The 119,457-nt window shown below is 41.7% G+C and overlaps 1 protein-coding gene across 1 annotated transcript; it reads right to left on the bottom strand.

Moving 5' to 3' along the window:
- Positions 1-2,199: 2,199 nt before the first annotated feature.
- Positions 2,200-85,231, bottom strand: grin3ba (glutamate receptor, ionotropic, N-methyl-D-aspartate 3Ba). The gene is made up of 12 exons (XM_023272154.3): positions 84,356-85,231; positions 40,649-41,349; positions 31,626-32,122; positions 30,369-30,640; positions 29,432-29,668; positions 26,432-26,578; positions 25,994-26,139; positions 22,440-22,555; positions 9,255-9,406; positions 7,865-8,029; positions 6,397-6,464; positions 2,200-5,544 (listed from the first exon to the last, which is right to left on the bottom strand). Exons 1-12 carry the CDS (start codon positions 84,899-84,901, stop codon positions 4,575-4,577), a joined length of 4,017 nt encoding a protein of 1,338 aa, XP_023127922.2. The 5' UTR covers positions 84,902-85,231; the 3' UTR covers positions 2,200-4,574.
- Positions 85,232-119,457: the final 34,226 nt, after the last annotated feature.

Raw genomic sequence — 119,457 nt, forward strand, 5'->3', positions numbered from 1 at the left:
TGTTCAGAATGGATAGGAACTTAACAGAGCAGATGTACTCTAGACTACACCTGAGTTTCGCTCTAGGGCAATATTTCACTGCATAATTCTACAGTGAACAAAAATAGAAACAGCCTGCAAACGTACCTATTTTCTGACTGAAAAAGGGTAGAAAGGAGTTCAGTTTAGCCAACTTTCTGAGCTGTTCAGGTGGTGACAAATTCTTGGCCTTTGAGCTTATTCACACCGACATCAGCTGAGGTTTTTAAAGGATCATTTAACTCCTTTAACCAGTGACCATTAAAGGCCACCTTAAAATGCAGCTTTATTCAAATGACACAATGCCTTGGGTGACAAGAAAAAGACGAGCATGGACAGCTGGCTGATGTACGCTGGTATGTGAGTTAGAACCACAACCAGACACTTAAATGTCTACATATAAATCAGAAAGAAATTATTTTAAATGCTCTTGATGGACATGTGATCCTGCCACTTAAAATGTCCACCAACTTCACCGAGCCATTCAGCAAAAGTTTGACAACAACCTACAAGTAGCTCAACAACCTCGTTATCTCTATGCATTGCACAGATGTTGCACTACATGATGCAAATTGTGGAAACACTCATTATTGACTTGTGATTTCTGGTCTATGACTCCACTCCCAATCTGCCCATTATCATTTCCAATACAGTGTGTACTTGGCTGCTTCACGACATCCATTCTGTTGCAGAGACACCATGTGTTCGAACATTACTTATTCCATGTTCAAAAGAATAAGAATTTAACAAAGTACTACATGCTGTGTTTAGTATATTTTGTCAAAATGTCCATCATGCCGACTTACTGTTCTAATTTAAGATAAAGGCTTTTTGTGCAGCAAAGTGTAAACTGGAGTTCATGTGGAGCAAACTAGTGACTGAACATTACTGCTGGGGCTCAATTGGTCCAGTGCAGCTAACACTTTCACAGTTCCCTTGTGCCATCATATAAATATATATCTCTCGAAATGTCACTTTTATTGGAGGACGGGGAAACACCATCAAAGGCAAGAGTGCAGGTTTACTGCTTTGTTTACCACAGTGGCAGACACAGCGAGTTCAAACAGAGATGAAAGGCATAAAAAGTCCCCAAAACCTGAGGCAAAAAAAATTTAAATTGTGACCAAAACATCAGAGATTTTATCTTTGACTTCATCTATCAGTGAAGGCAAACAGAGCAGCAGCACTTGCTCACATTTTATACTGGGTGAGCAATAACTGACAGGGAAGAGATGTGGGAAGGTGAGCTCAAAGAAGAGTAATCTTGAAAATTCAGACACATAATTCAATATACATATATGAAAAAACACATTTAGATGCAAAATCAGGTGCAAATTCAGGCAAAAATCTGCCCCAAAATTTATTTTGGAATGTTTTCATTGTAGTTTCTGATGTTTTATTGCTTTTTATTTTCATTGTTGTAGTGTCACTGCTTTCTCATGTTCTGTAATGTTTTCACAATTTCACTCTTTGTGAAGCACCTTGTACGTAAACCACCATGTAAACCTGGTTTTCAAAGGCACTATAGAAATAAGTTTATTATTAGTAATATAATTGGTGTTGCTTTGCACACTATTCCCTAAGACTGCTGATGTAGAGAAAAAAACGTAATTTCATTATCTGTATATTAATCCATACCTTTAAAAACGTATTTAAAATCTTTTTCAGTTGCCAAAAGATCTCATATTTTTAAGAACCTGGTACTGTTTCACCTATTTGCCCACTCACACTTATTACTCATTACTAATTAAAGCTCACCCAGTAGGAAAACTAAAGTTGAACCTGATGGGTTGTTTTGCCCTTTTAATGAACTGAGAAGTTTAAATGTATACACATTTGCACAAAATACACTTTGGTTTGGGACTTTTTAATGCCGGTGCAAGAAGTTTTCCACTGTGTTCATTGATTCATGCAGAAAGCAGCCTTAACATTATTGAATGAAACCCATTTTCTGCAAAAAGCATTAAACTAACATTTGATCTAATGGCCGTGCACTTATGCGGTGAAATTAGTGGATTAATGGTTTTTTAATGGGGTTGATGGGGTTGAAATTTATCAAAGTAATTTGACAACGTGCTCGCTTTGTTGACTTAGAGTGCATTATCCTGAAATCATCCTCAGAGGTCAAACATTTCCTCTCACAAAAAGCTTTCGATCAAAATATGAGATAATGCAAGAAAAATAAGTATATAAATGTTTATTTCAAAACATGAGAATGACCATTTATGGTAAAATTCAATAATATGCTGATATAACTTTTTTCATAAGGGATAAATTTAAAAGTATTTCTTTAAATATCCAGTACCACAAGCTCTTCTTCAATATAGACCTAAAATATTTTTTTTCTTCTCATAGACACCATGGCATGTGAACACAACCACTTCACACCACAGCAAAGGTTGAAATGTTTAAATGTACATCAGTACCGTCAGAAAAGCCTCAAATTCAAATCAGAATCTGTGTCTATCAGTTCCGCCGGCTGCTGAAACCCCCAACACCTGTTTTAAAGCATTGAGAGACACACAAAAACTGAGTATCTCAATACAATTAGGTGACATTGCATTAGTGCTGGAGTGACTTCAGAAAACCCATTTTCCCTTCTGCCTCTGCGTGACAACAACAGGACAAAAATGCACCTTCCGCCTGCCACGAATCCTCATTCGTCAATTGCTTAAATGAATATACTTTTGATTTTGCTGGAAGAAAACATCCACAAACTGTCCATAGCCGCGGGAAGCAGCTCCCTCCAGTGGTTGACTGAGCAACTGAATAAAAGTCTCAAATACAGCCAAGTGTCTGAAGAACCTTCATCATTCCACATGATTGGTTTGAAGCATACATTTCTGTTTAAGCAAAAAGCAAAAAATTGTCCTCCTCATGCAAGAGGAAATCATTCTAAAAGTATAAATCTATTCTAATAATCAATAAAGATATGCTAAAGATGAGGTTTCACTCAGATTTGCAGAGACTGAGTAAACAGATCTTTAAATTCATGTGCATTGCAGTGCAAGATTGTTGCCAGAGTCATGATTCCCTCAGTAATGAAAATCATATTCATTCCAAACTCAATCCCCTTATACAGGAAAGGGTTGAGTTTTTAATTAAAGGGGCTCTGCAGTGATTTAGTATTGCACTTTTATAAAGTTGGGCCACTCGCAGGAAACAGATTGTAAAAAAAGATGGTAAAGCAGCAGACGCTGAAATAGCACGACTATTTGTCTCCAGTGTGAGTCAAAGCACAAAAAAAAACAAAAAAAAAAAACAGGAATGGGTTCTTCGCTTCCCAGCAGCATATTTTTAATAGACTTTCTTTGGCCTTTACAGCCTCAGTTTGTATTGCAAGCTTTGCTATAAAGCCCTCACTATTCATTGTAATCACTGGGTTATTTTCTCAGACTTAAAACTCCTTTCTGAGCCACAGAACCCGTTATGCACCTGCCTCCTCGGCTGAGTGAGCTGACCCCTGTGTAAAATTTGTTCCTCATTTCAGATTAGAAAGAAGAAAAGTAAAAAAATGCACTTTTTTAAACCCCCTGTCTTGCCTATAATGACACTAATACAAGGTAACAATATGGAAAAAGACAATTTGAGTGGCACAATACTAAACCAACCTCGGCAGCTGTGGGGTGGAAATGAGTATCAGGGTCAAACTGCTTGAATCCATTTCACCACTAATAGTATAACAAACATTGTCCATTATCATGAATTTTCAAAAAACAGCCCTATCACGTCCTGTCTTTGCATCGTTTTTAAGGTAGAAATCATCAAATCACAAAAGAAAATTAGCATCTCAAAGCATCTGTGTGGGAATTGCAAGACACCTTTTAAAGTTTGACACAGAGAAGGGTGGGATTTTGCTATAAAAATATCCAAAAATGTATTTTTGACACATTTGGGCATATAACAATAGCAGGACGTTACACACAGGAATACAACACACATAAAGCTTGGTTCAATTTTATGTGGATTTTTAAATATTTGTGATTGTTTTAGGTCTGTGCCACTCTTTCCTCACAGTTTCTTCCGTTCTTATTCACATTTTTGGGAAATTATTACATGAATTATTTGAAACAGATTTTTTTGCAGCTATTGCAGCTCCCGTTGCATATGCATTTTTATTTAATTTTTACACTGGGCTAACTGTGATTTTTCTGTGCTCTTGTCACTGATGTCCATATGTGCTTGAAGGCCTCTTCAGCCACAACTTTATTTGTTGTGGTTCACGGTTCCTCCTCTTGGTTTCCATAATAAGCACTATGGTTTTAGGGAATTCGTCTGATCTGGTATGTTGAGATATCGTTGATAATTCATTTAAATATTACATTGCTCGTTTATGACTGCATGGATGATGTTTTATCAGCACACAGGTTGCAGTTAATTTTTTTTAGTTGTCATTTTAAGCAAGTGTGAAAATTATTAGGTTGCAGTAAGTAACGATGTGAGTAAACATATACTGTAAATCTTCCCACAAACTTAACCCATGACGACAAAGCCATCTTCCCGCGGCTATGCAAGTAACACCTCATCAGTCCCTCTGGATTCCTTCAGAGAGCTAATCAAGTCCCGCTGCTTACACTTGATTGGTTGGTTTTTGTCCTCTCCAAAGCGTTCAGAGCGCGTGATAGGTTAGCCTTCTGTCTGTCCAGGCTGGAAGTGTTCCGTGACTGGACAGTTCCAGCACCCTGTTGGTTGACTTGACTTCGCTCCAAACTAGTGGAAGTGCGTGATTGGACAGTCCTCTCCCCCATCAGAGTGTTAACAGAGCGCAACTGGTTGGCTCTTCCTCTGTCCAAACTGTTCACTGTGTTTAACTGGCTGCTTCTCGCTGGGTCCGCAGTCCCGGGGACACCTGATTGGTTAGCCCTCCCTGTCTGCTGATTGTTCAGGGTTTGCAGCTGGCTGGTCCTGTCTCTCTCAGGAAGTTTGGGCTGAGCGGAGCTGCTTCTGTCTGTGTTAACAGTTTGTATCCTCTGTCTGTCCCTTTCCCTTTCCAGACTGGTGTCCCTGCGTACCAGTCCACTCCTCTCCCTCTCCAGGCTGCTCTGGATCTCAGCCCTCCGAGCCAGAGCCTCCCTCAGCTGGGTGCGGAATGTCTCGATCCTCCCCTGCAGCTCCTGGAGCTCCCCTTCCCACAGGCTGGTCTGGGCAGCCCTGCTCCCCAGCGGAGTGAGCACCAAACCGGTGGAGGCCAGAGTCGAGACGGGACCCCCGTTGGCGTGGAGGCTGATCTGCGGGGGAGAGATAAACCCCCCCAGGTTGCCCAGCCCCAAACCTCCGAGGCCGAGGCCAGGACGGCCGACCATGCCGGGCCGGCCGCGAACCGACGCGGTGTGTGTGCGCAGGCGGTAGCTGTGAAGCGTTTCCAGGTCAAAGTGGACACGTTTCTCCTTATGTTCATGGGACGGCGAGGAGTTGTCGGTGTCACCAGCTGTAGTGGAAGCAGGGAGGGAAGTGGGAGGAGACGGAGGAGGAGGGTGATGCTGCTTCCTGTGAAGGGTGCAGTTCTCTGAGATACAAGAGGAGGGGCTAGTGAAAGAGAGGAAGATCACAGCAAAGGGCATATATCCAGTGAGATACACTGTGCAGCAGTACAAGGATACATTTTCCTATAATATAGAAGTAGGATAATTGCATTCAAAATCACGTTGGATCTTGTCTTGATAAGAATTTTTATCTGTTTGAGTTATTCTTAACTAAATACAAGGTTCATGTTGGTTCATGAATCCATTATGGGACTGACACTGCAAAAAAAAAAACTCCAACAATTAATTTTGTTATCAAGCCATAAAAGCGAAACAATCTGCCAGAGTAGCGAGACCATTTCAACCTGTTTCTAATACAGATTGATTTGTTTAAAAGAAATAATGTGACATTTTGGGAAATATGCCTATTTGCTGTCTTGCAGGGAGTTGGATGAGAGGATTGATAAGACACTCTATGGTACATATGAAGCTGTCAGCAGCTGCCAAGTGCAGATTAAACAAGATATAAAAGCTTTAATTAGTGAGCTTTAGAGGTGCTGGTAAGCAGATTTTGTTGCATTTGGACAGCGCTGGGCTATTTCTCCCATTTTCCACTCTTTATGTTCTGCTAAGCTAGCTGTCTGCAGCTTTATTTAACTGTGCAGACGTGTGGTATTTAAAGCAAGAAAGCGGATAAGGAGTGCTTTCCAAAATGTCACATGCATCTCAAGTAATGTTGATAAATTAGCTGTTGTTTTTAAAAAGATGAATGGATTTTTGCACTTAAATGACATTTGAGTTCACAAATATCTCGAATGAAATGAAATAACATGCATTAAACTGAATATTGAATGCCAAAACACAGGAGGAAAAGGGGCAACCAAGTATGAAATCCTTCAGCCAGTGACTGCATTACTTTTGGTCGAGGCCAGTCATCTCCTTTCCAACATCTTCATACGTGGTGTGGAGGGCTCTGTGGATTTTCTGCAAGTAAAAAAGATGATTAGCAATGTGCAATTTGTTATGACTTCATCAGAGGAGGAAATGAATCAGGAGACATGAATTTCTCAGAGTTGTTATTCTATCTAGTTGCATAGAACATCTGTGACAGCTATTCCTCACAAATCCTGCTGTAGTGCTCTTTTGAATAATTTAATCCAATAATTGGAATTCAGTGAGAGGCAGTTCTTCTCTGCTTACAATTTGGAGAGAAGTTAAAGTATCAGTTGCTTGAGCCCTTTTTCGATTTAAGTATCAAAGTGCTTCATTCAGTCTGAACATCTCCAAACTAAGTTAAAAGGTGTGACTATGCTTTAATTTCTGCCGAGTCTATACACATTTGAAGATTTGTGAGGGGAAAATGAGTCTTCTACTATAGATAGGGATCATCTTTAGGGACCTATGCTGACGCCATCCTTTCAAATAGCTGAGCTTGTTTTGTGATGAACGCTAGAGGCTGCCCGGGAGTGGTTGCCCTTTTAGAGAGATGTAGCAAACAAATGTGAGCAGTCTTGATATTCACACAGCTCGTTCCCATTATTCACTCAGAAATGGCCACAGGCGCCTCATTTGGTAATGGCCAGAGTTTCATAAGAAAACAAAATGTGACCTTTAAATTCCCAATTTGTGGTTCCTTTGGTGTACGTTGTCATAAACACACAAATTCTCTGCAGGATCAGATTTGTTAATTTGCTTTCGCTGAGAAACAACATCGAATATCATAAAAAAATGAAGCACATTTCTGAACTGTTTCGCAGACGGGAATGTGAATGAATGGTTACATTTAATGAGCTACATAAGATGTTTATACATGAGCTGTCTTAGAAGAGAAAAACTAAACTAATAAAGTCATAAATGCACAATGTGTGGTCATGAATCTGTAAAAAAAAAAAAGCACAGCCAATTGGAAGCTGTCATTAACTTTTTGCTTAACTTAAATAGTCCAAATTAGCCAATTAATTCATAGAGCACATTAGAACTTAATTGGGTGATTAACAAAGCAGCTGAATTGTGTTAATCAATGCAATTAGCTTAATGTTAAAATGTTTAACTGAATCTGTCCTATATAACATAGTGTATAATCCAGTTTTAGGAAGAATGTTGTCTATTTTTTGACTGTTATTATGAGTTTCTACCAGTAGAGGGAGTAGGTTATCTGCAAGAAAAGAATGAGCTCCAGGGGGTGAGGATATCTCACCAAGAGCAGCATGCTTATATGTGCAGCTGTGTCCATATGTGTACATCTTTGCATGTGCATGAACACCAAAAAGTAATGTGGAGATTACAGTGATTTTGAGCATATTTGCTGTGCTGGAGTGCATATAGCGTTAGCATGTGAGAATGTGTGCATGCATGCAGCATGCGTCCGATATGCGTGTACTCACCTGGCTGGTGTGCAGCCAGTACTGCAGTGTGTTTGTGCGCCGGAGGCGAGGGATGACGAGGTGATAGAAGGTGTGCTCACCTGCCAAGGTCAGCAAGGCTCCACCCACCCCCATGCACAGCAGCACAAACAGGCCTGAAAAATGCTGGATCCCCATCTGTAGAGTCTGAGGGGGCGGTGACAGAAAGAGAGCATGAGAGGGAGAGAAAGAGAGAAGTTGGGGGAGTGACACAGATTAGTGAAGACTTAAGCCGACAGAGAGGAAAAATACAGAGATTGATGATTTATATTTACATAATTACCATTTAGGCCACCTTTTTTGAACATGCAATTGATATTCTGCTGTTGTATGTCTGGCCTGGCTGTGTAAGCCCATAAGAGAGAAATAAAGAGAAGAGGGCAACAGTGTAAAAGACATGTTTGGGAAGAAAAGGGATGTGCAGGGAGAGGAAACAAGAGGGAGGCAAAACTGAGAGTAATGGAAAGAAACAGTAGTTAGGAGGGAAGATGGTAAAAAGAGATGATGGTTAATTGATGGTTAATTGAAGAGCAGTTTGTACCCATTTGGTTTGCCCACATCTCCCCTGACATAATGTCTATCTCATATGAGGCTTTCACCGGCCTGGAGGAAGTGGAAAAGGCAGTGGTGAGCTTTTTCCACTGCTCCCTAATCATGTTTCCTCCACCCGGCTCATTTCTGCACTACCTCTGATGGCAATTAGCCCCATGCTGACTCGACAAATTCATCAGCGACAACACTGACCTCCTTTTGCTCCCAATCCAGAGGGCAAGTTCGCACTAACGCCTACATTGTTCCCGAGGAGAGCCCACTCTCCAGGCTTCAAATGGGATGAATAGTAATAACTTCTTGATGCAGGGTGAAGTTAAGGTTTCCATCTCATTGGAAAAAACCTGTGACTGAGTAATTGCGGTTGTTGCTATAATATGACTCAACTTTGAAGTGGGATTTAAAAGGGTTGGCCAAAGGGAGCTAAGAAGCTCCTCTATTCACAAACACATGATATAGATACAGACAGTGTGCTCTGTCTAGAGATTCCCTGTACTTTAAAAAGCGTGAACGGAAAAAGGGAGGGTGAGAACTCGGAGTACTCCTCTGTAGCACAAGACACAAATAAGTAAGGACACTCAGACAGTACGTGCCTGTAACTCTGGTTAAGGTTAGTAAAGAGGAATGGGTTTAAGTGATTGTATGTCTTTGTCTGTGTGTGTATGTGAAAATGTCTGTCAGTGTATGTGTGCTTAGCTGGCAGGCAATCTTGTCTGCGTCCCAAAAGGAGACTCATTTATAGAAGTACAGCAGCAGCAAGGCTTTGCTTTACACACAATACACGTACGCCGTACATGAGCGCACACACCCACCGATGTCTTACCTCGGTGACTGCAAAGACTCTCTTCCCACAGGGTACAACCTTATACCATTTGTCATGTAGCATGTCCATGAAGCCATCTGACTTGTAGCGACTCACGAACTCTGACACATTGCGGGTTAGAGGGGAGCCCTGGGGAAGACCTATACCGTAACCTGGAAGAGCAGACAGACACAGATGTAAATACAGAGAAAAATGACACGGTGTGATCAGAATAAACGATGTACCCTGGCAGAATACAATGTGTACACAGTGCAAAAACATTCTCCTGGGTTTTTCCTGGATTGTGTAAAGAGATGAAGTGCAAAACCGGTGGGAAGAGAACACATAGTGGATAAAGTTCCGGTATTAAGATAGGGATTTGTGATTATCGGTATCCTAATATTTATCAGCCAGTTATTGAAAAATTAAGTGCACTGTTTTGGTCCTGGGCTGCACAGTGGTGTAGTGGTTAGCACTTTCTCCTTGCAGCGAGAAGATCCCTGGTTCGCGTCCCGGCTTTCCCGGGATCTTTCTGCATGGAGTTTCCATGTTCTCCCTGTGCATGCGTGGGTTTTCTCCGGGTACTCCGGCTTCCTCCCACAGTCCAAAAATATGCTGAGGTTAACTGATCATTCTAAATTGCCCGTAGGTGTGAATGTGAGAGTGATTGTTTGTCTCTGTATGTAGCCCTGCGACAGGTGTCCCCTGCCTTCACCCGAGTCAGCTGGGATAGGCTCCAGCCGCCGCCCACAAAAGCTCTATCCTACCTACCCACAGCCTTACACAGCACCACATCTTTGTCAGGCCTGTGGCTGACACTATCTGGAGTAGTGTAATATCTTTCTCAAGTAAGATTAGCTTTAGCAATGTGCACTAACTGACAGATCTGTCTCTTCAGCAGAGACACAATCTGCAGAAACTGACCAAGAAACCCAAGCAATCTGGAAATTAGCTACTTTCCCACTGGCTAAGACTATGCTAATGGCTAGTTACCAAGTTACGAGGCAGCAACAGATTACCCCAAACTATGAAATGTTTATCAGTTCCAAGTATTGATTATCAGTTTATCTTGATTTCCAATAATCGGCTTCAGAATCAGCCATGAAAAACCCACATTGGCCAGTCCCTAATTGAGATGCCTGTTGCGTCCCTTGTTAGCATCTGAGAAGCTTCTCACTACAAAAGCATATGAAAATCTATCAGAGGACCATGATCCACAAATGTTAGCAAGCAGCCTTTCTTGACCTGCAAAGGTTGTAGAGCAGTAGACAAATTACAGATGAACCTCTGGGATCAGAAATGTCAAAATCAATGGAGATGTCAAACTATGTGAGAGGCCGAAAAAAAGTTCAGGCCTCCAGGTCTTGTGCAGCATCACAAGATCATGAGGCTTGGTCTCCACTATGAAATTGCAAAATGTCATATCTCATACTCATTTCCTTTCCCAATGCCTCCTCTGCCAGATCAGGCCATTTTTAGGCTCATATCAAATAGTCTGATCCCAGCTAGAGTGGAGTCTACTCTGACTTCACCCTCTAGACTCCCCTTGGTGGATAAGATGCAAATATGCTCATATTTTACCTGACTGTGCTTCTTATGCACAGTGATATTCCCTTCAGCTGCAGTCACATGGCAGAGCTCAGCCTGTGGTGATGTATTACTGTACTGTAGATCACTTATATGTAAATGAAAATTTTATTTGCAAGAATTTGATCCAGCATCACCTTGTGAACCTTTAGTCTGCTGTGGGGAATAACTCATGACTCATGATTAAGAAGTAGAAATGTCAGAGTCAAGATTTTTTTTCCTATGTTATCATGCCTCTATAAAGGAGAGTTTTATTAGTCATTTCTCACCTGTACACCTTATTACCATCTATTGAGTCTGTAAATTTCGGCTTTTGGGTTCTTATTCTTTGGTTTCTTTAATATTTTAATTTCATTAGACTTCAATCAATTTCAGTCAGTGTTCTCAGTCAGGAAATCCTGAAACTTGCTTGAAGTAATTCCAAGAACACTGCAGGCACATTATGATTTATGGCGCACAGTTGATAATTTTCGTTTTATAGACTGTAATCTCTACAATTGTTTTTATCTGGGGCCTCCCAATCTTTCCTTGGAAGTTTCCAAGGTTCTTCCACCGCAGCCCTCCCCTCATACTCCTTGTTGCTGTAGTCTACTTTGCCTCCATAACTACAGTCGCTCCCTTCTTCAGCTCGGTTAAACCAATCATTGCTGGTTGATGTAATACCCATCGCTACTGGTGCGCCAGAGAGTGTTTAAATCTACACCATAGTATGAAATACAGAGAGATTTATCTGGTGCTGTTAGGATTAATCAGCATTATGTGAACTCATTTGGCGAGGGCTATCATTTGGCGCTCTAGCTTTTTAAGTCCCATATGGTCAAAATCCATTTTTATTGCGCATTTTATGTCTTCAAAACTTGGAGGTGTAAAACAAAATCTGTGAGAATAGGAAGACGCCCACTACTGCCATTCCTCAAGATCCGCTCAACTAGATAGCCCCCAAGCTTTTCAGACCATTAAGAATTTAATCCAATTGGAAACCAATAGTCGTCAAACTGAGAAATTGCATAAACTTGCCTGCTCATGCCTGCTGCTTCTGATGTGAACTATACAGACTGAGCAGCTGTCTCACAATCTGCCTAGTTTATTTACTTACTAGAGTTACTTCTGTTAACTTAAACGACTAAGCCACAAGCAAAACCCAGCAAATGTTCTGCGTCTAGCTGCAAGAGTGAACACAAGTCTTAATGCACTTCAGTATCTGAGAAACGGAAGATCCAGGTGATTATTTTTATGACTGATAGCAATGCCACCAAAACAATAGGAGAATCCTCAGTTTTAGCACGCTGTGTTTCCAGTGTGGCTACTGTGTCAATGTTCTGTGAAAACTGTAAAGCAGAGGGACATTCAGAGATGGTAGAAATTTTAAGACTGATTTGAGCTCAATAAACAAGGATTGGGTGAGTTGACTGTGTTTTCATATCACCTGTTGGGCTTCAGTGGAACCGAAACTCAGCTGTCGTCTACATCTATTTACTTCTCTCCTGCTCTCTGGGCTCACATAAACGGTATTTTAACACAGCCAAATTCACAATAAGCAATTCTCATTTCCATATTTTTCTGTTTTTGTGTCAGACAATGGAATGAGTATGAAATAGTAACTCATTTGCAGCCCATTAAGACTACATGCTGCCCAGCAGTAACTTCTGAGCAATTTTCAAGCTGCTGCTCGGCCTCACTAAACTGCTGATTTTATAATCGCAATGTTGTATGACAAACTCACCATGCACACGAGTTAAAAACATCATCTGTTAAGAATTCTGCTATATCTCCATGAAAAATGATCATTCAGAGAGAAGGTGAGAAGTGACAGACAGTCCTTCACGTCTGTCAGCTACCATTGTTGTTAATGGTTTTGTCTGTACTGTCGTCACATCACAGATGCAGAGTCTTCTTCCTGAAGGCCAGGGATGGCTGTAGCTAATTTTCATTTAAAGCTACAGACACTGTTAACAGCAGGGCTAAAACCAGAGATTATCCAGTCATGGTAAAATTAACCATCTTTTAATTTTTTTTAGCTAAAAAAATAAAAAAAAAAACAAACAAAAAAAAACATTCTGGGCTGATGTGAGACTTTCATGAATTTTCTGAAAAAGGGCACAGAGTGAGACCTTTAAGAGCTATGTGGTGCTGGATACTAGCTTAGCCATTAACTTGTACGTGTTTCATTCGATGTAGCGGTGCTTTTGTGATACATACTTTGAAGTAAATACCATTCTTCTCCAGCTGTGGCATCTGTTTGTCACATTTTTAGATAAAAAAAAGCACCCACACAGCATCAAAAATAATTAGACCTCCTACCTCGCACCTACCCTGACCTAATCGCCAGAGCCGTCAGCTGCAAAACACTTATCATGACGCAGATCATCCACTCCATGCTCACTCCACAGATTCCCTCTGGTTACAAATACGAGACCTAGTTTTGCAGAAAGGCCAAACAAAGGCCAGTTTCCCTGCATGTGCACGGAAACTCGATAGCATGCTGATATTATAGCCCTTTAGTGGATCTTGTTCCCCTGGCGATAGTGTTACTTTGAAATTGTGCAGGTGTTTTCCCTGACAGCATTGGTAACTAGTTTCACAGCACTCACTGCAAGGTAGAAAACAGTCTTGAAATTAATACACTTTAGTAATTATTTTTTAAAAATACAATTCATTGTTTTTTATAGTAGATTCACTTAAAAAATTTGTAACAACAACTATGACTCTGAGGGCAACTTCTGCTCCATTACATGCTATTGACAGCCGTGCTTACTTGTTGCGATGTTTACATGCAAAGTATACAATGTGCTCGTTAAACAGTACGTGCAATTAGAGTAAAATCTCGCCTGTGTCACAGATATGGATTAAATTGTTTCACAGAATATTTTTAATTATGCAGTCAGTAATGCAAATCATTATAATTGAGCATTAAATATTAATCTGTGCTTGATTTGTGGAAATTGTTACATCACCAATTGATTGGTATTGCCTTAGACTTTCTTATTTCCCTCTAATTAAAGTTAAAACACCAGCAGAATGTGGCATAATGAGACCAGACACAGCGATAAACTACACAGCAGTTACACAGCAATGAAATTACATAACTGTAATATTTTTAATTAAGTAACAGATTTAAGTACTTTCTTCCACCACTGTTTATTGCTTTAATTTGGATAGCGGCGTGTTCATGTATCATTACTTGATAGCTTAGGAGAAATGTAACTTTGCCCTTCACAGAAAACTGCATCTGTTTTGCATTACAACCCACATTGCGCTGGTACAAAGTGAAAGAAATCTGTCCCTCAGCTTTAAATCAAAAGACCCTCCCTGAGATTTATTGCTATACAAGACCTCCTGGGGTTGTTTGTTTCATTTCATCTATGCTGCAGTCAAAGACACAGTCATGCCAACAGCCTTTCTGTGTGTATGTGGGTGTGTGTGTGCGTCGCAGACCTGGTAGTTGCTTGTCAGCGTGTGTGTGTGTGTGTGTGTGTGTGTGTGTGTGTGTGTGTGTGTGTGTGTGTTATGGGGCTGTCAAGGTGTGTGATTCTGATGGGGTTTGTGGACAGAAACAGAGAATAGCGAAGGTTCACGTAACTGTCACACTCTGCTTCCTACATGACAAAGACTGTCTAAGCTTCCCTTCCTTTGCTCTTACCCTCCTTTACCCTCCCTACTCTGCTCATTTTCCTCCTGTTTCTTTTCTTCTCCCACGTCATCCTTCCTCCTTCCCTGTCCGAGGTCATTTCTCTCCCACCATTGCCGCTAGTCTCTGCCTCTCTGTTAGCGCACCCCTTATCTCTGTCATCCCTTCACTTTTGTTCAATTTCTGCTTCACTCCATTCTTCTCTTTATCTCTCGGCTCCTCTCCTGAGTCCACTGCTTTGTTTCTGTACGACTCCCTCCTCTTTCTTTCATTTTTTTTCTTCCCCAGCACACAGACAGCATTTTCCTGTCATCAGCCGATCTCCATTTCTTTAGAGCACTCAGTCAAATAGTGAAATACAAGTGGGCAGCCTCTTGTCATTTGTTTTGATTCTTTCCCCCCAGACATTCGCATATTCCATCACAAGACTCAAGTCCCGGAGCTGTCATTCAAATCCCCCACACACCTACTGGCTCACAGACACACCGGTGTACATCATTTACAGGTTTTCTAAGATTTTATTTTGAAAACACACATGAAGCATGCTACTGTCTCTCGTAACTTCCAAATCTTCGAAGTTGCATGTTGTCTTTGGTTCAAAGCAACGTTAGTTCTAAAAAAAAAATCATTTAATAATCAAAAACAAACACAAAACAACATTTGGTCTGTTTTTTTTGGTTTCTATTAATGATGTTACATTTTTTGTAAATCGAGTCTTATTTTTGTTCTTTGATCAACTGTGATTGGAAAAGTAAAACAAATAATTTACTGTGTGCAGATGGATTTTTTCAGGACTTGGTGTATTTATAGTTTAGACCTCAAATCTGAAGGTAACAGTACTCACCAATGCATGTATGTATTAACTCTTTCATGCTGGCTAATTGTTGAATGTATTTCTAGCTTAGTGTACAACATCACCTGTTATAAACAGATTATAATTCTCCTTTAGGTCCCGCAAAACTTGAAATCTCTAAACATATTTCTCTTTTACAGTTATAAATGAGAAACAATAGTTATTATTTAAAATGAGTAAAACAGCTACAGACTCAGGTGAGTTGCTTCATCTTATTTTGAAAACACACACTAAACATGCATATTAAATATCCCAGGATCTCTGATAACTTTAAAATCTTTGACCCTTTGCCTATTGTCTTTGGTCCAAAGCACTGCTAGTCCTAAATAAAATCATTTCATAATCAAAGACAAACACAAAACAACATTTGTTTGCTTTTTTGGATGCATGTTAGTGAAGTTTAGCATTTTGCACATCGTCTTATTTTTGTTCTTCTATTAACAAATAATTTACTGTATGCAGGAGGCTTTTTTCCCTCGACTTAGTTGGTCTTTTCAGTTCAAATGTAACAAATGATTCTGAGATAGTAAAGGTTATATGCTATGTATCATGGGTGGATGGTATGACCTAAAATCTGAATGAAGATAAATGAACAGGTTGATAGCAGTGTACATTGATGCATGCATGTACTAATGTTTTCATGATGGGTAATATTTGAATGTATTTCTAGTTCAGTTTACAATATGACCTGTTGTAAAAAGGCGATAGGTTAACTGGCAGACTGAAAATCTCTTTAAAGTCCCACAAAACGTGGTGCGAAATCTCTGTAAATATTCTATTTTTAATGGGAATACATTAGCAACAAATGATAATATCCAAATAAGCAACGATCAAAGCTTAAATCTGGAAAAATAACATCCCTTAGTTAACATTTATTATGACTTGAACAGTCACAAACAGGTTATCTGCTAATGTGGTTTGATCAGATATGATTGACAGTAGCATCTCTTCCATGCAGCCCAGCAACTGTTAACCCTTACAAAACATCTCATCCAAATAGGGATATGATTCTGATTTGTGCATGGTTGTGCAAATTGGTTGCAAATGAAAGAAAAAAAATCATTATAAAGTATCTTAATAACATCTCGGGCAGCTTCAGTGCACCTTGGGATTGATTCTAGAAGTCTTTGGAGCTCTACTGACTGCATGGATCCCCTTCCTTCTGCAGAATATTCCCTCATTTTGTCCAAAATCTCACCATGGCATGGGATTCACATCATTTTTACACTCAATAAACCATTTAGTGACCCCTCATGCCCTGCAGATGAGGGCATCCAGGAAGATCCCGCTCCCATCCGGACAGAAATGTGTTGCCACAGGATAAAGGTGATCCCCAGAGCGACTTCGTATTGATTTGCAGTCACCTTCCCCCTCTAAGGGGACAAGGGGATCCAAATCATGGAAGCAATGTGCCCTCAGCAGCAGAACATATCCAACGGATCCCTTCACTTTAGGGGTGAAAGGTTTGAGATTTTCCTTTAATTCATCACCGATCTGTATGTGACCTTCATGTGGCATTGACATTCATCTTTCCTGCAGCAAGTGACCTCTTCAAACCAGGAAAAAACAACACAGAAAGAACATTTGGAGATGAAACAACCGGGACACAACAGAAAATGTTGTGTTAGGCAAAGAGTTTAAACATTATCGGTTGTTGTAGCTGCTGTTAGTTTACACAGACATTTAAGTGATGAATAATACTCTTTGATTTTTAATGATGTCTCATGTAATATGAATTAATTTAGGCCGGTTTAAATTAATTTAGAGACTCCTGGTTATTAGCACAGTTGGTTTAACATCCAGCTGTAGTTTGTACGTTTTTGTGCTATTTTAAGTATAGGGCTGCAATTGATTATTATTTTTATTATTATTTTTCAGTGCATCTCTAAGATGTAAAGAAACTGTGAACAATGTCTATTTCATTTATTCAAAGGTGATGTTTTATTCTGCATTTTCTGTGCAGCCCACAGTTCAAACCCCATAACATGCAGTTTACCATCACATAAGGCAGGAAATGCGGCAAATCCTCACAAGAACGACGCTTTAACTAGCATTTTTTGCCTTAAATAGCTTTAAATTAATAATTATTTGTCAAAATAGTCGCTGATTTCTGCCAATCAGCTAATCTTTTCATCTCTTTAGAATTTCGCTTTTGCATCCTGTATGAAGAGGCATAGGTTTTTCTTGGTAAATGACGCTATCTTGCTTTGGAATTTTACACTCTCATACCCACATTTCCTCACACACACACACACACACACACACACACACACACACACACACACACACACACACACACACACACACACACACACACACACACACAAAAGAGGACAAAGGCGTTCGTACGTCACTCCTGCCAGACGTGAGCCGCCCGACCGACAAGTCTCACCCCGGCAACAGAAATCTTCTGCCGGCCTCATTTCGATCTCCTGTCCTGCTTCACTGAGCTCGTGTGGACCATTTATGCACACGGGGACACGCACACATACAAAACGAGCGGCGAGCGGCGGCGTGTTCAGTGGCAATATTATTAATGGGGTGTGTCTGGGCTGTCGTAAACATCTCCCAACAGCACTCAGTGAAAACAGACGCACAGTGACACCCCTGCATCTCTCTCCACTTAAGCAGCCTGTAGATTTGAGCTGAGCACCTCCGCCTGCAGCGACTCCACGGTCCCCGATTCCTCCTGTATCTCCTGACCACAAACTGCTCTATAAATCCTGCCTGCATCCTCACACCGGCCGAATAACACTTCCTTCTCTCCTCCATCTTTTTTCTTCCCCCCCCTCCTCCCTCCTTTTCTTTCCCCTCCCTCACTCCATCTTCTCTGGGTGAAGGTTTGTCTTGATTAGGGGGACTCTGTTGGCTGGCTCTTTTATCACTCGCTGTGCAGAAAGGCGCAAACTGGCAGTGGGCAAATGAAAGCCCTCTATCTCCTTCTTATGCTCAACTCCCACCCCGCTCACCTCCTTCACCGGCCCTCGCTTTCTCCACCTTTGTTGTTCTTTCTCTTACTTTTTCATCTCATATTCTGCCCTCTGTTTTTTCCCCTCCTCCTCCTCCTCATGTACTTTTCCCTCTCTCACATTTCCTGTCTGGGCCATTTCCTGCTCTTTCTTTCTATACGGTCCAGCCTTATTGAGTTATTCACTCCCATCCCACTCTTCCTCGTGCAGACTGTGGGGGTGAATAGCTACTGAAGCCGGCGTGGATTCAGCACCTGACTTTTCATGTAGACAATAAATCAAGTAGTCATCAAACTGACCGACTCTACATACCAATGAGACCTGCTATCTCATCTTCACCATCATTAGTAACACCACGGCAGTTTCTCCTGCCTCATTTTGTCTTCTGCAGTGAAGAAAGCAGCAGATAATCTCCAGTGAACACGGGTTGCACAGCAAGTGGGGAACGTGGGAGTGGGGTCTTTCAGAGGCTACACTTTGATTGACAGAGAAATGCTATCAAAGTTACGGTTTGGTCCCGAGTGGTGTTCTTACTAGCATTTATTTACTGTTTGTATATTTGTTTGTGTGCCTGTATCCGTGGAGAAAAAGAAAAAGGCTGAGCTGAAACAAATAAAGCTCTAAACATGCACATAAATGTACATTGCCTTGCAGACGTGAGCACGCATGCTCATTCGATCCCTGTAAAAAAAAACAAAAAAAAAAAAAACAACAACCTTGCAGTGACTAAGCTGAGTCAGGTTAGAGGTTAAATGTTTGATATAGCCAATAAATGTGTTCTGCCAGCAGAAATTTTATTTCAAAGTCACCTTCAGAAGGCGTATATGTGCAGATGACATGTGACTAGAATACTGTAAAACTTGCAATAATGGCTGGAACCTTTTATTTACCTCCTCAGTGAGAGGGAGAACCAGACTTTTATTAGAGCCGGGACATAATTTCTTTTGGCAGGTCGTCAGCAGCCTTTAGTTCTAAAAGTGACATAATTTACTCCTGTATGTGTGAATGCTTATCACTGCAACAGTACTGCAACTGCTGCTGCTTGTACTTTTGCATGTATATAGGGCTACAACAAGCACTCACAGCAATCAATTACTACATCAAAACAGTATTTATTATTGGAAATCTATCATTAGCTGTGGAACACAATGTAACTGGTTTTGTAACAAAGGTATCCAAACCTCGAAACAGAAAGAAATAAGACCTCATTCACTTACTGACAAACAGAAGAAATGCTGTTTGCTGTAGCCATTAACTTAGAAAATATAGTAGCTAACATTTTCAACTTGTTTCTATAAACAGCCTGCAGTTCACTTGAATACTCTCAGACTTTCTGTCATGGATTTTGAATTTGGCCACAGCAGAGTCACTAATGTTTTTTTTTTTACATAATCTTGTCAGAAAAAAATTGTTTGTTTTTGGAAAATTTCCAACGATACAAGTAAAACAAAGTGATTTTGATGACATATCATGATTTTAAGCCTAGACTGGGTTGATTTTCCCTGACAGAACCGGAAGTCGCACATGATTTGTTTGAGGACTGTCCGGAAGTTTCAAAACAGACAAATTATTCTGTTTTTACAGTTTCTGAGTCTGACAAATAGTGTATTTTTGGCGAATTTTGAAATATAACACATCTTTCAAACCATCTGTCAAGCCACATTTTTACTATGAGTGAAACTACTTATATCCAACAGTCTGTAGCTCTGTAGATGATTCGCTTGATTTAATATCATTTTATCTCATGGCAGTAAATGTTGAGCATGAAACTCAATTGAAGACAATATTTCAGAGCTTTTAACAATGTAGTATTTAAAGGTTTTTCAATGGCTTTTAGCTGAGTAGCACACATACTGAAGTTACAGGTGTAGGAGAAGAAAGTTGACGAGAATGAAGTGAAACAATCTAAAATTCAACTTGCACGTCTTCCATGCATGCCGAGCAACAACCTTAGGCCAGAAAAACTTCCTCACTCTGAAAATCTAAAAGTCAAACGAGCAAAACCGTAGCGCAAACACACTCTCACATGCATGAGTCCACAAATTCATGGAGAATGAGGAGCTGAATACAATTACCCCCTGTGTGGGTCATTAACAGTTTTCTGACTGGCGGTGGATTTGTTTATATGCTTTATAACTGTGTTGCAGTTAGTCGGACCTGAGAGCATCGAGTCCAAAATGTTCCGATTGGGCAGCGCTGTTAATAATAGATGATGGAGTAAGTTTTACCCTGCAGCAGTATAAGCTCATGTAGTGGATCACGGTAACTACAGCATTTGATCTCAATCTGTGAAGGAGTATCTGCACGGTATAATCTCAATGTTTCTTTAAATATACACTATATTGCCAAAAGTATTCACTCACCTGCTTTGACTGGCATATGAACGTAAGTGACATCCCATTCCTAATCCATAGGGTTCAATATGACGTCAGTCCACCCTTTGCAGCTATAACAGCTTCAACTCTTCTGGGAAGGCTGTCCACAAGGTTTAGGAGTGTGTTTATGGGAATTTTTGACCATTCTTCCAGAAGCACATTTGTGAGGTCACACACTGATGTTGGACCAGAAGGCCTGGCTCTCAGTCTCTGCTCTAATTCATCCCAAAGGTGTTCTATGGGGTTGAGGTCAGGACTCTGTGCAGGCCAGTCAAGTTCATCCACACCAGACTCTGTCATCCATGTCTTTATGGACCTTGCTTTGTGCACTGGTGCACAGTCATGTTGGAAGAGGAAGGACCAGCTCCAAACTGTTCCCACAAAGTTGGGAGCATGGAATTGTCCAAAATGTCTTGGTATGCTGAAGCATTCAGAGTTCCTTTCACTGGACCTAAGGGGCCAAGCCCAGCTCCTGAAAAACAACCCCACACCATAATCCCCCCTCCACCAAACTTTACACTTGGCACAATGCAGTCCGACAAGTATGGTTCTCCTGGTAACCTCCAAACCCAGACTCGTCCATCAGATTGCAAGATGGAGAAGCGTGATTTGTCACTCCAGAGAAGGCATCTCCACTGCTCTAGAGTTCAGTGGCGGCGTGCTTTACACCACTGCATCCCACGCTTTGCATTGCACTTGGTGATGTATGGCTTGGATGCAGCTGCTCGGCCATGGAAACCCATTCCATGAAGCTCTCTGCTGAAGCACTGTTCTTGAGCTAATCTGAAGGCCACATAAAGTTTGAAGGTCTGTAGTGATTGACTCTGCAGAAAGTTGGCCACCTCTTGGCACTATACGCCTCAGCATCCGCTGACCCCACTCCATCAGTTTACGTGGCCTACCACTTGGTGGCTGAGTTGCTGTCGTTCCCACACACTTCCACTTTCCTATAATACAGCTGACAGTTGACTGTGGAATATTTAGGAGCGAGGAAATGTCACGACTGGATTTGTTGCACAGGTGGCATCCTATCACAGTTCCATGCTGGAATTCACTGAGCTCCTGAGAGCGACCCATTCTTTCACAAATGTTTGTAAAAGCAGTCTGCATGCCTAGGTGCTTGATTTTATACACCTGTGGCCATGGAAGTGATTGGAACACCTGATTCTGATTATTTGGATGGGTGAGCCAATACTTTTGGCAATATAGTGTATATACATATATATCAATGTGTGTGCTTCAATGTGAATGCAGACAGAATGTGTTCTTATATGCCAGTATGTTTGTATTTATGGGTACACAGCTGCATGCACAAGCGTGAATGTGAAAGAGCCACTTCTAGTGTGTGTGAGTGTGTTCTTCATCATAATTATAGGGGATAAATCTTCTCATAGAGTCACATTACAGGGCCTCACCTGCCCATTGGGAACAAAAAAAAAGCAGGTTCCCACAAGGTCAGGTTTATTTTAGGATACGACGACTAGGTTTTAGAGTCGAGAACACAGTTATGTCAATTACGCTTAAGTACAGGTGAGGTTAAAGACATATTGGGGTTCTGGCTATAGTTAGGATGAGCGACAAGCATAGTAAGCCAGCTTTTTATAGCTGCTTTCAAAAGAGTGTAAGAGGCGAAATAAACAGAAAAAAAAACTTGAAAGCCTATTAAAAACAAAAAAATGTAAAATGATGCTACAAGATCAAGAAACATTTTAAGCTGCTTTTCAAAAAAAAAAAAAAAAAAATGCCCCACGGGAAATGAATGAAAGTCAAAGCAAAGTGTTAAAAAACAGGCACCTTCAATGGCGAACGGCTTCCCCACAGTGAGCAGCTTGCAGTCGGCGTCGATAGAGACCTCAAAGTCCAACAGGGCTTTATCCATGATGAACGCATCCAAGGTAGGAGGATCTGTCCTTCACCACCAACACACACACACACGCACACGCACACACACACACGCACACGCACACACACACACACATCACAAGATACAAAGAGAAGCATTAATTAAAGACAGCTAACCTCCACTTTCATAAAAGACTTCTAAATCAGATTTGCATTTGTTTTTTCTGCAGACCTGTTACGGGAACCCTGCATATGGAGCTGTCATCCCACTTTGTCATTTATATAGAGGATGAGATTAGCTGCATTCTAATACACTATGTAAACACATACATCATTACCTAAACCAACAGCCTCTGTGGCCGCCCGATAAGGCATTACACACACTGCAGGAGACTCCTACTCTCGCAGTATCGATCCAATTGACCCAAATTGACCCCTAATTACAAGCTGTTCCTCTGTGTTTAGCTGATGCTGCTGACAACAACTGGCAGCAGACATTTTCCAAGATTTGAAGCCCTGCACGGAGTTTCTGGATAATTTACCTTCACGCAAACACACCGATAAAGAAGATGCATACTTGTTAGCTTATGGTGATTTTGAATGGCAGACATGTATCCAAGGAAAAACAGTCTAGACTGATCAAATTACCCCAAACTTGTTGTTATTCAGGACGTTTGCAGCCAAACAAAAGGTTGACTTTACAAAGTCTTTGCTGTGCTGGCAAAGCAGGAAAGTCTGTTTTTCTCCGTCTAGACCTGTCAAATACGAGGCACAGGGAGAAGAGAGAGGATAGAGACTTCTTTTGGCACTAAAGAGGGTCGAAAGTTATCCGATGCATGGCCTCGGAATAAGAGTGGGGGAGTGCATCAAAGTGTACAGATACAACAGTGAGTTTTTAAGCCTGTGTATAGGTATGTGCTTGAGCATGCATTATTTTCCTCTGAGCCTCTACATTTGTGTGCAGCTGCATGTGTTAGCCCGTGGCGCTCTATCTCTCCAGGAGAAGGTTCAGGAGATTTTTTTTTTCCTCCTCTTCTTCTCTAAGATTTGAGAGCAGTATTGGGGTCAGTGGTTCTGCCAACACAGTATTTTATAGCCTCGCTGTCTGCACTGCTGTGACTTCCACTTCTGCTTCGCCTCGCACCCAAACAAACGCCGCCTTCATCTCCGCTGTTCTCATCCTCTTTTTCGGAACAAGCGCTTTGTATCTTCCCTCCTCCATCGCAAAGTCAGCACATGCACTATCTCTGTATCTCTGCTGGTGCTCTCTGGTGTAGGCATTGTGTCTGAGAAGTGTGTGTTTTTTACAGTATGTGGCCAGAAAACCTTGTATCCATGAGTCCGCATGCTTTTTATATGAAGTTTTTAAACACATGACACTGACCTAAAACTAAATTTCCGCTCTTATCGGCTCTCTTTTTCCTGTTGTAAACCAATTTATTCTGTCAAGATAAACTGTACGGAGTGATGAGAGGCCTCATCAGCGCTTGTTTACATAAACTCCGAGATCGCTCCTCTTCAACTCGAGATAAGTAGTAGTTAAAAAAATATGATGATCAAGGATGTAATCATGAGGACATCTACAGGTGTGAAAGTAAGCTGGAAGTCTGACACCGCTAACGTGAGGGAGGAATCTACCGTCGCTCTCATCCTGCAGATGGAGAATAATCAGACGGAGGAGCTAAATCCAGAAGACAAAACAGTTCAGGCTGCCAGCAACCAAAGGAGTGGGTTCATCCTCAAATGCTTAATTAAGACAGCTGGTACAGAAATAATGGACTTGGGAGATGTGGAGGAGTAGAGGACGTACTCGGGGAGATGATTTTTTAACATTCTCATAGTCAATTTCATATCAGGAATGATCAAAACCCAGATAAAACTGATGTAAATGCATATAAAAGTGGTGTGAACATTTGGTGATCCAAAATCTCTATTGTCCCAGATGTGTTCTCTGTTAGCAGCCTGCTAACAGTTTAGACTAAGCAGAAAAAGGCACGTTTAGTGATTCTATTTATGCCCCACAAATCTGAGGCAAACCTTCAGTACATAAACACTTCCCCCATCTTTTATAACAAGGCTCTAAACATTTATTTTCTCCACTTACTTTCCCCACTGCCTTGATTTTAAGATTTCACTTATTACTTTTAAAGCCCTTCATGGTCTGGCCCTAGATTATATATATAAATCAGAGTGATCCCCTTTACCAACCGCCTCACGTCCTCTCGCTGTTCCCAACTCAAAGACAAAAAGGCGACCAGGCGTTTGCTGTTCGGCCTCCTTACTTCAGCTTCCTGAGGAAATTCAGCTCGCTACACTACAATCGCATTTGTAGTTTTTACCTCCTAACTTGAATTGCTCTATTTTCAGATTTTATTCACCCATTTGTTTTCCATATTTTATCCTTGGTGTTTTATTTATGCTTTTAAAATCATCTTCTGTTTAAAGTTTTATCCCTCTTTTTTGCCTTTGTGTCTGCCTCTTTATTCATTCATGACACAATTTTTAATGCTGGTTTTGATAAGTGCTTACAAATAAATTTTATTATCACTAATATGATTTCAGTGAACCTTAACTATCGTTTATCATCCTGAATTCCTTCTGAATTTTGCATGCACTGTTTTTGTTTCTTATAAATTCTTCATATCCCTTCAGTTTGTGTTTTTTAATGCCTGCTGTTGTATCATTTCTGTATCTTTTTAATGTATTATGTAAAGCACTTTTGACTTGCCTTTGTGAATTAAACGCGCTATAAAAATAAACTTGCCTTCCCTCCTTGCTTTCATCTGCTCACTGTCCCCATTCGACAACTCATTGAGCCATTCATCCGCAGATTTCATTACATCAGTGTGTCCCTGACCCTCACTCCTTCCTACGTTCTCATTTCAACAGAGAAAATGATTTTCCCTCATAAATTTTTTTGGGCAATTTGGTAATGAAATTTATGTAATTCATCTGCTTTTACCTCTCCTGTGTTAAAATGTGTCTGGATAAGGAGAAGCACACGCTAATGTGGGGTGTAAATACATGCAGCTCGAGCAATGAGTATTCGTGCGTATCTCTGTCAGAAGCAATTCCAAAACAGTGTCTTCTCTATAATAAGAAAACGTTGATAAATGGGTTAGACACAACATCACTGCAGGTGGAAAAAAAACTGAAAGAAGCTAAAATCAGCCCTAAAGCAGCATTCAGTTCAGCTCAACTCTTAAACTTAAAATTCAAAGCGAGTCAGTGGGATATGAGAGAAATAACACATGCAAATTCAATTTTTCCTAAATATATGGTGGTTTCTCCATTAGAATTACCCCTGATGGCAGTAAATCTGCAATGTGTGCTCTTGTTGTCAGCAGACGCAATTGTTATGCACAGTATGCAAGAGAAGTAAGTGCGCAGAACACAGACAACCAAAGATACAAGATGTAAACGTGACTAGATTCTTTAGGTCTGAACTGCATTTTAATAAAAGTAATTTTAAAAACATTTTGTGCGTGGATGTGCTTGTGGCTTACTTTAACATGTGTACGCCTTCTGGGGTGGTGGGCTGGTTGAAACGTCTCATGTAGTCGTGCATCTCCGGGAAACTCTTCTTCATGTAATCCTCGGCGCTGCTCTCCCTCACCGTCCCGAAACGGAAACCCAGGGAGGGATGGTGCAGCTGAGGGGAGGCGAGGGTGAGGATGGAGGAGAGACCGAGAGAGAGAGAGAGAGGTGGGGGTGAGGCAGACATCATGATGGGGCTCATGTCAAATTCACAGTAGCCCTGAACTCCCGGAAGGGTTTAGAGATACGGAAAGTGATAATCCTTCACAAATATTTCCGCTCTTTACTCATTAGCTCGTCCTTGTGCAAGATTAGCTTGTGTGTGCATGCGGCTGTTGTATGCGCTTGTGTGGCGTGCTGACATTTGTGCAGCTTGCAAGTTTTGCGTCCTTGCGCGCAGCCCTAACCTTGTCGTCGTGGATCCCTGAAACCTGCTCGAAGGTCTTCTCCCCGACCATGACTGCAGCCAGGTTGGCGGTGTAGCTCGACAGCACCAGCAAGCAGAAGATGGCCCACAAGTTCATGAGGAAACGCCCTGTCCAGCATTTAGGAGTCTGCAGAGTGGAGACCCATGCTTTTATTTTGCTTTTGTGTAATTATTAGCATATAAAAATAATTAAACACATCTAAAAGAGGCTAAAAATATCATGGTGCTAAAAATATTTCAGCTCCAAAATGGGAAAATGTCACGATGTCAAGACAAAAATTAAACAACACAGAGGAAACTCAGACAATAAAAGAAAATACATAAGGACAAAGGCACTTCATTTAACCCTAAATAATCAGGTTAATCAAAACAGACCAGAAGAAGAAGATCTAATGCAAAAGGTAAAATCTAACAACTGTTTGTGCGTGACATACTTCCATGAAATCGCCCGCTTAGGGGACCGAATGCACCCGAACACTGTGATCATTTATTTATCTCACCTATTAAAATCCACTTAAGAGAAGAAAAAGAGATGAATTTCGAGTGTTTCAAAGGCTTGAGATTAATGAGACATTAATTATACAAACAAGGTTGTAACCCATTGCTACAAAAGGTGTTTGGAGCGTTTTGAAACTCTTAGCATAATTAGCTGGCGAAGTGGAAAAAAGGGAGAAAGAGAGGATGGCACAAAGAGCACAAATTCCACAGTTATATTGTTTTGGGGAAGAACTATGATTGTATAGAGAAATTCTAGATTTTCCTCTTTGCACTGTAGGGCTTGTTTGAAGATAAAATGATCAGAGGGCCTTTGGTTCACCTGTCTTATCTTCACAAGGTAATTCATTTCACATGGTGACTACAAATGATCTTTGAAGGAAAAATGCGATAAATAACACATCTGCTTTCATGTACAGTGTAACTGAATGCTATTTCAGCCTGTTGTTATTCACGTCAGGCTTTCAGTTCTATATGCAGTTGAAAATGATCACAAAAGCAGACCTAATACACAAAATTGTGAGTAATTTGAGAAATAATAGGCCCTTGATTTCACAGTGAATAGACAAAAAGAGGCTTCTGGCTTCTGAGGTGCTTGAAGAGCTGCGTCCATCTGTCATTTTGTGCCGTTTCTAGCTGACTGGCTTTGAAACTTGACAAAATAGGTCTCATTCAAAGTGTGAATTTGATGGCTAAGCTGCATTTCCCAGACAGAAAGTCGGTAGCCATCAAAGTTGATGGTGCATGTAGGAAAAAAATAAAGTATTGTTCAATGTAAAGCTCGTCAAGTCTGACTTGAGATGGCGCTGACAGCTTGACAGCTCAGCCTATATACTTGTTTGTATTCTCAAATGTTTTTGCTTTTCATCGGGGGGATAAAAAAAAGATAGAAAAAGAAGACAAAAGATGATCTGCTATCTTTTTGGCCAGGTTTGCAGGAGTCTGAAAAATCAAAACAAGTAAAGGTGCAGGACAGAGATGCTAATGTTAAACTCTTAAAGCATCCAGGACCAACTTCCTGCTCAGTGGGGAAATCCCACACAGCATATGTGCTAGTTGTGAATGGAAGCGTGATGCTCCTTGGCCTTGGAAGTAATGCTCAATTACTGCTGTGCGTAGTAGCCAGATGCTAAGGATAACAGCTTATGCTAGAGCAGCTTTCTGGAAAACACCACTTCTCACACTTTCACTCGACAGAATAGTGAGAAATAGTCAAGACCAATTTTTTTTTAAATCACCTTAGTTATTCAACAAAATATTAAAAACTGACCTCTACAATAAAGGTTTAGTAATCCATTTAGTTACCCTGCCTTCCCCTCGTTGCCTGAATAAACATCCCAGTTTGGCTCTGACCCAGCACACAGAGGTCCAGAGTGTTGCTCAAGGACATTTAAACAGGTCACAAGGCTGCTAATGAACACAACCTGTTAATTGACACATTGCCAGTTGCAGGGATCAAACCCGTGACCTTTCACTTACGGGAAGGTCTCTCTAATCACTTGGCCTCCGTCCCTCCGAAGTCATTTACCTCCTTCAGGGACAAAGTGTGATTATGCATTTAGAGAAATATCCCTGCACAGTCACTTAGAAGACAAAAATGATGGAAAATCGGAGTTATCACAGTGCTGCATTGTGTAACAGTGCGACGCTGTATATAAAAGCAAACAGTTGTTATTCATCTGCACTGTGGTTGGGCTTTGTGCACCAGTGTGACCGTGGGTGTGACGCAATCTGTCACATCTGACATGTTTATGAAGAATGCCGCCACCGTGAAGATACATTTAATATCTTTACATTTTTATACCAAACAAATGACACGGGAATAAGATGATTTTTTAACTGTGAAGGGAAGGAGATTGTTTATCAAGCTGCTAGACAAATTTGCCTAACTCAGAGGATTTTACTCCCATTCGTCTTCGGTGGTCACATTTCTCGCTCATACTGGACTCCTCAGATGCCCTCCCTCTGCCCACGTCGCCCTCAATGTGCCGCCTCTCATCTCGGCTTCCCCACTTACCCTTTGAACCCCGTCTCACCATCTTTCCGTCAGGCTTCCCATTACCTTCTTTTTGAAACCCACTCCCCTGATTCGCGCCCCCCCCCCACCGTCTTTCCTTTCTTATCTTCAACTCTGTGTCTGCCAACACTGGGGAGTTAACCTCGGCTCCCTCTTTCACCACCTTCATCCATCCCCATCATCCTCACTGTAACTCCCTCAGTCTCACTTGCTCTTCCCCCCCTTTTCCCTCCCTGGATGTGCATCATCCTCTCTGCACCTTTCCACTTCATCACTGCCTACCTTCTTAACCTCCCCTCTATCCATCTTGCCTTCTCTCCCTCCATCTCTATCATCTTTCTGTGGGTTCCTGCCCTTGCCGTTTGTGTACTCTATCTCATCCCCTCCTCCCTTTTCTCTGCAATTTCTATTCCGTGCCCCACCTCGTGCATGATGGCTATCTATGACAGACAGGAAGAGCTACTTTACCTTGGTGGCAACAGTGCGTCCAAACAATATGGCGTAGCAGAGGTTGAGGGCAGAGGAGTAGGAGAACACACGCAGTCTGTTCCTGCCATGCGGAGTCATGCCGAAGGGGCTGTTCCACTCATACAAAGTGAGGAAGAGCGCTGTCAGGTGCAGCGTGACGAAGATGCCCACCCACATGGACCAGTGCAGAGGCCACATGAAGGCCCCGATGGGTGCTGCAGTGTCCCGGCTACGAACCTGGCAGATCACAAACAAACAACTTGGTACAGCTGATTTCTAATCTGCACATGCATTTGGTATAAACTGTGATTGTAATTCACCCTCCAGTCTGTAGCATCTTGTTAGCAAACTTCTCTTAAGCACTCCTAGGCATAATTAGTTTAAGAAATGCATACACTGTTTTTATTCGGTGCGATTCATCATTTTGTTGGGGCAAGAAATCACTTTTTTTTGCTTCCAAATGATGGAGTTCTCATTTTCAAATGAATTGTCAGATCATATTATGCATTGCGGTTTGTCAGCCACAGAGGGAGATGTTAACAAATCATCCAATAGCAGCAGCGTGTTTGGGGATCTCGGCTACGACGGCCTCCCGAAATGCCTCTCAGACTCATTATACAGTCCTAGACTGCCTCTCATTTTAAACTTTCATAATTTACGTGCCCACCGAAAACTCTACAAACTAATTATTCCCCAATTAATGATCTCCTGTTCCACTCGGGTGACGAGGGCAAAATAAAGCATCATCAAATCACAGTGAAGTAGTGGCAGCGTCAGAGGGGGGAGATTGACAAATCAAAGTAACGCTGAAGACTGCAGTGCTGTCACTGAGTCACAGTGCGGGTATATTTTCAGGACATGCCCCGTGTCTCCCACAGTCATAAAAATGCAAACTCCAAAACTCCGACAAACTAATGATGACTTGGAGCGACCGTACCAGAATGCCCAGGCTGGTGGAGTAGAAGGGCGAGGTGAAATCTATGACTCTGCTCCTGGCTGAGTTGATGGAAAAAGAGGTCACGGCCATGTCAGCGGTTCCACTCAGGAGGTCCCCAACGAGTCCCGTCCAGCGTCCTGTCCCGCTCAAAGCCCCGTACTTCCCGTCTCCGACTATGTACAGGTCAAAGGTGAAGCCCATGTCTTCTGCCAGTTTCTCCAGCAAGTCGATGCAGTAGCCGTAGCAGCACTTTCTCAGGTCCTCCGGTAGGTCTGAAAGGAGAAGAGGTGATAATAATGATGTGAAATGTATGTAAATTCATATTCGTGCTTTGGAAGTGAAGGGACTGCAGCTCTGGGAATTTGTCCACAACTGACTATAGCTCGTGAAAAATGTTGATGGATCCTCACAGGACACTTCAGCTTAAACATTTTTAATGACCCTGGCACAGAGACTAGGACTGCATTTACTCTCATTAAATCCTGTGCGCAAAAAAACCCCCAAAACTTAACAACTCTTGAACTACAAATGAAAAAGAGTAAAGCTGAGAAGATGAAATAGGGATGCCAAATTCTTTATGTTACACTTCTTGCCATTTTTGATTGTTCTGGCAAACGTTTTTTTGCAATCTCAGCTAATTGAAATTAGGCAATTGCTCTTGCTTGGCAAGAAGTCTGCACTAGTTCTGCCCAAAGACCAGCATATGTGCACTATATTGAAACAGGACACTACCCCACTGTTGTTCTACGAATAAAAAAAATTCCTCAATTTCCAAATCATCTTGGAAACAAATGCCTATGTCTGTTAGCTTTAAATTTAAAATGACTTTTACTGCACTGCTACACTGTGTGTATAGTTGCCCATCAATCCCTGTAGTCAAAGAAATATAGTACCTGGTACATCTTTGACATCGTACTCTTGTTTTATTATTGATTTAATGTCTTTAATGCTCTTCATTCATAAACTTGAGATGTAGCTGTAGAGCCAAACCCTTGACATCGTACCTGATGCATTTTTGAACTAGACTGACCAGCTATGATCCTGTATTGATTACACTTCAAAAATCCACTTCAGGTTTGAGGAGGTGCAGCAGAGACGTGGTCAGTCACATACTACTGAGATCAAAGCGAAAAGATCTAAGAGTTTATATAGGAGAGGGCTTGGATGAATTAAAAGCCATGGATTCCCTACTATAGATTATGTTTTTTGACTGGTGTTACAGGAGTTTTACAGCAAACCAGTGCCAACAAAACTCACCGTTGCCCTCCCAGTCCGTTGTTGTGCTGTTTGGATTGTGCAGCTGGTTGAAGAGGCCTTGGATTATGTCGGATCTATTGGTTTTGGGATCCAGGCAGAGCTGACCAGCCGGACACAATCCGTCCTCGTCCACCTCCCGTGTGAAGACAAATGGGTGCTCCACCAGTGTCACCACCTTGAGGCGATGTCCCTCGACGGAAAGCCCCGGCCTCCAGCGACCTCCAAAGTTACTGTCCCCCTGGCCATCCCCTCCCCTCACGCCAGCTCCGAGACCTTGCCCCTGGCTGCTCCCGAGCCCCCCCACCAGTCCCAGGATGCCCCCCTCTAGCTCCAGTCGGCCCCGGGTCCACTGTCCTACAGTAACCCAAGCCGGCTGACCCAGAGCGCCTCTTTTTAGGCTCCAAACGTGGAAAAGCTGGGAGGAAAGGACCCGAGAGGCACTAGCGTCCACCTGGATCAAGCCTGTGGCCCCAGTGAAGGAAGTGTTGGAGAGAAACCTCAAGGGAAAGAGAAAAAAGAGCAGACAATAAGCGAGAGACAACAAATCTGAGAAGGCGCTGTGCTGTCGTGTTTAGAAATCTGGGCTACACACTAAAATAGCCACATGAAATAAAGCCGTGAGAAAGTTACAAATGCTGCTGCCATGCATGGGCAGTCTGGTCGGGAAGCTTTAGCAAGGCTCGTCTCAAATGGGCAATTGCAACTCCCAGAAAGTCATAATTAAAAGTTAATGCAGTGCAGTGAGGGTCTCCTCCTATCTGGCAGTTCATACAGACAGTCATTGCTATTCGTCTCACTCGCCTGGTGGCCCAGCATTGGTCTTTACGGTGGAATATATTAGGAAGAGCAATCCCCGTTCGCACATAAATCTGCCCTGGCCTCTTGAACCTAGCAGGGATTGTTAGCTCATGTCTTCCCGTTCCATCATTTGGACAACGTCAGGTAATGTTTCAGCGTGAAGCCATACAAGCACTGTTTGAGCATGTCTTGATTAGTGGGGGGATTGTCTAGAGGTCACTGAAAATCATAGGGGCGGTTGTTTAAATGTTAAAGTATGCAGGGATCACTGCATTCGGTATGGTTGTTGAACCGTGCGGAGACTGTTGATGATGTCTGGGTCAAGGCTGGAAATGGAGAGTTTTTCTTCCCGGTAATGGAAAAGGGTGGTCGAGCTGGAGCCCTTTCTCAGACAAGAAAAAAAAACAGCTTTTCCCTATTGCTCCCTCTACTATTCTCTCTTTATCTTTTTCTCTCATTTCCAAGTTTTATGTATAAACTGATGAGCTTAGATAGTAGCGGCTGCTGGAGAACTTTCCCCATTAAATATGGGATATGGGAAGGACAATGAAAAGACTAAATTGATCATGTGGGTCATAAACCTTTCCTCTAAGCCTGACCTGGACTAAACCTGTCTGCACTGCGCAGAGGATGATACAACAGGTAAATGCATGTCAGGTATTATGTAGTCTCCTTGTGCATTTGTGCACCGTTTCCATATAGCTTCATAATATGATTTACTTCTACATGATTCTCTGATTAAAAGTGTCTCTGATTAGAAAGGCATTCCAATCGCAGCCCACATTAACTTATGTTTCCTCATCAGCGGCTCCCTCTGTCTCTGTGACCATAAAGCGGAAGTGCTAGCCTGGCCTTGAGCTGAAATCACTCATGGTTAATAGCACGGCTGAATCATCATATCCAACAGACAGCAGATTCATCAACCCACTCCAGACTCTATGCGGTAATAGCAACGGCGGGCCACAAAAGAGAAATTAACCATACAGTGAGCTTCACTTTACATCTCTTATCTAAGCAGAAAAGTGCAAAAGCGTCCCCCTGTCTCATTGTTTGTGACATGTTTGGATCCGTGCCCAAAGATAAGATACGAGCGTGGAGAAACACGGCGGTAAGATGGAAGGAGGTTGTGGGGCGGGGGGGAAAGTGCGGCACACTTTCAAGCGGTGCTACCTTTTAGTTATGGGTCCTGCGGCTTGTTGTGTTGCATCGGGGCCAGAGGCTGCACTTAAAGGATGACTGTGGACGTCGAAGCAGGTTGATAAGTCTGCCAGCAGTGTCAGAGAGGGATGGCTTCCCCTCACTAACACCTGGCCGTCGGTTTACACGCTCAGAGTAAATGTCAGCAGAGTGGCCGGTAAATGATGACTCTATAAAAGAGTCCCAGGCATGTGTCTCAGCCTCTTATCACTCCATCTCCTTTAGTTTGGGAAGGAAAGTTTACTCCCTCTGTCTTTTTTTCCGTCTGTCTGTCGGGGATGATACGCGGCTTGCTTGTTTCAATGGATTTAATCTCTTCGGGGGGAGATGGAATCAGCGTGGCAGCTGTGTCGAGTGAGATGGCACTGACTGGCAGATCTCACTCCGATAACAACAAACCCTCTATCTGTTTCCCTCCCTCCTCTTCCTTTTTTTCTCTCCGCCCTCACATCCTTTACCATACAAGGTTTTTCCTTCCTTTTTCTTTGACTTTATCTCTATTTTTCCTTTAGCTGTTTCCTCCTTCCTCTGTCTTTCATCTATCTGTTTGTCTTTGACCACCTTCTTCTTTCTCTCTAATGTATTTTTGGGGAATAAGCACCTTGGGAGTTTTGGATTCTGGACATTTGATAGAACAACATCAAAAATGGCCAGCTGCTCTGACTTCTTACTCTGGCTTCATCCTCATTGCAGCACTGCTTTGAATCAGTAACAGTAATATTCTGCTTTCCCTCATACCTTCTTTACTTGCTGATATCTCCAGACATCCCCTCTCTCTGCCTGCCTTCCTCGCTCTGTCCCTTGGGCATTGAGCTGTTAATTGCCTTTTCCATGTGGAAGTCTCTCACTTCCTTCAGCTTTGTTAGAGCTCTCCAGAGCAATGGCGTGTCTGGCTGTTGGAGGGGAGGGATAAGAATCGGAGAGTACACTGGAGAGCAGGGGAGTCTAACAGCAAAGGTTTGAATGGTGCGATAGAACGACCCCATTTATCGGTCTCTCACAGGCCATGAACAAAGGTCACTGACACCATATTGGGGGGACTCTATTATAAGTAGTCTGTTCTGATAGTCTAGACTATGTCCTAATTGGACCTCCACTGAAAGACAGATTTTCTCTCCTGTCCTGATGAAGTTAGTTTAAAAACCTTACTTGTTTCATTTATTGCTAAAGGTACCACATGAGAGTTGTACAACCATGCTCTGTGAAGCTCTACACAGCTAACACAAATACTCTAATATGCTCATGACAACACCACGCAGATGTTTTGCAGGTATAATATTTACCTATCTTAGTTTTGCACCCATTTCTGTCGTTAATTTAACACCAAAACACTTTGTGTAACAAAGTTGCACATTATCTTGTTTCATTCATTGCTAAAATTACAGCCATGCTCTGTAGAGCTTTATACAGGCACAGCTGTGTTTTCCTAAAATTACTACTCCAACATGCTCATAATAACAATGTGCAGATGTCTAGCAGGTATAATATTTACCAATCTTAGTTTAGCACACATTCTGATCGTTGATTTGACCCCTAAAAACTCATCTCTGTGTATCAACACAGTTTTTAGAAGTGTTTTCCATGAAAATAATCCCTTTACATCTTAAAATGGCTTAAATGTAACTTCCTTCCTTTAGAATATGTATATATATGAAGATCCTGCCTCTCTTTCCATGCACACCTAAATCACTGCAGCTGAGCACACAAGCTCACCTACAACTCTGTTTAAACACTGTAAAACTGCTACACAGTGGCAAGTTCTAGTTGCACGACACATTTGACTTGGAAACTGTGGTTCTTTGGATTTGCTACATGTAAAATCCCAGAAGTCTGAATTTGTGTTTTTGAGACTGGCTTCAATACAATTGTAATTTAAATGTCAAAGCAATCCTGCAATTCTACTCTTTATTAAATCATGCTGTTAAATTCATGTACCCCCCTGCACTATTTAGCACCTTATGTAAACTAATGCCAGTACAATATTTTACTTTTTACTGCTTTTTATTCTTTTCTCAGCATATTCCATTTTAATTTAATTTTATCCTATTTTAACAACCACACGGCTGCTACTAATATGGCTGCTACCATTCTGTGTCCAACTGCTCTGCGTGCCTTTGAATTACTCCCAGGGAACAAACCAAACTTTTTGAATTGAACGATAATGAAAATCGTGTTGACTGCATGTTATGCTCATAATATGCTTTGTATACAAACTATCGTTCAAAAGTTTGGAATCACTTAAAAATGTCCTTATTCTATAATCAAGACAACATTAAATTATTTAGAAATATAGTCTAGACATTTTTAATGTGGTAATTGACTATTGTAGCTGGAAATGGCTGATTTCTAATGGAATATCTACATAGGAGTACAGAGGCCCAATTCTAGCAACCATCACTCCTGTGTTCTAATGCTACATTGTGTTAACTAATGGTGTTGAAAGGCTAACTGATGACTAGAAAACCCTTGTGCAATTATGTTAGAGCATGAATAAAAGTGTGAGTGTTCATGGAAAACAGGAAAATGTCTGGATGACCCCAAACTTTTGAACGGTAGTATATATATGTATATATATATATATATATATATATATATATATGTATATACATATCCATATGGACTTGTTAACATAGTTAAAATAAACACTTGATTTTCACCAGAGGGTGTCTTTAAGATTCATTAATTGATGGTTGATTGGAATGCTATTAATTTGCAAGTCATAAACACAAGTGCAACAGCAATATACAATAAAAATAAATCACATTTTGGACCTGATGATGGCACTAGACGGAACAATAAAGGATAACCAAACATGCTGCAAAAATAGCAAATTTCATGGCAGCACTTGTCACCATCATTCGCTTCAGGAAAAGTTAGATGATTAACAAACAGTACAGGCTTCATCTTCCGAGAACCATGAATGTCTGCACAAAAGTTTAAATCCATCACAATTATTCAGTCTCAAACAAAGCACTGGACAGACTGACAGACAGACTTTGCATGTTAAAAATGAGAAAATTATTCACGCCAATCCCAATAAACTTGTTTTTAACTCTCACAATGAACGTCCAATAACGTTGCTTTATAACACGCCTCTCACTTCGCTTGTTTCAGCCTCTGGCCCTGCGTGCCCAATGGTTCTGGCATCCTGGCGCTCAACTAAAACTGCAGAAGGAGAGGGAGCACAGCGAGAATCCAGCTTGTGATTATGTGGGTGTTGTTGATGATCACTCTCAGCTGGCAGGCACTGTGTGTGCTCAATATTTGCTGTGGGCCCATCTCCGACTGCAAATCCTTCTCTCACCAGTACCACATGACCACCCATGTTGGCTACACGCTGTTTTATCCATTGTGCAATTTGAAGAACATCCATGTCAACTGGCAGAGCAAAAATATTTAAGTGAGTTTATAGCACAGGGCTCCAGTGAATCACGTAGTATCAGCCACACATGGCTTAAGAGGGTTTCTGAAGTATGTGAGTGTGACGGGTATTTTCCTATGTCCAAACCCGAGGATTAATTTTTTTCTGCTTTAAGTGAAAACATTTAAGGTTTAATATGCACTTTGCTATGTTTTTTTCTCCAGCGCATGTGTATTTATTATCTCGCACTACACCTTGACAGTCTCGTAAAAGCTGTCAGAGGCCTTTAAAAAAAAAAAAAAAAAGCCTCAGGGATGGAAACGGGGGCAACGGCAAAGAGAGACACAAAAAACCCTGTAGTGTCAGTCTGCGAATCTGTATGCCATAAAGACCTCATCCCCACCTCCGGTATGACAGTGCTATTGAGAAGTTGCCACCCCCACGGTGCAGAGGACAGACAAGGGCAGCAACCAGAGCGTACAGTACCACAACTGGAGCCAGCAGCTCCTCGTAAGAACGCCAAAGTGTCACTCAGAAAGCTAACGAGCTTACAGACGTTTAGTGGCGTGACCGGAGGAATTTAATTGCAGTTTGTCAGCGTCTCCCATACATCATTTGATTTAAATGTCCCAGAATTTTTTTGGTGCCTTGGTGTCATTTTAAAAAAAGTGACACTTAAGTTGGACAAGTGGCTGCAGGGGTTATAAAAAGTATTTAAGGCCAAGTCCAGACCTGACATGAACCGCCGCTAGTGCTTCACCACCTGAAGCGATGTTATTTAATTTTTGGAAGAACTTTCTTCCTTATCCGCGCTGCTGAAGTTTATTTGGACAAATTTCTACCAACTGCAGGGTATTGGAACTGACCCTGGCCCTAGTGCATCGACATCAACAGACAAAAACATGTTTAAAAGCTATTTTCTACAAATAAATAGTTTCTATGCAAATGTTGACAGAGAGGCCTGAGGATTATCCAGCAGCAGGATTCTGGAAAAAGATGTTATTTAATATTTTAAAGATCCCCTTGGGTGAAAATCAAGTTGTTTTTTTTAAACCTTGTTAACATGCCCATATGGTGTCTTTCATATGCTGGAGGACACATCATGAGCTAAATAAGAAGCCAGTGCCATGGCTGAGCATTTCCACTTTGAAGCGGCAATGTGCTGATGACAGGTTCAAAAACAGAGATTCAGACGTGAAGGGTTTCATGCAGCTCCAACATGTACGGCTGGATTACTCTGATATTCCAACTTGCCATTGTGTGGAACAGAGTGATTTTACAGTGTTTGAGCAGAATTCTAGGGAAGCTGGTGTGCTTGTGCTGCAGCAAGTGGTGGAGAAGTTGGTGGAGAGAAAAGCAAGGACTTTACAGATTTGCACATTTGTGAGTAAGCAACAATGCACATCTACATCTAAACCATTTTAAGGGAAGATGGTGTCATTTTCTCTGAAAATAGCACCTAACTATGCAACTTTGATACACAGAGACGCATTTGTAGGGCTTTAATCAATGACCAAATTACACTAGATGGAGGCTGAAATCAGATTTCTCAAATTAGCCTCTATTTTCTGAGTGCAAGTTTATAGCCACCATCAGCATCATCACATCAGCCCCCTTCTGTATATTTAAATGATATGACATTGATTTTTCTGAAACTAAAGACATTTGCAATTGCAACTATCGCAGTTACCAATACCAACATTGTCAGTCTGTACCCAAAAATGAAGATCACTGCAGAAAACTGATGTAGCGCACATTGTCACAAAAGAAACATTATGTCATTTAACCTTTCTGCAAGTTCTCAAACCAAACAAACACCAAGTATAGTAATTTCTTTAAAACTATCTATTTGGTTAGATACTGTTATAGGTAATTCAGACAACATCTTCTGGTATTTTGAAGCAAACTGACACAGATCTACACAATCAAGAGGAATCAACACTGTAGACTTATATATAAATCATTTTTAGCCAAAACTGTATTATTTTCCTGGAAAAAAAATTGAAATACATAACCTTTATACATACAGATGCATGTTTAGGGGTTTAATCCAAAACCAAAGATGACCATAACCAAATTCTGTTCAACTGCATCACATTAGGGGGAACATAGAAATTACATTTCTCAAGCTAGCTTCCACTTTCTGAGTGCAAGTTCATATCTGCCATCATCAAAACAATCACGATTACCAGAACCAACGACGTCAGTCTGGACCCCAAAATTTAGCTCACTGCAGAAAACTGATGTAGGAGACATTGTCGTGAAATTAGAATGATGTTTTTGCAAGTACTGCAATCAAAACAAACATCGAATACACCAATTTCTTTATAACTATCTACCTATAGAATATTATTACAGGTTATTCAGGCCATGGGTTTTGGTGTTTTTAAGTGGGATGGCCCTTTAATTAGAAAGCATCAATGAAGAGTTACATCCAAACCATTTCAAGGTCAGATGTTATCATTTTCATGGAAAAAACTTCCAAACATGCAACTTTAATACACATGGACGCAAATTTAGAGGTTTAATCAATGACCAGAGGGGATTTTAACCAAATTACGTTCAACTACACCACATTGCGGTAGAAAGAAATATGAGATTTCTGAAGATGGCTTCCACTTTCTGAGTGCCAGTTCATATCCGCCATCAGCATCATCACAGCAATCACAATTACCAGTAACAACATTGTCAGTCTGTACCCCAAAATTATTATGAATTCAGGAAAACTGATGTAGGGGGCATTGTGACAAAACAAAACCAGCAACACTGAAACTTTTTGCAAGTAGTCCAATCAAAACAAATGCCAAGTATACCAATTTCTTTAAAATGATCTACCTGCTGTATTCTACTAGAGGTAATTCAGATCGTGTGTTTCTGTATTTTTAAGTGCGATGACCCCTTAATTAGGAAGCATCAATGTAGAGTTACATCTAAACCACTTTCAGGCCAGATGATATTATTTTCATGGAAAAAAACTTCCAAATATTCAACTTTCATGCACATGGATGCAAATTTAGAGGTTAAATCGTCTTTGAGTTTTTGGAAAAGCGCTTTATAAATAAAATTTATTATTATTTTTATTATTATTATTATTATTATTATTATTATTATTATTATTAAATCAATGACCAGACAGGATTTTAACCAAATTACGTTCAACTACACTACTTTGCGGTGGAAGCAGAAATCAGATTTCTGAAGCAGGCTTCCACTTTCTGAGTGCAAGTTCATATCCGCCATCAGCATCATCACAGCAATCACAGTTACCAGTAACAACATTGTCAGTCTGGACCTATAAATTAAGTTTACTGCACAAAACTGACTTGGGGATCATTGACACAAAAGAAAAACGACAACATTTAAACTTTTTGCAAGTCCTCAAATCCAAATGAACACCAAGTATACAGATTTCTTTAAAGCAAAGTAAGTATATCAAAACCATACAGAGGAAAAGTGGTATTAATTTTCAGAGAAAATAAAACTTCTGAATAATCAAATGTGATGCACAGAGATGTGTTTATAGTGGTTTAATCAATGACCAGAGAGAGACTTGAAGCAAAATTTGTAGACTGTAGCTCTATCTAGAGGTAATTCAGGCCATGTGTTTAGGCATTTTTAAGTGAACTGGCCCTTTAATTAGCAGGTGTAGGAGTGAATGTGTGCATACCTGGCAAGATATTGTCCCGATGATGGCAGTTCATGACGGTTCGGTTTGTCATAACAGTTCACCATGTTCTGAATCAGTGCCAGGTCCGGCCTCACCATGGTGGCCGCAGAGACCGCTCTTCCAATCAGCTGCAAAGCATCCCGTATGTAGAAGCTGATTGGCTTGCGGCCGACCTCCCCGTAGGCCAACAATCCGAGGGGACCTCCGAGAGTGTGCAGGGAATCCGGAGACAAGGGGTATCCCATGATCCACTGCAGCGCTGGTAGTGATGAAGCGAGGCGCTGAGCAGCCCGCAGGACGGAGGAGAGACACTCGGGGTCAGATCCCAGGAGGAGGACGGAGGAGATAGGAGAGGGGGAGCGCAGGAAACGAGTGGAGATGATCTTCAAAGCCTCGTCTTCCATCTGATCCTCCCTCCTCTCCTCGCTGGCCTCCCCTCTTCTATCTCGGCCCCCTGTGATGCGGGTCAGATTGATGATGTCCCACAAATGCCAGGTAGAACCGCTGTGCCTCTGCAGGTGAGCCAGCAACCCGTCGCCGCCTTCGTCCCAGCCGGGGCAGATCACAGCGGCTCCTCCCCAGCTGCCCTCACCCCGGCTCCCCCTGTCTCGGTCCCCCTCTCCCCCCTGCAGGACTGCCAGCAGCAAACTGCCCAGGGTCGATGGAGGCACACGGGCCGACATCTGCAGGTGAAACCGGTTCTGTGAGAGAAAGACAAGAGATGGATCGAAGAAAAACAAAGGAAGTTAGAGAGGGAAAAGACAAAAATAGATGACAGAGAAGAGAACAAAAAGGAGGAGAAGACAGGGAGGAGAGAAAATAACAATGTAAAAAAAAAAAAAAACAAGATCAAAACAATGCTTATTAGATATAACCAAACCGAAACACCTCAGAGCTGAATAACAGAAAATCACATTAAATGCAGCTTTTATGAGCACCAAAAAAATTCCTGTTGCAGTAGTAATTTGCCACAACACAGATCAGAAACCATCAGTCACATTTGTTCATTATCTCTCACTCTGAATGAGAAGAGCGGCGCTGATACAAACAAGGAGTCAATGATTCGCATCTAATCTGCAACATCACAGTTGGCTTGGCAAGACAACAGTAGCATCCACAGTTCATCCAGAAGCCCACATTTCCAAACCCCACTGAAAACACTGGCTTGTTTCATACTGTTCCAAAATGGATAACACTGTTGTCCTTGAATGCAGCTCACAGATGGACCTTCCCCCCTCCTTCCTTTGGGGTTTCCATCCATTTTTCATCCTATCAGCGCTCCAGGCAAGGTTGAGGGGGGAGACTGCTTTCATAGAGAGAGCCCAAAGTTTAGCCTAACATAACTTAAGACTGGCTTTGAATAGCTCCACCTCACTGGGAAGCAAAGATAGGCATGCTTTGCAAATTATGCTCATAAACACCCTTTGGCACTAATCCATTTTCAGGATCTTTAGCACATACGCAGAACATGTGCACAGATACAGATCAAAAACATGCACATATGGTAATTAATCACATGTGTACATAGAAGGATGCCATTAATCCATGCAGGTATACACAGAATGAATAGATACACTTGTGGAAAATACACTCACACACATGGTTGTGTGTGTGAAGATGAGAAATCTAAACCCAACTGCAACCCACTCATTCAAGTGGAAATAACCCACCAGGGAGTACAAAGTAAACAGAGCGACCCTCTGCTGAAAAGTCCTTGAGTCCCTTAAGAGGGAGGATAAGAAAAAAAAAAAAGAATTAATGCAGCGTATGTATTTATCCTCCTGGAAAGGACCAGGTGTGAGCGAGGGGACGAGTGAAGATAGGTCTCTTCTTTTGAACTCAGTGGGAAGCCGGAAAGTCTTGGGGGTGGGGGGTGGTGATGGTGGCGCACAGAGGAATAAAGATAGGAAGGAGGCGCCTATTACATATGTCAGTATGATTCAACTTATTAATGCTGGAAATTAAACTACGCACTTGCGTATTTTGTCAAAATGTGATGAAAGAAGATCGACACGGAGCCTCAAGGCAGCTGCAGGAATCAGTTGTGTTGATCTATATCCGCTCTTGTTCAGAGTTCCTTGGAGTGTGATCCATCTGAGTCATCTTTCTCTTAAATATTAATGTATGACGAAATATATGGCTGTGTTATAGTTCTGGTTAAAGCGCATAAAAAATGGCAAAAATGTGATTTTGTGACAGCTCCAAAAAACAGATTAAGCGTGCGTCGTGCAAAAAAAAAAAAATGCTGTAAATTATGCTTCCAGTCAATACAGCTTGTTAGAAAACCGGAGAATGACTCTCGCTGAATGTATCATTGTCAATTTAATTGTAATAACCTTCATCTGCGGGACATCCCACAGCTGTTTCAGCTGTTTTCTACCAACATTGTTTTATTTATTTGTTCTCTTGGCTAGCTCGCTTGACTTTTAGAGACATTCGTTCTACAATTTCAATTACATCTGAGACATTTAGCCGGCGCCCCTTATCCAGATCGACTCACACTGAGCACACCAGTAGAATTACCACAAGAGTGAGAACGTGAGAGTAATAATAAGAGCAAACCAGAGCATTATGGAAGTTGTCGTTGCTGCTATCGGGAGAGAAAATAAATTAGAGTAAATGGTAGGAGGCAGATGTGGGAGCCATGATGTGATTCTGTGGAGATAAAGAGGATATAAGCCTGTTTTTTTTTTTTCTGAGAACATGAGTTCCAGGCCATAAGATGAAGAAACACACTGCAGTTTGGACTGGAGGAGGAAGAATTCTGTGAGCAATCAAATGTGACAAACACCCAAAGTGGACTCAGTGAAAGTATATTAAAAAAAACACAGCACACCAGTGGAGTTATTGCCTATTAGGACTGCAGTCATTTCTTGCCTGTATTTGAATGTTTCGGCACAATTAATTCCAGTGAGATATTAAAGCAATAAAACACTAGAGAGCGTTTTGTGCTGATAGGTACAAATGTGAGGTTTGGGGTGTAACAGAATAGTTTTTTAAAAAGTAACTTTATTCTGCTAAAGTTACAGGAAAAGACACGGATCACAGGATTTCAATTTTAAACACATTTGCCAACTAACTTGCTTTGACATTCCTTTGGCATGAGACACTTCATTTCAGGATCTGTGTAACACCCTCATGTTGCCCACACAAACCTCAAAGCTCCTATTTTATGAAAAAAAATCTCGATTACACAGGCTTTCTCTGCACAAAACACAAAGTCTGACAATCAGTTTTCCCCCCATATTTCAGCACCAGTAATGGTCCATAAACATCACAGAGTCCAAAAGATACACGACTGTAGTTGATGGATTTGCACACAGAAAACTCCCTTCATTGCGTGTGCTGCTTCATTGACTTTGCTGTCTAGTGTCACACTGCACATCGAAATGTCAGTAGGAAATGCAGCTTTACTGCACTGAAGACATATCCTGTTAAAGGTCAGATTCACAAGAATAACCGATAATTAATATAATCCGATTTTTTGGACAAAGTCTTCACAGGATCTAGTTAGTTTGTTGCCTACAGCTGTTTGTAGGCATTTTTCCTCCGAGTTTATTACACTTCTGCAGCATCAAACAGCAGCAGGATCAGTGTTGATGTCAAGCTCCAAGTATTTACACATGTGGCACAACGCCTCATTAATTATCTGTAAATTACCCGTGACATGGAGAAAGGATGGATCAAGATCTAACAGTAAATGACACAGTGTACTTTTCTTCATTTCAGACATGTGAGTTGTCACACAGTCACAGTTTATAAGCTGCAGTCTAATCATCTTTAACACGCCGACCGCCGTCAGGTTGAATCCGTCTGTTGGGGGGATATTTTTATTTGACTGTTAAAAGTTTGTTTACTAAAGTCAACAATATTTTCTGTCATATGATTTTTTTTTCTTATTATGGAGATTTTTCCAGTTTCACAGCCTCACAGCAGGATATTTGCAGTAATGGCATTATTGTGCATACGGATGCTTCCCTTAACTATATATAGAATGGGGCCTTCTTTAATCATTAAAGTAACTACCAAAACATAGCAACAAGTAGCCTAGTTACAGCAACAACACACTTTGAGGTACAATAAGGTGCTGTACTTTTATTGCCAAAGTTTAAGAATTATTAAATAAACTAATAGGAAGATACTGCCAGCTACACAGTTAGAGCATTATTAATTATGTATTTACAGGATTATTACATTTTAGGTGACCATTTTATCTTAAATCCGCTGCAGCCTCGTATCTGCTGCCCCAGTTCACTGAAATTACTATTAGAAATTAGTATTATTGTATTATTGTATTATACTGTATTAAATGACATCTTATCTATCTATCCACATAATTAGTCCCCTGTCACCTTCTCAGAATCTCACTTCAACTGATAGCTGAAAGTTAGCAACCCTGCCAGACACATGTGCACACGTTAAAGAGCACATTCAGTAAAAGTCTTATTTTTCTGAGTATTTTTCTTGTTTCAATATGCTCATTTGGTATCGAGCTCATCCAAATGAAACAGAAAGCAATCACATTATGTTTTTTAATACTGCACTACAAGGATTAGGTTACAGAGTACATTTTCAAACAGAAGATTGCATTGGAATATATTTTAAAAGCATCCCTCCCAACCATGTGCATATTACCGAAACAAAAAGTATCACCCAAAAAGTAACAAGTTTCTGAGTGAAAAACACAATTTTACGGCTCTATGTGTTGGAAATAATTGATCCTGGATGTGGTTTCAACCAGCAGACCAACTGGCTGTTTTCAGTTTGAGTGTTGGTTCGTTCTTTCTCCTGATTAGTTCATGCTACATGCTGTTGTTTAACCCCATTTACAGCTGCTCCAAAGGGTGAAGTCGGTCATAATAGAGGGGAGACCTGATAGCTTTTGGGGACCATGGTGCACATTTTCAGACAGTCTCAAGGTATTTCTTGTGTAGTACTCAGTTACGCATGTGAAATGTGACAGACATAGTGTGCCCAAAGCTCCTTTTCGTTAATCTGACAGCATCTGGTTCATTTCTGAATGAGCACCCTGATCACTAGGCCTGCACAAATGATGTACTTCAAACTGTGTGAAACCATTTAGGGGAAGAGATTTACCACATTTCAGCACCAATATTGCTCCGAAAGTAACAGAGAGTGCAAAAGGCACAGTTTGAATTCCAAAACCATAAAACTCCTGTCTTATTAACCTGATGAAAGACGAATGAAGACAGAACAGGTCAGATTAATGTGACTCATCGATAATGAAACATGAATCTGAGTTTTGACAAAATCTTAAGAGGATCCGAGGTTTAGTTTGTTGCTTCCGGTTGTTTGCAGGAGTCTTTCCTCTGAGTTTATTAAATACTGACAGCACCAAACATGATCCATGTAAGCATCTCTAAACCAAGAAAGTTACAAAATAAACTATTGTTATTGTCAGCTGCACAGTTATGAGGCTATCAATTATGTATTTAAGGTGGTTATTGCATTACTGGACTTTTTAGGTGAACAGTATATCCTCAAATGCACAGCAGCATCTTATCTGCTGCCCTGCATGAAGTGCCAGTTCACTCAATTTACTATTAGAGATTATTTCAAATATGTATTATTATAAATTAAATGACTTCTTATCTCTCTATCTATACAATTACCCCACTGTCACCTTCTCAGAATGATACCCTGCCATAGACATGTGCACACTGAAGTAAAAGTCTTATTTTTTATTATTGTTTGGTATTGGTAATATTATTTGGTAATATTACATATTTGGTATTAAAGTAGTCCAAATGCAATTTAAAGTGATTGCGTTAAAATTTTTTTAATACTGTGATACTTAAGTAACTGAGATTGGATTAAGTAACAGTACATTTTTGAACAGATGCTCGCATTGGAATAATAATAAAGAAAGATCACCAACAAGTGTCTGAGAAAAAACACAAATTTACAGCTACAGTGTGTTGGAAATACCTGATCCTAGTTGTGGTTTCAACCAACAGACCAATTTGCTGTGTTTAATATTAATGCTGGGTCGTGCTTTATCCTGATTAGTTTATGCTACATGGTATTCTCTAACCACATTTACAGCTGTTCTGAAGGACCGAGTGGAAAGCTGGCCACAGCAGAGGGGAGATCTGATATCTTTTGGGGATCAGAGTGATCATTTTCAGACAATCTCAAGGCATTTTTTTGTGTTGCACTTGGTTACTCATGTTAACTATGACAGAAATAATGTGCCTCAAGCTCCTTTCAGAGCTGCACTCCTTTCTGTTAATCTGACAGCAACTGAACATGCTGGGTTCATTTCTGAATGAGCACCGTGATCACTAGGTACGCACAAGAGACGTACTACGAGCTGCGAGGAACGATTAGGGGGAAGGTATTAACCATATTTCAGCACCAATATTGCTTCAAAAATATCCCAGAGACTGCAAAAGACATCATTTAAACATCAAAATTATAAAACTGCTGTCTTATTCACTTGATGGAAGATGAATAAAGGCAGAACAGGTCGTTTTAAAGTGACTAACCAGTAATAAATGTGATCAAGTTTTGAGAAATTGGTAACAGGGTTGCAGTTCAGTTTGTTGCTTCCGGCTGTTGGTATATTTTTATTTAATAGCTACAGCATTAAACAGCAGCAGGATTCATATGAGCTTCTCAAACCCAAGAAAGTTGCATGTAGGAACAACTCAATTGAATATTTATAATTAAAATTTGTCCCCGACATGGAGACAGGATCGTCATTTTAGGATTATCATCACGTGGACAGAATTGTTGGTGTTAAGAAATCATTAAGAAATGAAGCTAATAGTTATTTGGACAGTTTTAATAAGCTTGCTATTAGTTTCAGGTTAGTTTTTTTGCTTTTTGGTGCATTCCTATGCATAATAAACCACTTTATGAGCTGTCCAATCTCATATGTATGACGAATATCGTGTGCATACCACAGCTTCAATGTACTGAGTATGTCGAATGAAGCCCAGAGGAGCATATAGATATAAGAGATATATGCCTGAATGACTGATGAAGACAGAAATATTACATCTGCCAAAAAAAAGGAGCCAGAGAGAGACGTTCAAACCTTCAAATTCCTTTCTCACCTCGACAGTCAAGATGTGAAGTGGCTGTGAATGCTGTCCGTTTCGGAAACTTAGAGAAACGGTCAGTCAGAGTCAGTCATGCCAGCGGTGAACAAGCACATCTGAAGAATCATAGCCTCCTTCAGCCTCCTACGAAGAGTTCACGCACAGAATCGACGAGACCTGCTGAGACAGAGCCTACACCTGTTTATCTACTTTTTCTTTGAGAACTGTTGGACTGACAGAAAACAGAAAAAAACTGCTGTCTCCTCGTTTATTTGAAGACACTCTGTTGATGCGACTAGAGTGCCGATGCCGAGGGCTCTTGCGGAAAAATAGAGTTTACCCAGAAGGGGAAACCTGGTTTAACCTTTACTGAATCGCAACACTTTGTAATCCTGGAAGGTGCCATGTTGGTCAATCAAATACATGACAGCAAGGCTCTCTGAACAAGTTGGCTTCACCTTGCAAATTCCTGCTTCTTTACTCTACAACATCACAAAATGACTCAGTGTGGTAGCTGCCGTTGCCAACTCATGGTAAGCCCCTAATAGGTGGTCATATTGCCAGTCAGTTTCTATTCGTCATTACTCTTTTCATTTAAATGCACATGCACTCTCGTTTTGGATTCTAATGCAGAGCTGTTTGCCTTTCATTTTCAAAACAGACTGAAAAGATCTTCAATCAAACACTGGCAAAACCCCATACATATAGCATCTTGAAGTATTAAGTGTATCTAGAACAATAAAATCCCTTCCAAGTCACTGCAGCTTAATCCAATGTGCAAACAAGCTGGCAACATCAGTGTTTACCCTGGTGACACATAGCATATGTATGTTTATGTCTGCATACTGGTGTGTGAACGCTTACAGTTTCAGCTCCAGCTCCACTGGGGTTGCTTGCATGAATTCGTTTTTGTTTTTGACATCCTGTGCTTTCCGCCTTGGGTCGGGCCAACTTTGTTGCTGCCGTTATCATACATTTGAATTTAAAATGTCATTTTTTAGCGAACCTGAGGGAACCTGAGTCGAGTTTTGATCTCCAGAGGAATGCAGGCGGTCTATCGGTTATGATGTCACTGTCTAGACAAGATAAAAGCTGGACGTATTGTCTGGAGCTGGAAAGCTTGCACACTATTGGCAGGGTTTTTTTGTTGCATGAAACACAAAGGAATGCCTAAGTTGTTTTCTGGGATTTTTGCTTTTTTGTGCAGGGACCAGCTACTGGCAGAGAGCCTTGCATGTGCCAGCCATGGTGCTGAGCACATCTCTAGTACTCAGGTCAATCCAGAGTCAGGTTGATCTTTTCGTAGAAGTACACAGGTCTTGGTTTGCAATGTAATGGATTCGCTAAGCAGCCACACATTTTCAACCTGTGAGGACCTCCGGTGTGTGTACATGTGTGTGTTTTCGTGTGTTTGCTCTTATCTTTTTCTTCTCTCAGGTAAAAGCTTGGTGTGCAAGCATCGGGTTAGAAAGACTCAGAACTAAGGATGCAAGATAAGCATAGCTAAAAGGAGTGTCAGCATTATTCCTGTATAAAATATAAAATCCATAGCCCCCTTTCTCACATCTGCAAATTAGGCACCTTGAACTGAACCTTTGCCTCTACAAAACAAATCCAAAGCACTGTTTGATGCACAGGCTAAATGACTTTCAGGTTTTCATATGCACAAACACACCGAAAAACCGTGACATGCACACGGTGGATGCGGCACACATGCAGCAGGCACAAACAAACAAGCACACACAGGCGCCAGTTCAACAACACACAGATTCAGTACAAACACACTGAGGTGTGAACACTTGAGCAAAAACCCAGAGGGATCTTTGGGCAATGTGGAGTAAGCAAACCGACAGGAGTGCGTTGAATCAGAACAGGAGGGAGCAGCTCCTAGTTACTAAGCTCATTCCTTATTTAGGCCTCCGTAAGAACAGCATCAACACTTGGAAAGGGGGTGCACTCGGGCTGCACCTTCCACTGCCAAGACGGAAAAAAAACATTTCCCTGAACAAAAAAAAGGGGGGCACAGAAGAAACAGCAGCACCTGCAGTTTCAAAGCTTATTAAAAGCAACTTGGAAGGAAAAGCAAGGAGGTGGGACACTGGAGTGTGTGTGTATACAAGGGTTTGGGTGGCTGATGGAAGCAAAGGAGGCCTTAAACATGAGCTGAAGCCCTGAAAGAACAGGTGTCTGGTCTTGTCCCTCCTCCACAGCTTCAGGTGGGAGATCTCTGCAGCTTCAACACGGTGCAGCTTGACTTATTGCGAAGGCTGTAGCCCCAGTTGGGCTTAACGTTGCAGTCATGAATCATTTGCATTGAACAAAGCACCGGGGGACAGACTGAGGGCTTGCTTGGAGATGTCCTCGCTGTCACATCCAGCTGCATGGACCTCTGCCTGAGCCTCTGAATGGCTGCTTAGCTTTTTCCCCCACTCCGTCCAGATACAAAGCTCATGGTCAGGGCAGCACTCCAAAGAACAACACTTCGCTGAGCACATTAATATTTCACCAGCACTGTCACCAGGTGACTTGGCCGTATGTAGGGAGGATAGGAGGGGGAGATAGGAGGCGAGACAGAGAGAGAAAGCGAGCGAAAACTGGGCTGTAGAAGTGAATATATGCTTGAGATGAAAGATGGGGGAAGACAGAAATTGATACGTGGTTTAATATCCGTATTTGTGAAAGGAGGTAAAAGGTGATGGCTTGCATCTGAATGTGTGTGCAACGGGAAGGAACAAGGGAGAGTGACGGCGGCGTGCTTGGGTCTTGAGGAAGACAGAGAAAGATTTTCTCAGCAGGGTGCGAGCCTTACATTTCAAACACCTCAGATGAAAACTGAGAATATCATAACCTGAATGTCAGACTAAAATGTCAGCAGATGTGGGCTTACATGCAAGAGTAAAATAATCCAAATCGCACCTAAGCAAATTCGATTTAACCTGCAGTGTAGAAACGGCAAGTAAAAGAGCGCGATGATCATCATACGCTCGCTCATACATAATGAATAAAGAAACTGTTGAATGTGTCTATCTTCCTCAGATTTTTTTCGCACTTTCCAAATAACATCCATGATTGAATAAGGCCAGTCAGATTTGTTTGCATAGTTAATGAAGCAATGCTGAGCAGCACTCTTCAGTTGACCAGACGGCGGCTAACTGGGCTGTTTGCTGTGCTGTTGTGTAATTGTATGCAAATAGCATTGTTTAATTTTCTCCTAATTTCCTTACGTCTCCTGGCGCTAAGTGTAATATGGGTGACTTTAATCTTACTCAGCCATGCTGCCGGGGACTGGAGCTAAGCTTGGTGGGGCGAAAGAAGAAGCTGGCGCCGTTACACACATGCACACACACACACAGGCTGCAAATTACATTTATGTGCCTACACATGCATGAAAGTATGCCACACACTCACACATTCACGCAAAACACAACTGTGAAGCAATCAGCCACTTAACACAGCAAATGACTATGGTTATCTAAGCATAACAGCCTGTTGGCTGAGAGAAACAGAGTGATAAGCAGTAAGATACACACTATTAGGCTCCACCACAGGACTGGCCACAGACTGAAAGAGGGGCTAAATCTTGTTTCACAGTTAACCGTTGATGTAGATGGTGCCATTCCCTTCTGATTGTCACCGCCGAATTACATATGCAAATACCTCGACTCGATCCAATTCCCACCTACCTATCTCCAATACAGCGATCGAGCAGAAAAGTATGCGCGAGAACCGGGGCCCTTGGGGGAGCACGCTGAAACAGCAGGCGCAAAGTGTAAAGCACACTTGGAATTAGGTTTGATTAGAGGGAAATGGTTGCTCGCTGCATAGGCTGCTCATAGCTGTGACAATTTGGAGGCTGCTGGAGTTATGAGCGTGTCGAGTCCATTAAACATAAGAACCTTGTTAGCTCCCTGTGTGGTATGGTGGTTTGGGGGAAAGGGGTCTATACAGTAACATCATAAAAACATCATTGTAGTCCTGAGCGATTGTGGGAAAAGCCATAAAAGTCTTGACAGGCCATGTCTTCTCTTTTCCTCCAGGCTCTGAGTTTATGGGAATCATTCGAAATGAGAGAAAAGGCTGAGAGAAAATGTGATTCGCTCATTTTGTGCAATGGTGTCAAACCGATCGTGGCTGGGTGGATGTGTTTGTAAATGTGCAGGAGTGAAAAAATAAAAAATCTGCATAGATGTATACAAAGCGTTGAATGAATGCGAGCGTGTCAGAGTGTGTGTGTGTGTGTGTGTGTGTGTGTGTGAGGGTATTTGCGTGTGTGAAAATGTGAATGCCTGTGATTTACAAGCCATTTGATGGAATATTGTTCTCAGCATGGCGGCAAATTAATTTGAATGATCAAGACGCAGAGCACATCAGCGTTTTTCCCCCTTAAGCACTGCAAGCTACTGTAGAACTGAGAGCAGCAGAAGAATACCCCTCCTGCACACACGCACACACACACACATATAATAAAACACACAATCCCAGACAGACTGATCACATAAGAGCCAAGTGCTTTGGGCTTTGTACATTACTTACTTTGTACATTACCCATGAAGAAGTTTTTGCTGTCTGATTCTACAGTTTGATCAAATGGCAATCCTGAGGGAATAACTAAAACGCAAGTGCATATCAAAGTATGCAAATACTTCCCCCTTGCGCGTCTGTGGTGTTGCGTAAATGAAGTTATCCAGTGCCGAATGTTCACTTTCATTATCAGTTGACTTCTGATTTAATGAGCCTCCACGGGCCCGCGAATGTCCTGATGTCATCAATAATAATCAGATAGAGGAAACAGCAGGGGGACTGAATCTGCTGTTCTAGACTGGTTAGTCAGGTCTCTAGTCAGCCAATGTTAGTGCTGAGTGCACTGCTAGCATTGGCGAAGGCTGTCATCTCAGCACGCTGCATCTGCGCCTCTTTTGTCAGGAGCTCCTTTGATCCCCTCAGTTGCACAGATACAAGCCCACAGCAGAAATATGCTGAATGGATTCATGTATCATCCTCCCCCCTTACAAACAGCCTCTGGCCCCCTTACTATTTATGATCATAATAGCTGCCGTTATTTATTAAAGAGAGTGATTGTTGTCCTTGCTCTATAGACAATGTTGTTTTCTCTGCCGGAGAGAATAATATTTGTCCTTTTGGTGCGGCCCTGTGTGTGATATGAGGCGGTGTAGTGAATGTGATGGTGATTGATTCCTGTGTTGAACAGTGCAGAGAGGTACAGAGGAAGGCTAATCTGAGTTATGATTGCCACTGTAATCGCATTTCCCCCCCCACCCAACTCATCTATCCCCTCTACAGTAGACACATACATGTCGTATTCTGATTACGCCGCACATCTGTCAATTACAAAGACGACAGCATGTTCCGGCATCTTCTTGAACACCTTCCGCTGGTTTTCCATTATGGCAATTTTCTAGATCATAACTCTTTCTTACTACCCCGCAGCCCGGGTTTATCTTCCTCTCTCGCCGACTGGCTAACCTGCTGGAGGTGGCGTCAAGCATTTGGAGTAATCATGCCATCACGTTGGGGGTAGACTAAGCCGTTTCAGGCGTTCTGGTGCGGGAGTAGAAAATGGCCTCTTGCTCAGTTGTAATTTGACCAGCAGGCAGCTGGACCGACGAGACGGGTGCATTATTTAGTTACCGCGAGATTGAAGCCAACAGTTCCCCAAGTACAGATGCAGAGTGGCATGATGTCATTAACAGTCAGCCCACGGGGAGCAAAGCTGCAAACAGCAAAAACTTCAGGGGGGACACATTTATTCACAACACCCCAGCGGTGAAAGCGCTCCACGCCAGTAATGAGATGTCTAGAGCTTTGAGCACAGGGTGCATGCCTGAGTATGTGTGATATTTCCTAGACTTAGGGTGTGTGTGCAGTTTTGCGTGTTTGTTTTGGTGAGCGAGCGCGCTTAAGATGTGTGAATGAACAAATTCCTGATGGAAAAGATCCCTTTGCTTGAATACTGAAAGTCAGACCAGACTTCCCAGGAGTGAAATAATATGCCTAGAGAGATGGAAGTCATTTAGGGGCAGCATGTTTGCGCGGGAGTGTGTGGTGAGTCAGCGACGTGTGTGTGTGTGTGTGTGTGTGTGTGTGTGTGTGTGTGTGTGTGTGTGTGTGTGTGTGTGTGTGTAGGTTCCAGGATGGATGGGCTTGTGGTGAGTAAATGACCTGCCTTGATTCAGCCTATCAGCTGAGCTCTCCACCCAGACTCCCTGATATCCCCTTTCATCCATCTCTATAAGAGGAGAGATGACGGAGAGATGGAGAGGCAGAGGAGGAGAGGCTGAGATGAATATGCACCAAAGAGAGCGAACGATTTCAAGTGCAAGAGCGAGCATAAAGGGTCTAATTAGAGAAGAGGGGGGAAAAATTTGGGAACAAGAGTGACGAAGATAGAAGAAGTGAGCAAAAGAGAAAAACAGACTATTAGAGTTGAATCTGAATCTGGGGTAATATGTGTGACAAACGGCACCCTGTTCACACCAGAAGTGCCTCTCTAATGCGACTCAGAGTTCCAGTCGATTGAGGGGCCATTTGGGGTGAGCTGATTTGGGGCACAGATGAGCCTGCTGTTTGGCTTCAGCCCACTTCTGGTGCTACATGATCAAATATTCAATGCTGAAGCTGCACAAGTAGCCACTGCAGATATGAGCAGAATGTGTAGATATGAGGATTTTCCTTCCAAAAGAGGAAAAGTGACTGTTTGGGGGGGGGAGAAGAGTACAAAGAAGATGCCAACTCTGAAAGTGATTTCAAAACACGAACCTGAAGTTAGATTAGTACTACTATAAACACAAGTCACCTGAATGCCTTTGCTTAGAAAATTGTTCTTTGTCCTAAATGGATGCATGGCAATTTGCAGCGAAATGATATCCAGAGCTAAAATGTCCTTGCTAATCCAAACCAATCTGCTGTCCCCTGTACCCCACCCACCCATGGGGGTATTGCTTTGAGATTTCTGATTTGTTCTGAGTGTCAACTTTGTTTTTCGGTAAAAGGTTTGAGAAAATGGCTCAGAGAAAGTAATTTTAAAAGACACAAACTCTGTAGTAGAAAACTGGGGACAAGGACATGGATATAGATGCAGATAGAAACAGATTCAAGCAGCATGGTTGCACTGAAAAACACGCAAATGGAGTGGTACATCTCGGGTGTAATTCTTGAAGGTCTGCCCTACATTTAAATCTCTCCCTATTATATAAATATGTAGTACTAGAATATATAGTAATATCCGATACTTGAAAACACAGATATTGTTATAATAGAAAAAAGGCATCTAGCAGTGAGGGAGATTATAAAGAAACCAACGCTTTAACTTACATCTTACAGTATCTAATAAGGTTTGGCGACTGGACGAATTTAGCAACCACTTGGTGTTTTGGAGACGATGTCTGGGGTATTTTTATATTTGTATGTTGCTACTTTAATGATCTCCCTCTTTGATAATTCAGCTGGATTAATAATTAACCTAAGTAACTCAGAAATTGGCAGTTGGAGTGCATGTGTGTGATAAGTAACATTACCAGCACGAAGCTGGAGCTACTGTGAAAGTCGTGCTGACAGAGGTGATTAGTGCAACAGTTATCCAAATGCTGTGTACCATGTTCACTGTCCCAGGAGAGGAAATAAAGGCCTCATTTATGCAAGAGTGTCTCTCTACCTCTTGAGCTGGTTAGTTTGCAGCCAAGAGTGCAACTACAGAAAAGACATCAGACGTCTTTCTTCAGAGCTGCAGATCCAGGAAGTTAACACTTATGTGCTTATAATAACTTAACTGGCACGTTGGGTTTCCAAGATTGACGCCACAGTGTTAAAAACATGTTCAGTTACCTTGAATGGGTCTGTTTTGGATAAATATGTGCAGTGGAGTTTATGATACTAACCCATTCATTGGATACGGATTGAATCTATTCTGTCGGGAAAAGCTGACAACAGTTGTTGTCATGTTTTGAATTTGCGCCGAGAGGAAGAGATTTTCACAGACAGATCTGTTGTCGATGTGCTTCTGAGACAGATAGCGAGACAGAGAGCAGAGTGCAGCTCTACAACAAAATAAGATCTTACAGATTGTAAATAGTAAAATTATTGGAAAATCAAAATATGGTGGTCGATGTTGATATGGTGCCGGGCTGCCACAAATAAATCAATGCATGGGAGATACTAATCTGATGCCACTGGGTTCATTTTTGCAATAAAGTTGGACATCTCTGCGAATATATCAACAAATGCTGGTTGTTGTTGGAAAATTTTACCATATCGTCAAACCCTAGAATCCTTATCCTTTGGTAAAACTTCAAGATAAAACTTCAAGATAACACGTAAAATGGTATTAATAATCCCTCATTGTAAAAGAAAGCTGTGTCACTACAGAACATTTAGTTGAGAAGTTAGTCAACAAACTGTGATAAACATCTACAAATGGCACTTTAGATGATAATTACTGTTAACCTTTGCTTCTTCTTACATAAGTTTACCTATTTGAGCAGTTAGAAAACGTGTGTGATTGACCCAGGTTGCATTCCATCAGAATCTCCTTTTAAGCCCAGGCTCTCCTTTACTGGCTTCCCTATCCTGCCACATGGGCAATCATAAGGCATATGCCCACATAAATTTTGTGCATCTGTGGCTGCCATTAGCTCAGTCTGCCATTAAACTGTGAATAAACTGAGCTAATGTTGTTCTAATGAATAACTTTCAAGAGGGGATTACTTGCAGTGGCTGCTGCAGCACTAATTTGAGATAGATGTAGACATTTTTTCCAGAACAGCTATAATTGTGAGATCTATATTTAAACCTTTATTTACCCTGGGATGATTTGCAGAGCATGCTGAGCCTGCAGGTTCCTTTACAACAATGCTCTGTTGACACTTACACATTTATTTACAGTCATATTCAGAGACTTGCACAGCACAGCCGCAGCCCTCTAACGTTGACCGCTGAGCAGCTCCACAGAAGAAAGTGCCTTGCTTAAGGACATCGCAGTGGACATACATAAGGGTCAGATAATTGTACATTCACTTTTCACACCCAACATGTTGTGGGATTCCAACTAGTGACCTTGGCTACCAGCTGCTCGCCTTCCTTTGCAAGCAGCTGCATTATGATTATGTATCCCCGGCACTATGTTTTTCATCAGAGCTTAAAGTAAAAAACATAAACAACAGTACTGCAGCTGTCAAATGCAGATTTCAAACCGCAGTAAATGTCTCTCAGGAGGAGGATATTTTGTCCCGTTTTCTCCTTGCTTGATTATTCCTACAAACACTGCGAGGAACGCAGCTCACTCATGTTTTATGTTGATCTCAGGGTCAAACCTCTGTGGAATAAAGTTCCCCTGCATGTAAAGTGCTTTTGTAAACTGTGTGATATTGTTAGGAAACAAACAATATGCTTTGTTTTGCAGTGAATTAAAAAAGCTGCCTTCATGGCAACAAATATATCACTATCAAGCCACCAAGGTACAAAATTACAGATATACGTAACCATCACATAAATAGTGAATGCAACTGATGTATTCAACAGGATAATAAGCCGTCACTCCTCTCACTTAAGGAACCCATTAAATAAACATGGATTTCTTTCAAGGCTAAAGTGGTATACTTAACATTCTCTGGGGGGATGACACAGATAAAAAAATTAAAAAAAAAAAAAACCCACAAGTAATATTACAAGAACCATGCACTTAATATAGCCCCTGAGCCCCTTTTTTTCCTTGTGAATGTGCCATTAGTCATTTTCATGACTCATCCTGCATACAGAGGTGTAATTGTTTGCAACATCTCCCTTCAGATATGACCTTAAAGCAACCTTAAAGTGGCACGTGTGTGGGTTTAATTTACAAGACAAGAAATGACAGGTGCCATTGTTTCATTTCTGTTCATTACACCTGCAGCAAACACACGTACTGACAAATTTGCCTGCAGGGGGGAGTAATATTCCAGTCTCTATGAACTGCTATTCCATCCAACCTTGTTTGATTCCTTCATGATACATGCACATATCATGGACAGGGCTAATTAACCCACGGAGCCTTGGGGTTACTTTGATCAACAGATGCAGACCACATGGCAGAGAGGCTGTCGAAGGAAAATTCCCAACGGAAGTGGTCTGTGTGGTTAGATTAGTTAACAAAACATCATATATTAACACAGACGACCGCTATTTGCTCTCGGTTTCGTACCTGCAGACAGTGTTGATTTCTATTAACTGCAACCATTACTTCCCAGCTCTGAATAAGTACTTGTGTAAATTGAAACAATGTAAGGCAATTTCAAATGTCATCAGATCAGAAAGCACTTCTGTCTGTCTTACCTACCAATATGTATGAGAATGATGTGCGCTGATAACACTTATTCATTGCTATGATAACATCCAAATACGGCACTAGGTTTAATTATATCAGGAAATGACAAAAAACTACTTTGTCATTTAATACAGAAGACATACCATATTGCCACATTGCTATCTTCATTATACAGTATTTTGCCTTATCCTAACTCTACTTTCTTTTACTTATTATTGGCCAGTTAATTGTGGTAATTTGATTAAGCACATCAGCCTATATTTAGAAAGATGCACCATGTAAGCATACAGTGCCTTTAAAAAGTATTCCCCCACACTTTAAGCTTTCCCTTTTTATTGCTGTTCAACACTGAATCGTCGTCCAGCATGCTTTGGGTCATTATCTTGCTTGAAAATAATCTTCTCCCAAGTCACAGTTCTCTTCCAGACTGCATCAACTTGTCCTCCAGGATTCAATAATACTTTGCTGCATTCATTTTACCCTGTACCTTTATAACTCTTCCATGGCCTGCTCCCGAGAAGCATCTCCACATCATGATGCTGCCACCTCCGTGCTTCACAGTGGGGAGTGTGTGTTTGTGATGATGTGCAGTGTTTGATGTCTGCCAAACTCAGCACCTAGTCTGACAGCCAAAAAGCTCAATTTTGGCTTCATCACATAAAAGAACCATCTTTCAGTCAACTTCAGAGTCTCCCACATGCCTTGTGGCGAACTTCAGTCAAGACTGAATATGAGCTTTTTCAAGAGTTGTTTTGTCTTTGCCACTCTGCCATAAAGCTTTGACTTGTGAAGAGCCCAGGCAACACTTGTATGCAGAGTCTCTCCCATCTGAGCTGTTGAAGCTTGTAACGCTTTCACAGGAGTCATAGGTGGTGGCCTGGAAAGTGGACGAAAGCAGGCAGCAGCAGCTCGGGGCGGTGTTTAAAAGTCAGCAGTCAAGATGGACAGTTTCCACCAGCATTTAGTCTGTATAGCAAGGTACAGAAACACACTGGTTTATTAAAATGTTCTCAAATGCATACATCAGGATGTACACAGTCTCCGGCAGGTTTAATTATGACAGGGTAGCCTATTAAAAATGCTATACAGGCGATCTGTTATCGCTGTTCATGGTTCAACCTCCATTTGACATGAATTTTCATGTAAATCAGCATCATGCCAGTTCTTATTAATCAGATGAGCAGACCTGTCCCTCTCAGACTACATACATAAAGTGAAAACCTTAATGAATAGTCAAATACAGAGGAAGGAAATATAGGCCAGTAGCTTTCACTGCTAATATGTCAGATATGGACTGTCAGGGCTTGACGTCTGTACTGATGTTATTTTAAGAAGCTTCACATGCCAGAACTTTTGTTGTTGCTAAAACCTTGAAGGATTAGATGAGTCCAATCCTAAGAGCTTCTGTAAAAAGCAACTGTACTCATTTTTAAATTGTTTTAGGTTCAAGAACCTAAAAGAGAAGTCCAGTTGCTTTTGACGGAGAATCTAGAGGCAAATCAGCACAATGTTCACATACAATAGACTAAAACTGTGATACATTGTATTTATGAGCTGTTTTCTGAACATTTCCAGCCTCTCTGACTGATAAACACCACCGTCAACCACACAACAGGTATTCTGTTAAAAGAACAGACTTCAAAACTCAACGGAAATGAAGCGTTCCTATCAAATGTCACATTGTTGAGTCAACATCTAAACCAGTCAGCTGTTAGATCCAGTGAGAGGCAGGAGTTTCCCATCATGCCCTGAGGCTGAGCAGTCACAGGGGAGTAACTGTGGCGCCTAGCTCTAAAAACTGCAGCTGCCTCGATCTCACAGTGTTATTGTTGCCCTACGTCATTGTGATGTCAGGGTAAGTCGGGACCAAGTTGGACAGAAATCTAAATGGCATCGATTGTGCAGTGATCGCTGGTGATTGATTCTGTGCAGCTCTTCTCAAATGATAAATGCCACCTGAATTGATCATGCACCAACCCTCATTCATTTACATATGATTTGTGATTGATATTCTAGCCAATAAGCATCTTCTCTTTGGATTTTGTTCAGGGTTAATCCAGATTCCTTTAAATAATTCTCTTTCGTCTCTTGGAAAGCAGAGTGAAAACAGAGAACAAATGGAAAACAATGTTCTGGCAGAATCCACATGATCCTAACCCAGCAAGGCTTTAAACCACCCCCACCATTTATGTACAAATGTAATCACTATACCATTATTGGCCTCCTCCCTTTGGGCTACAGCAAAATTAAGTTACTGATCTGTCTCTCTGTTACCTCACTTTCAGTATTAATTGCTGCATCAAATGAATGGGGCAAATCTCCGCACTAGGTCCTAATCACTTATCTGCCATTAGTACTGCTTGCCAGGGGGTATAATTGGAGCATTTGTGGAAAATAACTTAGTGTTATCAGCAACGAAGGCGCAAGGGGGGCCAACAATGTGCAAAAGCAACTATTGTCAGCTCAGAGAAAAATAACGGGATTTGGTTGCAACTTTCTGCAACGCTGGAGGCTGAATATACTCTTATGTGATTGTGTGTGAGCCGGGTGTCCACGCGTTTGACATATCACTGGTCTTTGATGTTTGTGCGAGCGTATCGCAGGGATATCAACACACTACGCGGGATGAGTGTGTGAAGCCGCTGGTGAGTGTGTACACTAAAAGGCAACAGACATATCCAGAAACAAAGTCAGCGGGCGATAAGACTCACACTCGCCTCAGAGCCAGAAACTTAGCCCGTCTCTTGACAAAACCCGATGATAGCTAAAGCTCCGCTCCTCAAAAGTTGAAGAGCAGGAAAGAAAAGAAAAAAAGAGGGAATAATCTTTCTGTAAATGCCAGCTCAGAGTTTAACACTCTACAAAGTCACCTCCAATTTAGATTCATAAAAAAGATTGCATGCGTCAGATCTTCCTAAGTAGAGGGACTTTTAGGAGCCAAACTTAATTTCCTAAGTTGGCAAACACCTCCACGATGTGTGATCTTTCAATTAGGGGGGAACAGCTGCGAGTCAGTGTGTGCATGTGTGTGTGCGGTGTGCACAGGTCGGCTAAGTTACGGTGGTCTACAGTGACATTTGCCCTTATTATGTTGTAAGTGAAAGGAAAGCAGTATCCACTGATCTGTGAATCGCCGGCCCCCTCCCCCTGCAGCTGCATTTTTCATTCTCAATTAATATGAAGAGCTGCATTCCGAGTGCTGATTGATGTTGATTGAAACATGCAAAGGGCATCAAAGAGCAATGAAAGCTGGCTCGTCAAACCCACACACTCCCATATATCTACACACACACATTGTGGTATGCGGCGTCGTCTCCACTGTGTGTACATATCTGTCAGCTTGTGTGCATGCCCCAGTGTGCGTCCTATTCTGCTCTGTATGCCCGAGAAGGAGCGCATAATTTACGAAATATCACAGATAATCGTGTCGAGATTAACTATCTCATTTTGATTAATGCCTAATGTTTAATTAACTCAACTTTAGGTCTTCGGCTTGTCGGAGGTTCTCCTGCATAGCAAATAGGTTTCTTGCTCGGTGTCAGGTACACCGTGGGTACGAGTGCGTGCCGGTGAGGAAGTGGGACAGGTATTAATCTTCTGGGATGATATTTGTGGGCTGCCAGAAGCGATGAATAATTAATATTACCCAAACAAAATGAAGAATAACAAAGTAATAAACAGCACATAGCAGGAATGTGTGAATGTTTATACGTGCAGCTGGTTTGAGACTAAGTGCGCCACATGTGCACACTTGGATAAAACACTTAGCATGTCTCTGGTGCCCATATTTCACTTGTGTGTCCTGCAAGTACTGAAACTGTGTGTCTAATTTAATTCATATACAATAAAAGTGTGCGCACTTGAGTGTGCATCCAGGGGAGATTATGCCAACGCTGTGTATAGTATGCATGAGCATGTGTGAGCGCATATTATGTTGGCGATTATACGCTCCTCTTTCTATCTAAGACATTTCTTTGAAGCTTAGGTTGGTGTACAAGACAAAGTAACCATGAAATTGACACCCAATCCGTTGGCAGGACCAACATCCTCATCCAAATGAACCATTTAAACAGTTCTCCAATCCTTTTCTAGTAATAATTCATCAATATGAAATCTCAGCTATTCAATATGCATTATATTTCAGAGCCAGGATATGAAAGCCTACAGTGTCTAGAACATTTTTTTTTTGCCATCCCGTCTTTCAGCTCCTCCTCCTGCTTTTTCTCTCCCAACTGGCATACCCTGCGCCTGTCTGATAACGTGATTTCACGCAAAAGTGAAATCCTCCTCGTGTCTGATGTATGCATCTCTCACTCAATCCTCCATCCCCCCGTTTCCTCTTCCCCTCACCTCCCCCCCACAATACCACACCTGACATTTGTCGGGAGTCGGCTCAAAAGGGAAAAGACGCTTTGTGGCATTTGCAGGTCGGCGTTTGTGCGTGTGAAAAAGAGAAAGAGCAGGTGGGGAAGAAATCAATGTCTTTGGCAGGTGTGTCCCCATATATAAGAAAGACTCAGAGGAGGGAGAGAGGTAGTAAGGAAGACAGAGGAGGGAGTGTCATTGGCAGGTATGCATGTGTCTCAGAGGTAAATGGGAGCTCTGAAGGGTAGTGTCGCATTTGGGAGTATATTTAATATCAGATTAAGCATCTGATAGATGAGGGAGGGAGAGAGTAAAAGATGGAGTGTGTGTGTGTGTGTGTGCGCGTGCGTGTGCGTGTGTGTGTGTGTGTGTGTGTGTGTGTGTGTGTGTGTGTGTGTGTGTGTGTGTGTGTGTGTGTGTGTGTGTGTGTAAAACTACACCCCTAAGAGAGACAGAGAGAGAATGAATTTTTGAAAGATAGCCAAGAGATAAAATGACATTTACGGATCAGAACTTCACACGTCTTCCATTCTTGAACATCAGGCAGCCTGTCCTTTCATGGGGCCGATCTGTCACCTCAGCTGGGCCCCTGAGCTTTGGTAAAACACATGCAGATGGATGTGGCGTGCTCTCAAGAAAAAAAAAAAGAAAGGGAGCTTTACTTTGTTCCAGCTTTTCTGATTTACAGAAAGAGCAGTTTTGGTTTAGTGCAAAGAGCTATTTTCAGAGAAGTTTCTTTTATAGTTTTTAACTGTAGATTTTCGAAGGAAACCAAGCTTTGTCATGTTCACCCCACCTCACATTTTGGCACTTTCACAACATTTCCATCCACCACTTTCCTTCAAAAGAACCTCATACTGTACTCTAACCACATTTTCTCAGCAGCTACAATCCAATCCAAACCTCCTGCCTCCCTGACCACTATGGGTACTATACCCACTTCTTTACGGAAGCATGAGCAAATCGATCCACATAGGAGTTTTATGGTACAACGACTGGTATGGGATCCTTTGGGAGAGCGTGAAATGTTTTGAATAAAATATAAGAACTCTGGAATCAAGACCTCTGGTTCCTTTTCTGTTGAGGCGCAAGACGCTGAGCAGTGGGAGAGCTACAGGGAGTGTAATCCACCATTTTCTGCTTAAGGGTTAGGATGACCAACTTGCCTGTTATTCATAGAAACAGTGTTCGTGACACTACAGAATGGAGACTTGGCAGGGGAAGCAAGAGCATACAGACAAGCTGCTGTTGGAAGCACCCTCAAAAATCCCTCTGTTGCCTGATCTGCAGCCATTTTGAATAGATCAAGACTTTGGCAAGTTAATAATCCGATACTTGCCAACTAATGTATATTTTTGCTTCAAGCATCACCTTTAGCAGCAGTTTATCTAATTTTAACTCAACAGAAATCCCCTCTGTTTTTGTTCATAATTTTTGGCCAAATGTTTCAACTTGAATTCAATGGATATGTGAGAATGTAGGTTAGTTTGTCTTATTTTGTAACTTACATGATTTGAGAAGATCTTTAAATCTGAATTTCTTGTGTTATTTTTCTCAAATTTCGCCATCTTTTTATGTTGAACATACCATCAGAAAAAAAGATGGATTCAATGTGTCAACAACACATTCATAAGGAACACATTAAGTGGCCCTTCAGGCTAAACTCTAACAAACGCCACCACCACCATCATACTGTAATATATTAGTGTGCTGACATTTGTTAATAAATGCAAAATTAAAAGTAGCACACAGACTGGGAGTGTCGTTGGTTTAACAAGTATTTAATCACAAACCAATATATTGGATCTGGGCAATCTGTCCAAAAGATCTTTTCAGGAAGAATTATGACCCTCAATTTGAACCACAAATCTTCCTACAGACTTAGCCGATCACATGATTAGTTTTGTCTATAGCTGCCTTGATATAGAGCCTGGTGCTTCAATTTGAGGCTAAAGACCTAACTTAGAAGTCTCTGCACCCTGTAAGTTTTGACAGGAAGTGGTAGATCGTATCTCAGCCAGTTTCTTTTTCTTCTTCTGCCATCTGTTTACAAAATAATCTGCCAGGTCACTGTTGTGGTGGCCTTTGTGTCATTCAGCTGCCTCCCCAGTGAATCGCTCGTCTGGGTGAAACACCAATTTCACTGACTTGGATTGCAGTTGGCGACAGCAATCGGCTGTCTAATCATGGGCATCCTTGTCCTGCAGCCTCTGTATGATTGGCATCGCAGCACAGGAACCATTTCTCCACCTGCTGCAGGTTCTGGATGGATCCAGCTCAAGGACTACCGTCGCAAGTTGAACTCCAAGGTGTTGGAGTCCATTCGCGAGATAAGAGACTCACTAAAGAGGCAGCTGGATGACATCAACGGGCTCCAAAAAAGCAACCTCACCAGCCAGCGGGTAGGGAAATATCAGATGGGACAGACTAGTTGTTGCTAGTTAGCAATGACTAAATCCTTTTTAAAAATGCCTACATTTAGCACCCTTAATAACAAAACCTGCACAGTACTCAAGAAAAGCAGATACTCCCCTGCATACCAAATTACACTTGTAGCATGATATAAGACTGTCAGATCCCCTTCACTTACTTGAATAGACGAAAATACAGGAGTTGGCCAAAGACATCACATTTTATTCATTGCAGGCCCATAAGCACCTATTTCATGTCAATCATCATGAAGATATGTCCCCCAAAACTACAAATGTCAGCATGGTGGCATTAGAGGATCATCTGGAAACCAGTCTAAACTTTTTTTAAACAACAAACTGTACAGAAAATGTGGAGCTACTTCAGATACATAAGGTAAATCCTTACATAACTCACTATTAAAGTGTATTCATGCTTCAAGTTATGCATAATAAAGGGCATGGCTGCTTTGACTGACAGGTAGGCACCATCACCGGACAGTTTATGGCCCAGAGACGCTCGCATGGTCCACCTCAGCTCCACTTTAACGCCACCTCTCTGCTTATTTTTGGATTAGCCGGGAGTCAGGAGGAGTCGCACGCTGCCAAGACGGTGCCACACTGATGTTCAAAACAGCTGTTCAGGAAAATTATGAGTGAAGTCAGGAAGGGTTTGTCCACCTTCATATACAGTCTGACAGACAGACAGACAGACAGAATGATAATCAAGGCCTCCCCCTCTCACCTAGCAGCCACTATGAGACGCAGAGGATTGAATGACCCAGAAAATGAATTGATCAATTCATCATCAGTCACTCATCAGCCAAATGCATGAAGTCAGTTTAGATTTGGCTGTAATATATGACACAGAGCTGTCTGGGTTTTAGTATTCTCGAAAGTAGTTATAGATATGAGAAACCATGCGAGAGAGAAGACGGGGAGAGAGAGAGGGTTGTTTTTTATTCATACCAAAACACAACTGCAGTTAACAATATCATTCATCAATTCCGCAATCATGATAGAATTTCAGCCTAAGTGAACGTCTCACGGTCGGGTTTTACAAGCCGGCGAGAAGGTGGCAGCTGACTAAAAATAGCCCTGCAGCAGGGTCTCATAAATGGGAAGGAGAAACAGTAAAGGGGAACGAAACGAAAAACACACACACACGGCCAAGTGGTGATTTCATTTCCCTACCTGTCATAGCGCGGCTAAATAACTCTGGTCAGGGTATTACAAGCTCTGGGCTCGATGGCTCTGAACAGCAATCCCATACAGGTGGGGGAAATGAGCGAGAAGAAAATAAGGAAAGTGATAAGAGGAAGGGCAAGAGGGAGGTGAGACAAAAAAAAAAAAAAAAACGGAGAGCAGGGGAAAAAAATGAAATGGAGAGGAACTGGGGAGAGATGGATAAACAGAGAGGGGAGAGCCTTAATAAGAAAGAGAAGGATGTAAATGGGCGAAGGAATCGGAGCGCCTGAAGGAGCAGGAGGCGGGCCTGCTGTGTGCGCTCTTGGACGGACACACACATATACACAGAGTGCATCCTGGTGAGGTGGACTCTGACAGATGGAATTACACACTCCTATAACTCTGTAACTGCGCTGGGACACACACAAAGGCGACAGTTGACTTTCTGAAGCCAGAGTTCTCTGGGCAAGGTTACTTCCTCAGCAAGTTTACAGTTATCTCCCTCGCCCCTCACTCACACTCTGACACACACCACAAAGACAGAGACAGAGAGCAAGAGAGGGAAGGACAGACAGAAACAGAAAAAGAAGCACTCTTTTAGTGATTCCAATCTCTACCATATTGCACAGTGTGTGACAAACTGCAGTGGTCTCCTGCCAAGAGAGAGATGGAGAGTGAGAGAGAGGTGGGGAGTAAAAAGTGTGGGATGGGATACAAGAAAGAAAGAGAGAGACACTTAGAGACAACGACCAAGAAGAAAAAAATGAAAGTTTTTGTATTTGTGCCAAACCAAAGCAGGGACAGGACACTATTTGTTAATAAATGACAGCAATAGAGTGACAGTCATTAAAATCGGTGCACCCAGTGTGCAGGTATTATGCTTAAAGGTATCCCAGCCTTTCCAGCCAGGATAAGAGTGCATGATCTGAGTGTATTTAGGCTTCAAGGACACTTGATTGAAGTCATAAAAATGAAAGACGACTTGTTGGAACGGAGAGACTGCGGAATCTCTCCCTTAACTTCTCTTTCCCTCCCCTCCCTCGCCTCCATCTTTCTCTTTCCCCACCCCCCACTCTCTCAACTCCCTGTCTCCTCTGCGGACTCTTTATCCTGCCAAAACAGTGCCTTCGTCCCTAACCCTCAGAGGTAGAGGCGGGGATAATTGAAAAAGTTCTCACACTGGGAGTTAAGCAAAGCAGATAAGAGGAGAAGTAGTTGCAGGAGGGGGGAAAAAATGTTAGCCGCACAACAAATACACAGGATGAATGTGTTTGTTCGGGGTTTGCAGAGAGCAGGAAGAGCAGGAAGAGAGAATTTCTTTTTTTTTCTTGCCCTGAGAGGGAAAAGAAGGGAGTAAGCAATAAATGGAGAGTTTGTGTGTGGTAAAAAAGGGTAAGAGCGGGGTGAGAGAAAGACAGAATGAAAGCTTTATCTTATCTACTTTAGCCATCGCTACTGTCCACTGGCTCAGAGTATAATACCCACTTATGCAAATACGTCCGCATCTCTGCTCCCCTGATACTGTGGAAGGCCTAACAACAGTTTAACCAAGTGTGTTTTTGTGTGGGCTTGTGTTTAAATGCACCTCTTGGGTCTGTGTGTAGCTGTGTGTGCAGGAAACTGCTGTGCCAGGAAAGCCACCACCACCACCACCACCACCACCACCCTCCCCTCCCCTCTCCCATCCCTCCAGCCATCCATCCACGCCTTGCTCCCCCTTCATCCCTCATTCCCTCTCCCTGCATCCATGCTTCCCTCCCTGCTGACATCCCCTCCTCTTTTTCCCTTCCATCTTTCTTCCCCTCCATACTTTCAACCTTCCCACCCTCCCTCCCCCCTCCTCTCCCACCCCTTTCCCTCCTTCTGTCACTGCCTTTTGTCTTTTCACGGCCACCTCGAATGGCTCCAGATCAATCAGAGGCACTCAGTGGAGTTTGTTAGCGAGCCGCTGTTGTGGGAGAATGAAGCCATGCACCCAGGGGTCCGCCGCCCTCATAATTAAATAGCTAGCGGACCGAATGCTTTCCTCTCGAGGACCTCCCGCACTCTCTCGCCGGCAATCTACCTCCGAGCGATTTGTGACGCTTCAAAACTAATCACTTAGGCCTGTGCAATCCCGGGCATGCTATAGAGAGGAAACTGGCAATATTATTAGGTTTTGGAAAATGTCCACTCTTAATAAATGCTCTTGGAGGAGCAGCTGATGCTAATTTGAAAGCAGGGTTAAACCGCTGGGTGGCTGGAGAAGGAAGGTGGGTATGCTGATGAAATCAACAGTCAATGGGATGGACAGCTCCAGGTCGGGGAGCCGTCGATCAAAGGCTGATTTACGTAAAGCAGGAAAATAACTTGCGCGTGCTGCGATCAATATCTCATCCTTTAAGTGCCAGCGAGGAATTATAACTGAACAGCACTACCACTGTATGACCCACATACAGTACACTCACACAGACATGCATGTTGTTTGTTAGTGGAAGTGGATCATAAAACAGGAAGATTTCTCATTCAGTCATGAAATGTATTTCAGTTAAACATTCAAAAAAGGCAACTAAAATAGAAATCAAGTTAGAGATATCATATTAGACTAGTGTCCCTCGACCACAGAGAAATTATCACTCAAATCTTAAGTGTCCCTCAGCTCTATACAGCTTCTTAGCTCCTTTAAAATAAACTTTCCTTTCGTCAACCTTGTTATCTGCCATTGAAAACAGACAGCTGTCTTTATTTTCTCAGCTAGAAATCTCTGATAAACCCACTGTACACTCCCTCCAAAGCACCAAATGGCAGACGGACGAAGTTTGCAACTAGCCGGTGAGCACAGTGGAGCATATGGCGGCTAAAAAAATCCAGATATTTTTCTTAGGAGTTGTTAGAGACAAGAAAACAGACATGCAAAAAGTGAATATTGGACCTCAATTCGTCAAGAAGCCAGAAGCACAGCTCATGATAAATGCTAATGTTCTTCAGTGTCTGCTGGCAGCTGATTAACACAATTGAAAATATGACAAGTTTGTGTTTTGAGCTTGTTTCCATCTTCCTAAGTGGCCAAAAAATCAATTACCAGGCTTTTAAAAACAAAAAAAGTCAAATTCAGCTTTAAATCCACCATAGAAAAGGACTCTTTGGAGGAATGGGAACGTCAACATTAACTACTGCATGACAACCGGGCAACTGAATCTGTGGAGGATAATCATGTAATACTACCGCTGCAGAAATAATTGAATCTTAATCATGGTGGTGGTTGGCTGCCTACAAATGAATGAACATGTGTGACTCTGAAATAGATGTATAAAATGTACCACTTATTGAAAACAGTTCAAGAAGATAGGATCGCTATTTTCTTTCTTGGGTAGATTTACATTAGAATTCGTTTTTTCGCTCTTTTCAAAGCAGTTTTTGGTCCTGCAGTAATTAAATGGGGAGATTAGAGGCTTCTCTCTGCACAGCTGCCTTGCTAGCATGTACTGCAGCCTGCACGTCAGGCATTTAGGAAACACTGGTAAATTGTAGCATCTATCAATAGGTAGATGTTCAGCCAATGAGCAGTTTTGTGTAATATTTAATTTATATTTTACCACTAGGCGATGCACTGGATTCAAGTGGAGATTATTTGTTTTATTTTGATGCAAAGATTTGTATATTAGCAGGAATGTAGCACCACATGTAAGTGAAAGCAGTTCTGTCAATGAATAATTGTGATGTCAGTATTGATCTAAATAATAGTGTCTATCATTCTGTCCATAATCGGGCAGCTCTACGTGACACTACAACAAAATCAACTGTTTACATGGAGAACTGAGGATAAGGCATGCATGCCAAAGCAGACAAGGGAAACACATGTACAAACACACGCACACAAAACATTTTTCACAGCCAGCATTATGACAAAAGACACAGGCAGACAAACGGTAACGTTGGCAGAGCTTCGTCACTGCTGGGAAATCCTTGGCAGTCGACCTGTAACCCCCTGCCGATCCAGTGGAGACGGTTGGGTTGAGCCCGATGCAGAACGGAGGGAGAGCTGGAAACGGACAGATCGGCCACGTCCGGATATATCAGGCATCCTCTAACCGGAGCTGACAAGCCTGCCAATGGATCTGCAACTGTACTACAGTGCCATTTTGAAAATTAACACTGGTAAACAAAGTCTGGGAGCTACTGCTGCTGGAATTTCCAATACAATGATTGTTTTGCTGACTCATAAGCTTTGCTTTGTTTCTTCTGCCAATAAAAAGAAGCACACAAAATATATATCACATTATAACTGGATAACTGTGTACACAAGTGGCCAGAAGAGAAGACGGCCAACACCTCCCTGTTGACTTACATGTTAAATCCAACGACTTAATAAGTTTGAGCAAAAAATATAGCAAATATTCAAAGCGTAAAATTATAATTTTCATGCTTCATCTGTCATGCAAAATTAATTCTATGTTTTCATTGCCAGCAGGAGAATTGTGGGATGAGTATTCAAATGAGTATTTAAGCTAGCTAGTTCCAGAGTAATACATTTATAACACGTTATATAACCTTGGCCCAACCACTCAGCTTCATAATGATTGAAGCAATTTGGTAGCTTCGAGCGTGCGACTGATTTCAATTTTGATTCATAATTATTGATTGCTAATGATAATCGAGCATGGTGACCCTTTACCAGAAGTGTGAATTCTTAGTATGACACTTCTGTACACCCAAGGAGCCATTTGTTGAAAGCTAATTTTACATTTTCTTCACAAACACTGCAATGAAAAAGGTGGGAAGATATATTCAGACATCGTGTTAAATGCCTTTGTAGACAGCTGGTGACAAAATGCAAAATAAAACATGTCTCCACAAAGCCACTGGGGTGAGACTAACAGTGCAGTAGTGTCTCATGTGAGTTACATTACCACATGCTGCACAGTAACCAGCCTAAATAGGAAAATTCCATTTCTCATGGCTAGATTTTGATCCACTTCCTCTGGTGACATATCAACCAAAATTGAGATATCTCCTCTCCCAGTCCAATTTTATACCTGACAACTCTCACTCAGACATAGTCACCTGTGAGCTGCTGAAAAAAGATATATCCATCCAACCATTTTGCCCAGCTGTCCTGCTTGAAAAGAATCTTTCTACCAAACCATTCCACCTGCATGCCTCAGTGCTAGTTCACTCTTGTGTCACGACTGGAAAAACACAACACATAAACCTCCTGCAAAAACTCAGCTGATGTTCGTCCACTCCACCGCTTTACAAACAGAGTAAAAAACATGCAATGCCACGAGCAATTTCACTAGAAAAAAAAAATCTATGCTTGTCCATTCCTTTTTCCTCAATTAAAAAATCTTCACCGCTGTGTTTTCCTTGCCTGAGGTAATTCAGAACTTATTGATTCTGAACTATTTCCTGCTGCAACTGCTTCTTTACAACACAAGAAACACAACATTTCTTTACAACTCGAGAAGCCCAACCCAAGTTAGTTCACCAAGCACAGAGCCGAATCTTGGGGAAACTAATATCCATGAGTCAAGAAATCACACAAAAGTGTTTTTTTGTTTTCTACCAGTTGAAATTTTGTCTGACCGGGCATCTTCTTCCCAAAAAGTCCAGATGGCACTTGTACGATAAATCATAAAAAGTGTTAGAAACAGTTGCAATTTAACGGTGTTCTTCAGCTCTCCCTTTGGAAAAAACCAAAGTGAATGGGGGTTTGATACAAGATATATGAATGCAACTGACCTGAATTAGAGTGAAATATTGCCCCGCTCTCTAGCGTGACTTGGCATGAGATAAGTGCGACAGGGAAGCTGCTTTAGCGCTATCTGGAGGACGGTCTGTCCTCTGTTGTGAAGGGCAATGAGGGAGGAAAATTGATCACATCCCGTTTCTCTTCCCTCCATCACACTTTTTTATCCACCGCCTCTTCTTTTCTCTTTTTTTGTGTCACCCCACTCTTAAAGCACTCATTTATAGTCTTGGTGGCCCATCAGCTGCTTTCAACACTTTCAAAAGAATTAGTATTGGAGTGACTCTCTCCGTGTCACTGGTGCCACATCCGCATGCGTCCTTCCACCCCATAAATAGTGTTTATGTATTAGATGTTGTGCATATGAATATCAGATCATCTTGACGTCTCCCCACTGCACCGGCAGTCAGCCCGGGATATCACTCAGGATTTATCTGTCGTTCCGCTCTGCTCTGCTTTATGGAGGCAGCTCGAACACAGAGGTCAATACAGGAAAGGGAGAAGGAGAGCGAGACAAAGAGAGCAGGAGAGAGAAACAAGACTTCCCAACAAATGACAACTGCTTGGGTGTGATGGATGCTCTCAGATATTATCTGACTGAGTTGTTCGTATCCATGCATGTGTGAGGCAGAGCTGTGACTGTGACCGTCTGGGGGTGTGTGAACGTGTATTTCGCTGTGTTTTGCGCACAGATACAAGTGTGTGTGAGACGGCATCTACAGCAATATATCTGGGTAGTTTATTGCTGTTACAGGAGATTACAAGTGTTTTACAGGAGGTGTGCGGCATATGTTTATCTGTGTATGGAGGTGCGTGACGGGTTTCTGGAAACTTAGAAAGCCTGTCGTGACATTTTTTGAGGTTGGATTCGAAATAAAATAAAGTTGGAGTGCCGACATCTTGTTTTGCATTCACGCTAAGAAAACAGGTTAGAAATTGCTGCCTTTTGCATATTTAGTTCTCCAGTTATAGGTGACAGAAAGGTCTTGGGTAAGCTAGAAAACTTACAATCAAGCCTGAAATTAAATTTTTTTTTTCCAATAAACAGCAACACATCCCACACTGTAAACTTGATGTTAGATTTTACTTGATAAAATGATCAAAATTACAAGAAACTAAATAAATAAACTATTTTTCTGGAGTACCACTGCTGTCTACATTGGTATTCTCCAGTGCTTGTGATTTTTTTTTTTGCTACAGATGTCAATGCAGTAATTTGCAATGCAATACAGCCAGTTAACCAGATGGGTGGCCTACATTGTCTTCTGTCTTTTCCCTGCCTGGGACCTTGGCACTCTCTGCTTTACATGACTCCATTATGCTACACAACACATTGCAATTCAAATCCTAGAGTAACGTCTGGACTTACACAACGTATTACAATGCAGAACTACTGGTTTCTGTGAGTTTTGACAGTCCACTTAGTTGTCAACACCACATTTGGGCAGATGAGGTTATCCTTTTCGATCCTTTATTGATCCCCATGGAGAAATTAGTTTCTGGACTTAACCCATCCCAAGAATTAGGACCAAATGGCAGCCATCGTGTGGTGCCCGGGGACCAACTCCAACTCTAAGCCAGTGCCTTGGCCTGGAGACCGACTCTAGCTTTAAGCCAGTGTCTTGGTCAAGGGCACTTTGGAGAATTAATCTGTGTTTGACAGTGGGATAAACTGGAGCTCCCAGAGAAAACCCAGGCAAGCACAGACAACATGCAAATTCCACACAGAAAGACCCTGGCTAGTGTTTGCACCCAAGATGTTTGGTCTGTGAGGCAAAAGTGCTAATCACTGCCAGAAAGGCAACTAATGGTAGCTGGACCCCATTTATAGGATGCAAGATGAACACACAGCACTGAGTGTGTAGAAGCTGACAGTGACTAATAGGAATCCGTGGTGAAGTTAGCAAGCCGGGCTAACAAGCATTTGCTTTCAGAGCAGAATACAAACTTAACAGAACAACGTGTTCCCTCTAAATGTCGAACTTTACAAAGTGACAGTCAAATTTGTGTTTCTAATGGTTGAGTGAATAAACTTCATTAATATGTAGCACAGTGCACGCATAATGCAACACAAAGTTAACAAAAAGCAGAAAATAATAGAATTTCCAACACAGAAATAAAAACAAGAAAGAAAACATAAAATAAAATGGAATAAAAAATAATAAGATAAGATGAAATAAAACAGCAGTCAAGTGAAAAACACTTCAGGAGAAAGCAATGGTACAAAGATTTTACTTCAAAGTGACAGATTTAGAGCCCGAAGACCCTCAGGCAGACCGTTCCAGAGTTTTGGGGCTTAATTAACAAAGGCTGTCTCCCTGCGCCCTGGAGTTCTAACCTCAGGAACAATTAAGAGGCTTGAGCCACAGGATCTAAGGGACCAGCAGGGACATATGTCTTAACAATGTCAGACAGACAAGACGGGCAAAAGTAGTTCAGTGATGTAAAAACCGATCAAATAAAATTTTAAATCAATTCCGTGACAGAGGGGTAACCAATGCAAAGACTTGGAATGTGGCCTCCTTGTCTGGTTTTAGTCAGAAGCCATCCTGCTGGATTCTGTGTGAGCTGTCACTGACCAGTAGCTTTCTTAAACACACCAGACAGAAGGGTGTTACATTAGTCCAGCCTGCCTGAGATAAAAGCATGTGTTAACTTTTCTGTCTCTGTCTGGCAGAGAAATGGTCTAACTGTTACAGCATTTGTTAACTGATAGAAGAACACTGTAGTCACATTTCTAATGCCATTCACAATTTAGGTCAAAGTCAATGATCGCACCAAGTTTTCTGACCTGTTCCTTGGTGGTTAGTGAGACTAATTTTAGGTGGTCATGACAAATTTTCTCTCTCAGGCTTTGCTCCAAAAACCAGGTACTCAGTTGTGTTTTGATTTAGCTGGAAGAAACTCAGATTTATCCACAGACCTTTGGCAGAGATGCATGCAGCTAGAATTGTTAGCATATAAGCTTACAGAGATGTATATAAAGTTGGGTATCATCTGCATAATTATAGAAATTGATGTTGGATTTTTTAATAATATTGCAGAGTGGTAACATACAAAAATAGAAAAGAATGAAGCCTAAGTAAGAGAACTGCGGGGCACAACATGTCAAGTTCACTTAATCAAAGGATTGGTCATCTATGGCTACACAGAATTGGAGTCCAGTTAAAGTTAGTACTGAGCAGAAATTTGAAAATATGGTGCCCTTCTCCTGAAGCTCTTAAATGCAGTCCAGCTAAAAGTCAACATTTGTTTTATTATTTTCTAATCCATTTTGCCACTAAATCTTATTCTTTAAGTGGACTTTGTTGGCATTTACACTATCTCACCTGTTCTGGGTGAAAACACGTGTCATTGGCTAAAACCTGCCTAAAAAAAGAGCCAAGAGGAAGTTAAGACGTGTAGTTTCCATTCAGACAGTTAGAATTACAACATACTGAAGAATATATATTTTTTGCCAAATGGTGCCAAAAAACCCCCCCCTTATACCAGCTTTAAGTAACACTTGAATCATTTAAGAACGGTGCCAGAATACTAGGATCTACAATATTGAATGCAGCCTTGAAACGTAACATTACAACCACAATTGGCTGTTTCCACTGTAGCTACTACTCAGCTGCAGACAGCCCATCGTTTAAACGAAGCATTTTGACACCCCCGTCTTCAAGATCAAGGCTAAGACACTGCTTCCACAATTACATTTAAAAAAACGTTTTATCCTCATTCAAGAAAATCAAGCTAAACCTGCGAGCTAGTTCAGGCAGCCCAACTTGAGCCAGCTGCTGTGCTCGCATGAAATACTCCTCTCGCAGCAACACATATCCAACAAACCCTTTTAATCACGGTGGTGTACTTAAGCCCTCAGTGCTCTGCTCATTCTTTAGCTGCATGCCTGCACACACACCAATACTAACTCCCCACTCCCTGCTGAGTTGAGCTCTGTGGTTTTCTCGTGGGGAGTGATGAGATCAGAGCCAAGACACCAAACGTTAATCCTGTACATATTCTACATTTCCATAATCATCTATTCCATGTGATGTGTATAAGTGAACAACTATAGCTGCAGTGGGCTGATAGCTGTGCTTTATGCTTACACAAAAGTGATGACTTACTTTAAACAAAGTCATCACATCTGATATTTGAAGTCTATGATCCATAGATGTCACTAGTTTCACTTGGTTTCTTCCTCAGTGTGGCTCTGCCAGGCCTGTAGTGCAGACATTTTCACCTTCAGGGTTTTGCCCTTGTTCCTGCCTTGAGCACGTAAAACCAAAAATTGCTTCCCAAAATTTACGCTCCTGCAACTAAACTGCATTCTCATTTACATTTTGAAAGAAATGTGATGTAGCGGGAAAGGCTCGCAGGTTGAAAAAGCCACAAAGTCCACATAAGAAGGTAGGAGGGAAGAACAGAAGTAACAGGATTTTCACCCAAGACCACAGGTTGTGTCCCTGTGTGGGACTTATTCTTCCAAATAAGTTTACTTTTACTTGTTAACTTTCTATGTCTACTCATCGCTTGGTTTAGCTAAGTCCCCAAAACTATGTGGCTAGTAGGGATGTCCTGATAAAGTGTTTGTTTGTTTTCATTTTTGCTCCCAATCCCATCTGAGTCATTTAACATTTAATAACTGCTGATAGTATGTGGGAGTTTAGCTAAGAAAGGCACAATTACAAAGTTGAAAATGAGGCTTAATGACCTCTAGCCAGACCACAAGTGATCAAATAAGCTATGGTTAATATAATATAATATATAATGGTTGAATTCATGGCATTTCCCCCGTGTGTCTGCGTGAAAATATATGTACTTACAAATCAGTTAAAAACATTTGTGATTGACCCCAGTCCCGGTCTTACACATAGGACATCCCTCGAGGTGAGGTTTAAGAAAAAATCTGGCTTCGATTGACACTTTCACAATGATGACTACAAGTTAGAAGTTTGATTAAGTTTAGACACCAAAACTACATAGTTGAGTTTAGGGAAAAAGCCCAGATTGACCTAAAATACGACCATTTAACAAACCGTTTGAAGCTTCTTCTCCACTTTCTGCATTACCAGGGTTCCGCTCCATCTAATATATGATTGGTTGGCTGAGAAGGAGAGACTGTAAAACACAAAATTTGGCAGAAGGTACATTTCCTTCAAAACTTAATTAAAAATGCAGTTTAGCTGCATAGAAATGTAATTTTTTGGGACACGGGGTGGTATAAAACAGGTGCTAGCCAAATTATACATCCCAAGGAAAACCCCACATGCTAAATTACACCAAGGTCAGACTTGGTGGAGTTCACTGGGTGTTCATGCTTAGGATCATTGCTCCAGTTCATTGTCCTAAAAGGCAACATTTAAACATTTAATTTTAAACTCAACGAGCTGGAGCGGCGCCAGATTGAGGGAAACGGTTGCATTCCTACACATGTAACTGCTGTAAACCACGTAATGATGCATGTTTGTGTGTGTATGCGGGTGCCACCGGTGCACTGTTGTGCGTCTCCTTACAGACAGTTTTTCCTCTGTGGGCAGGTGGTGTTGAAGCCCATCCAGATGGGCTCTAAATCATGTCTGTTTTCTTGCCAACTCCCAACATAAATATCCCAGAAGGAACACAGAAGTTACCTTGGGGTCTACCATCTTTCAATCTCCTGTCGGTGTCTCACCCGCCTCTCAAATAACTTCATCTCTGACAGCTTTTTGCTCTGTCACATTTTCTCTGACACCTCCTGGTCTTCTTTTTTCCCCCTCTTTCTTTTATCTCTTACTTGCATGCTCACTTTATTTTGCTGTCTCTCTCTCTCTGTTTTTAATCTCCCCTCCCCCCGCCTCCCCTCAACCTGTCTGAATCACTCAGTCTGTCGGAATTTGTTTGCTCCTGTATCCATTTCGCTTGCTTACTCTTTACCTTTTGTTACTTGAATTTTGTCTTCCTGCTTTCTGGACGTTTACCCCACTTTTTCATCTTCACCACGGGTGTTTGCCTAACTTGTCGCTTTGGCACTCGCTCAGCCATGTGTCCCACAGCCATCTGTCAGCATCTGTTTAATCTCACATCAGCACATGTCTCTCTCACCTTCTCTCCCCTGTCTTACCTCCTGTCTGCCTCTTCCGTCTGCTTGTCTTTCACCCCCTGACCTATGCCTATGGGGGCCTCTATAGGGCTGTATTGTACGTGGTGTGTTGTCTCCAAGTCTGCCCTTATCACAGAAGCCCACCTGGCCAAGATTTCTGGTCTTCTGCCTCAGTTGCAACATACCAAAACACAACGAAACACACCTTCTCATGTGTGCATCCAGACTGCTGCACAATTCACAGGGAGGGGAACGATGGGAACAACTTTAGGAGGATGTGGAAAGTTTGGATATATTTTGAATAGGTCTCCACGAGCACAATCTATAGGTGCATAGTCTGTAAACAGAATTTTTGTGTGGTGGTGTGTGTGTGCATTCACTTATCTGTATGAGAGCGTATATGCTGGTGTGAGGGTGTTTTTCAATCACAGATAGCTCCAAGTTATCACTCACTAATCCTCTAATGAACCGGCACAGTTTAGATAAAACTGCCTCCATCAGACTCCTCAGTGGAAGAGAAAGCACAAGGCCCAGTCCTCCTGTCATCCTTCTCATTCCACCAGCCCTTCTCCAGTCCCTGCAGACTTCCGCTCCTTCCTCCTCTGCTGATCTCCCCATTTCTTTTGACCTCTCATCTACTTTTTCCACTTCTTCCTCAACCCTCCCCTTTCCTATAGGTGAGACACATTGATTTACTTCTTTTCCTCCCAGAAGTGACACCACCTTTCCTAATTCCTTCTTTCCTTGTCCGTTTTCCTTTTTTTTCTTTAATTCCCTTCTTCGATATCGACCCGTTTCCTCCTTTTTCTGCTCGTGCAATTTCTGTTTCTTCCCTTATCACTACTACACCTCCTTCCCACCCAATTCCTCCATTTCTTAATTTATTTTTCCATATTCCCATTCCAACCTTGATCCCTCCTTTCTGCATTTACAACCAACTGATTCCCTCTTTCTTCCTTGATCCCTCATTCCCTCATCCCTACATACCTCTATCAATCCCCCTATTAACTCAACATAATGAAAACCACATCGCCTTCTCTCCCTCTCACACATGCAGACCATCCTCCATCTTTCTCTCCTTCATCCCTCCATCCATCCCTCCATCCGCTGGTGTCCTTCATTTATTTTCTGGCTCTACAGAGAAACATCGAACTGGTGTGGAGTTTACTGGAGACATTTGTTTCACCAGAGGCAAAAAATACAAGCCAAACACAAACCAAACATTACAACACTAACTCAAATGCCATACTGAGCAGCTCAGACAGGCCCACAGTCCTTTTGGTAATACATACTCCGCTGTTCTCTGCTCTGCTCAATTAATCTGGCTCAGTCAAGACTGCGCTGAACTGTCATCATAACACTAATAAAGAAAAAGCTTTGAGCTGTTTGCATTAAGTGGCCCGCTTGTTTCAAACTGTCAGTTTGCCTGCAGCTCTGGCTCGGCACAACTTTTGTCCCTCTCTTTCCACCCGTTTATTCCTCTGTGGTCAGGGCACAAATCCCCTCATCATCTCAAAGAAAACACTAAAGGCAGCATGGCCTTGTAAAGCCTCATTAGGCTTAATAACCTTTAGTGAGCACAGAGCAGACACTATATGCGTGTGCATGAATCTCTTATATGCAGGTATACATTTGTGTGGGACTTGTGCATGTGCTTCTCTGCACGCCTGTATGTGTGCGTGCACGCATGCGTGTGTGTGTGTGTGACAATGTGTGCAGTATGTGTGTCCTTTGAGAGCAGGGCTAGCTCTGAGCCACAATGCGTCTTATTCAGCAGGGTCCCTGGATTAAAATGTAATTTCATTCAAAGTCGCAAATTGGGTTTTTTACTGTACTAATCTTCATTTTACTAAGCAGAATGAGGTATGTCATTAAAAAAAGAAGTGACTTAATGAAAGAATGCAGGATGGATAGATTGCAGAGGAGAAAGTAGTTCGCCACCAGATCAATAAAGGTTATTCTGCATCATAAACAGCAGAAACCTCATGAATAATACATCACAATACCATATGATTGCGGTGATTATCTTTTAGGGATAGCTGTAATGACATCAACAGTTGCAGCTTAGGCGTTCAGCTAATGCTTTTATTCTACGGGACTTAAAGTTCAGCGGCAAGACAATTGCAGATTCACATCAAACTAGCAGCATGGCAAAAAAACAATAGCAACTAAACAACTGCAAGGGATTGGAAGGGTGAGGAAAAAATGTGCTTTATACTTGTGCATACAAGGCAGGTAGAAACTAGACTCTAAGACAAAGGAGTGAAATGCTCTTTTGTATTATATGGAATATAAAGTGGAAGTAAAGGAGGCAACTGAACTACACAGAGAAAAAAAATATACATTCTCTTCAAATTGGCCTCTGTGAAATAGAGTCCCGTACGTTGTGCTTTATGGTAGAATTTCAGGGTATATTTCAATAGTATTAAATATTACCGGGAGTAAAATGAGCTCCAGGAACACAGCTTCCACTGTGAAAAATGACAAATAATGAATTCACACCATAACACTCCTCTCACCTAATCACATTCAGGAATCACCAAAACCATTTCCTTCAGCAGTCCCTGCTAATACATTTCTGAAATAGAAATCATGATCCACAAAATAATTTCTGTCATATTATCAACAAATCTAGAATTGTTTGGTAGGGCTGCGCTTTAAAAAAAAAAAAAAAGAGGACGGCCACATTAAAAATGCATAGATTTTTATTTTTTTCCAATTACGTCTGGCGGCAAATTGCATCAACAAATTATGTTATTTTATAATGATGATGTTACTATTACCAGCACAGCCTAACATACCAATCAAATACAATTTCTAAAACCCATCTCATCATTTTTGGGGTTGATTAAGGTGAATTTTGTTGTTTTTTCCAGAGGTTTTTCTTTCTACTTCAACATCAAATATCCTCATTTTGCCTTCTGATTCCATGAAAAGCGACTGATGGAGAAATAACCTGCCCAAATGCTCATAATGGCCCTAATGGGAATTAGAAGCCCATTTGCTTTTCACTCCCCTTCTTTCTCCCTTTCTCCCCCTTCCTCCTCTCCTCCCATCCTGCCTGCCATAGATGGACGAGTGAGATTTACAGTCAGGGGTCACACAGTGGTTCTAATTAGCTTAAGTAGGTTGGGAGGAATAAGCACTTCCTCGGTGAGACGCATCACCGAGTCCCAAAGCTCCGTCTGACGAAGCAGGGAGAGGAGAACGCAGACGGCCAAACCGACCCCTGCATCCGTCTGTCCCTTTGTGTCCTTTCTCGTCCCTCATCTCTCCACTAGAATTTTTCTCCCCACTCTTGTGAAAATTCCGACAACATCCTGTGTGACAATTCATGGGAGAAATTTACATAATGATGACAACCCTTCAGCAGCTGGTTGCACTGTGTTTCTTTGGGGTGTACTGAATGATAGTTTGGGCAAAATATCTATCATCACAACCTCCAAGAAATGTCATGCTGCATGACGCCCCCGACGTGGTCGTGCCAAGAGCGTTTCTTTGTTTCTGTCTTCAGATGAAACGCGGAAAGTGACAAAATTAGCTGACAGGAAAGAAAAATAACACCGTGCCACATACTCGTTAATTCTTGAAAGACTCTTTGTATTTGTTCTCTCGTGGACACGTTCTTTGACCTTGTGGACGGAGCCTGCGAAGGCACTCAACAAGTCATCTTTTATGTTGGGGTGGCATTTTAGAAAATTTGTGGAAAATTTACTTGACACTTGGCAGGAAGCACCACGTCTCTCTCTCTCTCTTGCTTTCTGTGTGTCTATCCACCTCTCTCTGATGTCCAGGGAAGAGATCTGTTCGCCACAAAAAACATGGGCTCAATTCCCAGTACCCTGCAGGAAAAAAAAAGTCTACAGAATTTCAAAAACTCAGGGGGGAAAGACTCCAAACACAAACAAAAAAAAACCTCCTCGTTTGGATCAATCTGTGACAGATCCAGCAAATTTCTTGGCCCGAGCCATTTGTTTTGTCTCTGCCTCTCTCCAGCCCTCCTTCCTCCTCCTCTGAGGAGCGCTCCTCCCTCCCAATGCAAAAACGTAAATAGCATTTTTAATTAGAGTTATAGATTCTGCTTCTCGTGTTTTGATATCAGCAGTGAAACCAAGTGTAACGTTTGCCTGTTTGTACAAGGCTAACAATTTGCCTCCCTGTTGACCTAAACCACTCGTCACTGCCCTCTCTGTGTGTGTTTAAGAACCTGTCCCACCTCCTACCAGCCTCCTTTTATTGTTCACATTTCTCCCTTTTTCTATGGAAATGCACCCTGGGGTGTTATAGAAAAAGAAAGCACACTACAAACCCTCACCGGTCATTCCGCTGAAATTCATCCTGCTTCAGGGCCGCGACCGGTGCCTACTTTTATTGCCATTAAAGCAAGTGTGTACTTTTGTGGTAAAGTGATCAATATTTCAGTGTCTAATCTGTCTGGGAATTGTGACAAATGATCATCACAAGTTCCCAGAGTCGAAGGCAGTGTCTCAGTCTGCCCAAAACCCTTAGCAGTCCAAAAAAATGAACAAAAAAAGACAGAATAGGGAAGAAAGCAAGCAAATCTGAGATTGATAGTCTAATTGTTTCAGCATAATAACCTCTAAGCATCAAAGTGCATGAGCAGAAAGGAGAAATTAGTGATATTCTGTGCAGGATTTGCAGGATTCTTCTTTCCATTTCATCTTCCTGACAAATATGTCTCCAACTTTTGGCTTTCTGGCCCTTATTTGGCTTCATGAGACAAATTGTCACTGCTATTCTTCCTCTGCGGCTTACAAAAAAAACGCGACTGTGGCCGGATATCTGGAACACACAATGAGTAGCCTGACACAAAAAAAAAAAAATCATGAATTTAATGTAAGGTTAAACCGCTTTTGTGTAGCACAAACACAAAAGCGAAACAGGCATCTGTTTATGCAGAAATTGCTGCTTGAAAATTGCTGCTAAAAATACTGGAAAGCCGAGACACTGAGACACAAAGCAAGAGCGTGATGGTTGCTTCTATTTTGCCCCCCTGACTGCTTGGCACACTTCTGTAGAACTGAAAGGCCTCCCACAGCTTCCAAAAAACCCTCTTCTCTCTCCCTCAGCCCACCCCGTTTCCCCTCATATCTCCCCTCGCTCTCTCCTTGCACTCTCCTCTGCTTATCTCTTCGCATTGCCGACACATTCGTCAAGTGGTTTGACTTCTCACTCATGCAAGCTTTACTGAAATCGAATAAGCAATTCATTGTTGACTAAGAGACGCGACAGGACGATTTTCAGACTTAAACTATAGATTCCTCCTCCCTTCCTTTCTCCCCTCACTGTGTCCCTTAATGCTGCCTCTTCAGTTTAGGGTGTGTGTGTGTGTGTGTGTGTGTGTGTGTGTGTGTGTGTGTGTGTGTGTGTGTGTGTGTGTGTGTCAGCCGAACCTGTGTGAAAGTTGAAAGTCCTCTTTATATGCATGTGCCTGTGTGTGGTGTCTCGGATGCTCCCTGTGCAAGAGTGTGCACGCTCCAAATGTGTGTGTGCGAGATGCAGTTGGCTGCTCGGTTGGATAGAGGCGGATATGACTGGAGCTGGATTGACTGACTGGTAAGCAGCTCTACTGCTGCTGGGAATACTAACATGACACACACACACATACACACACACACACACACACACACACACACACACATACACACACACACACACACACACGTGTCTATTGGCTACCTAATTTTCACACAGATGGAACAACACACGTAAACACGGTGCATATGCAATCGCACAAATAACAGGAACAGCAGGAGGAACACCTCTCCAGCAACATCAGTGCTTTCAGAGAGAGAGAGGTGCCGAAAGCCATCTTCAGACAGAGATACACACACATTCATCCTGGCAAACGCACACACTCGCTCTCCTATAGAGTCTAACACACATAAAGAGAGAGAGAGAGAGAGAGGACGAGAGCTTAAACAGGAAAAAAAAATCACTTGGCTTGAGGGTTCAGTCCAATACCAAGTCAGAGCTAGCAGATATTACATATGCATGTAAAAGGCCTGCAGGTTCACCAGCGTAGCTCAGCTGAGATCAATCTGAGCATCAGACTTCGCTGGAAGGAGGCATTTAGTGGGAGAAGTTTATATCCAAATGGCCTTTTAATCCACAATTTAAAAAATTTCAATATTGCTGCTCCCAACACTTTTATTCTAATCATTCTTTAAATTGGGTTTAAGCATAATTGCTCCCATTATCCCTGTTACAATTACTTTTACTCTTCATTTGCCTTTAGCCAGTCTTAGCACCGGACTGGATGGAATAAAAAAAGGTTTCTGCAGCAGGTTAGACAACAAAATCCTGGCCACATGTTAATGGATCAGTCAAAGGTTCAGCGGTGAGTGTCAGCTCTTTGCTGCAGGTTCAGATGAAAATATGTTTGGCCAGAGGCTGCTGGTGATTGAGGTGCAAGGTGCAGGAAGCATAAAAAGCATGATACAGGCTACTGTTCACCCAAATAACCTTTTTATCATACTGTTTTCTCAGAGATCACTGCCACAGGTGCATAAGGGCAGCACAGAAAAACGCATATTATCCATCATTACCTTAGTCACAAGGGGCTCTGTGTCCTCCAGGATGGAGATGAAGGGGATCTCCAGGAAAGAGGACAGGAACTCCACCTGGATCAGCTCCTCCCGTGAGCGGGGGAAAGCGAGCACGGCTGACACACCTCTGACCACCAGGTCCTGACAGGCACTACGGGACAACGACTCCGGGTCTCCTCCCGCGGGAGACCGAGCCACCATCTCCAGGCTCAGGTTGTAGGGCAGCAGAGGAGGCGGCTGGGAGGTGGTGGTGGTGGTGGCGGTGGAGGAGTCCGAAGAGCCGCTTTGGTGCCGGAGGCTCGCCAGGGCGCGGTTGAGCGCGTTTTGTATCCGTGCCGGCTGGCGGGTCGGCAAGAGCGCGCCGAGGCGCACGGTGTGTCCTATCCGGGCGAGGATGTGGCAGGGCTGGGGGTGAGGGAAGCAGGGCTCCGGGGAGGTGATGACGGTTAATAGTAGAAGCAGCAGGAGCGTTCTGACGGAGAGGAGAAGGAGATGAGTTCTCCCCGGGGCGAGGCAGCAGGTCCAGGGTCCAGAGAGAGACACCATGCTGTAGCTCCGACACACAACAGAGGAGGACTGGGCTCTGCTCGGCGGGAGATGGCATAGCTCCCCTCTTTCTCCCAGCTCCGGCGCTTTTCCTCGGACTTGATGGTTTCTTTTCTTTCTGCCCCCTCCTCGCCACCTCCACCACCACCGTTCCTTATTTGTTGATGCGCGCTGTCGACGGTGATTTGTCGGCGTTTTGACGTTTCGCCTCTCACCTCTTCAAAGTTTTCATGTCAGCAGCAAAAGACGCGCTGGTGGAGGAGAGGAGAGATGAGCGCTCGCAGCTTAGAGCGGTCGCCCCGCTTCTGTCAGTCTCTGCTTGAGGAAGGCACACCAGCTGTGAAGTGTGTGTGTGTGTGTGTGTGTGTGTGTGTGTGTGTGTGTGTGTGTGTGTGTGTGTGTCTCAGTATGTGTGTGCGTGAGTGTGTGTGTGTGTGCGTGTCCATGCGCCTGCCCGCCAATAATCTAACCTCTCACGGAGCTTGCCTCTTGTTGAATTTTAATGAAAATTCGTCGGGTAACGCTTCCTCCTGCCTCCCCGGGTCTAGGCGAGAATTTGCACTTAATGTTTTCATTCTGAATTGAAACTATTGTAAAAGCAATCAAAAAAATAGTACCATTGTAATTATATCATGAATCTTATTATAAGATCCAGTATAGAAAATTGCTTCACTGCTTCCAAACCTGGTTTTATATTCTTGCATATAAACTCAAAAGGGAAATCTTTCCAACTGCATTTAGAGCATAAGAGGGATTCTGTGTGTTTCATAAAGATTGATTTGAGGTACAAAGAAGCTTTCCTGAAATTGAATTCTTTAATAAATGGAGGTCATTTGTTTTCTGAGGTAACAGGCCACTTTTAAATGCCCCCCTTCCTCAGCTCCGACCACAATGTTCCTGCCAGGTTGGCCAACTCAAAGCTAATAGCTCGCTGAAATCTCAATTTTCCTGTGAGATTTATCCCCACTTCCTTCCTGCCGTCCAAGTCGAACATTATCCGTTGTGTAACCACATCTTTTCAGCACCATGGACAGCGCCAATGCCATAAAAGAGATCTACTGTGCATGCTAATTTGGCTTCATGCAAGGGACAGCACTCAGTCCTCGTTTCATTCATTCCGCATTCACTTCTCTTTTTAACCCCCCCGATCTAATTTGCCATCGTTAGAGCAGAACAATAGTAAATCTTTATGTCTGCCCAATGAAATCTGGCTCTCGTGGTCTCTCTCCCACCCGATAGCGCTTTGTTTGTTAGACACCACTGATGCCTCAAATGTTCTGTATTTTCCATCTCCGCCTGTCTTTCATTCTCGCTCACTCTCTGTGGCTTTGGCATGGGGGTGAAGCTGCAGGGCTGTTTCAGTGTGAGGTCTGAAATGAAAAGGTTTCTCAGGAAAACCTGCAGATACAAGTATCACCGCCTGTCTCCTGCACACACACACACATTTCCGGGATCAACAAGTCATTTCACAGCCTGCTGGCCGGGTGACCTGGTGTGATATCAGTGCGATTTACTGACAAATCTGAGACAGTTCGGGGGAGGAGGGAAAAGTGTTTTTCTTACCTTTCCTCTTTTTCCTCATGCTCCACTTGCTCCATGTAGAGATGAGATGAAAACCAACACTGTGGGCTTTGTTCTGCTGCAGAAACCGGCGGCATTAAACTTGCATGGCTCTTCACACGCTCTCCCTCAGGTACCTGTTGAAGCTGAGCAAGAAGCGAGAACAAACTAAGCATTTCTGTCGGTTTATGCAGCGGAATGTGATGATTATTGGGTAACGTCAAGTTTATCGCAAGGTGACCTATACAACACGTATATATCTGTATGCACCAGGCTGATCTGTAAGTAAGACACTGCATTTTATCCACAAAAACAGTCAATAACCATCATCAAAAGCAGCCTTATAATCATCTTTTTTGTCATGTTACATTTTTAAATAGGCTTTTATGATGCCAAGAGCTACGTCTTTTGCTATATGTACACTTTTCAGCCACAACATTAAAACCACAGAAAGGCAAAGTGTAAATCATCTTGTTAAGATGCAAGGACCTGCTGGGAAACCTTGAGTCCTGGCATTCATGTGGATGTTACTTCGAATTGCACCATTCACTTAAATGTATTTGCAGGCCGAGCAAACCCTCACATGGGAACAGCACTCTCCAAGCCAGATAATGCCCTCTGGCGAACTACAAAAACTGCTCAGGAGAGGCTCAAGGAACAAGAAAAAGAGACCAAAGCACTGATCCAACTTCCAAACTCCTTAAATTGCATCCTGCAAACCGCAGGATCCAAAAGATTTGCTGCCAAAGTCTCAGTACTAGAAGCCACAGGACACCCAGAGGTTCTGTGTCCTTCAGGGCAGAGCTGTTTTGGGTAAACAAGGTGGAGTTTTTGTTGTTGTGGCTATTCAATATACATGTATTTATGGAAATATGATTTTACATCACACGTAACAAAGCACTGGGAAAAACTGTAACTGACACACCTGCTCTATAGACCCTCATCAGTTTGCTTATCAGCCTTATGTGGATGTAGAAGATGTTATCTTTTCCCTCCAGCAACACTCTCACCTACTTTGTAAATGCAGCTCTGTGGGAATCATCTTTCTAAATATTTTCCCACTTTCTTTTTTCTTTTTTTTACCTTCCAATCCTTCCACTGAGCGCGAAGCTGCTCAGGATGGGTGTCGGCACGTCTTCTGTCTCCTGGATCACTGACTATCTGTCGAATAGGCCCCAGCTCAGGTCACCGGGGAGCTCCTCGTCTGATGTGGTGGTTAGCACCACAGGGGACTGCTCTGTCTCCATTTCTGTGCTTTGTATACACATCAGATTTCCAGCATAACTCTGAATCCTGCCACCTGCAGAAGCACTCTGATTACACCGTGAGGATGGGGTGTAGTGGTGAAACTGATGGATGACTTGCAGCAGGAATCATCCACTTCTAAATGTAAACAAGAGCAAGCAGATGATGGTTGATTTTAATGCAAAAAGGAGACCTTTCAACGTATGCAACAAGATGCTGGAGATCCACTGTGGTCAGCTAGAGGAGCATCATCACTACCAAAGATGCCAGCAGGCTCAGTGAACTCATTCACAAGGCTGCAGCTCTCATTGGTGAAAACATGGACATGTTTGAGGAGCAGGAAGTCACTTAAAAAAGTGCTCTCCATCTTCCACAATCCATCCCAACCTCTCTATGAGCTCACATTCAGCTCTGTGGTCATAGAGTGTTTTCATTCATTCCCACCTGTCACCACAACAATGTACAACAGCTCACCTTTGTGTAACAGATGGACATACTACTGTTCTACCATCTGCACATACAGACAAATGTTGTATATATTGCTCATCGCCAGTTTTTGCACACCTGTTCTTACTGTTCTTTTATTTATCAGTGTTACTGTTTGTGACGTTTATATCCACACGTCTTCATTCATTTTTCACTGTCTTGCTCTGCAGGTCTGCAATGATCCATGTTATCCATTAATGTAGTGTTGTTTCAATCAATTTCCCTTTACGCAATTGATCTGAAACCACATTTTGCAACTTTACGGCATCTTCTACAACATGGAAACAAACATAACAGTAGAAATGAAAATTACATGACATAGGGAAAGTATTTAATTTTTTTAAAGTGCCAGAATACATTTTCTGGTATATCAAAACTGGGTTGCTTTGTGTATAATAACACTGTATATACTGAATTTACAGTCCAGCAACTTGTGTTTTTTCACTTAACGAGCTGGGAATTGTTCCCCTTCGCCACAAAAATTTACATACCACTCTCAAAATATTGATAAAAAACTGCTGATCATTTAAAAACAAACATAGGCTTACAGTCTAAAGACATCAGAGCGGCTCAGCTTCACCATAAGAGTGAGAAGAATTAACCGTGAAATAAATGATATGCATTGCGCAGTATAGGTGCCACTCTAGAGGCTGTGTGACAAACAGAAACATGAGGAGCAGAAGGAATAACTATTTTTCAGCAGTTGGCATAAGCAGAAGTAAAAAAAAGGAAAAGAAAAAAGGCACAATCAGGCGGAATTTTATTTTTGGGCAAGGTGTCTGCTTCCACTTGTTGCACGGATATAAAGCCGTGTTCAAGAATAGAAGAGTGGTACAACTACATTTCAGCAGCACAATACGTTCTGGGAGGAAGATATTAGGAGTCTCAAGTGTGACTGCAAACCCCATTTGGTGCTAAATAAAAAATTGCTGTACAGGGAGATTGATGACTGGGACATGTCCTTAGCGTGTCCCCAAAGGTTGCATACAGGTGTCCCACATGCACCCTTTGTCTGTATTACTGTTTCCTATTAACAATTTCTCCCCCCCCCCAAGGGTGTATTTGTTTTGATTATGTACATTGTAAGGGATTAATATGGAGAATAGGATTAAGCAGGCATCAGAAACCCAATTAAAAGAGCCCTTCATCTTTGCTAGTGGGGCCGTGTCTCGGTTTCACTGCATGAGATCCCTCCCCCTGTTCGCTCATCACCTCTTGCCCTCTGTTTGTTCTGGCCCTCCTTCTTCCTGCCCTCCGTCGTTGCATTTTAAACACGCACACATCCTCCCTTCATCCTTTATCGGTCTGGCTCCACCTATTTCCTCCTGCCTTCACCTTCATCCTCCTTCCTTCCTCTGATCTTTCACTACCTTTTCAGATTTTTGTGTCTCTTTGAGGTAGACAGCAAATTTGCTGCTTGCCCCCAAACATACAACCCACACTATTAAACCACATCAATGATTCATTCGTGAACCGAAACTTCAATTACACTGGTGAAAGACTGCTGGAGAACATAGTGGCTCAGCTGAGGGGTGAGCCAGCAACAACTGCCAAGCTGAGTAAGGGTGAGTGCTCTTCTGTGAGGAGGAATAGTTTATGTCTATGCATGTGTGCGTCTCTCATTGTGTGCCTGCACGCCGGTGTGTATGTGTGTAAGTGTAATCCTTAGTAATCTGGCAGTACAAACGCAGGTAGCGCAGAGGCCATTGAAATGCCAGGGAGCAGTGAGTTAGTATTCCTGGCACACCGCTAAAGGCACTAATATCACCTTTTAGCACAATGCTCGCTAACAAGGAGCGAGACAGAGACACGGGAGGGGAGGTACAGAGGGGAAGAAAGGGAGGAAGAAAGAAAGACAAATAATCAAGTGTAGCAAAGCTGGAAAGGGTTGGGAGCAAGACGAGGTTCACGAGAGCGGAGAGGTGGGAATGTTCAGGGAAGATTTGGAGTTGGCGTGCGTTGTGTCTTTAGAGTCGAAACAAATTAACGACAAGAGTTCATTCCTCTCTGTTCCTTTCACCCTCTGCTCTCCCCCGATGTACAAAGACAGTGGTCTATGGAGAGAGACTTATCTAGAAGCAACAGCAGCCCCATGCATGCATGTGTGTGTATCTTTGTGTAGCCGAGCATGTATGCGCCTCTGTTTTTCAAGTGGGTTCGTGTGCAATGTGTGAGCGTTTGTGACTCTACATGTGCACTGTGTATGGTTACATGCATATGTCTGACAAAAAATACACACTGTGAGACCTTTCATGTGTGTGTTTGTGTGTTAGATTTGGGGCCAAGATTTCCTCGTTTCATTTTGAAGTTCAAGTAGCACTCAAGCGATCCCAGGTTTCACTCCTGTGGATTTTTTGAGGATGGTACGAATACTGACATGTTTACATAGACGATACTCCCACACTCCCACGCATTGTGTCATATGCTATTTAGAGATGTGAATTTATTTTATAATTCAGTATTGTGAAAGCAGCCGAAAAAATGTGTTCCCCTCTGTTATTTTTACCATCTAGAGATGAAAGAAATATAATATAATCCAACAAGCTCAGCAATTTCTGGTTTGCCAGAAAAATTTGAAGCATAAGATAGAGATATTTATAAAGATATCTGTGAAATATTAGCTTCATATATCAGATATTTTCCGAGATACAAAAAAAAAAAACGCATTATAATAAAATTGGGATCTGACCCATTTTCATTATGTTGTTTTCACATATTGTTTGGAGGACTGTATCTCAGTAACTATTAAAAATAAAAGACTGAAATGATTTTTTTTTCTCTTATTATGTATTGATTCAGAACCTGACATTTTGGACAAATAACCTCTGATTATGAGTGAGTTTAAATATGAAAAGCAGCCATGAAAAACATCCCATCTTTGAGCACGTATTAGCAAAAAATTGATGATGCAGAAGACAAGTAGTTACATTTTCTGAATCAAGTGTAGTTTTTATGATAGCTTCATTTTTTTTCATATTTCAAGTCACCCATTATAGGAGACTATTTGATCTGCTTGTCCAATACTGCAGATCTTAAATCAATGGCATGGTGAGAAATAAATGTGAAAATGTCACGCCTTTATCTTTCATACTTCCTGAGATATTGTCATCCGAACATAGCCCCAAATTCAAAGTGGCAAAAACATGCTGAAAGTGGGTCAACTAGAAAAAACATTTCAAAAATATTATATAAATATCCATAGCTTATGATAAAAAGGTTTCAAGCAAATCAGAGATGCAGAAGTTCCCTGATGATTTGGGATGGAATGACCCATTAGTGAGTCCTTAGTCTCCTTCTGGTTGTTAATTTAACCTCTAAAAACTTGCGCTCGTGTATCAGAATTGCATATTTAGACATCCTGGCCATGAAAATAATCCCTTTCTGCTTTAAAATGGCTTTTTTGTAACTTTACACTGTTGCTTCATCTAGAATGTGCAGATCTACGAAGTCTCTGCCTCTCCAGTCACCACTCCCCACTCACTGCAGATGGAGCACACCAGCTCACCTACAAGTCTGTTCAAACTACTTTTCACAATGGCAAGTTGGAATATTGGAGTTTTTCAGCCTACATTATCAACTCTGAAGAAGGATAATGATACCAAAAGCATCATCCTGCCTGCATGTTTAAGAGCAAGTCATTGGTTCTCTGCAGCTTCAATGTGGAAAACGCTCAGCCATGGTGTTGACGGCTGATTTTGCGCCACTAGCATACAAAAAAAGAGAGAGAGAGAGAGAGAAAACAGCATATAGACATGGTAACAAGGAAAAAAATTACTTGTTTTTCACAGAAGGAGGTCTTTCACTTCTCATTCAGCTCCACCAGCAAGTCCTAGGTATCTGTTTTCCAGTAAATTTGCATGTTCTGGGTGGCACAAAACATACAAACAGAAAAGTCCCGAAAACCACTAGATGGATCACCATGGAATTTGATACAGACATTTCTCTTCCCCTCAGGGTGAATTGCATTAACCTTGGAGATCCCTTAACTTTATATCTTGTACCATTTTCAAGTCAAATTTCTAATTTGTCTGACAATTTGGTTCATGTCCAAACACTTAGAAAACTAATTACGTTCACATCAATGTCAGCTGGACTTTCTGTTTATTGCTAATTAGCACATTTATACGAAAACAGGTGAATACTGTCATATCATACCTACTAAGGATCTGAACGTTTAGCTTGCTGACATTAACATTTAACCTAAAGCTAGAGTCACTAACAAAGACTCCTGTAAACTTGCTTCATAACACAGCAGACATCAAAACAAAGAAATGCTCTTATGTGGTAAATTATTTCTCACAAGAAGGTTTTAACAATTCACTTTAAGAATAAAGAATGCAGGAGTTGCCCGCTATTGAATTTTATGTATTTTTTAAAAAGCGTGTCAATATTTTATTTGACACTTGAGAACTGGAGTTGCAGTTAAACGGTGCATGTTTGCATAAACCATCCTGATCTGTTGTCCCTCTCTTCTTTTCCAACTACTGCCGATCAGGTAAAGTTGGTGTCCTTAAAAAGACCTTGCACCCTCCGAAACGAAATAAAAACCCCTCAACTGTAGCCCTGCCCGGCTTTATAGAAGTTTAATTCTAGAAACAAAACACTCACGGCAAGAAATATATTTCAGAATTACACGGCGAGGTGAAATTTGATATTTAACGGATCCTTCCCGCTTTCGCCACACAAATATCAATCTTACCCTAAGCCAGCATGATAAACTGTCATCTACAGCAGTCCACATTTTTCATAACAAAAGCCCCACCAACGACAACACATCTCATTAGCATCTCGCCTGCGGTTAAAAAAAAAAAAAGTCATCTTGAGCACTTCTGCGACCACAAAAATGGTTCCGCTTTCATGATTGAATTCACAAAACCATTAAAACCCAAACTGTCAAGGTAAGTTTCGGGAGGAATGCATTGTTGCCGTTCATGAATAGAGCAGAGAAGGCAAGATGACTAATGGCGGGACAGTAGTAGATTCAGTCAAGGACCATCTGTGCTGGAGATTCTGCACTGATTAGCCCAAATAGTCTCCAAACCTGCTGTAGGCACAAGCAGCTGCCAGGAAAACAAGCACGTATCCTGTCTCAGAATGTATGTGTGTGTATGTGTTCTAAACACACATCTGAACAGAGCAAGTGTGTACTCAAGTGTGTGTGTGTTTTTGTTGTCCGCTTAATCACCTCCCTAAGAGACACTGAAGGTTTGTACAGGTGGCCGAGGTGAAGTGTTAATCAGGACCTCTGGAAAAGTTCCAGTGAGTATATATGTGTGAAAACGAGGAAATATACAGTCAATACCCCAGAGAGTGTGTATTTGCATAGCTGCATTCTCAGACACGACTGATTAATATGTGCATATCATACTGCGCTGTACATCTCCGAGATTGTGTGTGTGTGTGTGTGTGCGTATTCCATAAGCGCACTTGTTCATTTTGAGTGTCTGTATTGTAAATTACACTGATCTGGTTGCGTAAAACCAACAGTCCTCCTTCTAGAGGATTAGAAAGGCCTAATTTGCCCGCACTTTTGTTTCCTCTAAGGGTCTCAATTGACATTCAGTGAGGAGGGACTCAGTTCTAATTAGGTTGGCTCACACATACCGAGATCCAACCAATCAATGAGCCGCTAATGGGCTGTCAGTCAAACGACAAGGCCTGGGACGGGTCAGGGTCGCTAGAGGAATGCCTTAATTTCTCAGCAGAATGGGACAAAATAGGCCAGATAGGAGCCCGGCCAATGGGGGCAATTACAGAAAATGATGAGGTCCAATAGTAGGACACGAAGCATAATGAGCAGCAGGATGGTGGAGGGAAGGAGTGATACCGCGAGCTTCTTAATCATTTAAACTTTCCCAAGGTGGAACTTGGAGATCGCCTGCAGCTTTTCTTCCACTGTTATGCTCCTGTCCTGGTCTTTGATTATCACAGCGTGTTCAGAATAAGGTCTGAGACACGTTTACAAGCTTGTTTCCATTCATAAACAAGAATGAGAGAGAAAAAAACTGCACATATATCAACTGCCATCTGCACATTTTCTGTCTCTTTTATCTCGGTTGATGCGTAACACCTGTTGCTGATGTACACAAAAGACAAAGAACAGACAGATGCAGTTTGGTGGTGGGTTGAACAGCTTGTTGAGGTTTGTTTTGTCATTTTCACAGGAGAAAGAAAACATATGAATAGAGAAACCGGATAAAAAGGCAGAATTACTATAATCCATTGATGAAAGTGCTGCAGAAAATGATTGTATAATCTGCAGAGGGGAGAAAAAAAAACTAAGCTTCCTGTCAAAGAGGAGACAAGTTTTGTCATCAGTAATATGACACACAGATTGTTTAGGCGCAAAACTGACATCGAGGCTGCTGACATTTATTGCATTCTTTCATACTTTGTCACAAACTCCGTTTGATTGGCTACTGAAAATTCCTACGGTGTCTGCAGTCGCTGACAACGACATACGACTGGATTAAGAAGAAACCAGCTCAGTTAAAATGAAATGTTTTATTTAATGATGCTATTGCTGGTGGGGACTTTGTGACAGCTCAAAAGCAAGTGTAACAATCAGAGGCGAATGCAGTTGCGACAATAGCCATTTTGCATGTTTTATTTAAATGATTAAAGTACCTTCCAGTTCAGTGAGCACTGAAGCTGCACTAATCTGTGTCATTATCTTTACACAGGATCAAATGACTCCATGTAATTATAAAGAGGTTGCCCCAAGCGGCAAATGTACAGAGAATTTACCGTGCAGTTTTGCAGATCCCTTCACATCTGCAGTGTTTTGCAGCCTTTTTTTAGAGTATTGTTTTGGTGTTTTTGTACCGAAACCTTAACTTTTGGATCCAGTCTCACTACTTCTATCAACCAGGAAGCTGTTCTCATCAAAAAGCTCTTACAGACTGACAAAAAACGACACACACAAAGTTAGAGGCTAATTAGAAGAAAGCAATACAATATCTGCTTCAATTTTTTTTTTTCAGATTCCAACTCAAACATAATCAGAGACTATTTGATCTACTTGTCCGGCATTTCAGATTCTGAATCAGTGATATGATAATTAAAAAAAAAAAAAAACTGTAAAGATTCCTTTAATTTTTAATAGCTACTGAAATATTCATCCAAACAAAGTGGGGAAAAAATGCTGTCAGTGGGTTAAAAAGGCTTTTTTTTTTAAAATGGAAGAAATGGAACATTAATCTCATTAATTAAACATTGATCAAAATTTTAAGTCTGAATCTTGAACTAGATGTCTCTGATTTGCAGCCACTGTCCTCACCAGTCTGCCCTCCCTGAACCTGGTTCTGCTGAGTTTAGTTTTTTGTCCTTCCTGGTTAAAGGGAGGTTTTTTTGTTACTTCCCATTGTTGCCAAGTGTTTGCTCAAGCGGAATTTGAGGAAATTTTTGATTTGATATTTTTTCTGTTTAAATGTGAAATGCTGATGTGAGATGACATATGTTGCAAACTAGCACTTAATAAAAGTAACTGAATCGAATAGCACTGAAATATGGAAAAAAGAGACATTTTTTTTCTCATCAGGAGTTTTGTGGAGACCAAAAACAGACCAAAAAGGACACCGAATATTAACCAGTCACTATCATTACCAGTCAATACTTGTTCTAAATAGTTTGATTGGTGGTCTCTATAAAGGCAGGAAAGTTGATCAGATGACAAAAAACCTCAGAGATTTTTGTTATGCACAACCAAAGGTGTTAGAAAAGACTACAAATGAGCAATCTGCAAGGTGCAGTCCAAGGAAATCCCTGATAGAGAAAAGCAACCAAGCAAAACATTTCAACATCTCAAACCACCTCAGACATTTGAAGGTTAGTCACGTAAAGGAATGTGACAATTAAGGCAGAGTGAAAGCAGACTGTTTAGCGAGCACTCACTCAGCCGTCAGTGTCATTTTGTTCTCTTAGTTGTTTTTTTCGGGGTTTTTTTGGCGGTGCGCCGTTATCTCCTATAACTGCAGAGAAAAATTGAAGGCTGACAGACCTGAAACAATATTTTGGCAATAGCCTGACAGATATAGAGAGATACACATATAGAGGTACAAGTTTACTTGTTTCTTGTTTACTGCGGTGCACTTTATTGCCCGCCGTCCATTATCTCTTAAGAGCAGGCGAAATTTGAGGGCCGACTGACTTTAAACAATATTTTGGACAATCGCCTTCTCTCCTTGGTCGCAGGTTTTATGGTCTAAAGTTGGAGTAAAGTGATAAAGGTCCCCTCTTTTGTTTCTGTCTATTGGAATTGATTTTTGTTGCCTCAGTGTAATTTATTGTCCTGACCTGGCGTGTAAAGCCCTTTGAGCCTTTATTCTGTTTATTTTATAAAATGTTATTTACTTCAATCCACAGGAAAGTTGTGCTTGTTAAGCTGTAAGCTGCTTTCCAATGACCAAGCGTAGTCGGCTGTGGTTTAAGTTGTGTATCAAAGGAAGAGAGTGGAATATGTTGCACTTGCCAATAAATAAATAGCTGTCAGTTCAAGATACTTTCTTATGTGCGATTGTAACTTCATAAACAATGCTGTTAGGATATAAAGTGAATAAATAATGTTGCATGATGAAAAGAAAACTTCAACTAGACCCTTGTATTGGCTGAAAATACTGATCAGAGTACTGTTTCCACCATGTTATGTAAGACAAACTGATGTCTGTTCTAAATTGCTGATTCAAAAAACAATCAAATATCCTTCGCTGACCTTAGTTGATTAAGTCAGTGCACTTTATACAGTTACAGAAGGCAATTATCTTTGACAAATTAGACCCACTATGACAAAAATAACACCATGTGCAAGAAAATTGCATGACGTTTAAGTATGTCATTGGGTCTTACTATTTTACACCACATAACTGGAGGAGACAAGCTAAGTATGACATGATGTCAAAAGGCAGAATGAACGAAAAGCTTAAGAATGACTTCCAACGTATTTATCCTCTTAACAAAAACATCAAAAAAACATGCACGGATGCAATGTCAGGCAGGAGGACGAAGAGTGACAAGCTGCAGTGGCGCTCTGCTGCAGTAAGTAATGAGGTTTTTACGGCAAATGGGATCCTAATTTAGAGATGCACATGCAACAAGAGACTATCTGCACGACACGCAGGCTACACCAATCCTTTCAACCATGGTTTCATTCATCTGTGGTAATTACAGTAGGGTTTCTGAGTTAATTTGACAATGATATAGGACGTAGAACATCATGTTAACCAGTTTCTTCCACTCAGTTCTTGATGCAGAATATGTAAAATGTATAGATATAAGCCCAGAAAATTTTGCATACGTATAGCAAATTTTGATTATTTGATAAATAGATTTCTTCTCCTTGAAAATAACATAAAGAATATGGCAAGACACTATTTTGAGTGCTTTGGCTAGGGAAAAATTAATGATAAATCAAAATTTGGCCATTAAGATCCTTATGCAGAATATGTAAAATATATAGGAATAAGCCTCCCAAAATATGCATACCTGGAACAGATTGTAATTTAAGGTCAATTTTTGTTTGATAAATAGATATCTTCTCGTTGGAAACAACATAAAGAAGATGACAAGACATTATGTTTGAATGGTTTGGTGGCTTTAGTTCGAGAAGATTCCACTATAAATCAAAATATGGCCATACAGCTCCTTATATAGAATATGTAAAATATGCAGAAATAATTTTTAAAAAAAAAAAACATGCATACCTATACCAGATTTTCATTTCAGGTAAATTTTTGATCAATAAATAGATATCTTCTGTATCAAATTGTCTTGAAAAAGATGGGAAGACATTATGTTTGAGTGTTTTGGTGACTTTGATTAGAGAAAAATCCACCATAAATCAAAAATTGGGCATTCAGTTCCTTATACAGAAAATGTAACATATATAGAAATAAGCCAAAAAATATACATACAAATACCAGATTTTGATTTCAGGCCATTTCTTGTTTGATAAACATATTTCTTCTGTATCAAAATGTCTTTATAAAGATGGTAAGACATCATATTTGAGTGTTTTGGTGGCTTTGGTTAGAGAAAAATCCACTATAAATCAAAATTTGGCCATTTAGTTCCTTATGCAGAAAATGTAAAATATGTAGAAACAGATCAAGAAACATGCATACATATAACAGATGTTGCTTTTGGGTAATTTTTTGTTTGATAAATAGGTTCCTTCTGTATCAGAATTTCTTAAAAAGACATAAGAAATTATATTTGAGTGTTTTGGTGGCACTGTTTCGAGGAAAATCCACAATAAATCAAAATTTGGACTGGATAAGAATAATTTTGGGTTTAACTCGTACAATCCATTCTGAAAATGTTATTACATCTTATTTAGTCTAAGACCTCCCTATAACATTACAGCACATTGTAACTCAAAGTCATTTTATTTTTTCCTCTTAATTTATGAGAGTTTACTTGGTCTAAAATTCCTAAGTTCAGTCTCATGGGGAAAAAAAAAGTTTGGCTGACTTGAGTTCTTGCCTTATATTTCTCATGAAGCTTAATTTCTTCATTTCATCATTGCACTCCTCATTTCATCATCACTCTCGAGCCTTTGATCCCCAATATTTGCCCATTTCCATACAATCTTTGTAGATTGATTGAGCTAGAAGTGAAGTTTCAGGGACTGTTTCAGCAGAGAATTAGTATCTTTAAGATCTAAACAAATGTAGCGCAAATTGTCTTTGATCAACCTGATATGTGTGAACAAAGTGCCTTTCCATTTCATGCCGAGAGGGATGTGTGGGTTAATTGCATTTTTCTTTTTGTTAATTTACAGGGTAGAAAGATTAGCTGCACCTTGCAACTGTTTATCAAATGCAGTTTTTCTGGTGGGAAGAATAAATGTTGCCAATATTCTCTCTGCAAGACAAAGCTTCCCCTGAAACAGCAGTATGGAAACAGGCGGTATTAAACATGGGTAGATCGGTTTCTTCACGCATATGTGGGTGTAAAAAAAAAAAAAAGAATCAGGCTGCAGCAGGCTGTCACGGTGAGGAAGATGTACATGTTGAGTTCCACAGGTTAATGTCCCCCTGGCTAACAGCGAGCTGTGATAATAGGTAAGAGCTGTGCCCATTACTCCCATTGTCATAGGGGAGGCTGTACTGTGCTGAGCTGGCAGTGCTAGGTGCAGGGGATTACATTAATATAGGCCACTATGCCTCTCCCCAAGCGTTCACAGCACTTTGCAATGTGTAGAGAGGAGGAGGAGGAAGAGCAGAAGGAGGAAGAAGAGGAGGGAGGGGAGGGCGGCTGAGGAGGTGAAACTCACCTCATAGCAGGAGCACAGGCCAGCTGGGTAATCATGAGAGGTCCTGCATGAGGCTAATATGTGCTAATCTCTGTCTTCTATGATCTATTTCAATCTAATCAGCCTCTTTCCCATGTAGGCCATTTGTCACTGCATTAACATGGGACTTGCTAATGAAGTTGATGACAGACAGGCTGCCTTCCCGGCCAGCGCTGGCCAGTTGTAATTATACCATCGTAGGAGTACATCCGTTCTGACCACCTCTTGCTGCTCCTCCTTTTTAATCCCCAACACCTCTAGCTCCTATCTCCTTTCTCAACACTTGAGTCAAAGATTTTTTTCCCAGGTCTAGACTTTTTCCACAGTCACATGTGAAAAAAACGAAAAAAAAAAGCTGTGTCATTTCCCAATAATAGCAGCCCTGGACACATTACTGGATAACACTGGAACCATCTTTGGTTTGTTAAGTAAGCATCCTCTTTAAGTCTTGTTTTTGCTGTCCTCTAGTGATTTAAATGATCTGGAAGCTGTAAATGCAGCACATTACTGAGTAGATGTTGTAAAAGCATTGGCAGCCAGTGTTCAGCACAGATAGAGAATAATATTAATTTGGAGTCCACCACTCCTTGTAACTTCTAATCTTTGCTAACATCCGAGACAAAAATCTGTCTCTTTCAGTATTAAACAACTCACAATGTTTATGACTGGCTGTAACATCATCTGTTGGAGAGAGCAGGTGTAATAGTGTGCAGTTGGAGCCATTTTTTTGTTAAAAAAACAGCTGCCTGCTGCAGCTGGAAACAGGCTGATGAGCTGAACCCAAACATTAAATTTGCAGGCTCTGTAGCGCCGAGGGGGGAAACCGCTAAGTCAGACTGTGATTCTGTTTGTTTTCCCCACTTTAGATGGCTCCTTTCAAATTCCACAGTCATTTGAACCATTGTTAATATGAAAATATCCGTAAGTGCAGCTTTGAAAACTCATAATAATGCTTCAGCTCCGCGCTTAGCTGTATGTGTACCAAATTTGCAGCCGGGTTTTAAAAATTTATTACTGCTCGAGCGCAAATCCCTGCCCTGATCGGCCGTGTTGACAAGACCAATTACATCTCAATTTGATCCTCGGACATAATAAAGTGTCATTCATGTACAGTACAGCGTGAATCTGACAAAAACTTGATTGCGGGGTCACTCTTTGTCTCCCTTAATCACTGGCTCGCTCGGATGCTTAATCACGTTTTCTTTTCTCCTATCTTTGCTTCATTCCCTTTCTGTCCTCTTAATTTACGCCTTCCTTTCCTCTCTCCTTACCTATCCATCCTATTTATCTACATCCTTCCTCCTTTACCGCTGTCTTTCACTCACTACTCGATCACACACTTGCTCACTCATCCCTTTTCTCCATCTGTTCTTCTCTTACTCGCTCCCTTCATCCATCCTTGTCACTTTGTCTCCAGCTTCCTTTTGTGACCTCTCTTTCTCTCTCTCCCTCTTATTTTTTTGTGCCTCAAACATTCTCGCCGGCTCCTTACTCCTCTTATCCCTCTGTGATACTCCTCTTGCTCTCACTCCCTCTAATGATACACTCTCTTTTGCTCACTTTTCAGTTTTTCTCGCCTCTCCTGCGCTCATGCTTCTCTTCCCTCCTTTACTCTGCCTCACATCTATTATTCTCCCTCTCCTCCCAATCATTCTGTTCTCCCCACCACCCCACCCTCCTCCTATATATTCCTCAACGTCTCTCCACCTTCTTTCCATTCTCTCTGAGCGATGGCTCTATTGATTCTCTCTGTGATGATATTGCCCAAGGACAACAACGGGGCAGAAAACCTCTTTAACTTACCTCAAGTCGAGTGTGTACAGCGCTCGTTTTGTGTGTGTGTGAGTGTGTGTGTGTGTGTGTGTGTGCGCGCAACCAGAGGCCAGTTTAACTTTTAGGAGTCATCGCTAATCACATGTCAGAAAACTGCCTCTGGCCTGTGTGCCTGCGTGTATTTCTATGGAGTTGTGTAGGTTTTAAACCCTCCTGGGTGTCTATATGTTTTGGTGCGTTCACTTGAAACCAGCAGGTATCTGTGCGTTTTTTCATCCAGCTGAAAATAAGTTAAAAAAGAAAGCTAAAAGTTTTGTTCTCTAATTTTCCTAATCTTATGCTGGGGTGTGGCCACAAATCTCCAACTGGCTCCATGGCCAGACATCAGAAGCTATCAGTCTGTGTTTGGGATAATTTCCCTCCCTTACTCTCCAAACTCTTGGAAAGCCTTCTGCACTGTTGGCTTGCATGACTGCAGTCATAGATGCAGATGCTTCTCAAGTAGCCAGATTGTGAGCGGAAGCTTCCTGCAATCAGGATTGGACACACTAAAATCACATGCGAGCGCACACACACACACACACACACACACACACACACACACACACACACGCAAGCACTGCATATTCTTTACACTCTTTCACGCGTGAGCACATTTTCACACTCAGATCAGAAAAAGATACCAGTGAGGGAATAAACATTTAAAAAAAAAAAGAAAAAGCAGAGTCTGCAAACTGACTTTTTCCTCCCTTGGTGTACGTTTATTTAAGTTCGCTGACATTTTGAGCTGCACAGCAGATATTTATTCAATTCACTGAAAATGAACCTGCAGTGGTGGCTATTGTAGAAATTCCGCCTTGCGTGCAGCTATCCCGCATTAGTACTGCAGGATAGCTACAAGGGAAGCAATTTGTTTTGGTTACAGTATTCCCCGTAAGTACAGCAGTGGTGCGGAAAGCATCGAAAATGTGCCTTCCCCCAAGTTCATCTGTATTCATCCCCATGGGCACGCATTTAATTCAGTTACATAATGTTGAGCTGTAAAATAACTATCCATAAACCTCAAAACTCACTAAAAACATTGTGCAAATACGCTGAATAAGCGGGAATAAATTCACATCCCTTCAACGCTATAAATTAAGACCATAGAAATAAGAAAACAGCACAGTTTAATCTCACCAGAAATTACTTCACATTGCAGGACTTAATTATGCATGTTCCAAATATCTCGGAATATTTGCTGCGAGGTGTCACTTGAGATCTGGCTGGTCACTTATAAGCTTTCACAACGAGGGAATTAGTTGCTTATGGGGAGGAAAAGCTTCTCTCTTTGAAGTTTTTTTTTTGAAGCTGTATTTTGTACAAATGGTCATTTTTATTCCTGTGGTAGATAAAATCACAACTGGACCACAGAGGACCACCGAGCAGCTCCGAGGTACTGACTTGCTTGAGGGCACCTGATATCTAGTAGTGACAGGAACCATGATAGCCACAAGATCACAATTAATTCAGCTACTTTACTTTCAGACAAACCCTCAGGACTGATTTCTTTTAATATAACGGCTGCATCAGGAGTTGTGAAGGTAGAGTATTATTCATAGAAACATTTTCCTGAGGCCACCGATGGCTCACACCGCTAGTGTGCGTTTAATAATATCCCTTGTTTGTGATGAATCATGCATTCTTATATAACGCGGTGACCTTTCCTCTTTATTCATCGCCCCAGGTGCCGTCAGCCTCCATCTTTAGCAAAATTTCTCTGCACGAACCATTGGGACCAGATGCATGTTATTATGTGTACTACAGTATGATGTTACAGTATAAACACATGCTTGATGTGCTGTTGCTTAAAGCTTCAAAACATGCACGACCCGAACCATGTTTAATTTGTAACACCTCCCGAGATATGGTGTACTATAATTGCGCCGAACCACAGGCGGTTTGGCTATTTTTCCAGGATAAGATAACATAGTGCAAGGTCTAATGGAGTTCCCGCGGAGAGCAGGAAGAGAGAGAGAGATGGGGATGCAGAGAGAAACACAGAGAGAGGCTAAAGTGAAAGACAAGGACGGAGAACGTGTGTGATGAAGGGAAAACCCTCAATCTTTACTTTACTCACGCTGAGGCCAGCATGCGCCCACACACAGCGTGTACACACATTCCCGTGCATGTTCCTACATTCATTCATACGCAGCACACACTGCAGAGAGGCTGACGCGTGTCCATACGTGCATAGATGTACTGGCTGTGCACACATATAGCCTCTCACTGTACTAAGCCAATATCACAAATTGAGAGCATGCATAAATTCTCGTCGGTGGTAGCAGCTTGTCCCGTGAAGGTCAGAGCACAGTTTTTCAGCGTGCCTGCCATTTGACAGATCCCTGCTACCTCCGTGTACATCTGTGCACAGCCCGGCTTCTTCCTCTTTGTCTTCTAGCTCATCCCTCATCCTCCTTCATGTCTTTATTTCTGCTTTTCATTCATTCTCCTTGCACCTTTTCCTTCCACTCATCTTCCCTCGCCCCTTTAAAGTTCCAGCCTTGCCTTTTTCCTACTTGTCTCTTGTTGCCTCTGTGACTCTCTTTCTATGATCCACCACCAACTTCTAGTCTCCCCTCTCTTCATTGTTGATAGGCTCTCTGATTCTCTTTTTGTCTCACTTTCTGTCGCACTCCTCCTCTTTGTGGCCAACAAGCAGCCTGGCCGGGGATGTCAAGGTTTATCTCTAATGATGAAACAGAGACGCACACAAACATGTCTGAGCAGCACGTTCAGACGGTCTTCCTCCGCTAATCCCGTCATCACTACACTTCCTCTTTGCACTGTATCTCCGTATTGCTAGTCTGTGCATGTGTGTGTGATCTAAGGATGCTCTGTGTGTGTCTATCAGACGCAGAGCTAATTGAGGTCATTGATGGTGCACATGCTGAAGCAGGGAGACGGCAAAAAAAAAAAAAAAAAAATCCTGCAGCTTTGAACCTTCTCTCTGCTCAGCACACTGCCAAAAAATCTCCCTCCCTCCCTCTCTCTCATCATACATTAATAATACACACTAACTCACACACAGAAAGGCGCACACACGTTTAATTTGTGACCAAACAGAAGCTTTTAATCCTCGGATTTCGGCGAGGCTGTGCATACGTGTTTACAGTGCAGCGTGTGTGTACATAAGTGTGTGTGTGTGTGTGTGTGTACGGCTGTCTATGTGAATGAATCTGAGGGTTTTGTAAGGTAACTCTTATGAGGTATGGTCTGAAATGAAAATAAATCAGAGAACGCGACATCCTCTTTCAACCTGGGGGTGTTTCTGTCCTTCTCTGCTTGGTGTCAATAACCACACACACACACACACACACACACACACACACACACACACACACACACACACACACACACACACACGGAGACACACACAGATCCAATAAGACTCTCAACCCCCCCACTGGTGCTGTAGGGGAAGATGATGGTGACTGATAACTCACTGAGGAAAAGGAATAAACCAAACTGTCAGAGTTCATTTCAAGACCAGTGCTTTCAACTCAGAGAGGTTTAGGAATCTCCAGAGACAATCCTGAACAAAGCCCCATGTTCGAAAACACACAAAGATTTCTTTATGCTTTTAGACATGTGAAAAGCAGATTTATTGTTCTTTTGCTAAAGCTACAGGAAATGTCTTCAGTCAAACGTTAAGGCAGTGAAATCTGAAGGAAGCACGACACACCTGAATTGAACCCGGGTTTCTGGTCTCATGCCACCCCATTAACTTGTTTACCTCTCACAAATTTACAGCCTGCCTTCCGAACACTTGGCCAAGAGACACATCCGGAAGCAGTAAATGTTTTGTTTTTCCTTCAACTCTTGTTGAAACAGAAACTCAAGTGGAACAAAATGGACCAAAATATCAAGGCAGTAGCGTCCAGTGTTCCAGTCTTCATCCTCCTCTTTATATTTCATATATTTTATTACACTGTTCTTACCATCATAATTATATTAGAATGTTTAAGTGTATCTCATTTATGGATTCTGTTAAATTACCTCATTGTTTTTCAATAAAATTTCAGCTGCTTGTTTTCCCCCCTTGTTTGTCTAGTGATGTGCACATTTCTCTGGCATCATAAACCTCGTACAACCTTGTACAAGTGGGATGTAGCTGCCTTTTCCCCTTCAGTAAATCTTCAATTTTAAAATATTCTTTTATTTCATCCTCGGTAGTCATCAAAGGAACCCAGAAGTCTCAGTGATAGGTGGTTTCCGTTATGGAAATCAGTTTAAATTATTCAAACTTTGTCTTGAGACATCATCTATCTTGTATGTTTGTTTGTTCTCAATACTGTGATTTCCAAAGCCTTAAGGCCAAGTCATGCTTTCTGCGTCCACAAGGGGTCATAAATTTCATCATCCGCCCAAGTCTACAAGGGACCACGTGGACCGTCTGCACTGCAAATGCGCCAAACTGTGCATGTGCCTGGAAAACAAATGGTGTTTAAAATGAGCGTTTATCATGAGGAGATTCACCGTCACTAAGCTCTTTATAATTCACCTTTAAAGAGTGGTAATTCAAGTACTTACTGCCAGACTTTGGAGATTTATTTGCTCATGCTTCCCATGCCCAAACACGGCGGAAAATTCAAAATTCTCCAGATATCCTGTGCAACGTCCGATCACTGTACCTTAGGAATAATCAAACTGACATATTGCTACAGCTGGAACAAGCTTTAATGAGACATCCATGGGAATTTTATGTGATTTTCTGTGTTCCATATGAGGAACAATGCATAGATGGTGAACAGCCTGCACTTCCAAAGCAGCTATTCAACCTCAGTTTCTACAAAATCCTATTCATCCATTTACACTCATAGTCTCAAACACCAATGAGATGTAATGCAAAGTGACCAGGAGCCTGGGGTTCAGTGTCTTGCCAAAGGTCACTGTGACACGTGGCCGGGGATTGAACCACCTTCCAATAAGTGGACCACCCATTCTACCACCTGAGCCATGGCAGCCCCAGACTGATGCTTGTGTATCGCCGTCCAAGTCAGTCAGTGTGCAGGGTTGTGTAAACCATGAATTAGCCTTTAGCCTCTTTTGTAATGGAAAAGGCACCACTCAGGGAGAAACGTGCTTTCTTTTTTAAAAAAATGGAACTGGAAACAAAACACTACACTGCAGTCGTTGTTGAGCTGCTCATCCAAAATTTAAAAATCTGAGATGTAATGCAATATTGAGCATCAGTTCTATTGGTGGTGCAGAATTTTAAGCATATCTTTGATTTTAGACCCTCTCATTGTACTCGACCCCCATAAAAATCTTGAAACATGACCATTTGGGTTACTTGTTTTTTTTTCTTTGAGTGGATGAGACTATTTTGGGTCTTTCATTTGGGAATTTTCGTCCACCAAAAAAACTGGCTATAGTCCAATGAAGTGGTCCCTCCTGTTGTATGAGTCACAGGCTTGAGACTGACACTGGCCACTGACAAGAGTTGAGCAGGCTCAGTTTGACACAATAACTGATGGCCATAGGTCTGACCTTTTTCCTCCAAGTGAGGAAAAGGAACATTTGCAGTTTGTATAATCTAGTGGAAATTCATATACATGTTTTAAATGCTGAAAGAGTCAATCATCGTTATAGTATATGTCATCCAAGAAAACCAATAAAAACAGCTGGAATGGAAATAGTTGCATTGATATTTAAGCTGTATCCAATCATGCATTAAAAACTTTCCACTTGAAAGGTTGCCGGTGGCCTTTGAGTAGCACGGTGAATTTTATTATTTTTATTTATTTTGTTTTGCACCAAGCTACTGTCAACCTGTGAAGATGAAAAGCCAGCATGACATCCTTTGATTCATCACTCTTTTGACGGTTTCTTTGAGATGCATTTGCAAAGAAACCTTACAAAGCCAGCCTGTTAAACTTCGACAGCTTCTGCTCCCATTATGGCTGTAGAGACAAAAGCTTGTTAGTTTTGTTTTCATAGCCTTAGCCTGTTAGATGGGCATGACCTTTGTCTGAATTACAACTTTTCATCAGAACTAATGTTTGGCTTAATTTGCTCCGCACACGTACACAAATGGAATCATCCATTTTCTTCCACTTATCTACAGTCGGGTTGCAGAGGCAGCAGGTAAAGCAAGTCATTCCTTACGTCCTCCACCCATCAATGGTTTCCAGTTGGCCCCAGGGGATCAAAGTCATTCCCAGGCCAGATGAGATATGTAATCTCTCCAGTGAATTCAAGGTCTATCCCAGGGTCTCCTCCCTGTTGGATAAGCCTGGTAAACCTCCAATCTATGCCCCAGGAGGCATCCTATTCAAATACCTAAGCTAGCTTCTTTTAACTCTACCCCGAGCTCCTCATCCCATCTCTAAGGCTGAGCCCTGGCACCCTGCGGCGGAAACTAATTTCGGTCGCTTGTATCCACGACCTCATTCTCACGGTCACTACCCAGAGTTCATATTCATACGTGAGGTTTGAAACGTAGGTCAACTGGTAAATTGGGAGCTTCACTTTCTGACTCGGCTCCTTCTCCATAACAAAGGTCTGGTACAGCACCCAGAATTCTACTGACATAAGCCTGGGTGTAAATGAAATCCTTAAGAACACAAACTATTTGTGCACATTTGCCTATATTGCTTAATGCTACACTGATCACAGTCTTCTATGTCAATGGTATTTACTACTGCATAGCTAGATGTTCAGCTGACAGCATATTATAATATTAAACTATTCATAAAATCAGTCAACACTTGAACATGTTAGTATATAGTTATAATTGACTAATGTATATAAATTTGCTATTAAAGGAACAGTGGTTACATAAAATTCAAAATGAATCACAGCTTATCTATGCAGCCACTTGGTGTGCTCTACTACTTCAACAAATACTACTACTTCTGCTCAAAATAAAGAAGACTAACAGCTTACATTTATTTATATGTGGGGAAAAAATAACCTACAATGAAACATTTTCCATTTTTTTGCGAGACTTTGTATTTATCAATATCATAAACTTGTCCAATTATACTTGTAAACTTCTTTGATGATGGGTTCTGGTCTGTGAGTGGACTACTAAGAATTTATACCTTGTCAAATGACAGCTGAAATAGTCAAAAAAGTGATTAATTAAAGGATGTTGTGCTGACCTGCTCTGTGACAAGTGAGCACCTCCATCCGCTGATGATTTGTACAGTACTCAGCTAAAACTGGAACAATTCCAGCAAGTGGATTTTGCAGTTTTTTTTTGTCAGAATACAAAATTTATAATATTTATTTTTAAAAAAAATGTATTTCATGCTGATACTTCAGCTGAAGTTTTATCTCCATCCAAGCCTTTGCAGAGCAATAAATGCCTGAAACGCCTATAACCACACTGCAACGCTGCTATGATGCTGCCATTAGAGAGAATATGATTTGAGAAAAAAAAAAATGAAGAAAGATACATCAGTTTCCAGTGACAAGCCTCCATTAGTGATGCATCACCTTCATGCACTGCTGCATCATTTCTTATGTATAAGACAATTCAGCCCATCGATTAGCAGTCAGTCTGCGGAGGCACAAAATGCATGGGGAGCGCAGGGTCACAGGGTATGAACTCACCAAGGGCTGAGAGGAGAAATGGTACTGAAAGCCGTTGTCGCCACCGGCACAAGGCGCCACGCCGCACAATAATAACCATTCATCATACAAGCAGGGCATTAATTATAACCATTCATAATTAAGCTCCAAACTGACAAGAAATGAATACTGATCACACAAGGAAAAAAAACAGACAACACTTTAAATAAATCACCAACACGCCTGTAGCTCCTGAGATCAATACCCTGACTGACTTTAACTTATCTCATGCACTTTGCCGTTTACTCACAAGGTCAACATTTTTTGGAAACACATGGAGGATTGTGTTGTCGTGAGTCTAATATTCCTCATATCATTATCATCAGTATGACAAGCTACAGTGAGTATCAATGAAACCATAATCAATTTCCAGGCATCAAGCCAGTTGGAAGATGTTTATGATGCATTTTTACTATCACACTGAGAGACAGAATAATGGCCTGCTGGGTGTGTTTGTTTCACATAGTAAACAGAGCCATTTATTGATCCATTCGTGTGAACTCACTCAGTCAGACAGACAGGAGGAAAGAAAAAAAATGATGCAAAAGTAATGAGAAACGTGATTCAATCCCGCTAAATCTAATTTGGGAATCCTGCTTGACAATGGAAAAATTGTTTGTCATCTCACCAGAATTGCGAAGCATTAAGATAATAGTGCGGCGGTGGATAACATCACTGAGCTGCAGATTGACTTGTATGCATTGGAAAGTTCCTCGTATTTCATTCATGAGTCTTCCTCGTGTTGGGCCCAATTCGCAGCTGGACTTAAAGGGAATCAATAATCCTGCCATGGAAATTGTGACATCAAAGAGAAATTTCTTGAACTGTAAAGAATATAAAGTAGATATCTGGCTGACTCCTGCTTTAACAAATTTGCAGCAATTTATTTAATTCCTGCAGTTCAGAAATAGTTAGACACTGAGACTTTGGTTTATTAACCGCAGGCTTTCAATTCCAATATTAAACCATCGTATCTGATGATCCTGGTTGCTCCTTAAAGTTGCTCAGGCTGCTTTGTTTTTTTGTTTTTTTTTCACCAAATACAGAGGAAGTCAGTTCAGTTCTTGTTGCACATTGGATAATAATCCTCCCAGAATAACGACTCTCGAGTCTTAGATGAATCTGTGCAGTAAATAAGCTGAAAATACAAGGAACAAGATTTACAAGAGCATAGTAAACAACTTTTACACAAGATGTGATTGTCCCGAAATACCATAAAATGGAAACTGGAAATCATCTAAAAGCCATATAATTTCCTTACGACCAGCGCTGTTTCTCTTCCTCCTGCAGTCCCTGCTCCCCATTAGATTATGAATGCCTCTGCTCTCCTCCCCATCCCCTCTCCTCGTTCTGCTAAAATCTCTTTATTTTCAAAAATACCGTTTGCTTATTTGCTTTCATGCAGAGACTTAACTCAGCCTAAGTCACACAGTCTCATTTGTGTATAGTAAGTATGTAGCTGGCACCAGCAGTCAGTCAGCTTGCAGACTGGCAACAAGGCGGAAACATCTCACCCGGGCTGTCCACGGGGAACAAAAATAACCTACCAGCACAGTCAAAGCTCATAAAAGAACATGTTACATATCATTTGTTTCATCTGTGAGAGTAAAGCACCAACATTTCATTTTACATGGGTTCTGTAACAGACTATTTCTTGGCCAGAACCAGCAGCTTCCTGAAGAAAAACAAAGCAGAAAATGGGAAGACTGGTTGAGATAATTTCATTTACTGTCAACACAAATAAACTTGTTTCAGGAACATCCTTTAGTTAATATCTTGATGCTCCCATCTGCCTTGTTTTAAAAATATTCTTAAATTACAGGGACTGCAAAGTCTTTCTGTAATTAAGCAGAAATGTTTAAAGATCCTCTCTTCAATGAAATTGTTGTTGTTTGAACTTAGCAAAAATATAAATGCAGCATGTATTAGTTTTATTAAGGTATACCTATTCTTATTGACAAAAGGTACTTGTTGTTCCAAAATATGGCATCTCTACAACACAGTGGGCGTCATGAAACAACCAAATACACACTGTAATGTGTGGACTGGAAATCCCACATAAATAACAAATGTGTCCACCATTTAACGACTTAATGCGGTTGTGGATGGTGGTTTGTGGAATGTTGTCTCAATCCTTCTGAAGGGTTTTTTTTTTTTTTTTGAAGATGACAGACATTTATTGGGACAGGATCAGAAGTCCTGTGGCACCTGAAACATTTTCTTACATGACAAATGGTGGGATTGTGGACAATAATGTACTTGGCTGTGGACCAAACCGACATTTCTCTTGCCGTCTGTGGTATCAGAATAAAGCTGCATTTTAAGATGGTCTTTTGTAATCACTGTTAAAAGGAGTGTCTGCGTGCTGTTCACACTATCTGACCAGTGTCTTCCAATGCCACACCAGATGAAGGTGAATTTGTCACCAGTTTAGTACCTTAAACTTAACTGCAATGACAATAGGAATGGGATTTTTGAACTTTTTCTGTAAGAGGAAATAAGACCTTTATATGCTGTACTTATATTTTTGTTCAGTGTACAAGCTAGAAGACACATGATGACCAAAACAAAGAGTCAGCTCCATGGCTGAGCAAACTCCAGTCTACTGATGACTCTGAAAATCACAGATTCAGACATCCAGAGTTTCAAATGAAACAAACCTAAGGAAACCAATCTTGTCAACTGCTTTGTGGAGCTTTTTGTGTTTCTTTAGAAACAGTTTTTGGCTTGAACATGTATGACTGAATTAGTCCAATATTAGAACATGGCATTATGTAGGACAGTAGTTTTACAGCATATGGGCAGAGCTGTATGTTAGGTAATTTGCTGAGTGGCTGGGGGCTGGAGGGTGGTGGTGTAGATAAAGGACGGGACTTCATAGATTTGCACATTTTAAAGGAAGCAACAGTGCTGAGTTGCAGCACATCTAAGCCATTTAATGCTTGAAAGGATAATTTCCATGGGACAAACTTCTAAATACATCACTTCTGATACACAGACATGAGTTTTTAGTTGTTTAACCAATAAGGGGCTTTAGGATTTAATGGCATGCTAAGAGGGATGCTGTACAAACACATAGCGGAGTAGAGTAAAGCAGCATGGAGTGCAATTTAGTAGATCACAGTAAAGCGGAACAGAGTGTAGCTGTGTGTCTTCACTCCTTTGAAGAAGTCTGTATAGTACTTCCAGCTCCCATCGCTGGCTGATTATTCAAGTGGGGAACCATCTCTGGCTCTTCATGTTTTACTTTTCAAGTTGGTTCTTTACTTTAATTACCATAATGGGTTTGAAGGTAAAAACATGAATATTTATTGATAACTATTCAGTGAGAAAAAAAGAAAAGAAAAAACGCCAGCACTTACAACAGCAACACATTAGGTAACAAATGAGAACCAGTCAAGTTTCTCTTTGCATTCATGCCTGTCCAGGCTCATATACAAATGCAGTGAAGACTTAAAAGTGTGGAAATATGATGAGAAAAACAAAAACGGTCAAGTATCTTATATATTTGCATGTGTAGCCATCAAAGTTCATTCTAAGAAGATAAAAAGTGGTCACAGTTGCAAGAGACGATGCTTTAAACTTGTATGTTGCTGCAAAGAATGTTATTATTTGGTCCCATTAGACATGTGAAAAGTTTTTATCATATTTTGTGTATAAATTCTTGCTTTATGGTCAAAAAAAGGTGTTTTGTGAGATCATAGTGATCTTTGACCAGCAAATTCTAATCAGTTCATCCTTGACTTCGAGTGAATGTTGGTGTCAAATCTAAATAAATTCCCTCCAGGCACTCCTAAGATATTGTGCTCACAAATGAAAATGAGACAGAGAGACAAATGCATGCACGGCCCCCTGAAAAAACATAATGCCACCAGTCACAGCTGTCACCGGCGCAGAAGCATGAAAATACATGTTAAACAAAAAGGATAATGAGACTGTGGACCCGCTGGGGCAGCCATTTGATGCACAATAAGTCTAAAAAACCTCTTTGACAGGAACTGCAGCAATGGCTATTTGTTTGTCCAACTGGCTACAAAACAAGTTCTTCTTCAGAAAATTTTACTGGTTTGAAACCAAGACACCCTACTGAGTCTCTGCCCTTTTAGACTAAACAAAATTGAATTCACTGTCTTTTCCCAAGTAAATAAAGTTGAGACCAAATTAGAGTGCTGCATTTGGCATCAATTACCAGAATATATGCAGGCTGGCTATAGTACAGAATCCTCTGCTACTCTGTACACTGCTACAGTTTTCATCATCGTTTTGTTGTCCCTCTAATTTAATTTCGGTGGGTTGGAGAACATGGACGAAGATAAAAGGGAGAAGCAGAGCAGACAGAGGCACTGTAGAAGAAAGAATAGTACAGTAAGGAAATAGATTAAAATACAGACAATACAATTGATTATAACATAATAACATCCAGCAAAACCGGAAAAATAGTTGGATACAATTAAATTAATCTGGGTCACAAAGCGCAGTACAAAAGACAGTGACAGTAATTTGCAGAAATGCATGCAGAAGTGCATTTCAGCATACTGAAATAACCATAATATTATTTGCCTGTATGACCGTATCTCAGTGCAGGTGCAGGGACAGTATATGTGGTCCAGAAAGTCTAATACAGCAAGAGAGAGCAGAGATACAGCAGATCTCTAACCTTCCTGAATACCTCTGCATATCAGCACTGCTGACAAAACACACAGTGACGGAACATAATGAATATCGACACACATACATGCACACATCCAAATATTCTGTATCGTACTGAAAGGCAAGACTGCACATGTCCATATACGAACACGTATACACACACGCATACACACACACACACACACACACGCACACACATACACACACACGCACACACATACAGGCCTACAGAGGCTAAGCAGCTGATGACCCTCGGCTAGCTCCTCTTATCAGTCTAAGCCGGTCCTGGCTTAAGGATAAGCAAAAAGAAACGACTGGAACTGACACTTTGGATGGATTTAGGAAATATTGTAATACAGAATATCTACAGCAATAAATGATTAACTCTGCTATTTCTCAAAGTATTGTAAAACTGCCTCCTAAACACACAGTGTTAAACATTTCTGACTCGACTCTGCGGATTGGCAGCTGATGCATGGTTTGTCATCTATAAATATGTCGCAAATTGCACCCATAGAGAGTATTTTCCATCAGAATGAGACCTTTTTTTCTTATTACAACGAGCTGAAAAGGAAGTAGTCAAGAGCTTCTTTCACCCCTGAGGTTTAAAATTTCTCATTCGTGTATTAAATTTGCCAAAGACAGATCAGTCAGTGGATTGAATCAGAGGAGGAAAAACTGTCCTCAAATTTCTCAGCCACTTAAATCCCACACGAGCAAAACTCGCCAAAGCATCACAGTTATTTCAGCAGCCACTGGTGAACTCACAAATCCCCCTTTCTTCTGCCTCTCGCAGCTTAGGGCTGCAGAGCAAGCGGAGTGGCGGGCTACGGCACGAGTCTTTGAGGTATTCAAACACACACATACATGACTGGACAGATGAAACAGCCTCTGGGGTGGTCTGCTCGCAGGTAGGGCTGAGTGTGTTTATCTCTGTCTTTGTGCGTGTCCATGTAGGCACAGATGCATGTATGTACTGGTGTGGAACATGCATGCTGAGCTCACTGTGTTTGCAGGGGCACATTTTTTTATATGTGCATATACAGCCAGTGGAGTGAGGCTTTTGTGCAGCGTCATTTCCTGGTGCCTGGCTCAGCGCTGATAAGGATGCGATCCTCTCAAGACTTAAATACACTGCAAATTGAAGAGACAATTAGGGCTCTGTTGTTTTACAATCAATAAAGTTGCAGCAACACAGTTAAAGCAGAGAAGTCTATTGAATTAGCATGATGATAGGTCACTTGTTGTCAGCGCGGCAATTTATACAAATGCTCGTATAACAGGTGTGCCAAGTAACAATTGAGCAGTTTTTAACTGAATTGTGTACCCCCACTGCCATCCAGTAATTTACGACTTTCAGTTTGGCAACATGAGGCTTGATTTATCCACTGCTAGCTTGAATATCCTACATTAATCTCCGGTGTTGGAGAGTCTCCCGAGTCTCATTAATTGTCAGAACTGGCCACCTCTCCACGCACTTTTATAACAGCATCGCCCAAGCTGCGCTCTGTTGTTCTAAAAAAACAACTATTCCTCATTGTAGCTGCACTCTATCAGAAACCAATCCATCTCCTCTCCCCAAAATAATTGTATGCAGCTCCAGTGAGGTCCCATCCTCCCCTCCTCCTCCTCTTCCATATCCTCCACATTGCTCCCTTCCATCTCTCTTGCATCCGTCTCCCCATGATCCCCCCCAGGCCAAGTTCAAACTGTGAATTGCTTGAACAAGTCCTTGAGAAAACCCTGATTCAGACAAGTCAGTGTCAGCCGCTCAGTTCTCCTTCATCCCCTCGCGATCCTTTGCCTGTCCATCTATTACTCCCCTTTAGACAACTCCACCTCTGCTCCTTTTTCCTCCTCCTCACCGGCTCCTCTGATACTAAATCACTTCCAACAGTTATCTCCGCCGGCAGGAGGGAGGAGAAAGAGGAAGGAAAGGAAAGAAAAAGAATTTCAAGTAAAACAAAAAAAAAAACATTATGTCAGCTGCACACCAGGGACAGCCATGCTGATTTCAAATTCTTTAAGATTTTTCCCACATGGTTCTACACCCTCTGTTCTCATACGAAACTGTAGTTTTCCATTAAACACTATCATCACCTTGACATTCTATCTAACTTCACATGGAAGACTGGGGAAGTTAACTGTAACAATTTATAATTCCTAAAATTGGAATTTACAAGGAGGAACAAAGTTTAATGAGGTGAATAAATAGCGGTTTACACGTGTAAAAGTGCACTGATGTGTGGCATGAACGAGCTATCTGCAAAACAAGTGCAGAATCTGACAAGTCAAATTAAATTAAAAAAAAGATTCATTTGTCAAAGACCCAGCCACTAGTGGGCTAGCTTGTGAAATGTAAACTCAAGATTGCATTTTCCAAGACAAGAAAATGATTAAACACAAATTCCGATGTCTTATCTAAGAACACATCAAGCTACCAGATCTAATGACTTTTGAGCAAGCAGTGGAGTGTTTGTGATTCTGCTGTATAAACTATTGCAGAGAGGGGGGGGAGAGAGGGGGGATTATGAAAGGAAGAAAAAAGGTGACAGCTGAGTTTAGAACAGAGAAAAGAAGAGGAAAATGACGACTCAGAACCAATTCTCTCTTCGAATTCTGCCTTGACCCACTGGGTTTTCACTCATTCCTCTTTCTCTGCAGCTGCTTTGACAGACAAGCCTCTGCAATTCTATAAACGTGTGGCAAAATGTGTCATCTGTCTTTCCTGGTGGACTGATGTCAACCCCACTCTCATATGAGATGCTGTTTGTGTGACAAACGGCCCTGGGGCGTGCCAGCCAGAACGGATGAGGGGCAGAGGGAGGGATGCGGGCCATTTTAATATTAGGATGATGGAGACGCTGCTCTGGTTTGCCACTGAAGGGCCCACAGCCAGATTGCTTCTTTAGAGAAATGAATTAAGCTCAGTCTCTCCCTCCCCCCCACCCCCCCTCACCCACAGGAGACAGGAAGTTTACAGAACACGAAACAGAAGCGGTGCAGGTGCTGTTGTTCGTACAGAAATGATTGATGAGATGCGAGATCAGGATTTCCTTTGGCAGATTTACTCAGGTCTGTCCTGAAATTACAGTATCGCAGCTCCTTGCTGTATTGTTTGATTTTTGCCTGGAGTCTGGTCTATTTCACATAAGACCTGGCTGGCAACTCTGTGTGTGAGAATGTGTGTGCGTGTTTCTAATCTCTATTTATCCAAGGGGGGTTTGCTTAGCACTTAGGCTCTTTTCGCAGCAACTCTCAGCTTCACATTTATATTTCTAGCTAAAAACATTCACATCTAGGCATTTTCAAGAACACCTAGAGGTAAAACATGTCAGCTGCTGAATCCTTTCAAATGAGGCAAAAGTGCAACAAGCACCTAATAAATGCTTTAGGATGTTTTGATAGTAATTTTTAAGGGAGAAGATGGCATTTCATTTCATTTTTTTGGTGTCTGGGAATCCTGGCTTGTCTCGCAATCTCAAGCGCTGAGTGTCCCAATTCAAAAGCATTCAAGATGTGACATTATGCAGTCATCGCAGCCACCGTGGGACAGGCCCGAAGGAAGCGAGTTTTATTGGCTGGAACTTGGTGACAAAGCCGGTGTGATCTTAAAGCGTGTGGTGGAAAAAGTCATTAGGATTAAAGGCCCAATCAGATGCTAATCAGCTGATCTTTGGGGACAAAACGGGGTGTTGTTTGTCAATTACAGTTGAAGCTACGCAAATAAGACAGGAAGGAAGAGGAAATGTGATCCACACGTATTGTAGGCACACATACACACAAACACCGTAAGAGGGCAGGTGTACTAGATGCCCTGCCATGGCTGACTGACTAGCTGACTGGCAAGGTCACACCGATTTTGGATGAGTATGCTGGGCATCACTGAACCCAACACTGACAGGGGAAGAGGAGGATACACGTGCATGCTTGCAAGCACCCACACAAGCCTGTGGGGATTTCTCTCGCTCGCTATCACACACACATAGATACGCACAGTCACTTCTAGACACACAAACAAGCAAGCACATATACACACGGAAATGCACAAGGGCAAAGAAGCCTCCGTGATTAAATTGGTTTATTTAAGAGGGGAAAAGCGGGGTTGGCAGTCAGGGAGCAAAGGCAGATAGGGGGTAAATACATTTAAATGAATTTGTATGGTTAAGGAAGAGGAGGAGGAAGTGTGTGTGTGTGTGTGTGTGTGTGTGTGTGTGTGTGTGTGTGTGTGTGTGTGTGTGTGTGTGTGTGTGTGTGTGTGTGTGTGTGTGTGTGTGTGTGTGTGTGAAGGGGGATCAATGAATGCAAGTTTTTAGGATAAAAGTTGGATAAGAGAGGCAGAGGAACATATAGCAAAGCACCATGACAAAACACTGATAAGACGGTGAGTAATAGCATGAATATTTGTGAGTAATTTAACATAAACAGTCGCATGCACACACAGGAAATGCATAAGATTTATGTCCTATATGGGTGCGTACATGCCAGACACTCAATCGCATTATCGTGCGCACACACACACACACACACACACACACACACACACACACACACACACACACACACAAACATACTGTATGTACACAGGAACGGTCAGAGACAAGCTGGTGGTTTAGGCTGGAGCAGCAGTTCCCAACTGCCTCTTTGACAGGCAGCTAAACCGCATTAGCAGAAACAATGGAGCACTCAATCTCTTCCACATTCCCCGGAGAGTCCCGGAGAGAGGGGTAGTGGGGTGAGAGGAAGAAGATTTAGCCTAATATACGTGGGGGGGCTCAGGCTTTGGCATGACCCTGTTTCCATGCGGCTGTCTGTCAGCCGGTAATTGAGGAATAGCAAGGTATAGGCCGATGGCTGAGCCAGTGGATAAGTAATGATCTTCTTGGGTCATTGACCCCCGTCCATTATAGTTAATCTAATCTGAAAAAATAAATAATAAAATTCACCTATGTGGGCTATCCTGGAGTGGATCAGCACTCATGAAAATGTGTCAGCACTTGTACTAAGAAGTGTCAATTGCTGCCTCCTTGAAAGACAGTAAAAACCAGTTGATTCCCACGGACCAGCCACAGCTGTTTTAAAGGCTTGACTGAATGAGGAATCGAATTATCTCCATCTGCCTGTCTGCCTTTCAAGCACTATTAATTTTTTGGGCTACCTGGAGTCAGTGCAACAAAATAAATGTAGAATTCCCATATTTGAGAAAGTTCCTATGGCATATAAGTTGTCCAGCACCCACTAAGCAAGCGTTCAATTTGTTTGTATTGTGGGACCAGTGAACGTACGCTCAATCACTTATTTAATATTAGAAATACTTATAAATATAATGCAGTTGAATCTACCACTGCAACCCACTGCCCTCTATGACTTCAATGATAGAGTAGAATCATTATCTTTTCATCCACAAAAACTGAAAATGGAAAAGCTTTGGAAATTTATGTCAGAGCTGGACTGCATTAGATTTCCCTAGTGTACCTAATAAAGTAGCCAGTGATTACAAAGCCACTATTTTCTCTCCTTTTACCTCAGTTTTCAGAGGCGACTGACCAACACCAGAGAGAAATATCTGTAGCAACTAAACTACTTAATGCTCCACAAAGTTCACTGATCATTTCCTAACTTTGTTGGAGAGTTTGGTGGATATTGCAGCAGAAAACTGTCAGCTGCTGTGTCTGGAAATAAGGGTTATGTGGAATGTGCAGTGTGTAAAGTAAGTAAGTTGTGCCATCACTAATACAAAACAATGTGCTAAAACATAAAAAAAATGTCATAATTTACTCCAAGTTAATCACTTTGATTATGCAGACTTAAAGACCTCAAAGTTAGATTTTAGGAGACATGTTTGGTCAATTCCTGAAGATGGCTGTAAATTATGCAAGGAGCTCTCCATGTTTAGCCTAGCTTAGCATAAAGAATGAAGACAGGTGGAAGA

This window comes from Amphiprion ocellaris, chromosome 20, assembly GCF_022539595.1.
Source record: "Amphiprion ocellaris isolate individual 3 ecotype Okinawa chromosome 20, ASM2253959v1, whole genome shotgun sequence".
Classification (NCBI taxonomy): Eukaryota; Metazoa; Chordata; class Actinopteri; family Pomacentridae; genus Amphiprion; species Amphiprion ocellaris.

What these genes read in the sequence shown, in the direction of transcription:
- grin3ba (XM_023272154.3), bottom strand. Translation starts at nt 84,901, where the DNA reads ATGGTGTCTCTCTCTGGACCCTGGACCTGCTGCCTCGCCCCGGGGAGA. An exon ending in TCGGGACAATATCTTGCCAG is followed by an intron (nt 32,123 to 40,648) that starts GTATGCACACAT and finishes CTTTCCCTTGAG; the next exon opens with GTTTCTCTCCAACACTTCCT. An exon ending in CAGGGATCCACGACGACAAG is followed by an intron (nt 26,140 to 26,431) that starts GTTAGGGCTGCG and finishes GCCTCCCCTCAG; the next exon opens with CTGCACCATCCCTCCCTGGG.